Source organism: Physcomitrium patens, chromosome 3 (assembly GCF_059467195.1).
Source record: "Physcomitrium patens ecotype Gransden chromosome 3, ASM5946719v1, whole genome shotgun sequence".
NCBI lineage: Eukaryota > Viridiplantae > Streptophyta > Bryopsida > Funariales > Funariaceae > Physcomitrium > Physcomitrium patens.
This window is the reverse complement of record NC_143412.1, coordinates 7,448,870-7,593,048: the sequence shown is the minus strand read 5'-3', so window position 1 is coordinate 7,593,048 and position 144,179 is coordinate 7,448,870. Positions and strand designations below refer to the sequence as shown.

At 33.2% G+C, this 144,179-nt stretch overlaps 5 protein-coding genes across 10 annotated transcripts; 2 read left to right on the top strand and 3 right to left on the bottom strand.

The window, feature by feature from the left end:
* Positions 1–88,878: 88,878 nt before the first annotated feature.
* Positions 88,879–93,470, bottom strand: LOC112279719 (putative potassium transporter 12). Of its 3 annotated transcripts, none has more exons than XM_073532543.2 (9): positions 93,112–93,470; positions 92,681–92,947; positions 92,264–92,489; positions 91,903–92,151; positions 91,739–91,789; positions 91,559–91,629; positions 91,241–91,430; positions 90,929–91,102; positions 88,879–90,834 (listed from the first exon to the last, which is right to left on the bottom strand). In XM_073532543.2, the coding sequence occupies exons 2-9, from the start codon at positions 92,891–92,893 to the stop codon at positions 89,543–89,545; spliced, it is 2,466 nt and encodes an 821-aa protein (XP_073388644.1). In that variant the 5' UTR covers positions 92,894–92,947; positions 93,112–93,470; the 3' UTR covers positions 88,879–89,542. The 3 variants fall into 3 exon arrangements, with proteins under 3 accessions (XP_073388644.1, XP_073388645.1, XP_090104777.1); XM_073532544.2 differs by having other exon boundaries at positions 92,681–92,935; XM_090248651.1 differs by having other exon boundaries at positions 92,681–93,470.
* Positions 93,471–102,572: 9,102 nt separating this feature from the next.
* On the top strand, positions 102,573–106,337 carry LOC112279544 (uncharacterized). Of its 2 annotated transcripts, XM_024514096.3 has the most exons (4): positions 102,573–103,435; positions 103,544–104,130; positions 104,410–105,295; positions 105,424–106,337. In XM_024514096.3, exons 1-4 carry the CDS (start codon positions 103,129–103,131, stop codon positions 105,477–105,479), a joined length of 1,836 nt encoding a protein of 611 aa, XP_024369864.1. In that variant the 5' UTR covers positions 102,573–103,128; the 3' UTR covers positions 105,480–106,337. The 2 variants fall into 2 exon arrangements, with proteins under 2 accessions (XP_024369864.1, XP_024369863.1); XM_024514095.3 differs by having other exon boundaries at positions 102,587–103,435; positions 104,410–106,337.
* A 16,837-nt stretch (positions 106,338–123,174) lies between these two features.
* Positions 123,175–127,257, bottom strand: LOC112279305 (uncharacterized). Of its 2 annotated transcripts, none has more exons than XM_024513615.3 (10): positions 126,962–127,257; positions 126,320–126,484; positions 125,864–126,029; positions 125,621–125,677; positions 125,434–125,504; positions 125,047–125,113; positions 124,753–124,809; positions 124,528–124,616; positions 124,193–124,253; positions 123,175–123,906 (listed from the first exon to the last, which is right to left on the bottom strand). In XM_024513615.3, exons 1-10 carry the CDS (start codon positions 127,117–127,119, stop codon positions 123,493–123,495), a joined length of 1,305 nt encoding a protein of 434 aa, XP_024369383.1. In that variant the 5' UTR covers positions 127,120–127,257; the 3' UTR covers positions 123,175–123,492. The 2 variants fall into 2 exon arrangements, with proteins under 2 accessions (XP_024369383.1, XP_024369384.1); XM_024513616.3 differs by having other exon boundaries at positions 126,320–126,479; positions 126,962–127,251.
* Positions 127,258–130,024: 2,767 nt separating this feature from the next.
* LOC112280452 (uncharacterized) lies at positions 130,025–132,367 on the top strand. Of its 2 annotated transcripts, none has more exons than XM_024515969.3 (3): positions 130,025–131,131; positions 131,400–131,526; positions 131,780–132,367. In XM_024515969.3, exons 1-3 carry the CDS (start codon positions 130,641–130,643, stop codon positions 132,026–132,028), a joined length of 867 nt encoding a protein of 288 aa, XP_024371737.1. In that variant the 5' UTR covers positions 130,025–130,640; the 3' UTR covers positions 132,029–132,367. The 2 variants fall into 2 exon arrangements, with proteins under 2 accessions (XP_024371737.1, XP_024371736.1); XM_024515968.3 differs by having other exon boundaries at positions 131,397–131,526.
* Positions 132,368–134,887: 2,520 nt separating this feature from the next.
* LOC112280279 (E3 ubiquitin protein ligase RIN2) lies at positions 134,888–141,696 on the bottom strand. The gene is made up of 14 exons (XM_090248650.1): positions 141,347–141,696; positions 140,974–141,067; positions 139,442–140,240; positions 139,118–139,195; positions 138,851–138,937; positions 138,497–138,618; positions 138,173–138,269; positions 137,933–138,038; positions 137,526–137,683; positions 137,128–137,265; positions 136,928–136,995; positions 136,367–136,618; positions 135,748–136,132; positions 134,888–135,615 (listed from the first exon to the last, which is right to left on the bottom strand). Exons 3-14 carry the CDS (start codon positions 139,670–139,672, stop codon positions 135,565–135,567), a joined length of 1,773 nt encoding a protein of 590 aa, XP_090104776.1. The 5' UTR covers positions 139,673–140,240; positions 140,974–141,067; positions 141,347–141,696; the 3' UTR covers positions 134,888–135,564.
* Between the last annotated feature and the right edge of the window lie 2,483 nt (positions 141,697–144,179).

Genomic DNA, 144,179 nt, shown 5'->3' with positions numbered 1-144,179 from the left:
GACCTTTTTCTTCAAGTTTTGCAAATTTTATTTACAAATCTCTCATCCAACGTATCATTTCATCAATTCCTGTTTCTTCTTTCTTTGATGTAGCCATTGAAGGTTGAATTAAAGATGTCGGATGGATACTAGACATCTTTATCTTAGATGGTTGTAATGGTCTTTGATCACCCCCCATATCTTTTCTCTTTTCTCTTTTTGTCATCGTCCTTACAACATCCTCTACCCTTTCTCAATTTGTTATCAATCTTTCATCTTCTTCTTTATCTTCAAGCATGAATTCCAACTTCTCTTACAACTTTCCATCAGCTGCTTAAAGAAAGAGCTCCACCTTACTTGGATCCAATAACTGTCTTTCTTTCTTTGATAAAGAAGAATATTGCTTTTCAAACTTCCTTAATAATTCTATTCCTAGAAGATCCTTCTTTGGCTTTTCAATCCATTCAAAAAAAGACCTTTTTGTAACCCTATCACTATCTTCTAAGAAAAACTTATCCTTCAAAGCTTGAGAAAATTTCTCCCATGAACCTCCAAAGTGTTGAATAAGAAACTTAACTTGATTTCTTATCTCTCGTGCAGAGGCTAATTCAAATAATTGAACCATCTCACTTTCTGAAATACGCTTCAATTCCATTTCCTTTACATAATATCTTAAATATTTTGTAATATCCTTTCCTTCAAATTGATCGATCTTATCCACGACCGCTTGCAATGGTTTGTTAGCCATACTCTCTTTGCGATCTTTAACCTGTTGCTCTTGTTGTTGCATGAATAAGGTCAAAGCTTCAAACATGCTTGTGGAGTTAGGATCAAAATGCATACCTTGTCCTCCAAATGAAGCTCTTCTTCCAACTCCACTTGAAGCACTATCCAAATTGCCTCCTTCCATTCTCCTTTAATTCCTTCTCCAAAATTCAAATAAAAAAAATGATAATAATAAATTCCTTCTACCTCAAGCGTTTCACGTCGGATTCACCAAATATGTTGTTATGTATGAAGTCTTGCTTGAGAATGCTCCGGGCACCTCGCTGTAGAAGGAAGAATAGAAATTGCGATAACAAAATCCTAAATAGAATATTAACAATGCTCTAATTAGACTATAATAATGGTAAACAAACGTAATCAAATTCAAAACAACTCAAAGAAATTTCAAACAAATAATAAAATTCTTAAAAAAATATTAGAATGATCACAAATTTTACTCAAATATATGTCAATTCAAGCTTAATTTAATTCTAGTTAAAACCCTATTGAATTTCACTTAACTTTAGACCAAATCTAATTAAATCTTAAACCCTAATAATTCCTAAACCCTAAGTCAAATCCTAAAAAAATCTTAAATTAAACCCTATTCCATCCCCTAAACCCTAAATCCTAAACCCTAATCCAACCCTAAACCCTAAACCAAACCTTAAATCAAATCCTAACCAAACTCTAGTCCAAATCCTAAATCAAACCCTAAAAAAATCCTAAATCCTAATCCAAATCCTAAATCCTAATCCAAACCTAATCCAATCCTAAACTCTAATCCAAACCTTAAATCCTAAACCAAATCTTAAATCAAATCTAAGTCCAAACTCTAATCCAAACCCTAAATTTTAATCCAAATCCTAAACCCTAAACCAAACCTTAAATCAAATCCTAACCAAAATCTAATCCAAACCCTAATCCAAACCCTAGCCAAACCCTAATCCAAATCCTAATCCAAACCCTAAACCGAACCCTAGCCAAACCCTAATCCAAATCCTAGTAATTCCTATGACAGATTTCAACCTCAATATCTAATGAATAAACCGTTGATCTCAATTCAGAATTTGCACACTTCTTAAAAATCAAGTTCAAAACAAGCAAAAAAATTTTGAAAAGGTTCGGAGTTACCAAATTGACGAAAACCACAATAATGTATTCTGGTGTTAGCCGGCCTCCTTCTCCAATCTTGTTGCCAACCTTCTAGAGCCAATTTCTCTTCTTTGCGCCCTTCGATTGGTTTCAAATTTCTCATGGACATAGGAAAACAAGACTTATATCCTCTCACACAAGTTTTACTCCAATCCAACTAGTAGATTGCATGAAAGCTTAAAAATCCTCATTGGACCTAAAATTCTACTTTTTGAGACCTTGACTCACTTAAACCTCAATATCTCTCAGTTCAACCGTTAGATCAAGCTCAAATTCACAACATGTATTCAGCACAACTATAACCATGAACCCAAAAAAATTCACCCATAGATCTACATAAGACTCTCAAAATCACTCAAAACATAAACCCTATTTTATTTCATAAAACCCAAGTCATCTAAAAAAAACTCAACTTTGCAAAGCTCTTACAAATTCATATTAACTCCAAATCACCCAAAATCAACGTCCAAAGAAACCCTATCTAACCTTCTCTGCAATCCCACTCTCCGATCTGCTAAAGAGTCCCGAAGTCGTCGTCGAGACTCGGTTTTGTGCCTCAGGGTCTGATTTCGACCTTGGTTTACAACCGGCCCTCTCCGGGTATCAATATCTAGTTTTTCTAAGTAACTTTTTTCTAGAATTTACTCTTAACTTTCTTCTAAAGATTCCTATATCATTTATTTTTCCAATCTACTTTGATTTGCCTTACTTATGGTACTACAAAGTAAGAAGAAGTCACCTTTCTAAAAGGCAGTATTGGTACCTTTTAATTTTTCTACCCCTTTGGCTATTAACTATATTTCTAAGATAATTTGTTCTAATAATTTGAACTAAGATCTCTTAAATTATAATAATCTCCACACTCTTTCACCTATTAATCATGTTACATCACGACACTGGAATTTAAGGATGTTACTGGGAAGGGCAATTTAGTAGCAGACATGCTATCTCGAGCAAGATACGAGAGGGAGGACGAAATGGTTGAAGACATTGATGACGTCGGATTGAAATTCTATTCAATATCAAATCTCAACAGAAAAGACAAGCTATTTCTTGTAGAATCTTATGAAGGAGAATTATTGGATATTGGTCATTACTTGAATATCTTGACTAAGCAGGAGAATTGGTCTATAGAAAAATTCAAATAAATAAGAAAAAAAGCATATGGGTTTTTTCTTCCAGATGGATTCTTATAGAAGAGACCGAAGGAAGGAATTGGAATGCCACAACGAGTGATAGGCAAAAAGGAAGAAAAACTAAAATTATTAAAGGAGTTTCATGATAGTTTATGGGCAAGGCATAGAGGAATCTGGGCTACTTTTGCTAAACTCAAGGAACGATATTGGTGGAAAAATATGTATCTAGATGTGCTCTCATTTGTAGAGTCATGTGAAATCTGTCAATAGTATTCTAATATCCGACATTGAGATGGTCTTCATCCTACGTATCCTCTGGCTATTTATTTTAAATGGGTTGTTGATTTGGTTATTATGCCAGTTGGGTTATGGCAGATGAGATATTTGGTTTTAGCTTATGAAGATTTATCAAATCAAGTAGAAGGAAGAGCATTGAGGACAAAATCTACAGAGGGGATTTGTAGGTTTTTGCTTGAAGATGTCATTTGCCGCTATGGATGCGTAGGAAAAATCACTGCTGATCGTGGAGAATTAAATGCAGAAGAAGCTCGTAAGTTCTTTGAAAGATGTGGAATTAAACTATCACTGACTACTACTTATAATCCGGAAGGGAATGCAAAAAACGAACGTGGTCACCCACCGATTGTGAAAGCATTAGTTAAAGCTTGTAATGGGAAAGTTAGAGAGTGGCCACAGCTTTTGTCATTTGCATTATGAGCTCATCGAACAATACATACTTCGGTGACAAGATATATACTAGTAGAACTTATGACAGGTCGAAAACCAATTATGTCGATTGAAGAAAAGGTATTTACTTGGAGTATGCTACCAAGGAAAGATGAATTGACAAGAGAAGAACTTATGGCTGTTAGGATTCGATAATTGGAGCAAAGATCGGAAGATGTGCAAATAGCATTGGAAAGGTTAAAAAGAGCAAGGTTACAAAACAAGGCACGATTTGATAAGCAACATCGATTGAGACCTAAAGCAATCGAGGAAGGTGACGGGGTACTTGTTTATCATAATAGTCTAGATAATCAACATAGTACTTTACGAAAGTTTTTAAAACGTTGGTTTGGACCATATGTAGTAACAATTGTTCATGATAATGCGACTTACTCATTACGGGAGTTAGATGGTACAAAATTAAAAATACCAATTGCAGAGAAGCGAGTAAAAATATTAAACGAAGATACACGGAGATGAATATGGAAGACCTTAATGAAGGTATAGAGATTCCGCAGTAAGAAGATGAAAGTGATTTGGATAATGAAGGTGACGAAGACGAACTACACAAAGATGTAGAGGATATATTCTAAATCAAACAGCAATTGGGTAAATTGGTGCATACCGGAGGATGCATAGGTTCACAGGGGGTGGATGTCATGTTGTAACACGAGTATACCGTGAAAATATAAAGAAAGGGGACTTTTATTAATGTTGAGTTACCTTGAATATTGGGAGCAATGACCGATTCCAGTGCCAATATTCAGGGGCCGGTTCAGACACCCAGTGACAGTCGGTCAAGGCATACTTTCCAGTAACGAAATGCTCCGTTTGAGTCCAATAGTGGGAGTCAATAGAATCAAAAGGACTAAATCGATGACTGAGCGAGCGTGACGCGAAGGACCAATTTGATCCAATTACGGGAATATCCTGGTCTTACCACGGGCTATTTAATCAATATGAGACCTGATTTGGTTGAGCGACTCAATATGGTCTTGATTACGGGGGTTTCGATTCCATTTCAAGCTGTCTTATTCTCTGTGTCGTTTCAGGGAACATTGTTTCCAAAAAAAGAACCTTTTAAAAGGCAAAAAATGGAGGAAAAAGCTTTGATGGAATGAAAAGAGGGGGAAAATTAGGATTTTTAAGGGGGAGAGCTAGTTTCATGCTTTGAGGAAGAGACAGAGAATTGGGGTTTTTTTTCTTCATAGGATTTTAGAAAGACTGAGGCAATCGTTGCTGAAAGGTCGATGTGTTGTATTGGTGAACTAGATTTTTCCGTAAGAGAGGAAAGGCTGGTACTCTTGATTGTTGATGAAATGAGAGATACTTCTGTGGTTGAAATTCAGAGTTGTGTAGAAGGTTGAGTATGCTGAATGCATGCGTGGTTGTGTTAATCTGACTGTACGGATAGAGGATATCTGCTAACAGTTTAAAGAGGTATTGGGAGTTTACAAATGGGGGTTTGTTTAGGGTTTCTATGATAACTGGGGACCTACCAACAGGAATAAGAGGAATATCGGCAAGCGGCCAAGGGACATCGGTGCAGATTGTAATATAGCCTCACAATCTGTAACCGGGGTTGAACTGGAACTTCTTGAGCATTTGAAAGAGCTTGCAGAGACACTAGTGATAGATGTTTCACAACAAGTCAGAAGGACAGATTGAGGATCACAGCTTGCCGAAGTTCACGGTATCGTATTACGTGCTTTTCTTCTCGAAAACGCACCGGGCGTCTGGCTGTAGAAGATAGTATGAAGATTCGCCAATATTCAAGTAGTCTATCGGTTTTTGACTGTTAGAATATAAATGATTACAAGAATACACCGTAAATCTATACGGATGCCCTTCGACTGCTTGCCAAAGTCCTTTTTGTCCCAGCCGGTAGGTCTCTAGACGTTACAGAGAACCCCGAACAATCCAAACTGTTAATCTTCGATACCGCTTTATACTCACGATCTTGTATCCACTGACTGTCTTCTTAGATTAACCCAATAAATTTCATTCACTCCGCATACTCAATCCTATAGACATCCTTTTAATTCTTCATCACAAACGTAACTCGATTTCACAAAACAGTCAAGAGTAATCACACCCACTTCATTAAAATCCCGATTCACCAATACAGCACTGATTTCAGCAATGATTGCCTCAGTCTTCCCAAAACCCTATGAAGAAAAAAAAACCCAATTATCTATCTTTTTTCTCCTTCCTGAAGCATGAAGCTAGCTCTCCGATCCTTCAAAACTCCCCAAAACTTCTTCTCTCCCCTCTCATTTCTTAACCTTAATTTTGAATTTCTTCAATCTTCTGTCTTGGATCCAAAATTGGCTCCCGTCGTCAGAGCTTGGATCCAAAATTGGCTCTCACCGTTAGAGCTTTCTCCTCCATTTTTACCTTTAAGAGATCCTTTTACCGAAACATTCTCGGAACGGCACAAAGAATGGAACAGCCTGAAACGGAATCAAAGCCTCATAATCGGGACCACATTGAGTCGCCCGACCAATTCAGGTCTCATATTGGGTAAGACTCTAGTAGTAAGACCAGGATGTTTCCGTAATTGGATCAAATTGGTCCTTCGCGTCACGCTCGCTCAGTCATCGATTTAGTCCTTTTGATTCTATTGACTCCCACTATTGGACTCAAACGGAGCATTTCATTACTGGAAAGTATGCCTTGACCGACTGTCACTGGGTGTCTGAACCGGCCCCTGAATATTGGCACTGGAATTGGTCATTGCTCCCAATATTCAAGGTAACTCAACATTAATAAAAGTCCCCTTTCTTTATATTTTCACGGTATACTCGTGTTACAACATGACATCCACCCCCTGTGAACCTATGCATCCTCCGGTATGCACCAATTTACCCAATTGCTGTTTGATTTAGAATATATCCTCTACATCTTTGTGTAGTTCGTCTTCGTCACCTTCATTATCCAAATCACTTTCATCTTCTTACTGCGGAATCTCTATACCTTCATTAAGGTCTTCCATATTCATCTCCGTGTATCTTCGTTTAATATTTTTACTCGCTTCTCTGCAATTGGTATTTTTAATTTTGTACCATCTAACTCCCGTAATGAGTAAGTCGCATTATCATGAACAATTGTTACTACATATGGTCCAAACCAACGTTTTAAAAACTTTCGTAAAGTACTATGTTGATTATCTAGACTATTATGATAAACAAGTACCCCGTCACCTTCCTCGATTGCTTTAGGTCTCAATCGATGTTGCTTATCAAATCGTGCCTTGTTTTGTAACCTTGCTCTTTTTAACCTTTCCAATGCTATTTGCACATCTTCCGATCTTTGCTCCAATTATCGAATCCTAACAGCCATAAGTTCTTCTCTTGTCAATTCATCTTTCCTTGGTAGCATACTCCAAGTAAATACCTTTTCTTCAATCGACATAATTGGTTTTCGACCTGTCATAAGTTCTACTAGTATATATCTTGTCACCGAAGTATGTATTGTTCGATGAGCTCATAATGCAAATGACAAAAGCTGTGGCCACTCTCTAACTTTCCCATTACAAGCTTTAACTAATGCTTTCACAATCGGTGGGTGACCACGTTCGTTTTTTGCATTCCCTTCCGGATTATAAGTAGTAGTCAGTGATAGTTTAATTCCACATCTTTCAAAGAACTTACGAGCTTCTTCTGCATTTAATTCTCCACGATCAGCAGTGATTTTTCCTACGCATCCATAGCGGCAAATGACATCTTCAAGCAAAAACCTACAAATCCCCTCTGTAGATTTTGTCCTCAATGCTCTTCCTTCTACTTGATTTGATAAATCTTCATAAGCTAAAACCAAATATCTCATCTGCCATAACCCAACTGGCATAATAACCAAATCAACAACCCATTTAAAATAAATAGCCAGAGGATACGTAGGATGAAGACCATCTCAATGTCGGATATTAGAATACTATTGACAGATTTCACATGACTCTACAAATGAGAGCACATCTAGATACATATTTTTCCACCAATATCGTTCCTTGAGTTTAGCAAAAGTAGCCCAGATTCCTCTATGCCTTGCCCATAAACTATCATGAAACTCCTTTAATAATTTTAGTTTTTCTTCCTTTTTGCCTATCACTCGTTGTGGCATTCCAATTCCTTCCTTCGGTCTCTTCCATAAGAATCCATCTGGAAGAAAAAACCCATATGCTTTTTTTCTTATTTATTTGAATTTTTCTATAGACCAATTCTCCTGCTTAGTCAAGATATTCAAGTAATGACCAATATCCAATAATTCTCCTTCATAAGATTCTACAAGAAATAGCTTGTCTTTTCTGTTGAGATTTGATATTGAATAGAATTTCAATCCGACGTCATCAATGTCTTCAACCATTTCGTCCTCCCTCTCGTATCTTGCTCGAGATAGCATGTCTGCTACTAAATTGTCCCTCCTAGTAACATGCTTAAATTCTGGATTTAGTGATTTAATATAAGCATCCATGTCAATATAACAATATCTGGCATTGAACTGTTAATATTCATTCCAAGCAATGGCAAGCAATCTGTTTGAATTACTATTACTACCCCAATCCAATAGTCCTTTTCAGCTTTCAAAGCCGAAACAACTCCCCAAAGTTCTCTTTTGACTTGCGAATATGCACACTGACGAATACTTAATACTTTAGCTCCAAATCGAACTACAAATCTATTCCCTTCATCTCGCAAGAGTACCTCCTCTTTTGTACCTCCATAATCTCGCTTTATAGTGATACCTCCCCAAAATCCTTAAATCCTTCAACAATCTTTGGCAATGGTTTCTCCTTCAACCTATCTCGATTCCGTTCATGCTTAGGAGGTACAGTTAGAAATTGTATAGCTTTCCTCCCATCTTCGCTACGTACCCTTGCATAAGCAGAACCATCGTCAAGTACTTTTATTTCCATTCATGTTGTCGTAATATAAGGTTGTCCTAAAATCAATGGATAATACGTTGAATCTTGAACAAAGAAATGTTGATCTGTCGCAACATCCCCAATCCAAATTTTGACATCTAGACAAGCTCCATATAATTCGCCCCGTGTGTTAGTAGCTGCTCGTATTGCCCATCTATGTTCCATATCAATTGGCTATTTTTGCTTCTTATAAAGATCTTTAGACATGAGATTTATTTCAGAACCATGGTCGACTAAAGCAACTATTGGTTCTTCTATATCTCTTACTTTCACCAATACCTCAGTAGTTGTCATTGCCCAATGCTTTTGAGTATAATGGCTCAAAGTTTCCATTTTCTTATCACTATAATCTTCGAAACGTACTCGTTGATTATACTCATTCTTTTCATTTGTTGGTTGCTTGTAACCAATATCAACCTCTTCTTCATCTTTATATATTCTTGCATCAATAGCATGACTCATTCCAGTTTCGCCCATTAATTACCTCTTTTGCTTAATGCTGTCAATGATAACATCATGAAACTCCTTCTTTGCCATTTTCAAAACTTCTTTCAATGTGAATTCCACCTTAGCGTTTAATATACATTCTTCCAACATCCCTTTCAAATTTGTTGCCGCTTCAATGTCAGAAAGTAACTTATAAGCAATTAATTTACCCTTATCTTTTGTCTCCCTTGTTTTTTCTTCCAATGATGCTGAGGTATCCTTTATAGGTAATTCTTGTGAAGCTGCCTCCCGATCCTTGTCTCCTCGAGTTTGCCTCTTAGAAGAATTTCCTTCTCTCGTATCATCAAAATTTCCTCGTCTCTTTTCTTCCATCAAAGCTTCGTGTTGGCTCTTAGCAATATATACATGAACTGAAAGAGACTCAACAGGATCCTCCCAACCTGTTGCACCTTGTATTGTAGGTGCAGTCCTCGATAACGCTTATTGAGGTAATTTCCCTTCTTGCATTGTAGAAATGGCAGAAGCCCAAAACTCACTAGTTTCCGTACTTCTACCAAGGTCATCATCTATTCTAGCACCATAACTTGCACTTTCTCGTGCTGTTGTTTCATACTCTTTTAAGTAATCTTGAACTAATGCTCTCATTCCTTCCTTGCCAAAATTGGTTTGAAGAAGATCCTCCCTATCTTTTAATACTATCTTTTCATCTTTCTAGCAAATAATTCCTTGCCGTATCATATTATTAAATTCATTGCAATCTTTCCTAGTGTGTGAAGCGTCATCACACCAAATGCATCTTTGTACATATCCTTGTTTTGAAACATTCTTCAAATTATTTGTAGAAGTATTCTCTTCAAGTCTTGCTAATTTGATTTGAAGATCTCGCATTCCTCGTATAATTTCTTCCATCCCCATATCTGCTTTCTTTGATAAGGATGTCGAAAGGTTGAACTATAGGCATTGTTGGTGGTGTTGTACGTACTGGAGCTTTGGATGCTTATACTGTTTTTGGAATATTGCTCCTATCCTTCCTCATTTCTCTTTTTGTAAGCAACCCCACCGCATCTTCAACGTTCTTCCACTTTGTTGTCAATCCTTCATCTTCTTCTTTGTCTTCAAGAAGGAGTTCTAATTTTCCTTGCAATTCTCCATCAGTAGCTTGAAGAAATAGATCAACTTTGTTCGGCTCCAATGTCAATTTTTCTACCTTCGACAATTGAGAGTATTGCCTCTCAAATTCCCTTAGTAGCTCTGTTGCTTGCAAATTCTTATTGGGCCATTCAATCCATTCCAGAAACAGCTTCTTAGTAACGCGATCAGCATCTTCCAAGAAATATTTGTCTTTCAATGTATGTGAAAAAACCTCCCATGAATTCCCATAACGATCTGTAATCGATGTAATGTGGTCTCTTATCTCCGGTATCGTGGTAAGTCCAAATAATTCAACCATTTTCTTCTCAGAAACCCGATTTAATTCCATTTCATGAACATAACATCTTAAATACCTTGAAATATTCTTTCTATCAAATTGATCAATTTTATTGACCACTACTTGCAATGCTTTGGTTGCCAAAGCTTCTTTTCGATCATTGCTTTGTTGTTGCTGCATTAATAATGAGAAGGCTTGAAACATACTAGCAATAAACGGATCCATGTACATACCTTGTCCTTTAGAAGAACCCCCACCAGAAACTCCTCCCAATAATCCTTCAAAATTTTTATTTTTGTTTTCCATAAAATAAAAATAAAAACAAAATCAAACGAAATCCAATACCTTCCACCTCAAGCTTTCACGTTGGGTTCACCACTTATGTCGTATTATGTGCTTTCCTGCTCGAGAACGCACTGGACATCTGGCTGTAGAAGGTAGTATAAAGATTCGCTAATATTCAAGCAGTCTATCGGTTCTTGACTGTTGGAATATAAATGATTACAAGAATATACCATAAATCTATATGGATGCCCTACGACTGCTTGCCGAAGTTCTTTTTGCCCCAGCCGATAGGTCTCTAGACGTCACAGAGAACCCCGAACAATCCAAACTGCTAATCTTCGATACCGCTTTATACTCACGATCTTGTATCCACTGACTGTCTTCTTAGATTAACCCAATAAATTTCATTCACTCCGCATACTCAATCCTATAGACACCCTTTTAATTCTTCATCACAGACGTAACTCGATTTCACAAAACAGTCACGAGTAATCACACCCACTTCATTAAAATCTCGATTCACGAGTACAGCACTGACTTCAGCAATGATTGCCTCAGTCTTCCCAAAACCCTATGAAGAAAAAAAAACCCAATTATCTATCTTTTTTCTCCTTCCCGAAGCATGAAGCTAGCTCTCCGATCCTTCAAAACCCTCCAAAACTTCTTCTCTCCCCTCTCATTTCTTAACCTTAATTCTGAATTTCTTCAATTTTCTGTCTTGGATCCGAAATTGGCTCCCGCCGTCAGAGCTTGGATCCAAAATTGGCTCTCGCCATCAGAGCTTTCTCCTCTGTTTTTACCTTTAAGAGATCCTTTTATCCAAAGGACTTTCCCGGAATGGCACAAATGACGGAACAGCCTGAAACGGAATCGGAGTCCCATAATCGGGACCACATTGAGTCACCCGACTAATTCAGGTCTCATATTGGATAAGAGTCCAGTAGTAAGACTTGGATGTTCCCGTAATTGGATCAAATTGGTCCTTCGCATCAGATTGGCTGAGGCCCGTAGTAAGACCTGGATTTTCCCGTAATTACACTGTATTGGGTTGCCCGACCAATTCAGGTCTCATATTGGGTAAGAGGACCTAGATTGGATGTCTTGAAATTGGATCTAATTGGCTCTTCGAACCAGGCTCACCCGTCGTTGAATTGGTCCTTACCCTTTCTGCTGACTCCCATTATTGGAATCGAATGGAGCATTTCAGTATGCCCCGGCTGGCTGTAACGGGGTGACTGAACCTAGCCACTCAGTATTTGCACTGAAATTGGTCGTTGCTCCCAATCTTCGAGGTAACTGAATATTAATAAAAGTCCCCTTTTTTTATATTTTTACAGTATACTCATGTTACAACACGACAACAATCTAGGATTAAGGTAATTAATAATAAAGATAAAATAAAAAACATAAAATAAATAAAATAAAATAAAAATAACAAAAGAAATTGAAGTTATATAGGATCTCTAGGTATTTTATATTAGAATTAAGCTTTTACATTGTAATCCAATATAGATTGTATTTGGGTAGTTAAGAACCCGATAGACTACTTGAGTACTAGCAAAACACCATACTACTTCTTACAGTCAGATGCCTAGCGTGTTCTCAAGGAAGATAGTACGTAATATGATACCGCGTTGTCACAAATGGGAATAAATGAAAAATTCTATCCAATAGCTTTTTATTTTTAGAAATTTTCAGTTGTCAAGATTAATTATGAGATCCATGACAAAAAACTCCTTACAATCATGAATTCATTTCAAAAATGGCATCATTACCTACAAGGCGTCTCAAGTCTAATTATTGTATATATAGATGATAAGAATCTCAAGTACTTCATGTCAACACGTATCTTGAATTATTGTCAAACTTGTTGGAGCATGTCTTTATCTAGATTCAATTTCAAGATCACTTATCAACCTCGAAAACAACAAGATCTGTCAGATGTCCTTTCTAGATATTCTTATCTTGTACCAAAAGAAAGAGATGCATCTCTTGATCAACAATGATCAATTCTCTTGAAGCTTGAGCATTTTCATCTTCAAGCTATAAAATCAACATTGACTATTAATTCAACATTTGTGAAGTAAATTCAATCAAGCATGTCCTCTGATTCTCTTGTTTAGGATTTCAAGAATACTTCCTCTAAGTCCTATGACACTTCAAAGTTTGAGTTTAAGAACAACCTATGATACTTTGAAGATCGCCTATATATTCTTGAAGGCAAGGTACAATTACGTGTCCTTCAAACTTGTCATGATTTTCCAACAGCTAGATATTTTGGATACAACAAGAATTTGGAGCTCATATAAAGAGATTTTTAGTGGCTTCAAATGTAGAAGACAGTCAAAGACTTTGTACAATCATGCGATACTTGTTTAGGATCTAAAATTCCTTGCCATTAATCTTATGGACTTTTTCAACTATTGCCAATTCTAGAACAACCATGGTCTTTCGTTTCTATGGATATTATCACCAATCTTCTAGTCTCAAGTACATATGGTTCTATATTTATAATTACAGATCACTTCACTAAAATGGTAAATTTTGTATCATATACAAAATCTATTTTAGGTAAAGAAATAGCTAAGTTTTTTATTAGTAATATCTATTGCTATTATGGATTGCCAAAGGATATTATATTAGATAGGAGGACTCAATTTGTATCAAGATTTTAGAGAATCCTATTCAAGATTTTAAAAGTAGATATAAAGCTTTCTTCAGCTTTTCATCCTCAAATTAATGGACAAACGGTATGGATGAATTAAGTTTTGGAAAAGAATTTGAGATGTACCATCAATTATCATTAAGATGATTGGAAAATTCTTTTAGCATTGGCAGAGTTTGTACATAATAATTTGGTACATTCTTCTAGTCAACAAATATGTTTCTTTATCAATTATGGTTATCATCCACGTCTTGATACTTTTGACTTTTCAAAAGTTGATAATCCTATGATAGAAGATTTAGCAAATTACTTCTGAAAGCTACATACAACAATGAATATAAAATTAAAGGAAGCTCAAAACGATAAAAGATCAATGCAGATGCCTATTGGAAGAAGCAACCACAATACAATATGGATGACAAGGTATGATAACTTCATTGTAATATCAAGACTATTCATCCTTGTGATAAGTTGGATTATTGTAGGCTGGAACATTTTCTTATTTGTGAACAAATCAATTATATTGCTTATCAATTACATCTTTTGGAATCTATGAAGATTCATCCTATATTTCATATGTCTCTTCTTGAGCCGTATAAGATAGTGAATATCTTGAGAGGAAGAAAAATGCCACCTCATTCTATAGAAGTGAATAATAACTAAGATTTTGAGATAAAAGAAATCTGAGACTCAAGGCAGTATCAAAATAGGTTAGAATATCTTGTTCATTGGTGCAAATATGATATTAGTGAATGCACATAGGAGCTATCAAAGAATCTTACAAATGCAGTAAAGAAAGTTAAAGTCTTTCATCAACAACATCCATCAAAACCAAGATGAAGAATAGCAAATCATTATTATAAAAGAAACAAGATAAAAAAAAAATAACATTCTATCTTCTATCTTTTATTGTAGCTTCTGTATATTTGTGATGCTGAGGCAATAGAGTACCAACAACCAATAGATTCAATTCATGAGCTTTCATTTGTAAACTTAGCAGACAAGACCTTGCGATTGTCAGAACCTTCAAGATGACAAAATCAAGTTGAAGATCTTCAAGAATGACATGTCCTTCTTCAAATAAATGGCAAAATACAACATGTTTGCTATCACTACCTTAGAAGAGACTCTCCATGTTTAGTGATTTTATTAGAGGTGGAAACAATTCTTGATGGTGTTTCAAATATTTTATTTGAAAGAAGTTTCAAAGGCCTCAACAATGACAAAATAACAAGGTGGTCTTCTCGTCCTAGTATAGGACAGTATAGATAGCTTAGAAGACCTATCAACCATCTTCAAAGAGAGCAAAGATCAGAGTATGTAGTAAATATAATTCACCGCATCTTGGACTTCCTCGACATATGAAGACCGATCTTCATGGAATTCGTCTCTAGAAGAGAAGGTAATGTCATAGACATATATATTTATTCCAATAATTACTTATATGATAAGGAAGAAGTAGGTGAATATAGAATAATTCCATAAAGTCTTTCAGAGAAGCTTTTTTGAAGCTTCATAGACGTAGTTTTGACTTTAGATGTGTTTATAGGTTAGAAACTTGGCCAACAAGCCAATCATTTGTTGATAGCTTATAGAACAAGTTATCTCCATATAGTAGCTTATAGAACAAGATAATCACATGGTGCATACATAGATAACTTGCCTTAGAAGTTAAAACACATGGCTAGCAAAGTCAACACATGTTGGAGGTCCTATAAGATATTGCCACGTAGTTCTTAGTTAGATAGTATATATAGAGGTAAGAGTGAAGCCTTCTTCACTCTTATCAATGTTTTTTTAGTCTTAGTCTTGTTTTAAGACTTTCTAGTCTTCTTATTTTTGGCAATAGCCATTCTAGTTGATATTACATCACCTTTTGAGTGACTTTTTAGTTCTCTTCAGTGATAGAAGAGTATATTGAGGATTCTCTTTCTTTGAAATTCATGTCTTTGACACTTATTTTTCTCAGAATAAGTCTTTTTTCTTAACTCTTTTTAAACAATTTATTGTTGTATGCAATAGCTTAAGCAATAAATTATTTCAAAGATTTTGCTTTTGACCTTGTGAATAAAAAATCTTTGATGTTTTTTTTCAATCTATATCAAAATTGATTGATAAGAGCATTGTCATTCCAAGCTATATGTCAAGTGAGGTTTTAAAATTTAGTAGCATTGTTGTTATCGTTGTGTTCAAGCTTCAATATACCAAAGTAATTGAACTAATAGAGGTGGATTCAAATACGAGAAAAGATTGGTTATATGAATTGGATCTATTAGTGTCATAATTGACTATACTCTAGCTATCTAAAATCAATTATCAAACTACAAAACACCAAGGCTTACTACTTCCATCTTAATTCAATTCATAATCCATATTACGACTATCAATTCAACAATACTTCCATATTCTTATCCGTTCATCTCCTACTTACTCTCTTTGTGGTTTAAATATATTCAATTACTAATCTCCAGCTTACCTATTGTATTCAATTTTTCAATTCATCATACAGAATTCAATATCTCGGCTTACGACTCTCACAGTTTGGCACTCTAGACTAACTTCTCAGTATTCAAAAACTATCCATGACTCATCAACAAAAAAGAAACAAAAAGAGATAGTACCAAGCTTGTCCCAGCTTACAACTATCACAGTGTGGCCTCGATCTCCCTTTCTTCAACCTCTTCATTCTACCAAAAGATGGACCGTCAACCAACGGATTCCAAAGGTTATGACCCTTTGAATTCTTAACCATTTATTCCACTAACAACCTACTATTACCAACTAAACTACCTAACCATCAGTCTAATTCTCAAGGTTATCAATAACCAATTAGTAACTTACCACAAAGTTTATTTAACTATTCTACATAGCCCTACTTCTAATTATGTAGTGCCCTCACAAACATTATTTAGCCTCAACTTATAAAGACGTAGCAGCTTTGGCTTCTTCAGTCAATGGCATTGGCTTACTATCCTTTGAATTAATGACCTTTTCTTCTTTACATCTTTGTCATCTGTCTCAGTGTCCAATGGTTTTCCATCCAAACATGTTGTGAGATCTTCATTCAACAAACCCAATTCCCATACCTAAGAATCAAGATGGCAATTTGATTGTTGCGCTCCTCCAACATCTTCTGCCATTCTTTTGTTGATTTCAAAGGTACATCTAAAGTTGTTGTCACTGAAATTGGCATATTGGTCTATACTAAATTATTGGCCTCCTTCGTTAATGTGGCTAGTTTAGTCTGCAACATCAAAACCTATACCTGCAACTATTCTTATCGTTCCTTCCAATCGATCTCCATTCTTACTTTCTCAAATATCATGTTTGCCATCTTCTTCTTAATCACAAAAGAAAATACGATGCTTGTCAAGAGCCCCCCTCCTACTTTTTATTATGGTCCAATCAATTGAGTCGATTCTCCTTTATTTTTTTCAATTCGTCATGATGAAATATTCTATCATCATCATTATTTATCCTCGCCTCTTTTTGAAACAAAAAACTTGTCCCGAGTTTATGTATACTAAAGTTTAAGCCAATTGCCATTGACATGTGCCGTAAATTTAGTACCCATAAAATCTTCCAATTGCACTAAACCATTTGGAAATCTGTCAATAACTTGATATGATCCATGCCATCGAACTTGAAATTTTTCTGAAAATTTTTTAAATCGACTATTATAAAGAAGTATCAAATCATATGACATAAAAGCCTTTGGTCTAAGCTTACTATCATAATAAATCTTCCTTTGTTTTTGTATAGTTTCCATGATCATTAATGCATTGGCTTTAGTTACATCTAATTTTTCTAATTCTTCTAAACGGTACAGTAACGAATCCTGATCTGCCAATCTAGTATCTATAGCAATTTGTAAACTTTGGACTTTTAATTCAATAGGTAATATTACTTCCTAGCCATAAACCAATTGAAAAGGAGTAGCATTGGTAGTAACTTTATACATAGTATGGTATGCCCATAAAGCTGCAAATACCTTATAGTCCCAATTTGTTCCCACTCTTGAAAATATTTTTGTTAAGATTTTACATAAAATTCCATTAGTTTTTTCCGTTTGTCCATTAGATCTAGGATGATACGGTGTAGGCTTATGATGTTTAATCTCATATTTAGCCGTAAGTACTTCGATTGTATTATTTATAAAATGAGTTTCTCGATCACTAACCAATTCTCGTGGACAACCGAATCGTGTAATAATATTTTCATACAAAAAGGTTGCTACTGTATTTGTACTATCGATTTTTGTAGCTACAACTTCAGCCCATTTTGTTATATAATCCGTTACTATGAGTATATACCATTTTTGTCCATTTCTCGAGGCTGGTATAATTGGTTCCACAAAATCAATTCTCCATTTTTCAAAAGGCGCTTGAGCCAGAATTGGTACCAATGACATTGCTAAAGTTCCAATAGGTCGACCCGTTCTCTGACATGGATCACAATGATGGACAAATTGGTAGGCATTTGCAAACATTATTGGCTACCAATAACTAGCCTTTAAAGCTTTACAAGTCATGTTGTCTCCCGCAAAATATCCACTATAACTATCCAAGTGGCAACCTTCCAATACAATATGCACTTCAGTCTGATAAATATAGCGTCGCAAAACTCCATCCTTGCCTTGTTTATATAAAGCTTCACCAATCATCGTATGAGGTGCACATTTTAATATTAAGCGTCGTTTAAGTTTTTTATTAAAATTGGATGGAAAGGTTTAAAATATCAAGTATTGAATTATTTCACTATACTCTGGACTAATTACATCTACCGCAAACAAGTCCGCATCAGGTAGTGCATCATTAATGGATTCATTATCCAATATATGTATATTTCGATGACTTGGCCATAAAAAGAGTCTATTCAATCTCTCACAAACATTCTACTATTCATAAAACTTTCTCTAAGCCGATCTTTAAATCCAATTGGTCTAAAATGGATTAAGAAGGCATTCCTCAAGGCATCCCAATTGGAAAATCTATCCACAAGTTGTCAATTATACCATTCAAAAGTTGTATCTTTTAAAGTTGCTGGCAACCATCTCAATCAAATGTCTTCAGTTCTACCATTATTGGCCATGTAGGCTGTCAAGAATTGAGATATATGGTGATTGGAATTAGAGCCCGACCAACCACTAAAAGTAGATAATGGTGCCACACTTGTAGTTCGATCTCCTACTGCTTCTATTTATTCCGCAATTGATACTTTTGGCACTCCCGCTGCCATTCGTGTTATTATTGATCTCTTTGCTATTTGAATTTGAATTTTTCTTCCTTTGGTTTTTCTTGGACCTATAATTCTTTTTTATCGTTCCACTAGGAGATTTCTTATACGTAATTGCTCCTGTCTTTCTTTTGCTTGTCAATTAATTCTTTGATAATCCTCTCCTTTATGATTATCACTCATAATCTTTCATTCTTCTTTACAAAATCAATACTGCCTTGAATTATAACTCACATATTTGTAATCCTAAAATTTATTCTTCTCACATTCTCATTCAATATATAATTTCATCTCCCATACAATCAATTTCTAACATTTCATATTGTTAATATTTCCTTGGCAGCAGTGCCAAAATGTTGTTCTTGTTGTCTTCAAGCTTCAATATATCAAAGCAATTGAATTAATAGAAGTGGGTTTGAATACGGGGAAAGACTGATTTTATGAATTGAATCTGTTAGTGTCACAATTGACTGTACTCTAGCTATCTGAAATCAATTATTAAACTACAAAATACCAAGGCCTATTACTTTCGTCTTAATTCAATACATAATCCATTCTATGACTATCAATTTAGTAATACTTCCATATTCTTATCGATTCATCTCCTACTTACTCTCTTTGTGGTTTATATATATTCAATTATTGATCTCCAACTTACTTATTATATTCAATTTCTCAATTCATCATACAGAATTCAATATCTTCACTTAACACAACATAATTTGATAATCTCAATTCTCAAGGTCATAGATTTTCTCCAAAACGGTCAGTCCAAAGTCATATTCTGCAATATTCTAATCATAATTTCAATAATACTTCTCTCAATCACAATTCTTCATAAGTAAATAATAAAAGCAAAGAAAACAAAGAGGTGGCACCAAGCTTACTCCGACTTATGACTCTCATAGTCTAGCACTGATCTCTCTTTTTTCAATTTCTTTATGCTAGCAAAAGATGGATTGTTGGCCAACAGATTACAAAGGTTATGAACCTTTGAGTTCTTAATCCTTTGTTCTACTAACATCCTACTATTACCAACTAAAATACCTTACCATAAGTCTAATTGTAAAGGTTGTCAATAACCAATCAGTAACTTACAACAAAATTTATTTTCATATTCTACATAGCCCCACTCGTATGTATGCAACATCCTCGCAAATACACAATTGTTACTTTTCTAAAAACTACTTAATCAAACTCTACAAATTTACTATTTTCTTTGACCCAATTGTGCATTCCTAAAGTCTTTTATTCTTCTTGGCATCAAGCAGATATCTAACTTCATTTGCTCCATATTGGTAACAATTATCACAGAAGGTGGTTTTGATGCGCATTTAGTTTTCACATTTTGGCGACTATCTTCTTTGTCCATAGTTCACTTCGTACTTTCAATTGCTATGACGCTCTCTATGTCAAGTGCTTAAGTAAAAGTATTACTCTCAAAAATGCAAGGAACACAAGAAATGGCACTCTAGCCAATCCAAAACAACACCACAAAATGACTTTAACTAGTGCCCCATTCCTATTCTTTTACTATCTAGTGATAATGATAACATGTTACCTATACTATCCATGAAAGGTAATGGAAAGTAATCTTTCTTGGTGGCCGCATTAAGTTTCCAAAAATCTTGATAAATTTGGATTTTTTCGTTCTTTTTCGGCACCACCACGATTGGAGAAACCCACTTACTATTTGATATTGAGTAAATAAAACCAACTGCAAGAAGCTTGTCCAATTCTTCCTTCACCATGAGGGAATATTTAGGATTAAGGCGATGTTACCTCTGTCGTACCGATTTAGCATTTTCTTCTAAAATGATACGATACTCACAAACTTCAATGGAGATACTTTTTAGATTATCTTAACTCCAAGCAAAAGCTGATTTATGATGCAAAAAAATTATGTCCAGTAGGTCAACTCCTGTTCCTTAATACCTTTGTAGACCTTAATTGTCTGAGGCTCTATTGTGATTGCCAAGTTGTTAGTTTGATATAAAGGTACAGTGGCGATGTTCTGTTTCAACTCCTGCAATGGTTGAAAATCAGTCGATAAGTTTGACATGTGCGAAGTACTGAATCTTGTGTCCAAGGCACTAACATGGTGTACATCATACTTGGTCATCCAATCAATACTAACTTTAGCAGAGATTTCCAAATCTATTGAGTTTATCAAGTACTCCTCTCAACCTCCACATTGGTTTTTCATTCTAGTATGCTCGACAACTTGCCTTGTATCATCATAAATTATATCATGTACATCAATTTCTTCTTCTATAAACTCTTCTTTATAATCTGACATGAATTTTGAACTGATAAATTGAGTTAACCATGATATTGGACAGAGTACATTTGAAGTACAATTTTATCATTATCTTTCTCAATTGTCAATGTACCATAGCTCCAATTATTTCGAGCTTTAGCTTGATACAACGATAGTCACTCCAATAAAGTTGGGTATGACAATATAGATAAATTGGTTTTCTCTATATTAGAAATTGGTAAAGCTAAAAGAACTAAATTTGACGGAGCTTGTAAAATTAGTTCTTTCAACAAGTAAGATTGTTCTCCCAATTGGACTGATATTGGTTCCTTGAAATTCATGCCTCTGAGAAGATTTTTCAATTGAAAGGATATTTTCTAAAATTGTGTAGAGAATGAAACAGCTTGAAACGAAATCGAAGCCTCCGTAATCAGTATCTCATTTAGATGCACAATCGATTCAAGTCTTATACTCAGTAAGGTGCCCACGTCAGGACTTGGATTGGATCGCCCCGTAATTGAATCCAATTGGCCCTTCACTTTAGGATCACCCAAATATTGAATTGGTCCTTTTCCCTTTTGCTGACTTTTTATATGGATAGCTTGGACTACTACCCAATAAAGTGATGATTCCTTTGTCCCATTATTTTTTTTGTCTACAATTTACACAATCAATTGTATCTTCTAATCATGATTATTAAGATTAATTGGAATATTTCATTGATAATGAAAATGATCCAATTGCTTGTAATTTCCATGTACTGGAGCATATTCGTCTATAAACCTTGGATTAGGACATTCGCTGGCATAATGACCAATTTACCGGCATTAGTAGCAACGTAGTGGTTTTCGACCCATACCGTCAGGTATACTTGGAGTCTCATTTGGAATATATCTATTAGGCCAATTCCAAGTAGCTATAGTAAATGATCTTCACTGACTAGTTGCTACTGGTCAAGAATTGGATTGCTGAATTGGTATAGTTTGGAGATTACTCCTTTGATTATTTCCACCATTTTACATCGTTGTTCCATAAATTGGTGTCGTATTGTAACATGACTATATGTTGAAAGATGATAATATGGATCTTATTATAAAAGAGCCAAGTTAAAAAAAAAGGTAGAAAAATATGGATAAAAGATAGGAAGGTAGTAAAACTTTAAGTAATGTTGCCCTTTAAAAGAAAATAGCTTCTACTTACTTTGTAGGGCCAAAAATAAGACAAAATAAGATAGATTGGAAAAATAAATAATATATACATCTTTAGGAGGAAGTTAAGAGTAAATTCTAGTAAAAATTACTTAAAATAAACTAGATGTAGATATCTAAAAAGGACCGGTTATGAACCAGGGTCGAAATCAGATCGTGAGGCACAAAACCGAGTTTCGACGACGACTCCGAAACTCGTTGGCAGATCAAAAAGGAATTTGATAGAAGTTTGGATAAGGTTTCTATAAGCATTGATTTTGGCTGATTTGAAGTTGTTATGACTTTGTAAGAGCTTTGCAAAGTCAAGGTTTGTTTTGGCTGACTTGGATTTTATGAAATAAAACAGGGTTTATATTTTGGGTGATTTCAATAGTTTTATAATAGATCTATAGGTAAAATTTGGTAGATTCAAGGTTATAGTTGTGTTTAATATGTATTGTGAATTTGAGCTCGATCTAATAGTTGAATTGAGGAATATTGAGGTTTAAGTGGATTAAGGTCTCAGAAGTAGAATTTTAGGTCTAGTAGGGATCTCTAAGATTTCTTGCAATCTACTAGTTGGATTGGAGTGAAACTTACGTCAGAAGATATTAAACTTGATTTTCTATGTGTACGAGAATTTTGAGATCAATCGAACAGTGAAAAAAAGAGATATTGGCTCTAGAATATTGCCATCAAGATTGGAGAAGGAGGCCGGCCAATACTTGAGCACATTTTTGAGGTTATTGCAATTTCGTAACTCCGATCCTTTTCAATTTTTTTGTGCTTATTTTTAACTTATTTTTTTAGAAGAGAAAAAAATTTGAATTAAGATCAACGATTTATTCATTAGTTGTTGAGATTTAAATCTATTATAGGATTTGGATTAGGATTTGGTTTAGGGTTTGATTAGGGTTTTATTTAGGATTTAGGATTTGTTTAGGATTTGATTTAGAATTTAGGATTTAGGATTGAGTTAGGATTTATTTTAGGATTTAGAATTTGGATTAGGATTTGATTTAGGATTTAAGATTTGAATTAGGATTTAGTTAGGGTTTGATTTAGGATTTAGGATTGGGTTTAGGCTTTGGTTAAGATTTAATTTAGGATTTAGGATTTGATTAGGATTTGATTTAGGATTTAAGATTTAGTTAGGATTTGGTTTAGAATTTAGGATTTGAATTAGGATTTGGTTTAGGATTTAGGATTTGGATTAGGGTTTAGTTAGGATTTGATTTAGGGTTTAGAATTTGGTTTAGAATTTGGTTAGGATTTGGTTTAGGATTTAGTTGGGGTTTGATTTAAGGTTTATTTAGGATTTGATTTAGGATTTAGGATTTTATTAGGATTTAAGATTCAATTAGTTTTGGCCTAAAGTTTGAATGAAGTTCAATAGGATTTTAATTAGAATTAAATTAAGATTTAATTGAGATGTATTTGAATGATATTTGTGATGCTTCTAATATTTCTTTAAGAATTCTTATTGTTTGTTTGAAATTTCTTTGAAGTTTTTTTGAATTTGATTAAGCTTGCTTATCATTATTATCATCTAATTAGAGCAATATTAGTATTCTATTAGAATTAGGATTTTGATATGGTAATTTCCATTCTTCCTTCCACAACCAGGTGTCCGAAGCATTCTCAAGTAAGACTTCACGTATTATGACACCAGATTATAATTAGTATTTTAAAAATTTCCAAAGCCATGACTAAGTTGATTTGAGCGATTAGTATTTCAACCATCCATATTTCCAATCTGTACTTGATTAACATCCCATTGAGTTGGCTATATTAACGTCTGATTATTGAACTATTGTTGCCTTTGTAAATACTACTAATTTTGGATAGGGTTCTTTCCTCCACAAAATATACATTGAACACCCATTTATCTGGGTGATGGATATTCCGTATCAAAATGACCTTGTCCCTTATAATTATTATACCATACATTAGGTCTTGTATTAGAAGGCTTATGCCGTTTTTTCTTGTATTTAATCAAATTCATGGCCAATTCTTCTATATTCTTTATTAGATTTAATAACAATGCTTCATTTGGATCTTTAACAATCGCATTTGTGAACAACTCTGATTGTTGATAAGTTGGTGATGTAAAATAAGGTGTCATTGTTATTGGTGCTATTGCTTAGAGTGGAGTAGCGTTAATTGATTTTTGCAACATAACATTCTTCACATTCGAGTCAGCCATTTGTGGATAATTACCCATCGACACATTTATCAATTGTATTTATTGGCTTCCTGAACTTCGAATCATCGTGGCCCCCACTCTTAAGAATTGGTCATAATGATATTCTTTCCATACCTTTACTAGTGCCAATGATGCTTCTATCGTAGCTCGTCGAACCTCTTTTACAAATATTTTCAATTCTGATGGATGTAAACCATTGATTAATATTGATAATATAAACGCCTCTAATATTTGATTATTTGACCATTTACGAAGTATATTTTGATGACCCGGCCATAAAAGGACTCTATTGATTCTTCCACAAACATCCTACTATTCATAAAATTTTTCTTCTAAACCGATCTTTAAATCCAATTGGTCTAAAATGGATTAAGAAGGCATTCTTCAAAGCATCCCAATTGGAAAATCTATCCATAAGTTGCCAATTATACCATTCAAAAGTTGTATCTTTTAAAGTTGCTGGCAACCATCTCAACCAAATGTCTTCCGTTCTACCATTATTGGCCATGTAGGCTGTCAAGAATTGAGATATATGGTGATTGGAATCAGAGCCCGACCAACCACTAAAAGTAGATAATGGTGCCACACTTGTAGTTCGGTCTCCTACTGCTTCTATTTGTTCCGCAATTGGTACTTCTAGCACTCCCGTGGCCATTGGTGTTATCATTGGTCTCTTTGCTATTTGAATTTGAATTTTTCTTCCTTTGGTTTTTCTTGGACCTATAATTCTTTTTTGTCGTTTCCCTAGGAGATTTCTTATATGTAATCGCTCCTGTCTTTCTTTTGCTTGTCAATTAATTCTTTGATAATCCTCTCCTTTATGATTATCATTCATAATCTTTTATTCTTCTTTACAAAATCAATATTGCCTTGAATTATAACTCACATATTTGTAATCCTAAAATTTATTCTTCTCACATTCTCATTCAACATATAATTTCATCTCCCATACAATCAATTTCTAACATTTCATATTGTTAATATTTCCTTGGCAGCAGTGCCAAAATGTTCTTGTTGTCTTCAAGCTTCAATATATCAAAGCAATTGAATTAATAGAAGTGGGTTTGAATACGGGGAAAGACTGATTTTATGAATTGAATCTGTTAGTGTCACAATTGACTGTATTCTAGCTATCTGAAATCAATTATTAAACTACAAAATACCAAGGCTTATTACTTTCATCTTAATTCAATACATAATCCATTCTATGACTATCAATTTAGTAATACTTCCATATTCTTATCGATTCATCTCCTACTTACTCTCTTTGTGGTTTATATATATTCAATTATTGATCTCCAACTTACTTATTATATTCAATTTCTCAATTCATCATACAAAATTCAATATCTTCACTTAACACAACATAATTTGATAATCTCAATTCTCAAGGTCATAGATTTTCTCCAAAACGGTCAGTCCAAAGTCATATTCTGCAATATTCTAATCATAATTTCAATAATACTTCTCTCAATCACAATTCTTCATAAGTAAATAATAAAAGCAAAGAAAACAAAGAGGTGGCACCAAGCTTACTCCAGCTTATGACTCTCATAGTCTAGCACTGATCTCTCTTTTTTCAACTTCTTTATGCTAGCAAAAGATGGACTGTCGGCCAACAGATTACAAAGGTTATGAACCTTTGAGTTCTTAATCCTTTGTTCTACTAACATCCTACTATTACCAACTAAACTACCTTATCATAAGTCTAATTGTGAAGGTTGTCAATAACCAATCAGTAACTTATTACAAAATTTATTTTTATATTCTACACTCATACAAAATTTATCTAAGAAGTTAAAATATGTGGCTTGTAAAATTAGCACATGTTGGAGGTCCTATAGAATGTCACCATATAAATCCTGAGTATTATTACAAATATATATCTACTGTAATTTGTTACTTAGATGGGTAGAATTAGATAAAACTAGATTCATTTCATAATATCTTCTAAAAATGCTTCTTAGAAGCTTTTTAGATATTATTTTTACTTAACATATTTTTATAGTTGATTGATAGGTTATAAACTTGGTCAACAAGTTATCCATATGTTATATGTATTGACAACTTGCAGAACAATCTAACTATGTAATAGCCATATAGAAAACTTGCCTTAAAAGTAAAGATAAATGTTATCCAAAGTCAACATGTTTTTGGAGGTTCTAAAGAATGTCGCCTCATAGATCCTAAGTAGATAGTATATATAGAGGTAAGAATGAAGCCTTCTTTACTCTTGTTAAATCCTTTCTTTCTTCTAATATAAATTCAACAGTCTCTAATTTCTTTGTCTTTTGGCAATAGCAATTTCTGTTTCTTTTTAATACACATACTTCTTTATTTCTATTTTATTATACTTATTTACTTAATTTCATCTAATTCTTATCCTTAATAAATTGACAAGAGTATACTTATAATATTAAAGCCTTCTCTTTTCTTGATTAAGACATAAGCATATTAGAAGTTATGGATTACCATCTTTTAAATTGATATCTTCTTTGATGTCTACTCCTCTCTTCTACAGGACTTGAGAAAAATTAGATACTTTTTTTAAAGTATTATCATGATAAAGCTTATTAAAATAAAGAGTGCAATGGCACAAATGCAAGAGCAATTGAAGGAGTTAATGCTTGCAATGCATTAATATAGTTTATCACTACAAGGAGCAACAAGAATGGCAAGAAATGAAGATATAGATATGATTGGAGCTGCTTCAATATTTGTATCAAATCATATCCCTTCTCTTACATTGGAACATCTTTTCTATAGTAGAGAACCAAAAATTACCCTCCTTGAGAAGTTTGATAGCACAAGCTCTAAGTTTTGAGGATTTATAAATTAAATATAATTTGTGATTGAACTCCAATTCCAAAGCTATTCAATTCCAAGATCACAAATTAGATTTATTAGTACATTTCTTTTAAGTTCAACATTATCATGATTTTCAATTTTCTTTGAATCACAAGATTTAATATTAGATAATTTGGAGGCTTTTTTGGCAAAGTTTTGATCCATGTATAGAGGACATGATGCAACTTATGTTGCAACCAATAAGATCTATATTTTGTAATAAGACATTTGATCTCTAATATAATATTCTTCACAATTTTGACAACTTGCAACTAATATCAAGTGAGATGATGTTGTACTTATTAGCCAATTTTTCTATAGATTACAATATGAGGTAAAGAAATTGATGCTCAACTTATTTGATCTTCTAACATTGGATCAAGCAGTAGACTTTTTTGTGAAGTATAATAATCAACTTTTTGAATTTTGATTGAAAGTCGGATAAGTAGGCCTCAACATTACTATAATTCAATGGCAATACCAATTCCTCCTCAACACATACATTTGGAAGTAGAAGATATGTAAATTGATGCGGTACATTTCAAACTACTTATTGAGTAAGAAAAGACTTCTTGCAATCAGAAAGGATTGTGCTTATATTGTAGAGAACCTAAATATATTACTTAACATTATGCAAAGAAGTGACGCAATTATAAAATAAAGAATAAAAATATCAAAAAATATAATATATCAAATAATAAGTTTATTTAGCTACAATAGGGATCGTACAATTGAAATCTTATATAACACCTAGTGAAGTCCTATTCTCTCCTTAAAACCTTCTCTTTGTTTTATATTAAATATTATTTTAGGACCTAAATATTACAAAGCTTTTGCCTTATTAGATTGAAGAGCCTCAACATATTCCTTAGATGAAGAATTTGCTAAAAGACTTAGCATATCTTAAATGAGAAAAACTAAATTTATTGATGTAGAAGTCATAGATGGTTGTCCATTATCTTTTGGAGATGTTAACCACAAAATCTTTCCTATAAAAGTATTAACCAATGATCATAATAGCTTTGTGGTATTTAATATCATTAGATCTCTTTCTAATCCAATCATTTTAGATTTATCATGATTAAAAAAATACAAACGTTGAATAAATTAGATTTCTCGTATTCTTAATTTTTTTTAAAATATAACTAAGAGTGTAATTAATCAAGTAAAAAATCACAAGTCTATTATAATTAAACTTCTATTTATAGGTGTAAGAGCTTTCTTACATGCTGCAAAAGAAGGATCACCTTGTATCATTTATGCCACATTTATTTCTAATAGTACAAAGTTTTTAAGTGGTATTTTAAGCCAATATTAAGATTTTTAAGATATATTTGAGAAAAAGAATGCAAATACTCTTTCAAAACATCATCTCTATGACTACTCAATTGACCTTCAAGAAAGAGCACAACCACCATTTGGACCAATCTACAATTTATCACAAAATGAGTTGGCTGAACTCAAGGAGTAGACTGAAGTGAATCTAGTCAAGAACTTTATATGCCATTTCAAATCTCTAGTAGGAGCCTCAATTCTATTTATAAATAAAAAAGGTGAATCATTACAAATAAATACTGATTATTAAAGACTCAATAAGATCACCATCAAGAATAGGTACCTACTATCTTTAAGATGTAGATTTCTAAATCAAATGAATCAAGCTAAGATATATACAAAAATAGATCTATAAGGAGCATATAATCTGATACGCATCAAATAATGAGATAAATAAAAAACTATATTTCAAACCATGGATGGATATTTCAAATATAATATTAGAGACCATATATAAGACAATGATTTAAGATTAAGAAATGGAGTTAGTTTGACATTAGAACAACAACTGGATAGAAGGCAAGAAGATCCTGACTAGACTACAAGAAGTGAATTGTCAAGACTGAGGATCTCCTCAACCTCGACTTTTATATATACTAGGTCCTAAAAAGCTTCTTGAGATGTTTCTATGAGGTTTGAGAACAAAGCAAGCCTAAGGATCTTCTTTGAGAACTTCCTAAATCATCTAAATCATCCTAAAATCTTCTAGGATCTCCTCAAACTTTCTAGAACTTTCTTAGAATCTACTAGAATATTCTAAAATCTTTTGGAACCTCTTAGAACCTTCAAGAGCCTTTTTAGAACCTACTGGTACCTTCTAGAACCTTTTGAAACCTTTTGTAACCTTTTAGAACCTTCTATAATCTTCTTCAATTATATGTCTATGACATCATATCTTCTTCTAGCTTTGAGGTTTCTAAGAAGCAATATTGTAGCAAGCTAATATATGCGTAAGAAGTTGAAGATCTGTCGCATCATGTCTTCTATATATTCCAGTCATTTTTTTCAAAGGCAAATGATTTATAGGCCCTTGTAGCCATTGATATTATCCTAAGCCTTCTACTTATGATCAACGATGAACTTCAGTATCTTTATTATAGAATTGTCTTACAAAATTTCCTTCTAAACATCCTTCATAAGTAAGTTCTACTTCAAATATAATTATTAGTAACCTATTACTAGGTATCTTTTGAAATCTTCATAGTTCAAGCAACTCTTCATCTCGAGATTGTCTCTGCAAGCTACTTGGTTGAGATGGTATGACTACTAAAGCATCTATTTCTTGACTATCCATATCATATAAAGTAGACAGACCAAAAGAATATAAACAGACTATGGTCATGAATTCAAACTACTGACTTATATTGTTCTAAACATTTGACAATAATTATCTTTTCAAAAGTTATCTCCTCTCCTTCCTTATGAGGCCAAGAATTAAGAATCTTCATGATGAAGCCATCTTATCAAGCTACTATTTTTTATTTTGCCACTTTTAGTCTAGATAGATGTTATTGATGGAACCTTCAAATATTTATTTGTGCATTTATAAGATTATTAGCTAGTTTCTATGTACAATCATTGATATCATATCCGTGCCAATGGACTAGATATTCAAGTCTTCTATATTTTATCCTTAAATCTAATACCTCTTCTATTTCTAATTCAATATGGTTATTGATTTCAATTATAAAAGGTAGTGGTTGTCTTCAACCTAGTATGTTTGATTCTTTATACCTTTTTAAAAGTGAAACATGAAAAATTGAATGAATCTTGATGGATGAAAGTAACTCTAAGCAATAAGTTACATAATTAATTTATTTCTAAATCACAAATGGTTCTAATCTTTAGTAGTCCAACTTATTACATAGCCTCTTGGTTTTTATATTGTAGTGAAGAAGCCATACTTTGTCACCAACTTGAAATATGGGATGTTCTTTCCTCAATTTGTCTGCCAATAGCTTATAACATTGTTGAGCCCTTTCTAGGTGAATCTTCATGGTTTCTTGAAGTTCGGCCATCTTTATAGCAAACTCCTCTATTGCTAGATTTGCCAACTTTGAAGGCTCTATTATATTCAACTTTGGATGATGATCGTAGTGTGAGTAGAATAGTGTTTGCTTCATAGATACATGGATTGTATTGTTATATGGAAAATTTTTCAATAATAAGTAGGAAATTCAATCGTCTTGTTAATAGTTGATAGTGCACCTCAAATATTACTCAAGAATTTGGTTGATCCACTCTATTTGGCCATCAATTTGAGGGTGGAAGGTAGAGAAAATATTGATGCCAATCTTAAGAATCTTGAAAAGTATCTTCTAAAACCTTGATATAAATTGTGGCCCACAATCCAACACAATGTCAACTAGCAATCCATGGTAATGATAGACATTGTCAATAAAAAGTCTTGCCATGTCTTCATTAGTAATTGATTTCTTACAAAGTATAAAATATGCCATCTTGGTCAACCAATCAATAATTACAAAGATAGTGTCAAATGAGTTTGATGGTAGGAGATTTGTAATGAAATCCATAGAGATAGATGACTAGAGTTGTCTTAGAATAGGAAGAAATTGAAAAAGTCCATATAGCTAATGTTGAAGATTCTTTGATCTTGAACAAGTATCACATGATAGTAGGAATTCCTTAAAGTCCTTACACATTTTAAGCCACCAAAAGTCTCTAGATACAAGGTCCAAGGTCTTATTAAATACAAAATGTTCAGATGAAGGAAAATCATGGTATATTTGAAGAACACACAGGTGAGTTGGTCCTTTAAGAATAAACAAATATTCTTCAAAGAACAAGAAGTTGACTTCATATTTGAATTTAGAAGATTCTTCAAGAAGATTATTGGCAAGATGCTTGATATTAAGAAAAAGAGAGTCCATGTTTGAGGCTTTATAAACTTGATTAAGAAATAATAAATCCTTAGGCATTGATACATTGGTTTCTCAAAGATAAAATTATTTAGGTTTTAATAAGGTTGTCTATTGTTGATCATATGTTGTCTTGCCTTCTTTTGGTTCAAAATAGGAATATCTTGATAATGCATCTGATAACCTTTGTTGGCTCTTAGATCAATATGTAAAACAAAAGTCAAATCATGATAAAGATATATTCCAACACGCTTGGTGACGGTTCAAGACTTGAGTTGATATGAAGTATTTAAGATTCTTATGATCTATATATATATATATATATATATATATATATATATATAATCACCTGATGAGAGGTGCTTTCAAGAAAGTGGTGCCATTCTTGAAAAGAATCTATAATAGCAAATAGTTTTTTATTGTAGATTTTATAGTTAATTTCTATAGCTAAGAATTTTTTAGAATAGAATGCAATTGGATGAAGTTTGCCATCTTCTCCATATTGCGATAAGATTGCTTTCAATACAAATTTTGAGGCATTTATCTCCATAAAATAGGACTTCTTGAAATCTGGATGTATCAAAATTAAAGCCATTGTGAAAGTATCTTTTAAGCTTTAAAAAAATTTCTCTACTTTGCATAAGAAACTCCTAATTTTTCCTTGCATGTCAATTGCATAAGTAGCAACCTTAGAGTAATTCTTAAGAAAAATCCTCTAAAGGTTATAAATTCAAGAAAGCATTGAACATCACATATAGTTTTTGGCTTTATCCAATCCATGATTGCTTGTAGCTTCTTTGGATCTAGAAAAAAGCCTATGTTGGAAATAACATATTCAACAAATTTGACTTGAGGTGCATGAAATACACACTTTTTCTGTTTTTCATATAGCCTAGTACTTCATGGCTTTTCCAGCACAAGTCATACATGTTTTTTGTGATCTTCTAGATTCTTAGAAAAGATTAGAATATCATCCAAATAGATCACAACAAAGTCATCGAGATGCTTGTAAAATATGTCATTCATTAAATATTGGAAAATCATTGGAGCATTGATAAGTCCAAGAAGCATGATATTATATTCAAAATATCTATACCTAGTACAAAATATTGTCTTTTATTCATCTCCTTCTTTAAAGCATATCAAGTTATGTGCACATCATAGATCAATATTTGTAAAGATCTTTGCTTGGCTAAGTTGATCAAGATGTCTAAATATCAAGGACAATAAATATCGATTCTTTATCATGATTTTATTAAGACAATGATAATACACACATTTATAAGAATCTATCTTTTTTCTTTAAAAGTAATATCGAAATACCGATTGATGACTTAAAATGTCAAATAAAAGTCTTAGCCAAATTTTTCTCAATGTACTTGTAGAATATGGAAATAAATTTTGTAATAAGTTAGTGGTTGGTTATTGACAACCTTCAGAATTAGACTTATGGTTAGGCAGTTTAGTTAGTAATAGTAGGTTGTTTGTGGAATAAACGGTTAAGAATTCAAAGGTTCATAATATTTAGAATCTGCTGGCCGATGGTCCATTTTTTGGTAAAATAAAAAGGTTGAAAAAAGGGAGATCATGGCCAGACTATGAGAGTCGTAAGCCGGAGTAAGCTTGGTGCTACCTCCTTTTTTTTTTTGCTTTTATTATTTGCTTATGAAGAATTGTGATTGAGAGAAGTATTATTGAAACTATGATTAGAATATTGTAGAATATGACTTTGGACTGACCGTTTTGGAGAAAATCTATGACCTTGAGAATTGAGATTATCGAATTGTGTTGTGTTAAGTGAAGATATTAAATTTGTATGATGAATTGAGAAATTGAATATAATAAGTAAGTTGGAGATCAATAATTGAATATATATAAACCACAAAGAGAGTAAGTAGGAGATGAACCGATAAGAATATGGAAGTATTGCTAAATTGATAGTCGCAGAATGAATTATGTGTTGAATTAAGACAAAAGTAATAAGCCTTGGTATTTTGTAGTTTAATAATTGATTTCAGATAGCTAGAGTACAGTCAATTGTGACACTAACAGACCCAATTCATAAAATCAGTCTTTTCCTGTGTTCAAATCCACTTCTATTAATTCAATTGCTTTGATATATTGAAGCTTAAATACAACAAGAACATTTTGGCACTGCTGCCAAGGAAATATTAACAATATGAAATATTAGAAATTGATTGTATGAGAGATGAAATTATATGTTGAATGAGAATGTGAGAAGAATAAATTTTAGGATTACAAATATGTGAGTTATAATTCAAGGCAATATTGATTTTGTAAAGAAAAATGAAAGATTATGAATGATAATTATAAAAGAAAAGATTATCAAAGAATTAATTGACAAGCAAAAGAAAGACAGGAGCGATTACGTATAAGAAATCTCTTACAAGAATGACAAAAAAGAATTATAGGTCCAAGAAAAACCAAAGGAAGAAAATTCAAATTCAAATAGCAAAGAGACCAATGATAACACCAATGGCCGCGGGAGTACCAAAAGTATCAATTGCGGAATAAATAGAAGCAGTAGGAGATCAAACTACAAGTGTGGCACCATTATCTACTTTTAGTGGTTGGTCGGGCTCTAATTCCAATCACCATATATCTCAATTCTTGATAGCCTACATGGCCAATAATGGTAGAATTGAAGACATTTGGTTGAGATGGTTGCCAACAACTTTAAAAGATACAACTTTTGAATGGTATAATCGGCAACTTGTGGATAGATTTTTCAATTAGAATGCCTTGAAGAATACCTTCTTAATCCATTTTAGACCAATTGGATTTAAAGATCGGCTTAGAGAAAGTTTTATGAATAGTAGAATATTTGTGGAAGAATCAATAGAGTCCTTTTATGGCCAAGTCATTAAAATATACTTCATAAATGGTTAAATAATCAAATACTAGAGGCATTTATATTGTTGATATTAATCAATGGTTTGCATCCATCAAAATTGAAAATGTTTGTAAAAGAGGCTCCATCAGCTATGGTAGAGGCATCGTTGGCACGAGTAAAGGTGTGGAAAGAATGTTATTATGACCAATTCTTAAAAATGGGAGCCACGATGATTCAAAGTTCAGGAAGCCGACAAATACAATCAAAAAATGTATCGATAGGTAATTATCCACAAATGGCTGATTCGAATGTGAAGAATGTTATGTTGCAAAAATCAATTAATGCTACCCCATTCCAAGCAATAGCGCCAATAACAATGACACCTTATTTTACATCACGAACTTATCAATAAACGGAGTTGTTCACAAATGCAACTGTTAAAGATCCAAATGAAGCATTGTTATTAAATCTAACAAAGAAGATGGAAGAATTGGTCGTGAATTTGGCTAAATACAATGAGAAACAGCATAAGCCTTCTAATACGAGACCTAATGTATGGTGTAATAATTATAAGGGACAAGGTCATTTTGATACGGAATGTCCATCATCCAAACAAATGGGTGTTCAATGTACATTTTGTGGAAGAAAGCACCTTACCCAAAATTGTTGGCATTTACAAAGGCAACAATAATTCAATAACTAGACGTTAATACAACCAAATCAATGGGATGTTAATCAAGTATAAATTAGAAATATGGGTGGTTGGAATACTAATCACTATAATCGACCTAATCGTGGTTTTGAGAATTTTCAAAATACTAATTATAATCCGGTTTATAGAACAAATATGCAGAATGATGGAAATAATCAGGGAGGTAATCTCCAAACTATACCAATTCAACAATCCAATTCTCTACCTGTAGCAATTGGTCAGCTAAGATCATTTATTATGGCTACCTCAAATCGGCCTAGTAGATATATTCCTGTAGAGACTCCAAGTGTACATGACGATATAGGTCGAAAACCACTGTATTGCTACCAGTATCGGCAAATTGGTCATTATCCTAGTGAATGTCCTAATGTAAGGTTTATAGATGAATATGCTCAAGTATGTAGAAATTACAAGCAATTGGGTCATATTCATTATCAATGCAATGTTCTATTTAATCCTAATAATCATAATCAGAAGATACAATTGACTGTATAAATTGTAGATGAAAAAAATAATAGGACAAAAGAATCACCAGTTTATTGGATAGAAGCAGTCCAACTTGTCCTTACAAGAAGTCAGCAAAAGAACAAAGGACCAATTTAACATTTGGGTGATCCTGAAGTGAAGGACCAATTGAATCCAATTATAGGGCCATCCAATCCAGGTCCTGATGTAGGCACCTTACTGAGTAAAAGACTTGAATCGATTGTGCATCCTAATGAGGTACCGATTATGGAGGCTTCAGTTCTATTTCAAGCTGTTCAGTTCTCCACACAGTTTTGAAAAATGTCCTTTCCATTAAAAGATCTTCTCAAAGGCATGAATTCTAAGAAACCAATATCAGCCCAATTGGGAGAACAATCTTATCCGTTGAAAGAATCGATATTACAAGCTCCATCAAATTTAGTTCCAGTAGCTTTACCAATTTCTAATATAGAGAAAATCAATTTACCTGCGTCGATGTCTAGGATTGGGAAGCAGAAACAGACATTGGAAATTATCACTAATATAGAACCATATGATATTCTAAAAGATTTGGGCACCATATAGCCCACAATCTCTTTGAAGCAACTATTGGCGGTAGTACCTGAGTACCAAACTATCTTGAATTCTTCATTAATTCATCGCAGATTATAAAATAATGAAATTCGAGAAGTAATTTTGAATCCCAATCTGGGTGCACCAACGATTGATGTCTCAATTGATGGAGTATTAGTATTGAGAGTGTAAGTAGACGGAGGATCTAGTGTAAATCTTATGAATGCTGCTATAATAGAGGAGTTGGATTTGGATTACTTATTGCCTACTATAGTAGTTTTGAGAATGGATGACTCTAGTCGAGTTAAATCTATGGATATTTCACGAAGTATTGATATAGTAATTACGGGGATTACCTACAAAATTGATTATATTATTTTTTGATTGCGAAGCTCTATATTGACATATCCAATTTTATTGGGGTGATTGTGGTTGTATCAACCTAAAGCTCGAAATAACTAGGGCCGTAATACATTGACAATTAGGAAAGGTAATGATAAAATTGTGCTTCAAATGTACCTTGTCAAATATCACAGAGAAACTCAAGTTGCCAGTTCAGAATTCACGTCGAATTATGAAGATGAGTCTATAGAAGAAGAAATTAGTACACCTGACGTAATTTATGCTGATATAAGATAAGTTATTGAGCACTCTAGAATGAAATATCAATGTAGAGGACCGAGAGAGTACTTAGTTCCTCCAAATATTATTGACGATTTTGATCATATGATTGCATATTGGATGAATAGACAGGATGTTAATTATGTTAGTGCTATGGAATTGGAGTTGAAAAGTTCTAATTTGTCAGATTTTATGAAAGATTCTAGAATTGAGCAAAACATTATTTTAGAGACTTCTAAAATTCCATGATGTCAATCAATTAATTTAGATACAAAGGAGGCTCCCAAAATCATTCAAATTTACGATGGTATAAAAGGCAAGGAGAAAGAAATTTGGGTGGATTACTTTTTAATGCATAAAACTGCTTTCGTATGGTCGTATGTAGATTTGAAAGAAAATCCAGTTGAAGTTTGTGAGCATTGAATTATATTGGAGGAGAACGCTATACTAGTATGCCAAAGATAACATCGACTTAATCCAAAATACTTACTTATAGTAAAAGAAGAGCTGGATAAACTCTTGAAGGTTGGATTTATCTATCTAGTTCCTTTCAATGAATGGATTTCATCAATTGTTATGGTACCAAAAAAGAATGGAAAAGTTTGCATCTCTCAAGATTTTTATAAATTAAATGTAGCTACTAAAAAGAATTATTTTCCTTTACCATTCATGTATAGTATATTGGATGCTGTCACTGCACATGAATGTTATTCATTTTTTGATAGATTCTCTAGTTATAACCAAGTTAAGATTGCAAAAGAAGATCAGTTAAAAACTACTTTTACTACTGATTGGGGGACCTTTGCCTATAAAGTTATGTCGTTTGGGCTTTGTAATGCACCAGCTATATTTCAAAGGGTAATGATGCAAGCATTCCAAGATTATCTACGAATTTCAATGGAAATATTTCTAGATGATTTTTGTACATTTAGTGCGAGAGCCAAGCATTTAGAATGTCTCGATCAATATTTGAATCAATGTGCCAAATATGAAATTTCTTTAAATTCAAAAAAATACCAATTTGGTGTACCTTCTTGTAAACTTTTGGATCATATAGTTTTGATGGAAAGCATTGCTACTGATCTGAATAAAATAAAAATTATAGTAGATTAAAGCAACCAAATACTGTTATGGGTGTTTAAGCATTTGTCGGCCATGTCAGTTATTATCGATGATTTATCTATCTATTCATAGTTATATGCCATCCCTTGATAAATCTCTTGAAGAAACCACCAACCGATGGGACCAATCCATTTTGGACAAAAGAATGTACAATTGCATTCGATACATTGAAACAAAAATTAGTTTCAGCACCAATATTGGTGGCACTTTGTTGGACAAAACCATTTCAAGTTTATGTGGATGCATCTAATGTCGCGATTGGTCTTGTGCTAAGCCAGAAAGATGATCGAGGTTTTGATCACCCTATTTATTATGCAAGTCGTCAATTGGCAGTAGCTGAAAGAAATTATACAACAACCGAAAGAGAAGCATTGAAGATGATTTATTCCATACAAAAGTTTTGATATTATCTTCTTGGTTATAAATTTATTTTCCATATCGACCATGATGCTTTAAAATATTTGATTAATAAGCCTCAATTGAGTGGTCATATTATATGATGGATTTTACTCTTGCAAGAATTTGACTTTACTATTCACGTAAGATAAAAAAAATCACATTTGAATGCGGACCATTTATCTTAGTTATCCAATATATTGGATAATGAATCCATTAACGATACACTACCCGATGCAGACTTGTTTGCGATAGATGTAATTACTCTAGAGTATAGTGAAATAATTCAATACTTGATATTTTAAACCTTTCCACCCAATTTTAATAAAAAACTTAAACGATGCTTAATATTAAAATGAGCATCTTATACAATGATTGGTGAAGCTTTATATAAACAAGGCAAGGATGGAGTTTTGTGACGCTATATTTATCAGACTGAAGTGCATACTATAATGGAAGGTTTTCACCTAGATAGTTGTAGTGGATATTTTGGGGAGGATAGTACGACTTGTAAAGCTTTACAGGCTGGTTATTGGTGGTGAACAATGTTTGCAGATGCCTACCAATTTGTCTGTCATTGTGACCCATGTCAGAGAATGGATCGACCTATGGGAACTTCAGCAATGTCATTGGTACCAATTCTGGCTCAAGCATCTTTTAAAAAATAGAGAATTGATTTTGTGGGACCAATTGTACCAACCTCGAGAATTAGACAAAAATGGTGTCGTATTATATGCTTTCCTACTCGAGAACGCACCGGGCGTCTGGCTCTAGGAAGTAGTATGGAGATTCGTTAATATTCGAGCAGTCTATCGGTTTTTGACTATTGAAATATCAACGATTATAAGAATATATCGTAAATCTATACGGATATCCTTCGACTGCTCGTCGAAATCCTTTTTGTCCCAGTCGATAGGTCTTTAGATGTTATAGAGAATCCCAAACAATCTAATCTGTTAATCTTCGATATCGCTTTATACTCACGACCTTGTATCCACTGATTGTCTTGTTAGATTAACCCAAAAATTTTCATTCACTCTGCATACTCAATCTTATAGACACCCTTTTAATTCTTCAATCACAAACTTTGTCGTATTACGTGCTTTCCTGCTCGAAAATACATCGGACGTCTGGTTGTAGAAGGTAGTATGGAGATTTGCTAATATTTAAGCAGTCTATCGGTTTTTGAGTATTAGAATATAAACGATTGTAAGAATATATCATAAATCTATACCAATGTCCTTCGACAGCTCGCCGAAATCCTTTTTGCTCCAGTCGGTAGGTCTCTAGATATTACAGAGAACCCCGAATAATCCAATCTGTTAATCTTTGATATCGCTTTATGTTCACGACCTTGTATCCATTGACTATCTTGTTAGATTAATCCAAAAATTTTCATTCACTCCGCATATTCAATCCTATAGACACCCTTTTAATTCTTCAATCACAGACGTAACTTTGATTTCACAAAACAGTCAAGAGTAATCACATCCACTTCATTAAAACCCCAATTTACCAGTACAACACTGACTTCAGCAACGATTGCTTCAGTCTTCCCAAAACCCTATGAAGAAAAAAAATCCCCAATTCTCTGTATTTTTCTCCCCCCTCCCTCCCCCCCCGAAGCATGAAGCTAGTTCTCCCACCCTTAAAACCCTAATTCTCCCTCTTTTCAAATCCTAGCCTCTGAATTTCTTCAATCTTTCGTGTTTGATCCGGAGTTGGTTTTGCCGTCAGAGCTTTCTCCCCCATTTTTTTTCCTTTTAAAAGGTTCTTTTTCTAGAAACAACGTTCTCTGAAATGGCACAGAGAACAAGACAGTCTGAAACAGAATCGAAACCCCCGTAATCAAGACCACATTGAGTCGCCCGTCCAAATCAGGTCTCATATTGGCTAAGAGGCCCGTAGTAAGACTTAGATGTTCCTGTAATTTGTTCAAATTCGTCCTTTGTGTCAGGCTCACTCAGTCATCAATTTCGTGCTTTCGTTTGTATTGACTCCCACTATTGGACTCAAATGGAGCATTTTGTTATTAGTAAGTATGCCCTGATCGATTGTGACGGGGTGTCTGAAACTGGCCCCTGAATATTGGCACTGGAATTGGTCGTTGCTCCCAATATTCGAGGTAATTGAACATTATTAAAAGTCCCCTTTCTTTATATTTTCACGCTATACTCATGTTACAACATCCTCATCGTTGTCATATCTCTACTTCTTTTGGCAAGTTGAAATTGATCATAACGTGAATACAAGTCACCCATTGAATAGATCACCCTTCTTGCAAACGCCTCAGTAAATTCATCTACAATAGGTCCAATTCTTGCATTCCTGACAGTTACTGCATTCATCGGTTGCATATCTTCAATAAAACGTAGTGATCCATTCTTCTAAAGTACCGTAAACCATCGACTAGAATACGGCGCAAATGAGGGTTCCAACATTTTCATCTTTATCTTTTTTTTTAATAGTGCCACCAATTTAGGTAAATATGCCCTTGATACTGGAATCGGTCTTAGATTCCAAGGTACATGCAATACAGTGAAGATAACCATAGGTGTTATAATATTCGGATCCACACACCCAATTTCATAAGATTTGAAGGCAAACGATCTACCTTATTTAGCCAACATCTTTTTGAAGCAAGTAATTTCATCCGGCAATAAAGAACCATCAGAACCAATCTTCAATTCTTCAAAAGTCTCTTTAATAAACCCATGTCCAATACTCATTGGATCTCTTAAACTTGCTTCTTTTGATGCTTCTCCCATTTGTTCCTTAAAATCTTCTGGTAATGGTCCGAGAACAGGCTTTACCTTCTTATTTGCCGTTTATATATCTCGTCTCTATAGTGACTTCTGGTGCTTGAAAAGATTCAAGTATGGTATAAACCTCTCTTGAATGAATTTCAACAATCTTACCATTATTTCCTAATCTAATAGATGTAATCAACTCCAATGAATCTTCCAGTCCATTTTCTTCATAAACACCTAAAATCCTCTCATTATCTTGCAATGTACCTAACTTGCGTAATTCTCTTTCAATATTATATAATCTTTTTCTTTCTTTTCTTTAAAAATCATCAACTTTCCTATACATAATACTTCCATTTTCCAAAATACCAATAAAACTCGCATCAAAGGTACCTTCATCTCACGAGAGTACCTCCTCTTTTGTACCTCCATAATCTCGCTTTATAGTGATACCTCTCCAAAATCCTTAAATCCTTCAACATTCTTTGGCAATGGTTTTTCACTCAACCTATCTCGATTCCGTTCATGGTTAGGAGGTATTGTTAGAAATTATATAGCTTTCTTCCCAGCTTCGCTATATATCCTTGCACAAGCACAACCATCGTCAATTACTTTTGTTACCATCTGTATTGCCGTAATATAAGGTTGTCTTAAAATCAACGGATAAGATGTTGTATCTTGAACAAAGAAATGTTGCTTTGTCGCAACATCCCCAATCCGAATTTTGACATCTAGACAAGCTCCATATAATTCGCCCCATGTGTTATTAGCTGCTCATATTGCCCATCCATGTTCCATATCAATTGGCCATTTTTGCTTCTTATAAAGATCTTTAGACATGAGATTTATTTCAGAACCATGGTCGACTAAAGCAACTATAGGTTCTTCTATATCTCCTACTTTCACCAATACCTCAGTAGTTGTCCTTGCCCAATGCTTTTGAGTATAATGGCTCAAAGTTTCCATTTCCTTATCACTATAATCTTCGAAACGTACTTGTTGATTATACCCATTCTTTTCATTTGTTGGTTGCTTCTAACCAATATCAACCTCTTCTTCATCTTTATATATTCTTGCATCAATAGCATGACTCATTCCAGTTTCGCCCATTAATTGCCCCTTTCGCTTAATGCTGTCAATGATAACATCATGAAACTCCTTCTTTGCAATTTTCAAAACTTCTTTCAATGTGAATTCCACCTTAGCGTTTAATATACGTTTTTTCAACACTTCTTTCAAATTTGTTGCCACTTCAATGTCAGAAAGTAACTTATAAGCAATTGATTTGCCCTTATCTTTTGTCTCCCTTGTTTTTTCTTCCAATGATGCTGAGGTATCCTTTATAGGTAATTCTTGTGAAGCTGCCTCCCGATCCTTGTCTCCTCGAGTTTGCCTCTTAGAAGAATTTCCTTCTCTCGTATCATCAAAATTTCCTCGTCTCTTTTCTTCCATCAAAGCTTCGTGTTGGCTCTTAGCAATATATACATGAACTGAAAGAGACTCGACATGATCCTCCCAACCTGTTGCACCTTGTATTGTAGGTGCAGTCCTCAATAACGCTTATTGAGGTAATTTCCCTTCTTGCATTGTAGAAATGGCAGAAGCCCAAAACTCACTAGTTTCCGTACTTCTACCAAGGTCATCATCTACTCTAGCACCATAACTTGCACTTTCTTGTGCTGCTGTTTCATACTCTTTTAAGTAATCTTGAACTAATGCTCTCATTCCTTCCTTGCCAAAATTGATTTGAAAAAGATCCTCCCTATCTTTTAATACTATCTTTTCATCTTTCTAGCAAATAATTCCTTGCCGTATCATATTATTAAATTCATTGCAATCTTTCTTAGTGTGTGAAGCATCATCACACCAAATGCATCTTTGTACATATCCTTGTTTTGAAACATTCTTCAAATTATTTGTAGAAGTATTCTCTTCAAGTCTTGTCAATTTGATTTGAAGATCTCGCATTCCTCGTATAATTTTTTCCATCCCCATATCTACTTTCTTTGATAAAGATGTCGAAGGTTGAACTGTAGGCATTGTTGGTGGTGTTGTACGTACTGGAGCTTTGGGTGCTTGTATTGTTTTTGGAATATTGCTCCTATCCTTCTTCCTTTCTCTTTTTGTAAGCAACCCCACCGCATCTTCAACGTTCTTCCACTTTGTTGTCAATCCTTCATCTTCTTCTTTGTCTTCAAGAAGGAGTTCCAATTTCTCTTGCAATTCTCCATCAACAACTTGAAGAAATAGATCAACTTTGTTCGGCTCCAATGTCAATTTTTCTACCTTCGATAATTGAGAGTACTGCTTCTCAAATTCTCTTAGTAGCTCTGTTGCTTGCAAATTCTTATTGGGCCGTTCAATCCATTCCAGAAACAGCTTCTTAGTAACGCGATCAACATCTTCCAAGAAATATTCGTCTTTCAATGCATGTGAAAAAACCTTCCATGAATTCCCATAACGATCTGTAATCGATGTAATATGGTCTCTTATCTCCGGTATCGTGGCAAGTCCAAATAATTCAACCATTTTCTTCTCAGAAACTCGATTTAGTTCCATTTCATGAACATAACATCTTAAATACCTTGAAATATTCTTTCCATCAAATTGATCAATTTTATTGACCACTGCTTGTAATGCTTTGGTTGCCAAAGCTTCTTTTCGATCATTGCTTTGTTGTTGCTGCATTGATAATGAGAAGGCTTGAAACATACTAGCAATAGATGGATCCATGTGCATACCTTGTCCTTTAGAAGAACCCCCACAAGAAACTCCTTATAAAGATCCTTCAAAATTTTTATTTTCGTTCTCCATAAAAATCAAAATAAAAACAAACGAAATACAATACCTTCCACCTCAAGCTTTCACGTCGAGTTCACCAATTATGTCGTATTACGTGCTTTCTTGCTCGAGAATGCACCGAGCGTCTAGCCGTAGGATGTAGTATGGAGATTCGCTAATATTCGAGCAGTCTATCGGTTTTTGACTGTTGGAATATAAATGATTATAAGAATATATCGTAAATCTATACGGATGTCCTTCGACTGCTCGCCGAAATCCTTTTTGTCCTAGTTGGTAGGTCTGTAGATGTTATAGAGAATCCCAAACAACTCAATCTGCTAATCTTCGAAATCGCTTTATATTCACGACCTTGTATCCATTGACTATCTTGTTAGATTAACCCAAAAATTTTCATTCACTCCGCATATTCAATCCTATAGACACCCTTTTAATTCTTCAATCACAGACGTAACTTTGATTTCACAAAACAGTCAAGAGTAATCACACTCACTTCATTAAAATCCCGATTACCAGTACAACACATCGACTTTTTAGCATTGATTGCCCGAAGTCCCTTTTTTGTCCCCTACCCAAAAACCTTGTATCCTCCCTTTTTTTTAACCTCCCTAATTCTCGAATCTCTGAATCCTCTCCTCTCTCCTAACCATTTCCAAATATTTTTCTCCTCTCTCCTCTCAAACCCTAACCTCTGATCTTAACCCTAGTCTTTGATCCGAAATTAGCTCCGCCGTCAGAGCTTTCTCCTCCATTTTTTGCCTTTTAAAAGGTTCTTTTTCCAGAAATAACGTTCCTTGAAATGGCATAGAGAACAGTATAGCTTGAAATGGAATCAAAACCCCCATAATCAAGACCACATTGAGTTGCCCAACCAAATCAGGTCTCATATTGGTTAAGAGGCCCCTAGTAAGACCTGGATGTTCCCATAATTGTGTCAAATTGGTCCTTTGCGTCAGGCTCGCTCAATCATTGATTTAGTCCTTTCGATTCTGTTGATTTCTTTTATTGGACTCAAACGGAGCATTTTGTTACTAATAAGTATGCCCTGACCGACTGTAACGGGGTGTTTGAACTGGCCCCTGAATATTGGCACTGGAATCGGTCGTTGCTCCCAATATTTGAGGTAATTGAACATTAATAAAAGTCCTCTTTCTTTATATTTTCACGGTATACTCGTGTTACAACATGACAATGGTATATACTCATAGCAGTGGATTACGTAACAAAATGGTCTAAAGTCATAGCTACAAAAATTGATAGTATAAATATAGTAGCAACTTTTTTGTATGAAAATATAATTCTACGATTCGGTTATCCACGAGAATTGATTAGTGATCCAAGGACTCATTTTATAAATAATTGTCACGGACACAATCATGTAAGCTAGTAATTACATATACAAATAGGTAGAAGTAAGTAAAAATAGATAAAAGTAAGTTAATTCTATAGTATTTAATATGGAAGCTTCTTAGAAGCTTCATAGATGCTACTTTGACTTCATAGGTGTCTTTAATTGACTTTTTGGATTAGAAACATGGTCAATAAGTTGGCCATGTGCCACACATGTTGTTAGCTTAAAGATCAAGCTAACTATGTGGCCCACACGTAGAAAAACTTACCTTGTAAGTCAAAGCATGTGTCCTACAAAGTCAACACATATTGGAGGTCCTATAGAATATTGCCAAGTAGCCCTTAGTTAGATAGTATATATAGAGACAAGAGTGAAGGCTTCTTCACTCTTGTCAACTCCTTTCTTGCTTCTAGTCTAGTTTCAAGGGTCTCTAGTTTTCTTGTCTTTTGGCAATAGCCATTCCAGTTTCTCTTTCAATATATATACTTGTTTATATATATTTTTTTACCTCTCTTTGAGTGAAGGCTCACTTGTCTGAATTATTTTTTCATCGAGTTCTTGTCCTTGACAGATTGACAAGAATACACCTACAATATCAGAGCTTTATCTAGTCTTGGTTAAGAGTGGATTATTCTTTTTTCTTGATAAGATATAAACATATTAGAAGTTGCGGATTATCCTCTTCTAAACTAATATTGTCCTTAGTATTTTCTTTGTTCTCAAGTCCTCTCTTCTATTTCTCTTGAGCGATATTAGACATCTTCTCTCTTCTAAGTGTTATCATGGCAGAACTTGTTGAAATGAAGAGTGCAATGGTACAAATGCAAGAGCAATTAAGGGAGTTAATGCTTGGGATGCATCAATTCAATTTACCACCACAAGGAGCAACAAGATTGGCAGGAAGTGAAGATATAGAAATGGTTGGAGCTGCTTCAACATCTGCACCAAACCATGTCCTTTCTCCTATGGTGGAATGCCCTTCAAATATTAGAAAACCAAGAATTGCCCTACCCAAGAAGTTTGATGGCACCAAATCCAAGTTTCGAGGATTTATCAATCAAGTGCAACTTGTGATTGAACTTCAACCCCAAAGCTATTCAACTCCAGGATCGCAAGTTAGATTCATTGATATGCTTCTTTCAGGTTCAGTACTATCGTGGTTTTCATCTTTTTTTGAACGACGAGATCCAATATTGGATAATCTAGAGGCTTTTTTGTGGAGTTTTGATCCATGTATGGAAAACATGATGCAATTCGTGTTGCAATGAATAAGATCCGTACTTTACGACAAGGCAATCGATCAGTAACGTTATATACTTCATAATTTTGATAACTTGCAATTGATATCAAGTGGGATGATGTTGCACTTACAAGTCAATTTCTCTACGAATTATAATATGAGGTAAAAAAATTAATGCTCAACTTATCCGATCCTCAAACATTGAGTCAAGCAATTGACTTTGTTATGTGATGCGACAATCACCTTTTTGAATTTCGATCTGAGAACCGTACAAGTGGACCTCAATGTTACTATAATTTAATAAAAACATCAACACCTCTTCAATACATACATTCGGAAGTAGAGGATATGCAAATTGATGCAATACGTTTCAAACCTCTTATTGAGCAAGAAAAGACTCGTCGTGATCAAGAAGGATTATGTTTATATTGTAGAAAACCAAAACACACTACTCAACATTGTTCAAAGAAATGACGCAACCACAAAATGAGGAGTATGGCTGTCAAAGAAGACAATATGTCAGAAAACGAGTTTGTCCAGCTATAATACAGATCGTGCAGCTGCAACCTTGCACAACATCTAGTAAAGGTCCTATTCTCTCCTCAAAGCCCTCTCCTTATTTTACATTAAATGTTATTTTAGGACCTAAACATTACAAAGCCTCTGCCTTATTAGATTTAGGAGCCTCAACATGTTTTTTAGATGAAGAATTTATTAAAAGACATAGCATATCTTTAGTAAAGAAAACTAAACCTGTTCATGTAGAAGTCATAGATGGTCGTCCGTTGTCTTCTGGAGATATTACTCACAAAATCCATCCTATAAAAGTAATAATCAATGGTCATAATAGTTTTGTAGTATTTAATATCATTAGATCTCCCTCTAATCCAGTCATTTTAGGTTTATCATGGTTAGAAAAATACCACCCTCAAATAGATTGGATTTCTTGAACTCTTACTTTCTCTAAAAGCATAACTAACAATGTAGTTAAGCAAGTAGAGAGTCATAAGTCCAGTTCAATTAAACCAATATTTATAGGTGCAAAAGCTTTCTTGCATGCTGCTATGAAAGAATCACTATATATTATTTATGCCACACCCGTTTCTACTGGTGAAAAGACTTCAAGTGGCATTCCAAGCCAATATCAAGAATTTCAAGATGTATTTGAAAAAAAGAATGCAAATACATTCCAGGAACATTGTTCCTATGATTGTTCAATTGACCTTCAAGAAGGAGTACAACCACCATTCGGACCAATCTACAATTTATTACAAAATGAGTTGGCTGAACTCAAGGAGTATACTGAAAAAAATCTAGCCAAGAATTTCATACGCCATTCTAAATCTCCGGCAGGAGCTTCAATTCTATTTGTGAAGAAAAAAGATGGATCATTGTGGATGTATGTTGATTATCATGGACTCAACAAGATTACCATCAAGAACAAGTATCCACTACCTTTAATATCTGGACTTCTTCATCAGCTGAATCAAGCTAAGATCTATACAAAAATAGATCTTTAGGGAGCATACAATCTAGTATGCATCAAAGAAGGAGATGAATGGAAGACTGCGTTTCAAACTAAGTATGGACATTTTGAATACAACGTCATGCCTTTTGAACTAACAAATGCATTAGCAGCTTTTCAACATCTAATGAATGATGTTTTTTGAGACTTTTTGGACGATTTTGTGGTATGTTATCTAGATGACATCTTGATCTATTCTAAGAATCCAGAAGAACATGAACTTCATGTTCGTCATGTGTTACAAAAATTAAAGGATGCAGGATTCTATGCCAAGATAGAAAAGTGTGTATTCCACACTACTCAAGTCGATTTCTTAGGTTACATCATTTCAAATGATGGACTTATGATGGATCCTAAGAAAGTTCAAACTATTATAGATTGGAAGATTCCAAAAATGGTAAGAGATGTCTAATGTTTTTTGGGATTTGTCAACTACTATCGAATCTTCATCAAAGACTTCTCTCGAGTTGCAGCTCCACTTACACGTTTGACTTATAAAGACAAACTCCAATGGAATCAAGAAGCGGAAGTTGCTTTTGAATCTTTGAAGACAGCGTTTGTTTCTGCACCAATCTTGTATCTTGTTGATTTTTCCAAAGCATTCTTTATGGAAACATATGCATCGGACTTTGCTTTGGGTGCAGTTTTATCACAAATGGGAACAAATGACAAACTTCATCCAGTAGCCTTTCATTCAAGAAAATTTTCAATGGCAGAAATCAATTATGAGATCCACGACAAAGAACTTCTTGCAATTTTGAATCCTTTTAAGAATGGCGTCATTATTTAGAAGGCACTTCCAGTCCAGTCACAGTGTATATGGATCACAAGAATCTCGAATATTTTATGTCAGCACACGTATTAAATCATCCCTAAGCTTGTTGGAGCATGTCTTTATCAAGATTCTAGTTCATCATCACTTATCAGCCAAGAAAACAACAAGGTTTGTTTGATGCCTTGTTTAGACATTCTTATCTTGCACCAAAAGAAGGAGATGCACCTTTTGAGCAATAAAGAACAATTCTCTTGAAGCCGGAGCAATTTCATCTTCGAGCAATAAAATCAACATTGACTGTTGATTTAACTTTTCTTAAGCAAGTTTAGTTAAGTATATCTTCAGACCCTCTTGTTCATGATATCAAGAATAATTCTTCTAAATCTCATGATCCCTCTAAATTTGAATTCAAGAACAACCTACTCTATTTCGAAGGACGCCTATATGTTCCAGAAGGAGAAGTACGTTTACGTGTTCTTCAAGCTCGTCATGACTTCCCAGCAACAGGACATTTTGGATATAATAAGACTTTAGAGCTGATATTTAGAGATTTTTGGTGGCCTCAAATGTGAAAGGCAGTTAAAGATTTTGTACAATCATGTGATGTTTGCTCAAGATCGAAAACTCCTCGTCATCGACTTTTTAGACTTCTTTAGCCATTATCCATTCCAAAACAACCATGGTCTTCTGTTTCTATGGACTTCATCACGGATCTTCCAATCTCAGGTATATATGACTCTATATTCGTGATAGTAGATTATTTTACCAAGATGACACATTTTGTACCATGTACAAAATCTATCACAGGTGAAGAAACAGCAAAGTTCTTTCTTGATAATATCTATCGCTATCATGGATTATCCAAGGATATATTATCAGATAGGGGAACTCAATTTGTATCAAGATTTTAGCGGACTCTTTTTAAGATTCTAAAAGTAGATATAAAACTATCTTCGGAATTCCATCCTCAAACTGATGGACAAACGGAGCATGTTAATCAAGTTTTGGAGCAATATTTAAGATGTACCATTAATTACCAACAAGATGATTGGACAACTCTTTTTCCATTGGCAGAATTTGCTTACAATAACATGGTACATTCTTCTACAAAACAAACATCTTTCTTTGCTAATTATGGTTATCATCCACGACTTGATACTTTTGACTTTTCAAAAGTTGATAATCTTGGTGCGAAAGATTTGACAATTCATTTATAAGAGCTACATGCAACAATGATGGCGCAATTAAAAGAGGCTCAAGAACAACAAAAGGTCAATGCGGATGTCTATCAAAAGGAACAACCATCATTCGTCTCGGGTGATAAGGTATGGCTACTTCGTCACAATATCAAGACCACTCATCCTTGTGACAAGTTGGACTATCGAAGGTTGAGACCATTTTCTATTTCTATACAAATCAATCGAGTTGTATATCGTTTACATCTAATGGAGTCAATGAAAATCCATCTAGTATTCCACGTGTCTCTTCTTGAACCATACAAGACAGTGGACATACCAAGAAGTTGACAAGCTCCACCTCCTCTTCTAGAAGTGGACAAAAATGAAGAGTTTGAAGTAGAAGAAGACTTAGATTCAAGGTGGTGCCAAAATAAATAAGAATATCTTATCCATTGGCACGGATATGGTATTAGTGAACACACATGGGAGCCAATAAAGAATCTTGCAAATATAACAAAGGCGATGGAGGCTTTTCATCGATGACATCCATCAAAATCAAGATGAAAATCTTCTTTATAAAAGAAACAACATCTAGGCAAGATAACATTCTACTTTCAATTCTTGTTCGTAGCTTTTTTGTATTAGTGACGCTCAAGACATGGAGAACCAAGAACCAGTAGATTCGACTCAAGAGCCTTCATTAACTGACCTGTCAGATGAGATATTACGATTGTCACAACCTTTAAAACAATGCAATCGAGATGAAGATCTTCAAGAATGACATGTTTTTCTTCGAATAGATGGCAAGATACAACGCATTTGTTATCACAATTTGAGAAGGGACTCCCGATGTTTGGTGATTGTGCTAGAGGTAGAAACAACTCCTGATGGTGTTCCAAATATTCTATTCGAAGGAAGTTACGAAGGCCTCAACAATGATCAAATAACTGGGTGGACTTCCCACCTTAGTATGGGACACCACCGATGGTTGAGAGGCCCTATCAATCATCTTCGAAGAGAACAAAGATCAAAGTATGTGGTGAATATAATTCGTCGCATCATAGATTTTCTCAACATATGATGACTGCTCCTTGTTGAACTCATCCCTAGAAGGAGGGGTAATGTCACAGACAAAATCATGTAAGCTAGTAATTACATATACAAATAGATAGAAGTAAGTAAAAGTAGATAAAAGTAAGTTAATTCTATAGTATTCAATATGGAAGCTTCCTAGAAGCTTCATAGATGTTGCTTTGACTTCATAGGTGTCTTTAATTGACTTTTTGGATTAGAAACGTGGTCAACAAGGTTGCCATGTGCCACACATGTTGTTAGCTTGAAGATCAAGCTAATTATGTGGCCCACACGTAGAAAAACTTGCCTTGTAAGTCAAGGCATGTATCCTACAAAGTCAACACATATTGGAGGTCCTATAGAACGTCGCCACGTAGCCCCTAGTTAGATAGTATATATAGAGACAAGAGTGAAGGCTTCTTCACTCTTGTCAACTCCTTTCTTGCTTCTAGTCTAGTTTCAAGGATCTCTAGTTTTCTTGTCTTTTGACAATAGCCATTCCACTTTCTCTTTCAATATATATACTTGTTTATATATATTTTGTTACCTCTCTTTGAGTGAAGGCTCACTTGTCTGAATTATTTTTTTATGGAATTCTTGTCCTTGACAATAATACAATCGAAGCACTTACAGCTAAATATGAGACTAAACATCGTAAGACTATATTGTATCATCCTAGATCCAATGGAGAAATGGAAAAGACTAATGGAATTTTATGTAAAATCTTCACAAAAACATTTTCAAGAACGGGAACAAATTGGGACTGTTAGTTGTTTGCAACTTTATGGGCATACCATACTATGTATAAAGTTACTACCAGTGCTACTCCTTTTCAATTGATTTATGGCTAAGAAGCAATATTACCTATTGAATTGAAAGTCCAAAGTTTATGAATTGCTATAGATAATAGATCGGGAGATCATAATTCACTACGACACCGTTTAGAAGAATTGGAAAAATTGGATGAAACTAAAGCCAATGCATTAATGATCATGGAAACTACACAAAAACGAAGGAAGACTTATTATGATAGTAAGCTTAGACCAAAGGCTTTTATGCCAAATGATTTGATACTTCTTTATGATAGTCGATTTAAAAATTTTTTAGAAAAATTTCAAGTTCGATGGCATGGATCATATCGAGTTATTGACGGATTTCCAAATGGTTCAGTGTAATTAGAAGATTTTATGGATACTAAATTTATGACACAGATCAATGGCAATCGGCTTAAATTTTTCTAAACATAAACCCAGAACGGATTTTCTATTACAAAAGGGAGGTGGAGGATAAATAATTACGATTAATTTTTATACATTTCGTAAAACTTACGATCAATTGATTTTTACACATTTCGTAAAACTTACGATCAATTGACATTATGCTAGTGGAGGTTAGGGTTAAGGAGAAGTGGATGGTGGAAAAAAAAAAGATAGCAAACATGGTGTCTAAGAAAGTAAAGATGGAGACCGATTGGAATGAACGACAAGAATAATTGCAGGTAGAGGTTGCGATGTTGTAGACTAAACTAGCCACATTAACAAAAGAGGCCAATAATTTAGTGCAGACCAATATGCCAGTTTCAATAACAACAACTTTGGAGATACCTTTAAAATCGACAAAAAAATGGCAGAAAATATTGGAGGAGCGCGACAATCAAATTGCCCATCTTGAGTCTCAAATATTGAAATTGGATTTGTTGAATGAAGATTTGATGACACGTTTGGATAAAGAACCATCGAACAATAAGGCAGATGACGAAGATGTAGCAGAGGAGAAGGTCACCAATTCAAAGGATGATAAGTCAACACTATTGATTGAAGCAGCCAATGCTACAAGGTCTTAATAAGTTGAGGCTAAATAATATTCCTAAGGGCGCTGCATAATTAGGAGTGGAGCTATGTAGAATATGTAAATAAATTTTGTAATAAGTTATTGATTGATTATTGACAACCATGAGAATTAGACTAATAGTTAGGTAGTTTAGTTGATAATAGTAGGTTGTTAGTGGAACAAATAGTTAAGAATTCAAAAAGTCATAATCTGTAATGGATATACTCATGTAAGCTAGTCATTACATATAGAAATAGATAGAAGTAAATAGAAGTAGATAAAAATAAGTTAATTCTATAGTATTTATTATGAAAGCTTTTTAGAAGCTTCATAGATACTGCTTTGACTTTATAGGTGTCTTTAATTGACTTTTTGGATTAGAAATGTGGTCAATAAGTTGGCCATGTGCCACACATATTGTTAGCTTAAAGACCAAGCTAACAATATCACCCACATGTAAAAAAAACTTGCCTTGTAAGTGAAGGCATCTATTCTACAAAGTCAATACATATTGGAATTCCTATAGAATGTCGCCACGTAGCTCCTAGTTAGATAGTATATATTGAGACAAGAGTGAAGCCTTCTTCACTCTTATCAACTCCTTTCTTGCTTTTAGTCCAGTTTCAAGGGTCTTCATGTTTTCTAGTCTTTCACAATAGCTATTCAAGTTTCTCTTTGAATATACATACTTTTTTATTTATATTTTGTTACCTTTCTTTGAGTGAAGGCTCACTTGTTTGAATTGCTTTTTCATCAAATTCTTGTCCTTGAAAAATTGACAAGAGTACACCTATAATATCAGAGCTTTGTCTAATCTTGATTAAGAGTGGATTACCCCTTTTTCTTGATAAGACATAAGCATATTAAGAGTTTGCGGATTACCCTCTTTTAAACTGATATTGTTTTTAATATTTTCTTTATTCTCAAGTCCGTTCTCTTACTTGTTTTGAGTAATATTAAATATTTTTTTTTTCTAGGTGTTACCATGGTAGAGCTTGTCGAATTGAAGAGTACAATGACACAAATGTAAGAATAATTGAGGCAATTAATACTTGTGATGTATCAACTTAATTCACCAACAAAAGAAAGAACAAGAATAACTAAAAGTGGAGATGTAGAGATGGTCAAAGCTGCCTCAACATCTACATCAAATCATGCCCCTTCTGCCATGGTGGAACACCATTCAAATGCTAGAGAACCAAGAATTGCCTTACTCGAGAAATTTGATGGTACAAGAACAAAGTTTTGAGGATTCATCAATCAAGTACAATTGACAATCGAACTTCAATCCCAAAGCTATCCAACTTCAGGATCACAAGTCAAGTTTATTGAAACACTACTTTTTGGTTCTGTATTATCAAGGTTTTCATCTTTTCTTGAATGACAAGATCCAATATTGGATAATTTAGAAACTTTCTTGGTAGAATTTTGATCTATGTATGGAAAACATAATATAGTTTGTATTGCAACAAATAAGATCCGTATCTTATGACAAAGAAATTGATCAGTAATAACATATGCTTCACAATTTTGACAACTTACGATTGATATCAAGTGGGATGATGCTGCACTCATTAGCCAATTCTTTTATGGACTACAATATGAGGTAAAAAAATTGATGCTCAATTTATCCAATCCTCAAACATTGAGTTAAGCAATTGATTTTGCTATAAAATGTGATAATCGACTTTTTGAATTTCGATCTGAGAGTCACATAAGTAGTCTTCAACATTATTACAATTCAATGGCAATACCTACGTCTTTTCAACACATATCTTTTGAAGTAAAAGATATGTAAATCGATGCAATACGCTTCAAACATCTTACTCAACAAGAAAAGACTCGTCGTCATCAAGAAGGATTATGTTTATATTGTAGAGAATCAAAACACACTACTCAATATTGTCCAAAGAAATAATGTAACCACAAAATGAAGAGTATGGCTGTCAAAGAAGAGAATATGTCAGAAAATGAGTTTGTCCAGCTACAATAGGGATTGTGGGATTAGAACCTTGCACAACATCTAGTAAAGGTCTTATTCTTTTTTCAAAATCCTGTCCTTCTTTTACATTAAATTTTATTTTAAGACCTAAACATTACAAAGCCTCTGCCTTGTTAGATTCAAGAGTCTTAGCATATTTCTTAATGAAGAATTTACTAAAAGATATAGCATATCTTTAGTAAAGAAAACTAAACTTGTTCATGTAGAAGTCATAGATGTTCCTCTATTGTCTTTTGGAGATATTACTCATGAAACTCTTCCTATAGAAGTAATAATCAATGGTCATAATAACTTTGTAGTATTTAATATCATTAGATCTCCCTCTAATCTAGTTATTTTAGGTTTATCATGGTTAGAAAAATACAACCCTCAAATAGATTACATTTCTCAAACTCTTACTCTCTCTAAAAGTATAACTACCAGTGTAGTTAATCAAGTAAAGAGTCATAAGTCCAGTTCAATTAAATCCATGTTTATAGATGCAAAAGCTTTCTTGCATGCTGCTATGAAAGAATCACCATATATTATTTATGCAACACCTATTTACAACGATGCAAAGACTTCACGTAGCATTCCAAGTCAATATCAAGAATTTTAAGATGTATTTGAAAAAAATAATATAGATACATTCCCGAAACATCATCTCTATGATTTCTCAATTGACCTTCAAGAAAGAGCACAACTGCCATTTGGACCAATCTATAGTTTATCACAAAATGAGTTGACTAAACTCAAGGAGTATATTGAAGAAAATCTAACCAATAATTTCATATGCCATTCTAAATCTTTGGCAAGAGCTCCAATTCTATTTGTTAAGAAAAAAGATGGATCATTGTGAATGTGTATTGATTATCGAGGACTCAAGAAGATTACCCTCAAGAACAAGTATCCACTACCTTTAATATTTAGACTTCTTGATTAGTTGAATCAAGCTAAGATCTATACAAAAATAGATCTCCAGAGAGCATGTAATCTAGTACGCATCAAAGAAGGAGATGAATGGAAGACTACATTTTGAACTAGGTAAGGACATTTTGAATACAACGTCATGCCTTTTGGACTTACAAATGCACTAGTAGTTACATCGATTTCTTAGGTTATATCATTTCAAATGATGGACTTATGATGGATCCTAAGAAAGTTCAAACTATTATAGATTGGAAGATCCCAAAAATGGTAAGAGATGTCTAATATTTTTTGGGATTTGCCAACTACTATCGAATCTTCATCAAAGACTTCTCTCGAGTTACAGCTCCACTTACACGTTTGACTTGTAAAGACAAACTCCAATGGAATCAAGAAGCGGAAGTTGCTTTTGAATCTTTGAAAACAGCGTTTGTTTCTGCACCTATCTTATATCATGTTGATTTTTCCAAAGCATTCTTTATGGAAAAAGATGCATCAAACTTTGCTTTGGGTGTGGTTATATCACAAATGGAAATAGATGACAAACTTCATCCAATAGCCTTTCATTCAAAAAAATTCTTAGCAGCAGAAATCAATTATGAGATCCATGACAAAGAACTTCTTGCAATTGTGGATTCTTTTCAAGAATGGCATCATTATCTAGAAGACACTTTTAGTCCAATCACTGTATATATGGATCACAAGAACCACGAGTATTTTATGACAGCACATATATTAAATCCTCATCAAGCTTGTTGGAGCATGTCTTTATTAAAATTCGAGTTCATCATGACTTATCGGCCAAGAAAATAACAAGGTTTGTCCGATGTCTTCTCTAGACATTCTTATCTTACATCAAAAGAAGGAGATGCAGCTTTTGAGCAACAAAGAACGGTTCTCTTCAAGGTGGAGCAATTTCATCTTCGAGCAATAAAATCAACATTGACTGTTGATTTAACTTTTCTCAAGCAAGTCCAGTTTAGTATGTCTTCAGACCCTCTTGTTCATGATATCAAGAATAATTCTTCTAAATCTCATGATCCTTCTAAATTCGAGTTCAAGAACAACCTACTCTATTTTGAAGGACACCTATATGTTCCAGAAGGAGAAGCACGTTTATGTGTTCTTCAAGCTCATCACGACTTTCTAGTAGCAAGACATTTTGGATACAATAAGACTTTAGAGCTGATATCTAGGGATTTTTGGTGGCCTCAAATGTGGAAGGCAGTTAAAGACTTTGTACAATCATGTAATGTTTGCTCAAGATCAAAAACTCCTCGTCATTGACCTTTTGGACTTCTTCAGCCATTATCTATTCTAGAACAACCATGGTCTTCTATTTCTATGGACTTCATCATGGATCTTCCAATCTCAGGTTCTTATGACTCTATATTCATCATAGTAGATCATTTTATCAAGATGGCACATTTTCTTTCATGTACGAAATCTATCACACGTGAAGAAAAAACTAAGCTCTTTCTTGACAATATCTATCGCTATCATGGATTATCCCAAGATATTATATCAGATAGGGGAACTCAATTTGTATCAAGATTTTGGCGGACTCTTTTCAAGATTCTAAAAGTGGATATAAAACTATCTTCGCCATTCCATCCTCAAACTGATGGACAAATGGAGCATATTAATCAAGTTTTGGAGCAATATTTAAGATATATCATTAATTATCAACAAGATGATTGGACAACTCTTTTGCCATTGGCAAAGTTTGCTTACAATAATACGGTACATTGTTCTATAAAACAAATACTTTTCTTTGCTAATTATGGTTATCATCCATGACTTGATACTTTTGACTTTTCAAAAGTTGATAATCCTACTGCGAAAGATTTGGCAATTCATTTGTCAAAGCTACATGCAACGATGAAGGTGCACTTAAAAGAAACTCAAGAACAACAAAAGTTCAATGCGGATGTCTATCAAAAGGAACAACCACCATTCCACTTAGGTGATAAGGTATGGCTACTTTGTCACAATGTTAAGACCACTCGTCCTTGTGACAAGTTTGACTATCAAAGGCTTAGACCATTTTTTATTTCTGCACAAATTAATCTAGTTGCATATCGTTTATATCTGTCGAAGTCAATGAAAATCCATCTTATATTCAACGTGTCTCTTTTTATACCATAGAAGATAGTGGACATACCAAGAAGATGACAAGTTCCACCTCCTCCTATAGAAGTGGACAATAATAAAGAGTTTGAAATAGAAGAAGTCTTAGATTCAAGGCGACGCCAAAATAAATTGGAATATCTTGTCCATTGGCATGAATATAATATTAGTGAATGCACATGGGAGCCAGTAAAGAATCTTACAAATGTAGCAAAGGCAGTCGAGGCTTTTTATTGACGATATCCATCAAAATCAAGATAAAAACCTTCTTTATAAAAGAAACAACATCTAGGCAAGATAATATTTTATTTTCAATCCTTGTTTGTAGCTTCTTTGTAGTTGTGACACTAAAGAGATGGAGAACCAACAACCAATGGATTCGACTCAAAAGCCTTCATTTGCTGACTTATCGGACGAGACATAACGATTGTCACAACCTTCAAGACGACATAATCGAGATAAAGATCTTCAAGAATGACATGTTTTTTTTCGAATAGATGGCGAGATACAACGCATTTGATATCACGACTTGAGAAGGGACTCTCAATGTTTGGTGATTTTACTAGAGGTAGTAACAATTCCTTATGGTATTCTAAATATTCTATTCAAAAGAAGTTATGAAAGCCTCAACAATGATCAAATAACTGGGTGGTCTTCCCGCCCTGGTATGAGATACTACTGATGGTTGAGAGGCCTTATCAATCATCTTCGAAGAGAACAAAGATCAAAGTATGTGGCGAATATAATTCGTTGCATCATAGATTTTTTCAACATATGATGATTGTTCCTCGTGGAATTCATCCCTAGAAAGGGAGGTAATGTCACGGACCTATTCATTTAAGCTAATAATTACATATATAAATAAGTAGAAGTAAGTAAAAGTAAATAAAAGTAACTTAATTCTATAGTATTTGATATAGAAGCTTCTTAGAAGCTTTATAGATGCTGCTTTGACTATATAGGTGTCTTTAATTGACTTTTTGGATTAGAAACGTAGTCAACAAGTTGGCCATGTGCCACACATGTTGTTAGCTTGAAGACCAAGCTAACTATGTGGCCCACATGTAGAAAAACTTACCTTGTAAGCCAAGGCATGTGTCCTACAAAGTCAATACATATTGGAGGTCCTATAGAACGTCACCACATAGGCCCTAATTAGATAGTATATATTGAGACAAGAATGAGGCCTTCTTCACTCTTGTTAACTCGTTTCTTGCTTCCAGTCTAGTTTTAAGGATTTTTATATTTTCTAGTCTTTGGCAATAGCCATTCCAGTTTCTCTTTCAATATATATACTTATTTATTTATATTTTGTTATCTTTCTTTGAAAAAAGGCTCACTTATCTAAATTACTTTTTCATCGAGTTCTTTTCCTTGACATAACCTTTGGGATTTGCTGGCCAACAATCTATCTTTTGGTAGGATAAAGAAGTTGAGAAAAGAGAGATGATGGGAAGACTGTGAGAATCATAAGCTGGAGTAAGCTTGGTATCACTTCTTTATTTTCTTTGCTTTTATTATTTGTTTATGAAGAATTGTGATTGAGAGAAGTATTGTTGAAACTGTGATTAGAATATTGTGGAATATGACTTTGGACTGACCGTTTTGGAGAAAATCTATGACCTTGAAAATTGAGATTATCAAATTATGTTGTGTTAAGTGAAGATATTGAATTCTGTGTGATGAATTGAGAAATTGAATATAATAAGTAAGCTAGAGATTAATAATTGAATATATATATATATATATATATATATATATATATATAAACCACGAAGAGAATAAGTGGGAGATGAACTGATAAGAATATGGTAGTATTATTCAATTGATATTTATAGGATAGATTATGTATTGAATTAAGACAGAAGTAGTAAGCCTTGGTGTTTTGTAGTTTGATAATTGATTTCAGATAGCTAGAGTATATTCAATTGTGACACTAACAGACGTAATTCATATAACCAGTCTTTTCCGTATTCGAACCCATCTCTATTAGTTCAATTGCTTTAGTATATTGAAGCTTGAACATAACGAGAAGAAGAGTACTCTTTAGTTATTATTATCAAATCATTGCCTTGAGTAGATGCACCTCCGATATTTGAAGTAGACAAAGTCGTTTGAGAATTTAGAATCTTTGTTGCAATTTGATGTGATGGTTGAGGCACTCTGGCTCCTTGACCATTATGTATGGTCATTTATAGTTCTTCATTCTGCTTTGACAAAGTCTTTGTCCTAATCCTCAATGCTTCAAGAGTATTAATAATAGAATCTAACTTGATCTTTTTTTGATTTGTCAAGTTGACTTTTTCACCTTTGCTATAGAAAATCAGAGAAATATATGCCTTTAAAAAAAAAAAAAACTTGATCTATGATACAAAGAAAAGAAACCAAAAGAATATTAAAAAAAGAACAATATTAGTCTAAAGGAGGGTAATCTGCAACCTCTAAAATACTATAGTACTTCCAAAAAGAGGGGTAATTCACTCTCTGTCAAGAAAGACTAAGCTTTTAATATTATTTTATAGCAGTCTCGATAAACTATTAGATACAAAATAATGATTCAAGACCAAGAAATAGAATTAACTTGACATTAGAACAATAATTGGATACAAGGCAAGAAGGTTCTATCTAAACTATAAGAAGTGAGTTGTCAAGATTGAGGATCCTCTCAACCTCGATTCCTATATATATTAGATCTTAAGAAGCTTCTTGAGAAGTTTTTATGAGGCTTGAGAACAAAGCAAGCCTAAGAACCTTCTTTGGAAACTTCTTAAATCATCTAAAGCCTCCTAGAATCTTCTAGGATCTCCTATGACCTTTTAGAATTTATAGAAAATCTACTAGAATCTTTTGAAATCTCTTGGAATCTCATAGAATCTTTAAGAGTATTTTTAGAATCTATTGGTACCTTTTAGAATCTTCTACAAGCTTCTATAACCTTCTAAAATCTTGTAGAACCTTTTAGAACCTTCTTCAGTTGTATGTCCATGACATATAATCTCATGTTTTTTGGACTTACAATTGTATCAATAGATTTTTAAGATCTCATAAATGATATTTTTCAAGAGTATTTGGACAATTTTGTTGTCTATTTTTTAGATGACATTTTGATCTATTCTAAGAATATAAAAAAATATAAACTTCATATTTGTCCTATGTTACAAAAATGAAGAAATATAGGGCTCTATGCTAAGATAAAAAAAAGTGTGTATTCCATACTATTTAAGTTGAATTTTTAGGTTATATCATTTCAAATGATGGACTTATGAAGGATCCTAAGAAAGTTCAAACTATTATAAATTAGAAGATCTCAAAAATAATACAAGATGTCTAATGTTTTTTGAAATTTGTCAATTACTATCAAATCTTCATCAAAGACTTCTCTCAAGTTGTAACTCCACTTACGCATTTGACTTATAAACAAAAACTTTAGTGGAATCAAGAAGCTGAAGCAGCATTTGAAGTTTTAAAGATAGTCTTTGTTTTCACACCAATCTTATATTATATTGACTTTTCTAAGGCACTCTTTATGAAAATAAATGCATTGGACTTTATTTTGAGTGTCATATTATTAGAAATGGGAACAAATTATAAACTTCACCTAATAGCTTTTCATTCCAAGAAATTTTTAACAGCCAAGATTAACTATAAGATCCATGATAAAGAACTTCTTATAATTATGGATTATTTTTAAGAATGGTGTCATTATTAAGAAAGTACTTCTAGTATACTCACTATGTATACAAATCCCAAGAATCTCAAGTACTTCATGTCAACACATGTGTTGAATTGTTGCCAAGTCCATTGGAGCATGTTTATATGAAGATTTGATTTTAAGATCATGTATGGACTTAGAAAACAACAAGATTTATGAAACGCCTTCTCTAGATATTCTTATTTTATATCAAAAGGAGATGTATCTTTTAATTAATAAAGAATGATTCTCTTGAAATCCAAATATTGTTATCTTTGAATAATAAAATCAATATTGATTGTTGATTCAATCTTTGTCAAATAAATTCAATCAAATATGTCTTTTGATCTTTTAGATCATAATATCAAGAATCCTTCTTTTTAGTTTTATGATGCTTCCAAATTCAAATTCAAAAATAACCTACTTTATTTCAAAGGATGCCTATATGTTCCAAAAAGCAAAGCATGTTTATGTGTTCTTCAAGTATGCCATGATTTTCCAAAAATTGGATATTTTAGATACAACAAGACTTTAGAGCTAATATTTAGAGATTTTTTGTGGCTGTAAATATAAAAGACAATCAAAGATTTTTTTCAATCATGTGATGTTCACTCAAGATCAAAAATTTCCTATCATCAACCTTATGGTGTCATAATACGTAAAGTCTTGCTTGAGAATGTTCCATGCATCTACTTGTGGAAGATAGAATAGAAATTACAACAAAAAAATCCTAATTCTAATATAATACTAACAATTCTAAACAAGCTTTAATCAAATTCAAAGAAACCTAAAAGAAATTTCAAACAAACAAAAAAAAATCTTAAAAAAATATTATAATAATCACAAATATCTCACAAATACATCTCAATTCAATCTTAATTTAATTCTACTTAAAATCCTATTGGACTTCATTCAAACTTTAGGCCAAAACTAATTAAATCTTAAACCCTAAAAAAATCCTAATAAAATCCTAAATCCTAAATCAAATCCTAAATCCTAAACCAAATTCTAACCAAATCCTAAATAAATCCTAAATCAAATCCCAAAAAAATCCTAAACCAAATCCTAAATCCTAAACCAAACCCTAAATCCTAAATCAAATCCTAAACAAATCCTAAACCAAATCCTAACCAAATCCTAAACCAAATCCTAAACCCTAAATCAAATCCTAATCAAACTTTAAACCCTAAATCAAATCCTAAATCAAATCCTAAATCCTAAATCAAATCTTAAATCAAATCCTAAATCCTAAATTAAATCCTAATCAAATCTTAATCCTAAATCAAATCCTAACCAAACTCTAAACCTTAAATCAATCTCTAATCAAATCTTAGTAATTCCTATAATAGATTTAAACTTCCATAACTAATGAATAAACTATTGATCGTAACTCAAATTTTGCACACTTCTTAAAAACTAAGTTGAAAACAAGTACAAAAAGTTTTAAAAGGATTGAAATTACCAAATAGACGATAACTTCAAAAATGTACTTGGGTATTGGCCGGCCTCCTTTTCCAACCTTGATGCCAATCTCCTAGAGCCAATATCTCTCTTTTTTATCATTCAATTGATCTCAAAATTCTCATACATATAGAAAAACAAGTCTTATATCCTTTCACATAAATTTCACTCCAATCCAACTAATAGATTGCAAGAAATCTTAAAAATCCTCATTGGACCTAAAATATATTATCTATATCATTTATTTTTCTAATCTACCTTATTTTGCCTTATTTTTGGCCCTACAAAGTAAGTAGAAGTTATTTTTTTCTAAAAAAGCAGCATATAGAAGATTTATAGTGGCATTTGTATGCAAAATTTTATTCTAAGTGAATGATTAGATTAGAAGCTATAACTTACTAAAACTTACTAATTAAGATTAAGATTTGTAAAGAATATTCAAAATTACCTAATTATAAAAGTAACAAGGTAATTGGAATATATTTTTAATTAAAATTATTAAAAAAAAGTATTTTTGAGCACTTTGTATTTGATTTAAGTACTTTTGAATCAAAATTCAAATTGCATTCTTCTTATAAGAGTGAAACATATTAGGATTCTTAGATACTTATAAAACACAATTCCACCTTCTACAAGAAGATGCACAATGCATTTCTAAACAAGATGACATATAATATGACAGTATCAAGGAGATGAAGAACCAACAACCAACGAATTCAACTCAAGAGCCATCATTTGTTGACTTATTAGATTAGACATTGCTAATATCATAGCCTTCAAGACAACGTAATAGAGATGAAGACCTTCAAGAATGATATATTTTTCTTTGAATAAGAGGCAAGATACAATGCATTTTGTATCACAAATTAGAAAAAGACTCTCAATATTTGGTGATTTTATTGGAGGTAGGCATGACTCTTAATGGTATTACAAATATTTTATTTGAAAGAAATTACAAAGATTTCAATAATGATCAAATCATAAGGTAGTCTTTTTGCCCTGGAATGAGACATTATCAATAGCCAAGAAGACCTATCAACTATCTTCAAAGGAAACAAAGATCAGAATACGTGGCAAATATAATGTGTTGTATCTTAGACTTCTTCAATATATGATTACGACTCCTCATGGAACTTGTTCTTAAAAAAGGAGATAATATCACTGATATATATCTATTGTAATTATCATCTAAAAAAGTAGAATTAAATAAAAGTAGATTAATTTCATACTATCTTCTAAAAAAGCTTCTTAGAAGCTTTTTAGATATTGTATTGACTTGACTTATGTTTATAGTTGATTGATAGGTTATAAAATTGGTCAAAAAGCTATCCATGTGTCACATATATTGGTATCTTATAGAACAAGCTAACCAATGGTAGCCATATAGAAAACTTGCCTTGCAAGTAAAGATAAATATCATCTAAAGTCAACATGTTTTTGGAGGTTCTAAAGAACGTCGCCACATAGATCCTAGGTAGATAGTATATATAGAGACAAGAGTGAAGCCTTCTTCACTCTTGTCAATTCCTTTCTTGCTTCTAATCTAGATTCAAAAGTCTCTATTTTTCTTGTCTTTTGGCAATGGCCTTTTTAGTTTTTTTTTAATATATATATTTTTTATTTTTATTTTCTCATATTTCTTTGAAAAAAGTCTCATTTGATTTTTTTCTTTCATTGAATTCTTATCCTTCATAAATTGAAAAGAATATACTTATAATATTAAAGCTTTATCTTTTCTTGATTAAGAATGGATTATTTCTTTATCTTGATTAGACATAAGCATATTAGAAGTTACAATTTATCCTCTTTTAAACTAATATTATCCTTAGTATTATTTTTATTCTTAAGTTCTTTTTTCTATTTATCTTGAGTGATATTAGACACCTTTTCTTCTCTAAGTGTTATCATAACAAAGCTTCTTGAAATGAAGAGCGCAATGGCACAAACATAAGAACAATTGAAGGAGTTAATACTTTCAATGCATCAACACAATTTACTACGACTAAAAGTAAAAAGAATGGCAGGGAGCAAAGATATAGAGATGATTAGAGTTGCTTCAACATCTACATTAAATCATGATCCTTCTTCTATGGTAGAACATCCTTATAATATTAGAAAACCAAGAGATGTACTATCTAAGAAGTTTGATGGAAAAGATCTAAATTTTGATGATTTATCAATTAAGTATAATTTATTCTCAAACTTCAATTCCAAAGCTATCCAACTTTAAGGTCGCAAGTTAGATTTGTTGATATACTTCTTTTATATTCAATATTATTATGGTTTTTATCTTTTTTTGAATTACAAGATCTAATTTTAGATAATTTGGAGATTTTTTTTGGTAGAATTTTGATTTATGTATAAAAAAAAATGATATAATTTATATTGCAATCAACAAGATTTGTATTTTCGAATAAGACAATCAATCAATAATAATATATGCTTCATAGTTTTGATAAATTGCAAGTAATATCAAGTGGGATGATTTTAGACTTATTAATTAATTTTTCTATGGATTATAATATAAAATAAAAAAATTGATGTTCAACTTATTTGATCCTCAAATATTAAGTCAAATAATTAGCTTTGTTGTGAAGTATGACAATCAACTTTTTGAATTTTGATCTTGAGTTGCACAAGTACACCTCAATGTTACTTTAATTCAATGGCAACACCAATATCTCTACAACACATATATTCAAAGGTAGAGGATATGTAAATTAATGCTATACATTTCAATTTTTTACTCAACAAAAAAAGACCAATTAGCATGAAGAAGGATTGTGCTTATATTTTAGAAAATATCAATACACTACTCAAAATTTTCCAAAGAAGTGATACAACTATAAAATAAAGATTATGACTATCAAAGAAGATATAATGTCAGAATATAAGTTTATCTAGTTGCAATAGGGATTATGCAAGTGGAGCCTTATATAATACTTAGTGAAGGACTTATTTTCTCCTCAAAAACCTCTCTTTATTTTATAATAAAGATTATTTTAAAACCTAAATAATACAAAGCCTTTACCTTGTTAGATTCAAGAGTCTCAAGCTGTTTCTTAGATAAAAAATTTGCTACAAGCCATAACATATTTTTAATAAAGAAAACTAAATCTATTCATGTAGAAATCATAGATGGTCATTCTTTATCTTTAGAAGATATTATTCATAAAATCCTTCCTATAGAAGTAACTAATAGTCATAGTAGCTTTGTAATATTTAATATCATTAAATCTTCTTTAAATCTAGTCATTTTAGATTTATCATGGCTAAAAAAATATAATTCTAAAATATATTAGAATTCTTATAGTCTTGATTTTTTTGAAAGTATAACTAAGAGTATAATTAATTAAGTAAAAAGTCATAAGTCTAATATAACTAAACTTATATTTATAGGTGTAAGAGTTTTCTTATATGTTGTAAAAGAAGGATTAACTTGTATCATTTATGCTGCACTTGTTTCTAATAGTACAAAGACTTTAAAGAGCATTCCTAGACAAACTTCAATGGAATCAAGAAACAGATGCAACATTTGAAGCTTTGAAAATAACTTTTATTTTTGTACCAATCTTGTGTTGTATCAACTTTTGTAAGCCATTTTTTAGATAAATAGATGCATTAGACTTTTTTTTAATCAATTATAAGATTCACAACAAAGAATTTCTTACAATAATGTATTTATTTCAAGAATGGTGCCATTATTTAAAAGATACTTTTAATCTAGTCCTTGTTTATATGAACTACAAGAATCTTGAATATTTTAAATCAATACTTGTTTTGAATTGTTACCAAGTACGTTGGAATATGTCTTTGTAAAGATTTTATTTCATAATCACTAATTGACCTGAAAAATAATAAGATTTATTGACTATCATTTTAGAAGTTCTTATCTTGTATCAAAAGAAAGAAATACATCTTTTGATAAATAAAAAATGATTCTCTTAAAGCCGCAATATTTTCATCTTTGAACAATAAAATCAATATTGATTGTTGATTCAACTTTTGTCAAATAAATTCAATCAATTATATCCTTTGATCTTCTTGTTCATGATATAAAGAATCTTTCTTTTAAGCCTCTTAACGCTTTCAAGTTCAAGTTTAAGAATAACCTACTTTATTTCAAAAGATGCCTATATATTCCAAAAAGAGGAGCACGTTTATATATTCTTCAAGCATATTATGACTTTCCAGTAGCCAAATATTTTGGATACAATAAGACTTTGGAGCTTATATCTAAAGATTTTTAGTAGCCTTAAATATAGAAGGAAATAAAAGACTTTATTTAATCATATGATATTTGTTTAAGGTTAAAAACTCCTTATCATTGATCTTATAGACTTCTCCAATCATTGTCCATAACTGAATAATTATGGTCTTTTATTTCTATAGATTTTATTATGGATCTTTCAGTCTTAGGTTTGTATTATTCTATATTCATGATAGTAAATCATTTTATTAAGATGGCATATTTTATACCATATTCAAAATCAATTATAGATAAAAAAAAAATAGTTAAACTTTTTCTTGAAAATATTTATTGCTATCATGGATTATCTAAGGATATTATATTGAATAGAGGAATTCAATTTGTATTAAGATTTTAAAAAATTCTTTTCAAGATTCTAAAGATAGATATAAAATTATCTTCAACCTTTCATCTTTAAATTAATGGATAGGCAAAATATGTTAATCAAGTTTTGGAGTAATATTTGAGGTGTACCATCAACTATCAATAAGATGATTGAATGACTCTTTTGCCATTGGTAGAATTATGTGTAATAATATTTTTTTTTACTAATTATAATTATCATCTATAACTTGATACTTTTGACTTTTTAAGAATTGATAAACTTATGATAGAAGATTTGGCTAATTGTTTGTTAGAGCTACATACAACAATGAAGGCACAATTAAAAGAAGCTCAAGAATGAAAAAAGATAATTGTAGATGCCTATTACAAGGAAAAATTACAATTTAACATAGGTGATAAGAGATGATTATTTTGTTGTAATGTCAAGATTATTCACTGTTGTAACAAGTTGGATTATCGTAAGCTTGGAATTTTTTTTATTTGTAAATAAATCAATTTAATTGCTTATTGATTACATCTATTGGAGATAATAAAGATACATCTCATATTTTATGTATTTCTTCTTGAACCATATAAGACAATGAATATACCAAGAAAAAAATAAGTGCTATTTTTTTCTTTAAAAGTAGATAATAATAAAGAATTTGAAGTAAAATAAGTCTTAGACTTAAAGCAATACCAAAATAGGTTGGAATATCTTATTCATTGATGCAGGTATAATATTAGCAAATACACATGAAAACCAATAAAGAATCTTAAAAATATAGTAAAGAAGGTGAAAGCTTTTCATCAACAACATCCATCAAAATATAGATAAAGTATAACAAATCTTTCTTATAAAAGAAATAAAATCAAGAAAAGATAATATTCTACCTTCTATCTTTGTTTACAGCTTTTATATATATTGTGGCGCTAAAGAGATAGAAAATCAATAATCAACAGATTCAACTTAAGAGCTATTATTTGCTAACTTGCTGGATGAGATATTATGATTATTTCAACCTTTAAGACAATGTAATCAAGATGAAGATCTTCAAGAATGACATGTTCTTTAAATAGATGGTAAGATATAATATATTTGATATTACAACCTTCGAAGAGACTCTCGATATTTGATGATTTTATTAGAAGTAAGAATAATTCTTGATAATGTTTCAAATATTCTATTTGAAAGAAGTTATGAAGGCTTCAATAACTCTAATCTCTTTTTTTTTCAAAATAATTTGTTGCATCTTAGTTTTCTTCAATATATGATGACCACATCTTATGGAACTTGTTTTTAGAAGGGAGTATAGTATCACAAACATATTGTCATGGATATATATATTTATTCTAATAATTACCTATATAATTAAGTAGAAGTAAATAAAAATAGATAAAAATAGATTAATTTCATAATATTTTCTATTAATATATATATAAAAATCAATTATAAATATAATTTTAACTTTATACATATTTATAGTTGATTTTAAAGTTAGAAACTTTGTCAACAAGTTAGCCACATATTACAAGTATATATAGCTTGTAGAATAAGCTAACTTTGTGGCACACACATAGAAAATTTGCCTTGTAAGTTAAGACATGTGGCTTATAAATTCAACACATGTTGGAGGTGCTATAGAACGTTACTACATAGCTCTTAGGTAGATAGTATATATAGAAGCAAGAGTGAAGCCTTCTTCATTCTTATTAATTCTTTTCTTGTTCTAGTCTAAATTCAAGAGTCTTTAGTTTTGTTATGTTTTAGCTATAGCTATTCAAATTTTCTTTTAATATATATATATATATATATATATATATATATATTTTTTTTTTTTCTTACTTCTATTATATCATATTTCTTTAAAAAAAGTTTCATTTGATTTTTTTCTCTTTTTTTTGGACTTTTGTACTTAATAAATAATCTACTTTCTTTAAAGAAAAAATTAGTATTAAAAAATAATATTATTTATTTAAAGGTGGATAATCTATAACTTTCAAAATATAATAATAGCAATGGAATAATCTACTCACTTTTAAAATAAGTCATGAATAGTAACTTAGCACTCTTATCAAACTATTAAGGATATAAATCTCAAAAAACAAAAACCTCAATACACTTTTATGTCACTTAAAAGACTAAAAAATTATTTGAATATGATATAATATTAAATTAAAATAGCTATTACCAAAGATAAAAAGACTAAAAATATAAATTTTTAAAGAAATAAGTATTAATTCTAAAAAATATTAAAAATATAAATCTTAATATAATCTTAATTGAAACCTTAATTTAATCTTAATCAAATCTTAGATTAAATCTTAGATCAAATCCTAATTAAAATCCTAATTAAACTTTAATCAAATTTTAGGTTAAATTCTAATTGAAATCTTGATAAAATCTTAAATCCTAGATAAATTCTAGACTAGTTCTAAATCAAATAATAAGCAAATCTTAGATCAAATCTAAAACCAAATTTAATCAAATTCTAGATTTTAAATAAATTCTTAACAAATTCTAAAGTAAATAAAATCTCAAGAACTAATAATTGCCCTATTGATGTCAACTAAAATTTTGCATACTTTTTAACATCTTAGTTAGAAACAAGCATAAGAAACATGAAATCAATTACACTTATCAATTAAAAAAAAAGCAAGATAATCCAATTGAGTATTAAATAGTCTCCTCCTCCAATCTAAATGTTGAACTTTCAACATCAATATCTCCTCCTTGAATCATTGAATTGCTCTAAAATTTCAACTAAAATGTTAAAAATCAAGTTTTAAAAATCTCTCAAAAACTCAATATTTACTTTATTGATATAAAACTAATGCCTAAAAATTTCTCCTCAAGTCTACTTTCAAATTCCACTCTTCGATCTACCAAAGAATCTCAAAGTCACCGTAGGTACATAATTTAGTGCCTTGATATCTGATTTTAATCTAAGTTAACAATTAGTCCTCTTTGAGTATTAATTCTTAGCTTTTTGAGGTAAATTTTATCAAAATCTACTCTTAATTCCTTCTTACATATGCTTATATTATTTTTTTATCTTATTTACTTTGATTTGGCTAATTTATGCATCTACAAAATAAATAGAAGTTTCTTCTATAAAAAGGTAGAATTAAGACTAAATCTTTTATTATCTTTCTATTATTTATTCTTTTTTTTCTAGTACATCTTTTTACTAGATTCTTCTATAATAACATCCATATTTTTATTTTTTACTATATAATTGTGTTACCACATGACATCAACCTCCTTTGAACTTATACATCTTCTAATATGTATCAAATAATCCAAATCTTATTTGATTCATATTATATTCTCCATATCTTCATCCAAAACTTTTTCATCATTATTGTTATGCAAGTCAAAATCATCTTCTTATCTTAAAAAATTTATGTCTTCAACAAAGTCTTTTATAATTATTTTTATTTGTATTTGATTGAATATCTTCACTTACTTTGTCGCAACTGGTATTTTTAACTTTATTCCATCTAGTTTTCATAATGAATAAGTTATATTATCATGTATAGTTGTTACCACATATGGTTCAAACTATTATTTAAAAAAACTACCTTAAAGTACTATGTTGATTATCCAAGCTATTATTATAAATCAAAATCCAATCACCTTCTTCAATTACTTTAGTTCTTAATCAATGTTGCTTATCAAACTGTGTTTTATTTTGTAAACTTCTTCTTTTTAACCTTTCTAATAGTATTTTCATATCTTTTGGTCTATGCTCAAGTTGTTAAATTTTAATAGCTAAAAGCTCTTTTCTTGTCAATTCATCTTCTTATGGTAGCACTCCAAGTAAGTACTTTTTTTTCAATTGGCATAGTAGGTTTTTGAACTTATGATAGATCAAAAGGCATGTATCTTATTATCAAACTATGAATTGTTTGATCAGCCTACAATGCAAATGGCAAAAATTGAGGCCATTTTCTAACCTTTTAGTTACAAGCTTTAATTAATACTTTTAAAATTAGCAAATGATTACGTTGTTTTGATGTACTTAATTTAAATGCATCAAAGATATTTAGAAGATAATTAATTTTACTTTTAGGGAGAGAAGAAAAAGAATATAATATTAATACATTTACAATTGAATAGAATTTAGAATATGAAATTAATGTCTTTAATGGATTATTTGAGCTTGAAAATATTATCTTTTAGGATAAATATCGAGCTCTATAATGGTTTAAGAAAGATATTGGAAGAGAGTTAGAGATAGGAATTTTTGGCATCAAGGTTTTTTTAATTATGGAAAAAAATGAGGGGAATTAGAGTCAAAAAGAGGAGAAAGGGGGATCAGTGGAGTTTTGAAGAGGGAACAAGATTTAAGTCAAGTTCGGAGTTTTGAAGGCTACTTGTAAAATTTTCATTTTTTTATTTTGAAATTTTAAGAAAAATTAGATTGTATTTTTAACTTTCCAACAAGCTATAGCATGCAAAAAATAGAGCTATGAAGAGAGAAAACCATGCAAATTCGTGAAAGGGGGGTCGCTAGAATTTTTGGGAGTGTCATGTTATAACACGACTATATGGTAAAAGATGATAATATGGATCTTATTATAGAAGAGCCAAATTAAAAGATAAAGTAAAAAAATTTAGATAAAAAATAAGAAGGTAATAAAACTTTTAGTAATAGTACTATATTTTTACAAAAGTGACTTCTATTTACTTTATAGGGCCATAAATAAGGTAAAATAAGGTAGATTGGAAAAATAAATAATATAAAAATCTTTAGGAGGAAGTTCAAAGTAAATTCTAGCAAAAATTACCTAGAAAAACTAGATATTGATACTCAAGGAGGGCCGGTTATCAACCTAGATCAAAATCAGACCTTGAGGCACAAAACCGAGCACCTATGGCAACTCGAGGATTCTTTTGCAGATCAAAGAGTAGAGTTTGATAGAAAACTAAATAAGGTTTCTATAAGCATTGGTTTTGGATGATTTGGATTTATAATGACTTTGTAAGAGCTTAACAAAGTCAAGTTTGTTTTTAGATGACTTGGATTTTATAAAATAAAATAGGATTGACATTTCTAGTGATTTCAAGAATTTTGTAATAGATCTACAAGTGAAATTTTGTACATTAATGGTTATAGTTGTGCTTAATACGTATTGTGAATCTTAGCTTGATCTAATGGTTGGATTAAGGATTATTGAGGTTTAAGTGGGTCAAGGTCTCAAAAAATAGAATTTTAGGTCTAATGAGGATTTTGAAGATTTCTTGCAATTTACTAATTGGATTGGAGTGAAATTTATGTGTGAGAATATTAGACTTGTTTTTTTATGTATATAAGAATTTTGAGATCAATCAAACATTGAAAAGGAGAAATATTGCCTCTAGGAGATTGGCATCAAGGTTAGAGAAGGAAGCCGACCAATATCCAAGCACGTTTTTGAGGCTATTGTCTATTTGGTATTTTCGATCCTTTTCAAAAAATTTTGTACTTATTTTTAATTAAATTTTCAAAAATTATGCAAATTTTGAGTTAAGATCAACGGTTCATTCATTAATAAATGAGGTTTAAATCTGTTGTAGAAATTACTAGGATTTGATTTAGAATTTAGGATTTAATTAGGATTTGATTAGGGTTTGATTTAGGGTTTTTTTAGGATTTGATTTAAGATTTAGGATTTTATTAGGATTTATTTAGGATTTAAGATTTAGTTAGTTTTTGGCCTAAAGTTTGAATGTAGTCCAATAGGATTTTAACTAAGATTAAATTAAGATTGAATTGAGATGTATTTGATATATATTTGTGATCATTCTATTATTTCTTTAAGATTTCTTATTTTTTCTTTGTAATTCCTTTGAAGTTTCTTTGAATTTGATTAAAGCTTGCTTAGTGTTGTTATGATCTAATTAGAGTTTAGTTAGTATTCTATTAGAGTTAGGATTTTGTTGTTGTAATTTCTATTCTACCTTCCACAGCCAAGTGCCCAAAGCATTCTCAAGCAAGACTTCACGTATTATGATAGCGACAAGATTCAAGATTAATATGAGATTTCTATACAATTTTTTGTATTTATTTTTCTTATTTTGAGATATTTAGGAAAATTAGGTCGTATTGTATTCTTTCCAATAAGCTATAGGATGTAAGAAATAGAATTATGAAGAAGAAAAAACATTCAAATTTATAAAAAGAGGGTCGTTAGAGTTTTTGGATGGCAATATTCAAGACTTTTTAGGAATTTCTATGTCATTTCTTTTATTTACTTATTTTTATTTTGAAATTTTGAAGGAAGTTGGATCTTGTTATTAGCTTTTTAAAAAATTATTTAATGCAAAAAGAAGAGTTATGATGAGGGAGATTCAAAAAAAATTTGTTGAAAGGTATGTGCTGGAGTTCTCAGGCAGCAGAATTCAAGATTGATTTGAAACTTTCTATGCCATTTATTGGATTTTCTTCTTTTTATTTTGAAAATTTGAAAGAAGATAGAACTCATTGTTAGCTTTTCAACAAGTCTTAGCATGAAAAAAAATAACTATGTTGAGGGAGATCTAAGCTAATTTGTTGACAGGGATTTTGAAGCAGTGATTGTAGCAAGCAGCCAATTTTTTTCTCCTTCATTTGTTTCTCATTTTTCACTAGTTTTTATTTATAGAATTTAATAATTTGAAGTTTATAGCTTGATTTAAGCTCATCAAGCTAAACTTTACCTAGATTAAATTAGTAATAAATAAATTATGTATATTTTAATAAGATGAGATTTGGATTTAAGATTTGAGTTAGGAATTGGATACATCTTGGAAAAAAAAAGAAAATAGTCTTAAATTTATACTTAGCTTTTGGCTATTTTTTTTATATTTGAATTTATTTAGGTAAAATTATATTTTTTACAACCTACTTACAATCAAGAATCTTGTATTCTCCTTCTTGACAACCTTCATTTTTTGCATTTCCTTCAAGATTACAAGCGGTAGTCAATGATAACTTAATTCTACATCTTTCAGAGAAATCACGAGCTTCTTTTGCATTTAATTTTCTATGATCTGTAGTGATTTTTTCTACACATCTATAGTCACAAATAACATCTTCAAATAAAAACCTATAAACTTCTTCTATAGACTTTATTCTCAATGTTCTATCTTTTATTTGGTTTGATAAATCTTCACAAGCCAAGATCAAATATTTTATTTGTTATAACTCAATTGGCATAATGAATAAATCAACAATCTATTTAAAGTGAATAGCTAAAGGATATATTGGATATAAACCATCTCAGTATTATATATTAGAATATATTTGATAAGTTTTACATGATTCTAAAAATAAAAGAATATTCTAATACATATTTTTTTTATCAATATTGATCTTTGAGTTCAACAAAAGTAGTCCAAATTTCTCCATGGCCTACCTATAAATTATCATAAAATCCTTTTAATAGTTTTTTTTCTCTTCCTTATTTCTTATTACTTGTTGTGACATTCCAATCTCTATTTTTGGTCTCTTCTATAAAAATCCTTCTTGAAGCAAAAATCCATATATATGTTTTTTTATTTGTTTAAATTTTTTTATAGACTAATTTTTTTATTTAATCAAGGTCAAATAACAACCAATATTCAATAATTTATTTTCATAAAGCTCTTTAAAAATTATCTTGTCTTCCTTACTAAGATTTAATATTAAATAGAATTTTGATCCTACATCATGAATGTCTTCAATCATTTTATCTTTTCTTTCATATTTGGCTCAAGGTAATATGTATGCCATCAAATTATTTTTTTCTAATAACATGCCTAAACTTTGGATTTAATGATTTTATATAAGTAATCCATCTTAAAATTGTAATATTTGATGTCAAAAAATTAGTAATCATCCCAAGAAATGACAAAAAAAATATTTTATTTACTACCACTATACCAATCAAATAATCTTTTTCAGCTTTCATAATCTTTTACAACTCCCTATAATTTCTTTTTGACTTACAAATATTTATATTGACGAGTACTTAAAACTTTAGTTCCAAATCAAACTGTAAATTTTTTTCTACTTGAATTGTCTTGACTTACAACCTATCCAATAGCAATGGGATTAGTATCTATAGTATGTATTATTTGTCTATTACATTCATAATCAATTCTTCTTAAAATTAGAGGTGTCAACAATAAAATCTTTAGTTTTTAAATTAATTTGATATATTTTTTTTCTATTTAAATTAATAAATTTTATGTAATAATTTATATAATAGATCTATTATATGAGCATAATGAAGAATCCATATATATTAAAATATACATGCTTCTAGAAACCTATGTACTTCTATTAAAAAATCACATGTATCCTTCATTCTTCCAATTGCATCAATTTTGCTTGGATCTAATTTTCTTCCATAAAATCTATACAAATATCTAATAATAATAAATTTTTATATTCCAAATGTAGATTTTGCTTCCAAAAGTGTAAAATAAACTTCTTCAAGTCGAGTTAAAATCTTTTTACAATATTATATATGATCATGATATATTCAAGTGTGGCGGAATACAATAGATATCTATGATATTTCCTTTCATCTAAAGTTTCATATTTTTTTCCTTCTTTACATCCTTTGATACAAATATCATTTAGAAAAAATATAATTTTTTCAAGAATGAAATCTTTCAATATCTTGTTCATCCCATTCATCATATGTGCAATTGAATTAATAGCATCTTGTAGGAGAGTACATATTTTAAGTAATCCAAGTAGTGTTTTAATTTATGTTAAATCTCTACTTCTATATGCAAGTTAAAATTGATTATAGCTTGAATATAAATCATCCATTAAATAAATTGCTCTTCCTATAAATGCTTTTGTAAATTCATCTACTAAAAGTCCTATGCTTACATATCTAATAGTTAGTGCATTTACTCACTGCATATCTTGTATAAAACTTAATGATCTATTTTTTTACGTACTATAAGCCAAAAATTAGAATATAGAGCAAAAAAAGGCTCCAAAATCTTTATTTACATCTTTTCTTTCAATAACTCCATCAATTTAGGAAAGTATATCTTTGGCATAGAAATTGACCTCAAGCTCCAAGGCTCATGTGGTATTATGAAAATGACCATAAGAGCAATAATATTAGGATCTACACAACCTATTTCATGAGGTCCAAAGACAAAAGATTTACCTTTCTTTGCAAGTATTTCTTTAAAATATTTAATTTTTGTTGATAACAAGGAATTATCATATCCAACCTTTAATCCTTCAAAAGTCTCCTTTATAAATTTATGTCCATCATCAAGTACTTTTTTTTCCATCCATATTGCTTATAAGGTTGATCCACCATCAAGCACTTTTGTTTCTATCCATATTGCTTATAAGGTTGATCCACCATGAAGCACTTTTTTTTCCATTCATATTGTTGTAATGTATACTTATCTTAAAATCATTAGATAAGATGTTATATCTTCAACAAAAAAATATTGTTCTATTTTGACATATCTAATTTGGATTTTAATATGTAGGCAAGGTCCATATAATTTACTTCGTGTATTAATAGTTGTTCATATTATCCATCCATATTCCATACCAATTTACCACCTCTACTTCTTATAAAGATCCTTAGACATAAGATTTATCTTGGAACCATTGTCAATCAAAGAAATAATTGGTTCTTCTAAATCTTGCACCTTCATTAATACTTTTGTAGCTGCCTTTACTCAATACTTTTGAAAATAATGGCTTAAAGCTTTTATTTCCTTGTCACTATAATCTTCAAAATGCACTTTTTGATTATAACCATTCTTTTTACTTGATGGTTGCTTGTAATAATTATCAACCTCTTCTTCATTCTTCTATATCCTTGCATCAATAGCATGATTTATTCTAGCTTCATCTATTAATTATCTCTTCTTTTTAATGCTTTCAATAATATTATGAAACTCTTTCTTTACAATTCTTAGAATCTCTTTCAATGTGAACTCCACCTTAGCAATTAATACATGTTCTTCCAAAATCTCCTTCAAATATGTTGATACTTCAATATCAAAGAGTAATTTATAAGCTATTGATTTACCTTTATCTTTTGTCTCCTTTATTTTTTCTTCTAATATTGTTGAAATAAATTTTGTAGGTAATTCTTATAAAGTTACTTTATGAGCTTTGTTTCCTCAAGTTTGTCTCTTGGAAGAATTTCTTTTTCTTATATTATCAATTTTTTTTTTCTTTCATCAAGGCTTCATGTTGGATCTTAGCAATATATGTATGAATTGAAAGAGACTCTAAAGGATCTTTTCAATGTGTTGCACTTTGTATTATAGCTACAATTTTTAATAATGCTTCCTAAGGAGTCTTTACATTGTAAAAATAGGCAAAGTCCAAAATCTACTTGTCTCTATATTTCTATCAAAGTCATCATCTACCTAATACCATAACTTATACTTTCTTGTATTTCTACTCTATATGCTACTAAATAGTCTTAAAGCAATGCTATCATATCTCCCTTGCCAAAATTGATTTGAAAGGGGTCTCTTATATTCTATAATTCCACCTTTCCATCTTTCTAAAAAATAATTCTTTATTATATGATATTATTAAATTCATTGCAATCTTTCTTAATATAAAAAATATCATCACATCAAATGTAACTTTGTATATATCTTTGTTTTAAAATATCCTTCAAATTGATTATAAAAGTCTTTTTTTTTAAGTCTTACCAATTTGATTTGAAGATCCCGCATACCACATATAATTTCTTCAACTCCTATATCTTCTTTCTTTGATGTAGATATTAAAGATTGAATAATCGACATTGTTGCTTAAGTTGTATGTACTTGAATTTTAGGTACTTATACTACTCTTAGAATATTAACTATGTCCTTCTTCTTCTCTTGTTTTATAAGTAAATCCATAGCACTTTCAATATTTTTTTATTTCATTATCATTCTTTTATTTTCTTCTTTGTCTTCAAGAATTAATTCCAATTTTTTTTGTAATTCTCCATTGACTACTTAAAAAAATAATTCAACCTTCTTTAGCTCTAATGTCAATTTTTCTACCTTCAATAATTGAGAATATTACCTTTTAAACTCTTCTAATAGCTCTGTTACTTATTAATTCTTGTTAGGTTATTCAATCCATTCTAGAAATAATTTTTTAATAATACAATTAATATCTTTTAAGAAAAGACTTATAGTATAGCCTTTAAATTAGTTATAAAAGCCTTTTTGAAAATCCTTCAAAACTCAATATTGACTTGATTGATATAAAACTAATGTCCAAAAATCTTTCTTTAATTTTGCTTTGAAATCCTACTCTTGAATCTACCAAAGAACCTTGGAATCATTGTAAGTGCATGATTTTGTGCCTTGGAATTTAATTTCGATCTAAGTTGACAATTGGTCTTCTTTGGGTATCAATTCTTAGCTTCTTGAGGTAAATTTTGCCAAAATCTACTCTTAACTCCTTCTTACACATACTTATATCATTTTTTATCTTATTTAATTTTATTTGGCTAATTTATGCTTCTATAAAGTAAATAAAAGTCCTTTCTATAAAAAAAAATATTAAGACTAAATATTTTATTATCTTTCTATTTTTTATCTTTATTTTTTTATTACATCTTTCTACTAAGTTCTTCTATAATAACATCTATATTTTTCTTTTTACTATATAGTCATGCTACTATACAATAGTATTATCAAATTTAGATATATTAGAATAACTTAGATTAAATATTACTTCATTTAGAACTATTGGAATACTTGCGTTTGTCTTTAAAAGATTACACATGGATCTTATCAACAATGCATGATTTACATGCAGATATCTTATGCTTTTCATTCTTGATTTTCAATCTTTTAATACCATTTAGCTACTTTTCTTTTTATATTATATACATTAAAGTATGTATTAATGTTCAAAAAAATTTAATAAGTGTAAAATCAAAAATAGATGAACTAATAATTATAGTAATTTCTTTAATCTCATAAGGTATACGATAAGCTTTACAATTGAGCATGTTTTGCATGAGCAAGTTACTTCAAAGAAAAATTCAATAAATTTTATTGTCATCTAAGCTAAACTTACAACCTTTCTTATATAAGATTGTGGCTGATAAGAGTGTATTACATGATCCAAGAATCCTATGTAGATTCTTTATAACTACATGAATGAGTTTTTTTTTTAGGATTTAGAGTTATTTTGTATATCTAACTTAAATCATGTAATTTATTAATGCTACTATTGTAGCATTAGAATTAGTTGGTTACATTTTCATTAAAGTTGAGAAGCTTATTTATGTCTCATTGGATATGTACATCTATTGTATTATCAATGCAAATGTAACCACATTATTGAAATAATAATTCGATTTTTGCTTGTGATTTGTGTAATACTTTTTGGATTGAAAGAATAAAAATACCAATGCTTATTTTACTACTACCATTCATTCTAGAAAACGTTGTATTATCTTATCTATATTCTTTTTATCTGTAAGTTCTACAACTACTTTTAGACTTATTAATCTTTGATTTTTATTTTTATTATGGATGTTGTTTCTTCAAGGGCTAATTTTTTCCTATATACATTGCTATCATATTATGTAAAAATCAACATAAAAAAGTATTAGGCATCCAACTATAGAAACTAAATTATATTTATAAAAAATGAAAAAATTAATAATACTAATAAAACTTTAAAAAATCATTAATTTTATCTTATAAATTATATTTTAAAATTAATTAAATCTTTAAAAATCTTTAAAAAATCCTAAAAGAGTCATTAAATAGATCATATAAAACATTATAGAAATTATAAAGAATATATTAAAAATCTAAAAATATCCTAAAGAATACATAAAAAATTATATAAAAAACATAAAAACTACCTTTAAAGAATTTTATAAAGAAATCTTAAAGAATTTCAAAGTAAATTCTAAAAATATCCTATACAACTTTAAAATAAATCCTAATTAAATCTTAAATAAATCCTAATAAATTATTAATAAATTATAATAAAATTATATTAAATTTCTAAATAAATCTTAATAAATCTTAATAAGTCTTAATAAAATATTAAAATTATCTTTTAAACTTTAATAAAATACTACTCAAAATCTAACTAATTCTAACCAATCCATGACAATCTTAATACTGCAATAATTATTAATTAAATTATTAATCTTATTTTAAAAAATTTACACATTCCAATCTAATGGTTAATAATAAATATAATAATTTAAATGAGAATCCAATTTATCAATTGAAAAGAAAAACCCATTAATTGCTTAGATAATGGTTGTCTTCTTTCTTTAACTTTGATGTTTTTCTTTCAACAATAATAATTTTTTATTGAATTATTCACTTACATTCAAAAATAAAACAAATATTAAAAACTAAGTTCAAAATCTACTTACGAAAATTTTCTTTAATTTACTTAAAGACTTATCAAAGATCAAAGTATTTTCTTACTAATCTTTGAAATCCAAATTCTAAGATTTTAATCTAGTTGAATTTCAATAATCTTTGTTTTAGATATTATATTGAGTTAAAATATACAAAAAAAAATTAAAAGAAGTAAATACGTAAGTTTACAAATTTTCAATTTTCAATGTATTTGAATTCTTAAAAAATTATTAAACATAAAAGCTCTCTTTTATTTTTTAAAACTCCAAACTTCATAAAAAAATCTCACTTTAAAAAAATTCTTAGAAATTTAATATTAATCCAATCCATTTTATATTAATTTTTAATTAAATTCTAGCAAATCTATTTTCTAACATTTATCTTATTATGGCCTACAAAGTAAGTAGAATTCTATTATATAAAAATGCAATATCAATATTCATTAATTTTACTATCTCTTTGAATATTTTTATATTTATAAGATAATTTGTTACTTTTTTAAATGAGTTCTTTTGTAATATAATATTTTTTTCCTTCCATCTATTAGCTAAGTCACAATATAATATTATTAAATTAAAAATAGAAAGCTACTCTTTTCTTTTTTCTACATCTCTTCTTCAAGAAATACAAACCATATAACTTTCTTTTTGGTCATCTTTTGTTTCTTTGATGCAATCAATTAAATAAGTGGATCCCATGATTCTATTAATAAAGTAAGTACAAGAAAATTTATATTTTTTTTGTGAACTTCAGTGCTAGACTCAAAATACTATTTCCTATGATCAAAGATTTTATCAAGAAAACTTTCTATAAATTCTCCATTAACTTATCAAAAATTAAATCACTTTTTTAGCACCATTAACACCAATAGGCAACAACAACAATGGCACCAATCGATAGTAGCAACATGTTTGCAATCAACAGTGGACAAACTAGATGACAAAGCTGCATGGCTGGTGCTCCAAAACAGCCCAGCTCTAATACCATCTTACAAAATAACAGCTAATGCATTCTTCAAACTAACAGATTTAATCTGTTACTATCACGAATGCGCAGAAAGAACGGAGGGTATGTTTGACAAGTCCCAACTTATGATACATTTCTCAAGGTATTATTCAACAAGATGATTGATGACTGGATTAAGATTTGCTAGGCATGGAATGGACCTGGATACAAGAGTGCTTTGCTGGATTTTTAGAACTACAGGTGTACTTATCTGTTTGATCAAGGACTGATTTGAACAACGGTGCATCTCAATGTGCATCCAGCCCATGGCATGATCTATCATCATGTGACTGTCCAAATTGTGGACTGACTTACAACTTTGGAAGCCCATGTGGTGTGTGATTGGTATGTTGACCTGAGTGAAGAAGCACTGATTGAGTACGTACAATGATATACCTTGGGAAAATTTACACTCAAAGTGTTTCCGTCGTCTATTGATACTACTGATATCATAGCTATCTGTAGTTGAAGCTGTTAAGGAAGTAGGTAAGAAAGTGGTACCGGAAGTGGTGCACACTTCTTGACTTGCCCTACTGTACTGATAAGTCCTATGATTCTACCGAGCTCAAACACAAAAATTACCTGTGTGTTAACCACACGACACTGTACACCATAATTCAAACAGAGACTCCAGAGATCACCCCACTACAGGTGATAAGCCGACTGATGATAGATTAGTTAAGCCAAGGTTAAGTACATTAGATTTACCCTGGATGGATAGATATCCTAGTCGAGGACTATGCTCCTTCCGAACTATTGATGTTTAGGTTTTGGTGGTATCAACAAAGGGAGGCGTAATGTTCTGTATGTCCAGCATGTCTAACACCCTCCCTCGCCTCCGAGATTCTATTCTCTATTACTCTAGTTCTATTACTCTGTTTCTAAGCTTCTCAAGGGTTTCCTACATTAGGAGAAAAAATCTGCAATTCGTTGGCAAAGAATTGGCGATATAGTGCAATGGCGCAAAGACTGGAGAACTGTCGAGATGCGCCGGTGAATTCAGTTGTCATTTTTCGTCATTTCCCTTTTTTTTGTTTTGTATTTCTTCTGATGATAGGTTACTTTGATCTTGCAAATTAGAACCTTCTGGGTTGTCATTTGGGCTTTGCTCTCGTTCGTAGCAAGTGTCTGCGAGTGGTTGTTGTGAAAGTTGGAGAGCCGGCTTTTTACTGCTCCGACTTATGATCTTGGTCGTGACGGAGTTGAGAAAGTTTCTTCTGTGGACTCATTTGAGCTTTCTGCTAATTCTTTGATCCCTGCTCATCTTACGGGTGCACCATTTCCTTCACTGTACCTCCAGTGCCAGTGGAGTATCTGAGAAGTGTTTGGTACCTCACAGCAGTATGTACTATGCGGTGAAGTGTGGATTTCACCCTAGAGTTTATGATTCTTGGATAGCTTGTGAAATTGAAGTTAAGGGTTTGAGAGGGACGAAATTTAAGGCATTTCGAAATAGGTTAGATGTTGAGAATTATATTTTAAGCTGATATGTATGGACTAGTAGCATTTTTTTTCTTTTTCTTTTTCTTTTTTCATCTAGTACGACTAAAGGTATTGATTACAATTAGTCTCTCACTAAATTTTTCAAATAAAGTCTGCCCAAGTGGCTTTGTAAATATATCAGCTACTTGCTCCATAGTTGGCACCTATTGAAGATTGATTTATCCAGGTTTGATTTTTCTTTTATGAAATAATAATGAATTGCAATATATCTTGTTGTAGGATTAACTCCAAGATTGGTGGCTATGCTTATACTTCCTACATTGTTGCAATGTATGCTTATTGGTAGTTTGATTTTTATTTGCAAAGCCTTGAGTAACATTGATAGCCATGTTGCTTCTCTTGATACTTCTGCCAATGCTCTATATTTTGCTTGAGATGAAGATAAAGCTAGTATAGATTATTTTTTGGATGCCCATAATATGGATGTAGTATCAATACTAAAAACAAAACCTATAGTAGATTATACTTGTTCCGCATTGCCAATCCAATTAGAATTCACATATCTAGATAGATGAGTTTCATTGTTATTTTTATATAAAATTCTATAGGCTTGAGTATGTTTTGATGTAGCTCAATATTCTTTTTGTTGCCAATAGATGTGATTTTTTAATTCTTGCCATAAATCTATTGATCCTTCCTATGGCAAATTGAATATCTAGGCATAAATAAGGTGGAGGCATTTACCTACAATCCTACAATGTTGAATTGAGTCTAATTGAGTCTTCTTTCTTTCTTATGTCTATCTTGAGTTTTAATTTTTTTGTCCATATGGGTTGTTGCAAGTGTATAATTTTCCATCCCAAATGTAACTAAAATATTATATGTATAAGCTTTTTGAGTCATAAAAATTCTTTCTTTTAACTTTATACATTTGGCCTTTAAATAGAATGTGACTTCTCCTATCAATAGTTTAGATATTTTCAAATGGTCATATAATTCTTTTCTGAATTTAGACATATTTTTTGTGCAATTGCCAATCATAAGGAGATCATCAATATATTATGCAATGAATATAATGTTATCCTTTGATAATCTTAAATATAAGTTGTGATTTCCTATTTTTTGTTAAAATCCTACTTCTTTTAAATATGAATCTATTTTTTCATACCAAGCTTAGAGTGCTTGTTTTAAGCCATATAGCACCTTTTTTGATTTGCAAACCATATATTTTTTGCCAAGAATTTCAAAGCCTTATAGTTGAGTAATATACATTTCTTCTTTTAGGTCTTCATGAAGAAATGTAGTTTTAATGTCCGTATGATATAACTTCCAATTTTTTTGAGCAACTAAAGAGATTATGGCTTTGATAGTTGTCCATTTTATCATTGGTACAAATACTTATTCATAGTCAATTCTTTCCTTTTGTTCAAAAACTCTTGCTACTAGCCTAACTTTTGTTTTTGCAATGATCCATTTGTATTTAGTTTAGCCTTATAAATCCATTTAGTTGAGATAGCAAATTTATTTGGAGGTAAATTTGTAATTATCCATGTTGTATTTTTGTAAATAGAATTTATTTCCTCTATCATAGCTTGTTTCTAGCTTTGGTGATATGTTGCTTCATGATAAATTATTGGTTCTAGATTTGATATTGTCATTAGCCATGCAAAATAATCCTTCATCCATCTTGGTATTCTTGTTTGTTGACATGTCCATATTATGATTAGTAATGGCCATGTAGGACTAGATTTTTAAATTGGGAAGTATATTTGCTCAACAAAAGATATGTCATTATGAGTTTTAGTATTAGGCCATTCATCAATTTCCATATCCTAAGTATAATTAAAAATAATTGTATGAGTTTTAGTATTTATTTTTGATGATGGAGTGTATAGATTATTACTTGAGTTGTTGCATATGTCATCTCTTATTGTTTCCTATTCAATATTATCTATAGTCATCTGAGATGCTATAATTTTGTACCTTGGAGAAATTTCAATATAAATTTGACTTGTATTTGAAAAATCCTGCAACTTTGACCCATACCAATATGATTATAGATGATCTTATAATAGTTCTATAAAGTCAATTTTGATTATGGTGTCCTGGCTACATTTTTTAAGAATATCTTATGATAGTTTGTCATAATCAATAAATTTGGTTTCTTCAAAGAATATATCCCTACAAATTGTAATTTTCTTGAGGTTATGTAAGTAGATTTGATAACCTGTTGTTTGTTTGTCATAGACTACAAAGCTTTCCATAATTGATCTTGATTGCAATTTTTTTCTTGATTGATGTCTTATGTGTACATATGATAGACATCCAAACGTTTTTAAATGACATAATTTTAGTTTATTCTCTGAAAATATTTTTTCTAGTGACATATTGAAAGAATTTATTCTTATTAGCAACCTATTTAACAGATATACTGTTGTTTTAGCTTCTTGCTTTGTCCAAATCTCATCTATTTCTTTTTTCCACTACATTTTGTTAGGATATATGAGGTAGTGTGAATTATCAAATGATACCATTCTGCATACAAAAATTAGAGAAAATTTGTGCTATAAATCCGCTTCCATTATCGAAGTACATGCTTTTTGTCATTATGGCGAGCCCTGCTGTCATAGGTTAATTTATACAGTTGCAAATTTTCGTCCCAATAGCCCAATATGGTGAATTTACGAGGATTCAAATTTGCGTCGGCAGTACAACATTTCTTCCCAAAGATCAGAACCTGGTCATTACTTCTTACATACTGTCCAGCAGAAATCAAATTTTGTCTTAGGCCGAGCATGTAAAGCACGTTTTTCAAATTTATTTCATCGTTGGTTAACAGGAAGTGTACATTTCCTCTTCCTTTCACAACGTGCATTCTATCATCAGCAGTAGCTACCGATTGCTGCTGCGAAGCCTTTTCCATATTAGAAAATAATTCTTGATCCACTCTTTTTCTTGCGACGACACAACTGATAAGATCTTCAATGCGTTTTGAATTTTGTTCGAGGTGGGATATTGATCTCTCAAGACTTCCTTCACGTGATTCCCACTCTGCTGATACTGATTCGCTGGCATGGGCTCCATTGAGCGGCAGTGCCTCGCAATGTGTCCCGGCTTGCTACACCGGTGACACAGCGGACCCTCATGCTGTTCCTTTCGCTCACCTGATCCCATGATGTTTCGTCGTTGTTGTGAGTATGTTCTTCTTTGGTTGAAGTTGATCATTAAGCTCGAAGCTCAATATCGAGTGAAGGGGTTCTGTTTCTCTCTCAATATATTTTTAATCTTGAAAATCAACGCTTCTTCTGTTGGTTCCGTCCTCAAGCTCATCTCCATCTCTTCCATGTGTAATCTGCTCGCGAGGCTTGTGAGCGTGGGTGTCACCTTCTCGGCTCTCAGAATCTTACTAAATATTTCATATGTCGCCGGAAGATTCTTGAGTATTTTGTGTACAACGACTATGTCGGGTGGCAGGTCATAAACATACTGCATGAAGGTGGACACGGACATGTATTCTGACATCTTAATATTCTCCCACCTGTTTAGAATTTTCATTACATCTGCAATGGTTTGTGTTGAATAAACTTTGGCAAGAGTTTCCCAAGCTAAAGCCGGATCTGAAACATTCAAAATATAAGGTTTGACCATATCAGTTATTGAAAAGCGGAGAAAACCCATAGCTCGTGTTTTTTGCCTGCGGAGGAGCTTAGGCTCTTTTGGTGTCGACGATGCTGTCTCCAATCTTGGGCTCCCAACATTTTCTGTTCCACCTTCACCCATTTCTTCTTCTGGTTCCGTCACTGCAGCAGTTTCGCTGCTTTCCGATGTTGTCCTTGCACGCCGACACCTTGGAATTCATGAATAATTAGAATCTAGTAGAAAATGTGAGTAGTCACTAAATTAGTAGATTATATTTAAAAAAAAAAAAAAAAAAAAAAAGCCATTATCACAAACTATAAAAATCCAATATTTTTATTGTTCTTATTGTTTGGTTTGAGAGTATAAAATTAAAGAATAACTTATACTAAGTGGTAACATACTAAATTATAACTATATCACATTTTCTACTAGATTAACTTAGAGACATGAATAATCTATAGATACAAATTAGAGAGCATATCACTTTAAAAAGATCCGTCAATTGTTAGGAGACAAAACAAAAAATACACCTCTAAATTTAGAATATTTATTGGAATATATCAAAAATAGATTTTACATAGACTATTTTAAATATTAAAGAAATAAGGCTATTTATTTTGATTTTATTATAGTTAAGGTAGATAGCCAAATATTAATAAATCAAACCAAGTAGATACAACAAGGCTAGTTGATTACAACCTTTAAATGTTATTAAAAAATTATTAAATATTTATGGATGATTAACCATTTAATCCACTAGAAAGAAATAAATTTATGTACAACATATGAAAAAAATAAAAACTATATAAGAGAAATATTGCCATGGGCAAAGTTTTTGGTTAATATAGAACAAGGTCATGAAAAAGATATTGTTTTGAACCAATTTAATGTAGAATCTATATTAATTTCAACAATCAAATGTTATATATATATGCATATTTGTAAATAAACATGATACTGCCAATGTTATAAAAATGTTATTTAACACAATTACTTATAATATTAAAATATGATTGTCATTAAAAATCATTGGTGTTATTGTTTTTCATGACCTTGATTTTAAAAATTCTATAAAATATTTTTTATTAATTTTATTTATTTAATAATATTTTAAATGCAATAATTTAATATTAAAAGATAATAGTAAACTATATCAAGATCATAAAACTAAGAATCTCTGACAAACCTACCAAATAAAATGGTTGAAAGTATAAAAACAATAAATTCAGATCAACAAGATAGGACTTGATTTGAATTTATTTCATAAAAAACTACATAAAAACATATAAGCTCTAAATAAATCTTAAAATAAAAATAAGTTTATCTATATTTAAACAAAGTTTTTTTTCTTTAAAACTAATTAATTATAAATAAAAATTTATTCAAAAGATGTTTTTGGATGTTTTATATATATATATATATATATATATATATATATATTTTTAGTTCATCAAAGTTTAAATAAAAACAAGACTTTGCAACAAAATATTATGGATCATCTTAATATTATCTTTGTACTACCATCTTTAATATATATATATATATATACATTTGAGTGTTTCCAAAATTATTCAAATGTGTATTTCAATTTTTTCTTTATTTATATTTTTAGAAACTTTATGAAACAAATTTATGAAAGATTTGGCAAAAAACTGGGCAACAAAACTTTCATCATAATTTGTGTTACAAGTTGTTGTAAGATTGGACAGATTGTTTAATTTGAAGTATCGGAAATCAACACAAGACTCAAGGCGATCCTTGGTTATTTTAACTTTCATTTATAATTTTTGTTGTCTTGTGGGTTGTTAACTGTCTTCCATATTTTCATAGGCTAATTAAAATATTTAAAAAATTAAAACGATGCTTTTAGAACTACTCACATTGTAAAATATCCTGTAATACTTTAAAATTCTCAGTTTTTTTTCTATATGAAGAATACAATCTACTCATTAATTGGCAACCACCTTAAAAAGATCTCATTGCTAGAAGATCAACCAAAGAAGTACACATGATACTTATATCTGGAAGCAAACGCTTTTATGAATGAACCTGACTGTTGCATTTTTCATGTATGATATATTCATGGGTCAATTTTAATATAGAAGTTAACACAGGATAGTAATTTTTTAATTCAGTATCAAGATCTTACATACGAGTGGGATCGATTCTGTGACACCTCAAACATGCAATCGCCCACGCTGACAGAGAGTTCACAGGTCGAATGTGCAGGGACCTGCAATGGACCTGAAGATTGTAGTCATGGTGGAAGATGATTGCATGTGGTCGCCATGACAACGCCATGATGGTGAGTACACAGAATGATTTTGTGTTGAGTCGACTGCACAATATTACCTGTACCTATTCGGGCAGATGACCCAACTGTCACACAGATGGGTCCAGCGATGGCGAAAACCTCTGATACTTCTCACCACCAGCATCAAATAGATTCTGGCGTGGAATGCTCGCTATGGTTATTCCTCAATGAATGGAGGACCGAGTTCCTGAGAAAATCCTTACACCCCTCACCTCGCACATCTCGCTGATATCATATTGTCTATGTTACCAGTCCGTGCGAGGTGTTGCTCAGAAATTACGATTTGGCAGATTGGTCAGTCAGATATAATATTCCATGCACACTTTAAGCAACCTTGCCTTGGGGATACTCAGGTACAACTCATTTCTTCGGCAATTCCTTCGCAAGAAGCTGTAAATGTGGTTGACGATGACTCGCTTGTACCACCCAGAGTCACTCTTCGCATGCAAATCAATGTCGCCAAGCAAATACGCCACTCCTGCTTCTCTCCCCTTCTGCAGCAACGCAAGCTCTTCGGCGGTGGAATTGTCGTGTCCCGTCACCAGATCTTCCGCACTATAAGGCCTTTTCCATTCCTGCGACATCTGAAAATTGATGTCGGATTGGTCTGTGCGGTCGAACAACACTGACGTCGACTCGCAATCGCAACCGACGGAATACTGGCCCGGCGATGTTACGCCAGGGGAATCACCAACAATGAAATCAGGAGCTTGCTCCACAGCCTCCGTTCTTATGAACCTTTCTAAGCTCGCCAGCAGCATAGCTTCAAAGCTTTCACCATCTGATTCTGAATGGAGATCGGTGTAGCCATAGCGGACAGCACATCGGAACATGCGATAGTTTCTCGGGCCGAGTCTTCGAAAGAGGATACGCTCGTCATCTGGGACGGCACTCACAGCAATGTGCCTAATGCATACAAACACTAGAGTGGAGTGTATGGCGGGTAAAATCCTAATAATGTGGTCGAAAATTGCAGGAACGCGCTGCGGAAGCTCAGTGTACACAAGCCCCACTCCAGGAACCCGCGAGATCTCCAGGCTATGGTCGACTGAGAGCACCCAATCCCCTGAAAGCTTCTGGGAGATTTCATAGAGCCGTTTCATCCGAGTTCCGAAATGCCACGAGTACATCACCGTGAGAAAACAAGCAGCAATGACGAGGGGAACCCATCCCCCTTGCGTCACCTTAGATAGTACCGCCGAGAAGTAAGTTCCCTCGATAATCACAAACACGACGAAAAATAAGAGACACAGAAAAATGTTGGTCTGCCAGATCATGATCATGATGAGCGTGAGCAGGCAAGTTGAGATGAAAAATACTCCCACCACGGCGATCCCATAGGCGTGACCGATCTCAGAGGTACTGCGAAACCCACCGACAATTACTATGCTCAAGACCATGAGCATCCAGTTTATTTCGGGGATATAGATCTGGCCGTGCACCTTCATCGACGTGTGGATGATTGTGACCCGAGGGAAACAACCAAGTGCCATAGCGTTGCGGATCATAGAGTATGTCGCAGAAATCATTGCTTGACTGGCGATGATCGCTGCACATGTGGCAACCGCGAACATTGGCCAGTAAACAGGCTCTGCAACGCAATCGTCGGTCAAAGATATTCAGTCCATTGCAAGCGTATTTTCTCCGGTACATGTGTGTACAATCAAAAGCGAGCTGCTGCTTACTTGGAATGGATCGGTAGAATGTGTAGGTCACATCATCCATAGATTGGTTCTTCATGAGAAAAGCTGCCTGGCCAATATAGGCGCACAGCAGCGCGGGGAACACAAAGAACGAGAAGGCAATCTGCATCGATTTTACAGTGAAATGGCCCAAATCTGCGAACATCGCCTCACTCCCTGTATCACCATTGCAAGTCACATAATTAATAGCGTTAACAAGTTAACAAGTTAATTGATTATATCGAACCAATTTCCAGGTCTCTGACAGCTGGATTAATGTTTCAGCAGAAGCATCAATTGAAGCATATGGCTTGCCTGTGATGCACAGTACAACACCTCCCAGTGAAGCCCACGCCTGTTGTTTGTTCCTGATGAAGTAGGAGACAGCGTAGTAAGGATTGAAAGCCCTGAATACGGAGGGATCCCATCGAACAATATTGATCAATCCAATAGCGCCGATGGAGAAAAACCAACACAGCATCACCGGACCAAATAAGAAGGCCACCTGCAGCGCTCATCCAAAGTTTTTTCGAAAGGTATGCAAAATCCAATAAAAAGTGCAGTTCAAACAGGGTTAAGTACAAAAGGTTGACAATTTGCATGCTGTGCAAAGCGATTGTGTAGACTCCTTACCTTGTGAGTGCCGAATCGCTGAAGGCTAAAGAGACCTATCAAGACTACTATCGTAATGATCACCGATAAGTCTGAAGCAGCCCACAGCATCGAGCATGTATCACAACTGTGAGTTATAGGGAATTTTGTTTCTTCGCATCACCATTGAGCAGAAATGACAATTAGGGTTTAGTAAGTTACTGGGAGAGAGGCCCTGCACTTGTACGCCAATTCCCTGAATTGCTGAAAGTACTGCCGTGCACAGTGACACAATCCATGAGAACCTTAACCCAACTCAATTTTCTTTTCTGATTGACGCAGCATTTGGATTTGCGAATATATGGTTTTGCAGATAATTGAGCTACCTGAAATAGCAGGGGTGAGTGAACCATCGCCAATCACCAAACATGGTCCCAACAAAACAACCACAAGCAGAATATTCTGCCAAACTCTGCTGTTTTCCAGCTCCTCCTTAACGCGCATAGCCCTGGTCATCCTCGAAGATGGTTTCAACAGTACGTAGCTTGAAATGTTTCGATCAGTTGGGTGTCGGTTGTGATCCAATGTGATCTTGGCATGCCGACAAATTAATGAATACATCGCAAATGTACCACCTGCAAAGATACTCATGCCGAATCATTCCTGGAGTTTTCTTCAACCAACAAATGCTTCAATCTTAGAACCAGAGCAGTAGCATGGTAATGGCAGATTTGAGGCAGCACGTACCTTCACCATTGTCGTTAGCCCGAAGGACGATGAAAACATATTTGATGAGGGGGATGGTGATGAGCGTGTAGATGATCAGAGAGAGCACGCCCAGAATGTCATGGTTCTTTTTGATGCCGTGGGTAAAGGTACTGCTGTATACATACAGTGGGGAGGTACCAAGATCTCCGTATACCACCCCAATGCTCTGAAACGCCAATTTCATAACAAAAGCCAGCGATGCTTTCTGCGCAATACGCGGAAGATCCACATGACTGCAAGTCTTTGTCCATCTCACTTCATTGCCGGAATTTCTATATCTCGGAAAATAATTTTGATGAAACAGAACTGAGGAGCAACCACGTACGAACGCCTTACTTAACTTTGCATATTCAGGTGTAAGAGCAGTGCACTGCATCACTGAACGAAATTGCTTACTGGTGGGGCATGGTCCATGCTTCTCACTTGCAACGACTCCAGATCGAGAGAGTCAGGGCGAGTGAGCTTCGGAGTCATCCGTCGCAAAGATACTTCTGGCGTGATCGCCAGTTCGGCGTGCAATGTCTCGAGGTTCATGACCTTCTCTTCATTTCGTATGACAGCTTCAAAAGGCTTGGCACCCTCTGCCTCTCCTTGCGAAAAAGTCGCCATATTCGAGGGAAACCAGATTCACGGTTGATTTCTACTTGATATCTACTTTACCACCTTGGAATCAGCACCAAAATATGATACATGAGCAAAACCAATGAGCAATTATGTCGGCGTAAACCCAATTCGTTAAGAAAAATGAAATCTACAGACATTGTAAGGTTATTTTCAGTCTCAAGCTCCGTTTCATAAGCAGAATGAGGATTATAACCTATGCGTACCAGATACTTATTCTCCCCTGCTCTCGACATAAAAGTAATTGTCGTCAACACCAAACTCAAGTGCTCACAGCCACAATCATGGATGCGCATCGTAACAGGCTTTACAATTGAATGACAAAAAAATGATAAAGGTACCGCAATGCGCTGCTTATGTGGACATGATAATCGTGAAAGGAATTTCCTCCGCGTAAGTTAGAGCGGTCGTGGTTTGAAACAAAGAGAAGAAGCTGGGTCTAAGTTTCCAGAGACAGACGTACAAAAGTGACGCAGGAAAAAATACGAAACACTACCAATGCACCAAATTATTTGTTGTGTGGCGTTGCTGATTTCTTTTGAATTCCAAAAAATTAAAATTAAAAAAAAAAAAAAAAAAAAAAAGAGAAGAAAACAACAACAACAACAACAACAACAACAATTTATCATCACTTTACATGCTAGCTTTACAACCTGAATTGCTGCGGTGGTAGACGCAACGCAATTGCAAGCGGATTTCATGACTGGCGGCTGTCAACGTGGACAGAGAGAGATCTTACTAATAAGTTACCAAGAGACTTCGGTGTACTTCAAAACCATATCCCAAGAGGTCATACCCCAAAAGAAAACTCCTCAAGCCTATACCTCTCAAACAATTCTAGTAACTGGAATGTGTGAGACAATCAGCCTGCCAGAAGTTGTTCGCATGCAGCATCCACTGACATTCTTAAGTGAAACACGCATTTAGTCCAGAATCATCTGAGTTTTCTCAAGGGAATCCGATAGGTGCCTACCCGTAGGAGCAGTCCCCTGTTGAGGGGTAAAGCACCGCCGAGGAGGTGCTGTAAGATCCACGACCCAGAATCCTTGCTCCAAGAATCCTCTTCAAATCGAAGCAGACTCGAGCTACCACCAACACAACACCAAGCATGGTGAGCATGCATGGTTTCCTCATAGCAATGTTGTTGATGGTGTAAGCGTGCAATTCGTGCTGCTGCTGCAGCGGCAAGAGCCCAGTTCCATGAGGGCGTTGTATCCCCGCAGCACCCACAACGCTGCCAGCTTCCTCATCAGCAATTGTCTACCCTCTCTAAGCGGCGGCGGCGGCGGCGTCAGCGGCAGTGGTGCCTGAGAGCGTTTGCGGCCATCCACGGCACTTACTTGGCTAGTGGGGTTTTTCTTTTTCTTTTTCTTTTGAAGACTACAACGTTTTTATGTGGTTCATTCCACTATCCTTGAGCGGTATTTTTCTTTTCTTTTTACTAAATAAATAAATGTAATTCAAGTTTATTTCGTTTTGCAACTTAACTAAAAGATAAAGCCTCAATTTTTTTGATACATAAACACAGATACTTTTGTGTAAGTGAGTGTGCATGTGGTTTTGTTGTTTGTAATATTTCTGTGTTTTTGCTTATGCAAAGTTGTGAAAATAATTACTATACGTTATTTTTGTGCATGATTTTTGCAAAAATATAAATGATCATGATCCAAGATAAAAAGTTGTATATAGTTTTTAATAATTTACACCATAATGTTTTTCAAAATAAACAAGTTTCATAATATGCTTAAGTTACTACTTATTATAATAAGGTATCATAACTAATATATTAAAACATAAGATATTTCAAAAATTGATGTATAAAATAAACAGAAAGTACACCCTTGTATCATACAATATTAAGACTCAATAGATGTTAGAAAAAGCTTCAATTATTTTAAAATAATTAATTTGAAAATCTTTGAATGGTTTTTAAATTTTACTTTTAAATATGTATTTAATAAATTTAAAAATCAAGATATTATAGCTTAAAATTTTGGTATTCGTAAGTATATCTACAAATATGACAAATAATTGTGTGTGCATACATTTTATTATCATAGAATAAAAATAATATAAATAACCTAAGAAATTTAATGGGTTGTTAAAAAAGAGATTATATGGTTTGTATCTGTGTAAAGATTATTACTAAAAATTATATGAAGATGTTGCAATATATATATATATATATATATATATATATATATAGTTTTTTTTTTCATACAATATATATTTTAAAATAAAATGTTTGGACCATGCTCATATAAAGTTTGCTAGCAATCTAGTATAGTTAAAATTGATGTAATTAAAAGAACATTTCATTTTATCTTATTTTATTCTTTTGAAAATTTTAAATTTTGAAAAATTAGGAGGTTGTATGTTGAGTGTATGAAGAAATTTGTCTTTTTTTGAGGAAATAATCTAATGACATAAGAATTTGAGCAATAGTAGGAATATAAAGAAACTTCAATAAAATACAAAAAGAACATATAATTTAGAAGAAAAGAGAAGCCACGACTAAAAACATTATATTTGATGAGTTTTTTTTCTAATGGTTATATATAAAGGTGTACTATTTATTTTTGAAGTAGAGATAGATACAGACAATGTTTATGTAGAAACAGAACATTTATCCAATTATATTGTGATAGCAAGTTTTACAAGTAAAAGATCCTCAAAAGATAAAATTTAAAAATAATTATTTTAATTTTAAAAAGATCTATAAAAATTAATTACAAAAGAATAAAATATAGAATAACATCATGTTTGCTTAAAATCTAGGTCAAATGACCTAATTAGAAAAAAAAAAAAAAAAAAAAAAAAAAAAAAAAAATCTTTATTTCATGTGCACTTTTCAATCATAGAACCAAGGAAAATTTTAGAATCTTTAAATTTTTAGAAGATTAGAATATATCAAAATATCTTCTTAATTTATATTAAAAAAATTATCAAAGAAATTGTTTAAAGTTTTTAATAAGTAGAAATTAATCTGAAGATATATATAAAAGAATATCCAAATAAAAAAAAATCATAGAATCTAATTAATTGGCATTAAAATTATGCAATAGATAAAATATAGAAATTTGTACCAAGTTTAAAAAAAAATTATGTTATTCTAGTGAATGGAAATAATATAAAGTAGGTATAAATATATTAAATAGATGTTCATTTAGATGTAATATATAAAATATAGAAATTTATACCAAATATAACAAATTTTTATGTTATTCTAGTGAATGGAAATAATATGAAGTAGGTATGAACATATTAAATAGATGTTCATTTAGATGTGATACATTGCTATTAAAACTTGTTCTAAACGTTTATACTTTTAAAAAGCTATTTTAGAAGAAATATAAAAATTACATGCTTAGATTACAAGCCTAGTGGTTTTTAATAATCTTCAATAATGTAGCTAATATTTATAGAAGCAATACATGGCCATCTTTATTCTTGTCAATACCTTTTTGTATTCTTGTTTTTCTTCAAGCTTCTCTATTTGCTTTGTATTTGATAATACCTATTTTGATTATTTTTTATCTTATATCTCTCTTCTTTACATATTTTCTCTCTTTTTAATAATATATGAGTGTATTGACTTTTTATACTTTTTCCTAGATTTATATCTTTGGAAAAAAAATACATTGAATAATAAAATCAATAAATAATAACAAATAGATAATAGTAAATGAAGAATATTTTATATTATTGGTAACTTAAAAAAACAAAATGGTGGCAATAAAACCTTAGGTATTAGGAATAAATATCTTAAATAAAATAATAATATATAAGATAAGAATTATTAAGAGTTTTAACTATCTTTTCTTTTTTAAAACAACCAAGTACAATGTATATCTTTATCATAAGGTTTTTCAAAGACAACTAAGGCAATTCAAAGTCTTTTTTATAGTAAAAAATACTATTAAAGATATACCTATAAAAAAAATCCTTTATAATAGAAAATTAAAAAATTACTCAATAAAAAAAATACATAGAAATATATTATAAATCTATATTTAAATGATATATCTATTAAAATCATACCTTATAGAAAGAAATCTTAGATTAAAAGCTTGACAATAGAAAAAGCTTGGCTACTATAAAATAAAACAAATAACACTATTAAATAAAATATATAATATAAAAATCTAAAAATATAAAACTTAAGAAATAAAAAAATATATAAAAAATCTACTTATATATATATAATCTATTAGATAAAAATAATAATGATGATTATAATAATTAATAAAATTCATAATTTTTTTAAAATACTATATATTTAAAATACTAAAATTTTTTAAAAAAAATACTAGAATTAAAGTAAAACAATTTTAAAATACAATTCCATACAATCACTTATTTATATTATTTTTACATCCTTCAAAATTCAAAAAAAATATCTTAAGGTTGGACAAAGGTCGTTAATATAATTATATATACAAAATAAAATTAAGAGATAATTCATATTGTAAAGATCTAATTTTTTGATTTTTACAAGCATAGTAGCAAAGTGAGAATAAAAAATCATTAGAAAATAAGTTATTACTTTTTCATAGAATATCTCTTAAATAATTACCATTGTGTGAATTATGAGCTTCTTGAGATCTGGTTGACTAACCATTTACTAGCTTATATAGCAAGATATGAGAAATTTGGACTCTAAGCCTTGAGTCTTATAAGTAATTTAAGTAGATACAAAACCAAGGCCCTCCCTAGTCTTATCAATTCATTTCTTAAGTTAGTTCTTTTGGTGGCTTTTAGTCCTTCTTATTCTTGATATTAACCATTAATTATTATCTTCTTAGATTTATGCATCTTAGTCATTAATATTTGAAATTTTTTCTTCTTCATAGAAATTCTAAGTGAATTCCTAACAAATGCTAGAAGATTGAATTCGAGATTGAAAAAAGATGATAACCAATATTCAAGAAAATTAAGAAAATTTTAGTAAATTTGTAAGCTTGATTTTCTTTAAATTTTTTATACTTATTTTTAACTAGTAGATCAAAAAGGATAAAAAATTTGAATTAAGATCAAGAGTTAAACTAATAATTATTAAGGTTTTAAATTTTTATAGAATTTAGTTAAATTTTGATTAAGATTTATTAAGATTTGGTAAAGATTTGAATAGGATTTTTTAGAATTTACTTAAATTTTTTTTAAAGTTAAATTAAATTTAATATATAATTTTTTAGAATTAATTAGAATTTAATTATGATTTCTTTATAATTTCATTATGATTTCTTTAGGATTTATTTAGAATATCTTTAGGATTTAATTGAGATTTTTGAATATTTTTTAAGGTTTATTTAGAATTAATTAGAGTGTGATAAGATATTTCTAAGATTTTATAAAGATTATATTCTTCTATTCAAAAAACATCTTTCTTTGCCAATTATAATTATCATCTATAATTTGATCTTTTTAATTTTTAAAAGTTGATAATCCTATAGCAAAATATTTGGTAAATTATTTGTCAGAGCTACATGCAACAATGAAGGTATAATTAAAGAAAACTTAAGAATGACAAAAGATCAATTCAAATGTCTATTACAAAGAAAAAATATAATTTTATATTAATTATCAAAGGCCACAACCTAATAACTAAACTAGATTATATTATTCAAATAAATTTCTATTTTTTGATTATTTCTTTTAATTAAATTCTTCCAATGTCAATATAAGCTCTAATAATTGATTTATAATGTCTAAATCATTTAAAATAAAATTATATTTTTTTTGAAAACAAACAAGATTCTTCACTTTTAACAACAAACTATTATCCTTCTAAATTATAAATTCTTATATATTTAATACTTCTAACTTAGAAGAAAAAAAAAAAAAAAAAAAAAAAAAAAAAAAAAACTTTTAAATCTATAAAAGTGACTATCAAAATAAAAATTATGAATGAATTTAAGAAAATTATAGACTCTTTAGCACAATTGCAAGTAGAATCCTTATCCCATAATCACTCCATTGAAAAATAAAAAATTAATATTATATCTAATACTTCTAAACTAGGTTGGTAATTCCTTCAAAAACGTCATAAGTCATGAGACTCTATTTCATCAAAATGAAGGAACAAACTAAAATAATATTATAAATTTAAGTAAAAAATATGTCTAATTTGACTAAAGAGCTAGAAAAGGACCAATATAATATGGCTCATATACCACAAAAGCCTTATTGTTAATTTATGGAGAGGACAAACAAACAAAGAAGTATTTTTATTTTATTAATTATATAATCTAAACCTTTCAAAAATAATCATGTTTAGATTCTATAATTACCTTCAAGCTTAAAAAGCTTCAAACTTGGTTATATTAATTATACACAAGCTTACTATTAGTTCCAAAAAAGTTGGCCTTTGACTAGTTTTTATTTAAAAGTAAAAAATTATTTTTTAAGAAATTTTACTTAAATTTAAAAGATTCAAAGCCATATGGTCTCTATTATATGATACATGTCTTTAGACAATATGGAGGCAATGTAACAACTTATCTTTTAATAAAAAAGTATGGAATAATAAAAAAAAAATCAAAAATATGATAAAGTTTAATAGATTATGCTACAATAATATATAAATTTACAAAAGATAAACTAGAAATTGAATAGACTATGGTAAAGCCTTGATTTATAGGTGGAATAGAATTTGGATGGTAAAAAAATAAAAAATAAAAAACAAAAACAAAAAACAATTGGCACTAGATAGATGAAATCATTTGTATAGAGTTTAAAGTTCCATTACTATAATATTATTGTATATGCTAGAACTAGTACTAACTCATAGAAACATATAACTAATTATTATAGGTAATTGTTCATTTATCACTTTGTTTTCTAGATTCTATGTCTTTAAATGCCTTGTACTTAATCCATACTAATCAATGCATCAAGTATACCTGAACTATATTAAAAAAATTAAAAAAATACCATAATTGGTTATTGATATTGTTACACAATAAGTATGGATTTTGATAGTCATTTATCAATAAATTGACACATGATAATCTACTTTATATCGTGATAATAATTATACATAATATTAATTATATCTTATTTTATGAATGAATTGCATGTAAATAAGAATGAAGCTATATATATATATATATATATATATATATATCACGTTTTAAGCCACTATTAACAAATAAAGTGGAATTTTAATGCATCAAATGTTTTGTATGAAACAATATGTTTAAAAAATACTCAAATTTAGGGACGACTATTTTAAAATAAAAAATAAAAAAGTAATAATATCTGATTAGTTTAATTAAGAAAGATCAGTAAAACATGATTTAATTTTTTAATTAAAATTAACTCTTAATAGCCCTTGGATGTCAAAAGGATAAACAAACAAGATAATGCACAAGGTCTAAACATGTTTGGGAAAAAAATCACTAACCTTTTAGAGCCTATGTATTATTTTGTTTGTTTTCTTAAAGAGCCTAAACTTGAAGAGACAAAATAATGCCTATGCTCCAAACCAAATCCACGTCTTCCCTTTTTACAGAACATGATACAACACACAGCAACATGTGTTACATTCCATGTCCTCATGTTTCAAAATATATGTAGGAAAATTAAGAACACGACTAAATTAAAATCAAATAAAAAAAATAAAATAAAAAAAACAAAAAAAAAACAAACAAACAAAACAAAAACAAATATACATGCAGCTGTAGACACAGAGCTTTAATATTTTTCCCTCGTGCATTCTCAAACTACAATAGAAACTTGATCACCACTATCGCATGATTTGCTCACCAATGAAACTTAGGTAGGTTCATGATCATTTATGTATAAATATACAGTAACTTGGGCCTTTCACAAACTATGAGAGATGTTTAAAAAGGAAGCAAGATTAGTTTGGAATGACTATTAGAGGATGAAAAATTGATTCAAAAAACATCTTTCAAAGGTTGGCGATGTGAATCCAGCTGTGAAATCCCAATCCTGCCTGATGGTGTGACCCCCCCAATACAGGGTGTGACCTCCTATTGTTTCAAAAAAAATTAAATTTAAATAGATAAATGAATGTCAATGAGGCCTGCAAAGGAGATTTAACCAGAAGCTTGGCCCTGAGAAGAGAGGAGGAAAGCACTACAGCTACAAAAAAGAAACTGAAGCCCATCAGCGTCCCAAGTTCTGAATCCTCGGAAAGCTCTGCAAAAATTCTGCCCAATTATAGCCTGCATGCATCCTACACTTTACAAACTGACCCAATCAGAAACCGGCACATGGAGCCTGAGCAAAGGGTCAAGAGACCCGAAGAAAGTGCATCCGAAAACAACAAGAACAACAACAGACTGATCATGCAACTGGCGCCGCACAACAAGCAAGGGATCCACAAACGAATGGAATGTACAGCAAGGAGCCATTGCTGCCCTGAGCCGCCAGCCTGCCGGAAGAGATTCGTTAGCCATAGATCTGCTGGATGGTGTGGTTCCCAATCGGCGCAGACCATCTGCAGCGATGCACTTGACTTGATCGAGGTTGACTCTTCTCCCATTTCATTTTGTCCGTTCGCTCAGATTTATGTTCATTGTCCAATGAGGTGGCATCGATGACGCGTCGCAGTTTGGCAGTGAATGATTCAGTTCTTTTTTCTTCTTAACATTCATCGATCAGCTTGAGAATACACAAGTGGCTTGGTTTTTAGAATCTAAACTGGGTCTGATATGCAATAACATGTGGCCAGCCTACTTTGATGTGCAATGCACTATTCAGTTGATGAAGCACCCAAACAGTGCTATTGCTGGAATGCACTACCTTGAGGTGGAATATAGCGCTCGTGAGGTTCGAAAACTAAGCTCTAGTAGGTTGCAACCGCAATGAAGACAAAACAAACGCGATAGAGAGTGTCCGTGATGCTGGAGTCAGACTGAGATGCACAGAATAAGCAAGCTACATTCCCAGCCACCTTACGCAAGCCTGGCTTCTCAGAGAATGCTGCTCCATGAACGCGGCCTTTACGGAATCTTGTCTCCCTAATAGTTTAAGAAAGTACTTGCAAATAGATTAGCAAACTACGCAGCCATATTTATCAACACTCTTCATTCAAATTAGAGTCATGAGTCAAGGAGGTTGCGAACATTTCCTTTTCAGCTGAATCACTAAAAGCCAAAATGATACCTCCAATTTTGGCTCTTTCTCACCCACTATTCCACTGTAAATAACCTTATTATTTTTCCAGTTGTCAGTCTACAATCACACTGCATTACTTGCTCCGCACACGTACGCCACGAACCGTTATATCAATAACCATAACCTTCTCCTAATTATAAGCATCCGACATGATCGCTTTCGAATGGGCATGGTAACTTATCTCAACTGGATTAAACTTGAAAGCGATGAAAGAGATTGAGGAGAACATATCTTTGACATTTTGAAAGTACATGAAAAAGGCTGCAAGCACTCGCCAGGAAGGGAGCTATGGGAAGTATTTCGAGTAAGATTCATGAATAAGTGATCATGAATTAGGTGCCTATATGGATGACTAGCTCCTAGATGCCATTGATTTGCGTGCGCATGTTCGTCGTCTCCCTCCTGACTCTTGAGTAACTATGGTTGCGAAAGTTGAGGAAATTCTTCTTACGCGGAGAGGCATTCAGGATTCAGACCTGACTAGCCGTACCTGGTCCGGTGATAGCCCTATTTAAATATGTAGTCTACAGAGATGTCCTTTTACTCAAAATATCTGGATCGTCGCACTTCCCGAGATCCACCATTCTTTCTCTCAACATTCTCCCAATTTCTAGATGTGCTCAATTGTCGTCGTCACGGTCCTGAACTTCAAGTTTCTCTTCAAACCCGCAGCCAAAGCTGTCTTGTAGCGGAAGCATATGCACTTGCGGAGTGGACTCATGGGTTGAGCAGAGCTAACTGACATGCTTTGCGGGGGAATTACTCACTGATTCAGCAGCACTGGCAGATCTGTGTGAGGCGTTGAAGGTTTTCTACGAGTCGCTGCTTCCCCAGCTAATCCAAAGAGATGCGGATAGAGATTCCGCAACATCATGCTGAAGTGGAAGAAAGTGTTGCGAGTGTGGGTTTATAGATTCGCGCTTTATTGACGATTGAGGTGAAGCAGAGGGTGGGGTTTTCGGAAAGCTGCAGCGTCACTCGAGTGCAGAGGGTGTGCCAGGTTGTAGTGGTTTTCGAATTTCAGCGGACGAGGTAAGGAAGCCTAGCAGACGAGAACGTGAGTAAGTCAGCGCAAGATGGTAGGCAAAGTGCAGGCGTCCCTAGCTGGTGCCCATGGCAAGCAGTCTACTCATCATGCCATGGTTCGAAGCAGTCATCACACCCTAGTTCCGGAGATCATGGGTCGCTCGCGACCTGTTTCACAAAAGCTGAAAGCCGCCAGCATCAAGAGGGCCAAAAAGGTTCAAGAGGGGAGGTACAGAGGGGTGCGGCAGCGGCCGTGGGGGCGATTTGCGGCGGAGATTAGAGACCCCAATACTAAGGAACGGAAGTGGCTAGGCACTTTTGACACTGCTGAGGATGCAGCTCTCGCTTACGACACTGGTAAGAATATCAACTTCTCCATTGCGCATTTGGTTACAAGGTGGCGATGACGATCACGTATCTCTATCCCTGATAGAGCTAACTCTATCCGCCTTCCGTTTCTTGTAGCGGCAAGATCTATGAGAGGACCTAAGGCACGTACCAACTTTGTGTACCCTACGCATGAGACCTGTCTTCTTTCCGCTGCAGCGGCACTGGCGGCGCCAAATGGTAATTCGCAGCATCACCAGGTGGGTCTAATCGCTCAGAAGACCCTTGGGGAAGTGCTGCTGCTCTCAGCAGCAAACAATGCTCGCAACTGCAACTGGAAAAATACTCAGCTGAATTATGATGAACATTCCAACAATATGTTCAATGCACCAGCAGTACAGGAGCAACTGGTAGAAGGATACAGGTTGCCTGGGTATGGGTGTAGGTACGTAGACAGAAAGATCCAACCAGCTTCTCAACAGATGCCTCCTCCCAACGCTCTCCACAGCCCTTCGCAGGATGAAAGATTGGTGATGCCGAAAAGTCCCTCGATCAACAAGGTTGAGGTAGAAGGTTTTAAAGTAAGTCCGGGGAAGCAAGAGCAATGGCATTGCGTCTCTGACGAAGACCAACAATTTCGTCTGACCCAATTCAAACGGAGTCCAACTGTCAGTTCCGAGCTGTTTGTGTCACGCTATTGCGGAGCAGGATCCCAACCATTTCAGGTAATTCTCTTTCACTACTCGATCCAGAAACTTATTACTTTTTCCGGAGTCTTGTGAACCAGCAACGTGAATACTCACACCTGTTTCAAGGTGTGTTTGAAGCAGGCTTTATGTTTCGCATTATGAAGATGCTCGTAGCATTTTGTTTATAACTAGTTTATTTGGTCATTACGTAGTGATGGTGCAGTTGTTATTGGAATAAGCTCTGCTAAATGCATTTCATCCTTGGAGATATCCCACCTTACTGGAGTTCACCACTTTTTCAAATCCTTGTGGCAGGTCTTTGACAGCGATGATATCTCAGTTTCCTCCGAAAACGATTCACCACCAAGCGATTCGATTATGCTTTACAAAAAAGCTTCTACAGTAACTTCTCCTTCGCAAGCACTAATGCAGTGGCAGTTTGAGTCTAAAATTATAAGTGGCACACTGGACCAAGTAGTGTCGAAGTACGTGGACTCCAGCGTGATCGTAAATTTCGAAGACACAGGTTCAGAGCTTGGAGTCATCGAGCCCAGAAAATGTCTGCTATCCACGCAAGTTCCATTCTCAGACGAATCTTCATCCTCAATATCTACGATGTCACGCTCTGCTGATACAGCGTCTTCGCCCACCAGAGCTGCTGCTGACAGCCCAGGACTGTTCTCTCTCTCTTCAGAAGTCGAACCGAGTTTAAGTAACCTTACTGCTAACGAGGGCTGTAACCAATCGAGCCCCGTTATAGCTGTGAATAGATTTCCAAGCCGAAATCCGGACAACTTGGAAAGCATCCTACCTTCCAGCCTCATATGCAACCGGGGGTATCACAGTGCGGCTCCCAATGCAGAATGGGTGTGGGACAAGCCTGATCTTCATCCCCTGACAGCTTTGGATAGCACCGCTATAACTTCCAGAGTCGACAAGGTCACGAAATGTGATCCTAATCACAACACCTGGCAAAATCTTTGCGAGCTACCAGTTTCCATCACCCAGTTCCTGAGTTCTGATTCAACTAATGTTATGAACAGTGCGAAACAGGAGCAGTTACTTCAACGATGCGAGGCGGTATCCACAATGAACCAATGGCAAATGAATCTTCAAGGGGTCGGGGAGAACTTGGAGAGTTTTAACCCAATGGTTGACTGGGACATTTTCAAGCGCTGCGAAGACTCTTCGTGCATGGCGTGTACGCATTCAGACACCAATGTATCTGGATTCTGCAACGATTTGTACATGCTTGACAATGTGCACCATGCTGCCCATTCCATTGCTCTGCAATATCCTTCGTGTGACAATGCATGTTTGTTTCCACAGTTCACGGAAGACTCTATGCTGTACGTTTGATCTTACGGGGTACTGGAGCTCTTTGATTAGTCTCGATCTCCTCAGGGTAACTATGTTCAATGATTGAGGGTGATTCGGTTGCTAGCTGCAGCGCAAGTACAATGAAACATCCTTCTGAGCGGCAGTTCGCGAGTTTAGACTCGCTGGACTGCACTGCTTATTTGCAGAATCTTACTGCTGTAATTCTTATTGCAAAGTATTTGAAATGTCAGTTCCAATCATGTACTTGGAAAGTAGGATGTTTCCTTTGGACGTTAAGGCAGCTGTGAATTTTGGACAACACCCACTTTCTTTTGCTACCCTCAGGATTTGCCGGTTATTTTCCTCTACATTAGTCGTGGTTCACTTCTGCAAGTTGAGGTGAACTTCTGTGAAGTCATGACTTCACAATCCTCCTAAGATGGAGGAATTTGGTATCGAATGTCGTGAAATACGAGTTGGTGCAGAGCGACTGTCAATTGCATGCATGTCATGTGTTCGAAGTATGCTTTGCCTAGTATTTTTCATTTCAGGAAGCTCTGGTTACCTGTCGCATCTTGTTTGTGATTATACTCGCATTCATGAAGCGATCGAACCTTGATATGTATGATCTGCATCGGAAGCAGTAGCAATTAGAAGTGTGAGTGTGGGAGCCAATGTTTTAATTGAAGTAGGACATCGCAGCAGCAACGAATCCTGAAGCGGACAAGTAGGTAACCGGCAGTCGGTGAGCTGAAAGGTTGGAGAACTTGTAGTGCCATAAACTAAGTGACCTAATATGAATCAAATGTTTCTAAGAATTGTTGCAACCAAGCATACTAGATTTGCTCTGGAATAACGTATAGATATGAGAGATTCTGTGTTTTTCATTACGTCGTCAAGAGTAAACTGAGTTCCTCCTTTGCCATTTCTCCAGAGGCTAGAGAAGAACCTGAGGTCAAACGGCTTTTTCCTTCGTCTCTATACTCATGGATGAAGCTACCAACACGTTAAAGATCAAACTTTTTAGCAACCGCAGACAATGGAAGTTACCTCAGATAACCTTCCCAATAAGGCAGTAGGCTGGGTGAGAGGAGTCGGGTTAGATTAGGCTAAAAACCTGCAGCAGATGACAACTACAGATCCAGATGAATCAAACCAATCTCTTCGATTCCTACCTCGACCACTGTGCATTCCTTGCCACGCATTCCCTGATTTCGCATCACATGATGTGAAGGCAATATACGTGAGGATCACCGGCTGTGGGGTTGCGTGCTCATCGTTGTGGTATCCCCAACGAAACCAGAAATCACAACGAGCGACATTATCTGACAGCACCAGTACTGCTGCCACCACCATCACCACCACCCCACACACACAAACAGACAGACACATAGACTTAGCATCCTCACACTCCGAGAAGGGACGTTGGTGTGCGCGTTGAACTCGATGTCAAAGGAAGCAAAGATGCCGGCATCACCTTTTTATTTCCCAAGCTCTCCCTACCGTCATTCTGAGTAGTCGCCACCACTGATGCCGTCTTTTTTTAATGCGATTGACTCCCACATTGTGCAGGATCCATTACTCCTTTGCTTTTATGGTGTGATCTGATCCACGGGTAAAAGGACGTCAAGTTGAGGTTAAGAACTGATTCATACATTTACGCCCGCTCCAGATCCTTCGTTTGAATACGTGCGCTGTTGTATTATGCTACTCATCTTTTTCTTATTTTTTTATTAGTATTTTGAAGACAAGTACACAGGGCGTCCGCCACCGTAGATTAATGAACAGAAGAGAAACACAATTTCTTAACACCCTAATATTTGGGCAAATTTTGGAACTCTTTAGAGTAAAAATTTAGACCTGGGCATTTAGCCACCTAAAAAAAAATTAGAAGCCTAGTCGATCTTAACAGCTAGCCGCGGCTCAACCGTTTAATCCATAGGGTTTGTGCATGTTTGTTATTTGGCAAACAATCATTGATCAATTAGATTTATGACATTTTAATATTTCATTTTTTGTATATATTATATTTTTCTATAGAATAGCCCGCTACGGATTTTCATTAGATGGCTAGCCGTTAGCTGAGCTGTACCTAAGTCTACAAAAATTCCTATTTATTTTTATATATATATATAAATTTGATAATAACTTGTGGAAAAGCTTCTTAAAAGCTTCATAAATATAGATTTGATTTTTAACATATCTCTAGATAATTGATAGGTTGAAAACTTCGCCATCAAGATAGCCATGGATTACACATATTGAATCCTTGTGATACAAGTTGGCCATGTAATACACATATAAAAAAATTACCGTACAAGTTAAAGAGATATTATATATCTAATAAAACATTGCTATGTAGCTTTTACTTAGATAATATAGATATATATATATATATATAAGCAAAAGTGATACCTTCTTCACTCTTATTAATTTCTTTCTTACTTATAATGTAGTTTCAAGAGTCTCTAGTTTTTTAGTCTTTGGCAATAGCCATTCTAGTTATTTCTTAAATAAAACTAACTTATAATCTTAATTGATATATTATTTTTAGATTTTATTTTACTATAATTTTTATCTTTTTTTGACCAATGTGATCTAATATTGGATAATTTAGAAGTTTTTTTTAGCAAAATTTTGATCTATATATAAATAATATGATATAATTTGTATTGCAAATAATAAGATTTATATTTTGCATCAAGACAATCAATTAGTAATGTTATATGCTTAACAATTTTGACATCTTATAATTGATATAAAGTAGATGATACTATACTCATAAATTAATTTTTTTTTACAAATCATTATTTGGAATAAAAGAATTGATATTCAACTTACTTAATCATCAAACATTGAGTCAAGCATTTGACTTTCTTGTGAAATGTGACAATCAGTTTTTTAAATTTTAATTTGAAAGACACACAAATTAATCTTAATGTTTCTATAATTTAATGGCAACATTGATATCTTTTCAATATATATATTTAAAAATAAAAAAACACATAAAATAGCACAATATGTTTTAAACCTCTGTCAAGGACAAGAACTCGATGAAAAAGTAATTCAGACAAGTAAGCCTTCATTCAAAGAAAGATAACAAAATATAAATAAACAAGTATATATATTGAAAGAGAAACTGGAATGGCTATTGCCAAAAGACAAAGAAACTAGAGACCCTTGAAACTAGACTGGAAGCAAGAAAGGAATTGACAAGAGTGAAGAAGGCTTCACTCTTGTCTCTATATATACTATCTAATTAGGGGCTACGTACAACGTTCTATAGGACCTCCAATATGTGTTGACTTTGTAGGACACATTCTTTGACTTACAAGGCAAGTTTTTTTTTGTGTGGGCTACATAGTTAGCTTGGTCTTCAAGCTAACAACATGTGTGGCACATGGCCAACTTGTTGACTACGTTTCTAATCCAAAAAGTCAATTAAAGACACCTATGAAGTCAAAGCAGTATCTATAAAGCTTCTAGGAAGCTTCCATATCAAATACTATAGAATTAACTTACTTTTACCTACTTTTACTTACTTCTATCTATTTGTATATGTAATTACTGGCTTACATGAGTATGGCCGTGACAACCTCTTATTAAGCAATAAAAGAATTAATATTATTTAAAAATATTTTATCTATATTATAAAAAATATAAGTACATTATTTAATATTATTCAAAAAAACAACTCAACTATAAAATAAAAAGCATAGTTCTCAACAAAAGAATATATTAAAAAACAACTTTGTCCAACTATGACAAAAATTGTGCAATTAAAATCTTATATAATACTTAATAAAGATTATATTTTCACTTTGAAATTCTCTTCCTATTTTATAATATATGTTTATTTATAATGTAAAAATCAAAAAGCCTCTATCTTATTAGATTCATAAGCATTAATTTTTTTTCTAGATGAAGAATTTTTAAAAAGACATAAAATATCCTTAATGAAGAAAATTAAGCTTGTTGTCAAGGACAAAGACTCGATGAGGGAAAATATACACCAAAAGGCTATCTCGATATAATAAGTCAAAATATAAACAAGTAGGTATATTAAAAGGAAACTGGAATGGCTATTGCCACAAGACAAGAAACTAAAGACTCTTGAACCTGGACTAGAAGCAAGAAAGGAGTTGACAAGAGTGAAGAAGCCTTCACTCTTGTCTCTATATATACTATCTAACTAGGGGCTACGTGGCGACGTTCTATAGGACCTCCAATATGTGTTGACTTTGTAGGACACATGCCTTGACTTACAAGGCAAGTTTTTCTACGTGTGGGCCACATAGTTAGCTTGATCTTCAAGCTAACAACATGTGTGGCACATGGCCAACTTGTTGACCACGTTTCTAATCCAAAAAGTCAATTAAAGACACCTATGAAGTCAAAGCAGCGTCTAGGAAGTTTCTAGGAAACTTCTATATTAAATATTATAGAATTAACTTACTTTTATCTACTTTTACTTACTTCTATCTATTTCTATATGTAATTATTAGCTTACATGATTATGGCCGTGACATTACCCCCCCTTCTAGAGATGAGTTCCACGAAGAGCGGTCATCATATGTTGAGGAAATCTATGATGCGACGAATTGTATTCGCCACATACTCTGATCTTTGTTCTCTTCGAAGATGATTGATAGGGCCTCTCAACCATCGGTAGTGTCCCATACCAGGGCGGGAAGACCACCCAGTTATTTGATCATTGTTGAGGCCTTCGTAACTTCCTTCGAATAGAATATTCGGAACACCATCAGGAGTTGTTCCTACCTCTAGCAAAATCACCAAACATCGAGAGTCCCTTCCCAAATCCTGATACCAAACGCGTTGTATCTCACCATCTGTTCAAAGAAGAACATGTCGTTCTTGAAGATCTTCATCTCGATTGCGTCGTCTTGAAGGTTGTGACAATCGTAATGTCTCGTCCGGCAGGTCAGCAAACGAAGGTTCTTGAGTTGAATCCGCTGGTTGTTGGCTCTCCATCTAATTAGCGTCACAAATGCAAAGAAGTTACAAACAAGGATAGGAAATTGAATGTTATCTTGCCTCAATCTTGTCTCTTTTATAAGAGAGATTTTCATCTTGGTTTTGATAGATGTCGTTGATGAAAAACTTTGACTTTAGCTGATGCATTTCCTAAATTCCTGGATGGCTCCCATGTGCGTTCACTAATATCATATCCACGCCAATGAACAAGATATTCCAGCTTATTTCGGCGCCGCCTTGAGTCTAATATCTCTTCCACCTCAAATTCTTCATTATTATCTACTTCTATAGGAGGCGGTGGCATTTGTCTTCTTCCTTGTATATCCACTGTCTTATATGGTTCAAGAAGAGACACGTGGAATACAGGATGGATCTTCATCGACTCCGGTAGATGTAACCGATATGCAACTGGGTTGATCTGTTCAGAAACAGAAAAGGGGCCAAGCCTACGATAGTCCAACTTGTCACAAGGTCGAGTAGTCTTGATATTGCGATGAAGTAGCCATACCTTATCACCCACGTTGATTTGTGGTTGCTACTTACGATATAGATTTGCGTTTACCTTTTGTCGTTCTTGAGCTTCCTTCAATTGCGTCTTCATTATTGCATGTAACTTTGACAACCGATTTGCCATATCTTCTGCTGCAGGATTGTCAACTTTTGAAAAATCAAAAGTATCAAGTCGTGGATGATAGCCATAATTGGCAAAGAAAGGTGTTTGTTGTGTGGAAAAATGTACCGTATTATTATAAGCAAACTCTGCCAATGGCAGAAGGGTTGTCCAATCATCTTGTTGGTAGTTGATAGTACACCTTAAATATTGCTCCAAGACTTGGTTTATGCGCTCTGTTTGTCCATCAGTTTGAGGATGGAAAGCCAAAGATAGCTTTATGTCCACTTTTAAAATCTTGAAAAGAGTCCTCCAAAATCTTGACACAAATTGAGTTCCCCTATCTGATATGATATCTTTAGGTAATCCATGATAGCGATAGATATTATCAATGAAAAGCTTAGCTGTTTCTTCACCTGTGATAGATTTTGTACATGGCACAAAATGTGCCATCTTGGTGAAACGATCTACTATCACAAATATAGAATCATAAGATCTTGAGCTTGAAAGATCTGTGATGAAATCCATAGAAACAGAAGACCATGGTTGTTCTGGTATAGGTAATGGCTGAAGAAGTCCGTAAGGTCGATGACGAGGAATTTTTGATCTTGAACAAATATCACATGATTGTACAAAGTCTTTGACTGACTTCCACATTTGTGGCCACCAAAAATCTCTTGATATGAGTTCCAAAGTCTTATTATATCCAAAGTGCCCTGCTGCTGGAAAGTCATGACGTGCTTGAAGAACACGTAAACGTGCTTCTCCTTCTGGAACATATAGGCGTCCTTCAAAATATAATAGATTATTCTTGAACTCGAACTTAGAAGGATCATGAGATTTGGAAGAATTATTCTCGATATCATAAACAAGAGGGTCTGAGGACATACTGGACTGGATTTGCTTGAGAAAAGTTGAATCAACAGTCAATGTTGATTTCATTGCTCGGAGATGAAATTGCTCCGGTTTCAAGAGGACCGTTCTTTGTTGCTCAAAAGCTGCATCTCCTTCTTTTGGTGCAAAATAAGAACGTCTAGATAGGGCATCAGACAAACCTTGTTGTTTTCTTGGCCGATAAGTGATAATGAACTCGAATCTTGACAAAGACATACTCCAACGAGCTTGACGACGATTCAACACGCGTGCTGACATGAAATACTCGAGGTTCTTGTGATCTGTATACACAGTGACTGGACTAGAAGCGCCTATTAGATAATGACGCCATTCTTGAAAAGAATCCACGATCGCAAGAAGTTCTTTATCGTGGATCTCATAATTGATCTCGACTGCTGAGAATTTTCTTGAATGAAAAGCTATCGGATGAAGTTTGTCATCTGTTCCCATTTGTGATAAAACTCCACCCAAGGCAAAATCTGATGCATTTGTTTCCATAAAAAATGCCTTGGAAAAATCAACACGATATAAGACTGGTGCAGAGACAAACGATGTCTTCAAGGCTTCAAATGCTGCTTCCACTTCTTGATTCCATTGGAATTTATCTTTACTAGTCAAGCGTGTAATTGGAGCTGCAACTCGTGAGAAATCTTTGATGAAGATCCGATAGTAATTGGCAAATCCCAAGAAACATTGGACATCTCTTACTGTCCTTGGAATCTTCCAATCCATGATTGTTTGGACTTTCTTAGAATCCATCATGAGACCATCATTTGAAATGATGTATCCTAAAAAGTCAACTTGAGTAGTGTGAAATACACACTTTTCCATCTTGGCGTACAATCCTGCATCTCTAAGTTTTTGTAATACTTGACGAACATGTATTTCATGTTCTTCGACGTTCTTAGAATAGATCAGGATATCGTCTAGATAGCAGACGACAAAATTGTCTAAGAATTCACGAAATACATCATTCATGAGATGTTGAAAAGCAGCTGGTGCATTCGTGAGTCCAAAGGGCATGACATTATATTCGAAATGTCCATACCTGGTTCGAAACGCAGTCTTCCATTCATCTCCTTCTTTGATCCGTACTAGATTATATGCTCCTCTTAGATCTATTTTTGTATAGATCTTAGCTTGATTCAACTGGTCAAGGAGTCCTGATATCAAAGGTAATGGATACCTGTTCTTGATTGTGATCTTGTTGAGTCCTCGATAATCAACACACATTCGTAAAGATCCATCTTTTTTCTTTACGAATAGAATTGGAGCTCCTGCTGGAGATTTTGAATGGCGTATGAAATTCTTCGCTAAATTCTCGTCAATATATGTCTTGAGTTTAGCCATCTCATCTTGCGATAAACTGTAAATTGGTCCAAATGGTGACTGAGTTCCTTTTTTGAGGTCGATTGAACAATCATATGGGCGATGCTCAGGAAGAATATCTGCATTCTTTTTCTCAAAAACGTCTTGATACTCCTGATATAGACTTGGAATGCCAATTGAAGTCTTTACGTTTTCAGAAATAGGTGCAGCATAAATAGCAAAAGTTGATCCTTCTTTTGCTGCGTGTATAAATGCTTTTGCACCTATTAGTACGGGTTTTACTATACTAGACTTATAATTTTTTACTTGGTTGGTAGAACTATTAATAACGCTTTGGAAAAAGTCAAGTTTACGCGAATTCCAATCTATTCGAGGGTTATATTTTTCTAGCCAGGATAAACCTAAAATAACTGGATTGGACGGGGATTTAATTATGTTAAAAGCTATGTAGCTATCATGACCGTCTATTGTTACTTTTATAGGATGAGTTTCATGAGTGACATCTCCAGAAGACAAGAGACGACCATCTATGACTTCTACATGTACTGGTTTAGGTTTCTGTACAAAGGGTATTTTACGACTTTTAACAAATTGTTCATCTAAAAAACATGTTGAGGCTCCCGAATCTAATAAAGCAAAGGCTTTGTAATTCTTAGGTCCTAAATATAAGTCTATTATAAAATAAGGAGAGGGTTCTGAGGAGAGGATAGGACCTTCATTAGGAATTGTACAAGGTTCCAGCTGCACGGTCCCTATTGTAGCTGGACGAATCCGTTTTCCGACATGTTGTCTTCTTTGACCGTCGTACCCCTCATTTTATAGTTGCGTCGTTTCTTTGGACAATGTTGAGCAGTGTGCTTAGGTTCTCCGCAATATAAACATAATCCTTCTTGACGACGACGAATCTTTTCTTGCTCAGTTAGGGGTTTAAAACGTATCGCGTCAATTTGCATGTCTTCTACTTCTGAATGTACGTTTGGCAAAGATGTTGATGTTGCCATTGAGTAATAACGTTGAGGTTCCCGTGAATGATTCTCGGATCGAAATTTGAAAAGTCGATTATCACATTTTATCGCAAAATCAATTGCTTGACTCAAAGTTTGAGGATCAAGTAAGTTGAGCATCAATTTCTTTACTTCCTATTGCAATCCATAAAGAAATTGAGTGATGAGTGCAGCATCATCCCACTTGATGTCAATTGTAAGTTGTCAAAATTGTGAAGCATATACTGTTACTGAGCGATTTCCTTGTCGCAGAATTCGGATCTTATTTGTTGCAACACGAGTTGCATCGTGTTCACCATACATAGATCGAAACTCCACCAAAAAAGCTTCCAAATTGTCCAATATTGGATTTTGTTGTTCAAGAAAAGACGAAAACCATGATAATGCAGAACCAGAAAGTAGAGTGCCAATAAACCTGACTTGTGATCCTGGAGTTGGATAGCTTTGCGGTTGAAGTTCAATTGCCAATTGTACTTGATTGATGAACCCTCGAAACTTTGATCTCGTACCATCAAATTTCTCAGGTAAGGCAATTCTTGGTTCTCTAGTGCTTATAGGGTGTTGTACAATTGGAGAAGGAACGTGATTTGTTGTAGATGTTGAAGCAGCTCCGATCATCTCTATATCTCCACTTTCTGCTATTCTTGTTCTTTCCTGTGTTGGTGAATTGAGTTGATGCATCGCAAGCATTAACTCCCTCATTTGCTCTTGCATTTGTGCCATTGCACTCTTCATTTCAACAAGCTCTGCCATAATGACACTAAGAAGAAAAATTTGTTTGATATTGCTCAAGACAAAAGAAAAGAAAGACTTGATAACAAAGAAGATACTAAAAACAATATCAGTTTAGAAGTGGGTAATCCGCAAACTTCTAATACGCTTATGTCTTGTCAAGAGAAAGGGGTAATCCACTCTTACTCAAGAAAAAACAAAGCTCTGATATTGTAAGTGTACTCTTGTGAATCTGTCAAGGACAAAGACTCGATGAGGGAAAATATACACCAAAAGGCTATCTCGATATAATAAGTCAAAATATAAACAAGTAGGTATATTAAAAGGAAACTGGAATGGCTATTGCCACAAGACAAGAAACTAAAGACTCTTGAACCTGGACTAGAAGCAAGAAAGGAGTTGACAAGAGTGAAGAAGCCTTCACTCTTGTCTCTATATATACTATCTAACTAGGGGCTACGTGGCGACGTTCTATAGGACCTCCAATATGTGTTGACTTTGTAGGACACATGCCTTGACTTACAAGGCAAGTTTTTCTACGTGTGGGCCACATAGTTAGCTTGATCTTCAAGCTAACAACATGTGTGGCACATGGCCAACTTGTTGACCACGTTTCTAATCCAAAAAGTCAATTAAAGACACCTATGAAGTCAAAGCAGCGTCTAGGAAGTTTCTAGGAAACTTCTATATTAAATATTATAGAATTAACTTACTTTTATCTACTTTTACTTACTTCTACCTATTTCTATATGTAATTATTAGCTTACATGATTATGGCCGTGACACTTGTGCATGTAGAAATTAAAGATGATTTTTTTTTTATCATTTAGAGATGTTATCTGTAAAATCCTTCCTACAAATGTAGCAACAAATGGTCATAATAGCTTATTGATGTTTAATGTTATAAAATCTCTTTTTAATCCAATCATTTTAAGTTTATTGTGACTAAAACTATAATCTTTAAATAGATTGGATTTCTTGTAGTCTTGACTTTTTCTAAAATATAACTAAGACTTTTTTTAATCAAATAAAAAGTCGTAAGTCTAATACAATTAAATTCTATAAGATGCAACAATTTTTATGCATGCTATAAAAAAATGTCACTTTTTTTTATTTAGGCCAAATCTATTAGTAGTAATAAAAAGATTTTAAGTGGCATTTAAAATTAAAATAAAGATTATCAAGGCAATTAAAAAAATACAAATATTTTTTTAGAGCATTATCTATATAATTGCTCAATTAATCTTCAAAAAAAAACTCAATTGCTATTTGGATCAATCTGTAGCTTATCACAAAATGAGTTGACTAAACTCAAAGAATATATTTTCATTAATGAGAAATTGGCCAAGAAATTTATATGTCATTCAAAATCTCTAATAAGAGCTTCTATCTTCCTTATGAAGAAAAAAAATGGATCATTATGTATGTATGTAGATTAATAAGATTACCATAAAAAAATAATTAATTTCTATCTTTGATATCAAATTAATTGATTAATTGAATTAAATTAATATCTATAATAAAAAAATAAAAAATAAAAATCTTTAATATATATAGTCTAGTATGCATTTTAAAAATAAATAAATAAAAGATTGTATTTTAAACTAGGTATAGGCATTTTAAATGAAATTTCATATTGTTTAGACTTACAAATGTGCTATTTAATTTTCAACATCTTTTGAATGATGTTTTTAAGAGTTTTTAGATGATTTTATTGTTTATTATCTTAATAACATTTAAATTTGCTCTAACTATATAGAAGAGTATAAATTTTATGTTTGTTGTGTATTATAAAAGCTTAAAGATCTAAAATTATAGGCTAAGATGGAAAAGTGTATATTTTACACAACTCAAGTTGACTTCTTAAAATATATCATTTTAAGTGATGGCCTTGTGATGGAGCTTAAGAAATTTTAGACTATCATGGATTAAAAGATTTTAAGAACAATAAGGAATGTCGAATGTATTTTGAGAGTTGTCACTTATTATTGGATTTTTATCAAAAAAATCTATCAAAATGTAAGTGTATTTATATGTTTGACTTAGAAAGACAAACTTGAATGGAATAAAGAAATTGAAGCAAAATATGAAGCTTTAAAGATAAATTTTACTTCTACACCAATTTAATGTTGCATTAACTTTTTCAAGACACTTTTTATGGAAACAAATCTATTGAATTTTATCTTGGATGTGGCATTGTCACACATAGAAATACATAAAAAAAATAAAATAAAATAAAATAAAAAAACTTAACTTAATAGATCTTTATTTAAGAAACTTTTTAGTAACAAAGATCAACTACAAGATCTATAATTAAGAGTTTTTTATAATTATAGATTTATTTCAAGGATAACATCATTAACTAAAAAATGCTTCTAGTATAGTGATTATTTATACAAGTAATAAGAACTTCAAATGTTAAAGATAGTTAAAAAATTTATACAATTATGTGATTATTAAAGATAAAAAATTCCTCATCATCAACCTTATAGACTTTTCCAAGCACTATATATATATATATGTATATATATATATATATATATATATATATATATATATATATCAAAATAATAATATTTTTCTATTTCTTTAGATTTTATCATAGATCTTTTAATCTTAAGTTCTTATGACTATATTTGAGATGGCAAATTGTTTCATCAAAATCGTACATTTTATACCATATAAAAATTCTATCAAAGATAAAGAAACAATTAAACTTTCCATTGATAATATTTATAACTATTATGGATTGCTAAAGAATATCATATTAAACAAAGAGACTTAATTTGTATCAAGATTTTGGAGACTTCTTTTTAAGATATTGAAGGTGGATATAAAATTGTCTTTGGTTTTTCATCCTCAAATTAATGGGAGAAAAAAAAAAAAAAAATAGTAAATCAAGCATTGAAGTAGTATTTAAGATGTGCCATCAATTACCATTAATATAATTGAAAAATTCTTTTATTATTAGTAAATTTTTTCTATAATAATATAATATATTTTTCTATGTATCAATCATTTTTTTATTCTAATTATGGTTAATATCAATTTTTTTTTAATTTTTAAAAATTTCTAATTATCCAACAAAAGTTTAGGTAAATTTTTTGTCAAAATTACATACAATAATAAAGTCTCAATTAAATAAAATTTAAGAATAATAAAAGATCAATACAAATTTTTATTTTAAGTAACAACATCAATTAAAAATTGGAAATAATATGTGGATATTTTTTTGTAATATTAAGTTTATTTATCCTTATGAAAAGTTATATTACCACAAACTTTGACCATTTTCTATTTGTTAATAAATTAATTTTGTTGCATATCAACTATACCTACTTAAGTCCATAAAGATTCATTATGAGCTTTACAGCAATCAAGATTTAATAAAAATTACATTCTATATTTTATCCTTATTTGTAATTTTTTTGTATTTATGGCTCCAAAAAAATGAAGAATCAGCAACCAACAAATTCAACTCAAGATCTATTTTTTGTTGAGTTATGGACAAGGCATTGAGATTGTCTTAACTTTCAAGACAATATTATAGAAATAAAAACCTTCAAGAATGATTTTTTTTTAAAAAATAGATTACAAAATATAATGCATTTAATATCACAATTTTGAAAAAAAATCTTCATGTTTGGAGATATTATTGGTGGTAAGAACCACTTTTTATGATCTTTCAAATTTTTTATTTAAATGAAGTTATAAAGACCTCAAAAATGATTAATTAACAATGTGGTCTTGTTGCCCTAATATGGAATAATATCAATGGCTAAGAAGACCTATCAACTACAATCAAATATTATATTCAAAGATTAGAGTATGTAGCAAATACAATTTGTTTATTCTTTGACATTGTCAACATGTGATCATTGCTTCTTATTGGACTTAATTTTAGAAAGGGAGTAATGTCAAAAATATTATTTATACTAGTTATTACCTAAATCAAAGAAATTAAATAGAAATAAATAAATATAATATATATTTAATAATATCTTGTAGAAAAGCTTCTTAAAAGCTTCATAAATATAGATTTGAATTTAAATGTATCTTGGATGATTGATAAGTTGAAAATTGGGCCAACAAGTTGGCCATATCTTCCACAAATTGACCACTTGTGGTACTTATATATAAAAAAACTTATCTTGTAAATTAAACATGTGGTTTATAAGTTAGACATGTGTCTTACAAATTGGATTTATATTGGAGGTCATATAAAACCCTCCCATATAGCTCTTAGTTAGATATTATATATAGAGGCAAGAGTAAGTCATTCCTCACTCATTTTCATTTCTTTCTTGCTTCTAGTCTAATTTCAAGAATTCTTAGTTTTTCAATCTCTGACTACAACCATTCCATGTTTTTTTTAAATATAAACACTTTTTTTTTCTTCTTTTTGTTTAGTCATCTCTTTTCAATATGCATCTCACTTGTTAATTTCCATTCTTTAAATTCTTGTCTTTAACAACAAAGAAGTATTTGGTCCAATAAGTAAAGTTATTAAAATATAGCTCAAGTCTCTTTCTTATAGATGGTTTTTATTAAAAACAAGTTTGTGGATGAAGAATTCTTTATATATGCATGTAATGCTTATCAAGACAATTTTTTTATTCTTTGCTTATTATTCATTGTAAATACTATTACAACCACTATTGACATATTTTTAAAAAAAAACTTTGTATGATGTTTCTACTCTCTTATGTTAATATATATATACATATATTTATTTATCTAATAGCTAAGCTATACTCACTTAGATTTCTTAATTATTACTATATAATTTATTATTTAAGATATAAAAAAAATATAATTATATATTTTTTTAAATAAAGACTTTTAATATTAAAGGTATCAATTGAACTTGCTATTAGTTATACAATAATTGGTTATATTTGCAAAATATATATTTCAAGGTTTTATTAGAGTTAAAACAGAATAATATTAAATTCTATTTGATGCTTATAAAAAAAAATCTTACACAATATTACAACATGCAAGGTACATAATGTAATTGAAGCTTTTATAAACTTTGATTGTATTGCCAACGTGGTTGTATGTACCAATATGGTGTATAATTTATTCAAAGCAATTGAATTGTATGTAATGCTAAAGACCAATAAGTTTTTATTATTACATAATTACTATTAAATGTAAATAAACTTTGCCATTCAATACAAATATTAGATTGTTGAAGATTAGTAGAAATTTGTGTAGTCCAAAAAACCATGATTAATTGATTGAGATTAGATAGGCAGACTTAGTATTAGAAGCAAAAGAAAGAAGTATCATCAAGTTGTACTTATCAAGAAATTGTAAAATATGATGGTGGTTTGTTCATAGTCTAGGATTGTTTGATTGCCTAGGGCATAGATTATTTCACCAAGATTAAAAAAAAATATAGATGTAAACTTATATTTTTAGAATCTATGCAAAGAACTAATAGAGATTTTTAGATGTAATAACATAAGTATCAATGATATAATTCTTTGATAAGACAAAAACCAAAAATCCACTTTTAAAAGACAAAGTATTTTGAGGAAGTTAACATGCAATTTTTGCAATTTGCAATACTATCTCTATACATCAATTCAATAGAAAATTTGAATGAGCATCTCAAATATTATTTGAATATTCAATCATTGCTACTATTTAAGATATTGGAATTATAGATAAAAAATAAAAATAAAAAGGTGAGAAAAAATCAATAAAGATAATATTTTCAACCTTATATATAAGATGCCACATTATATAGATGCAACTTAGAAGGCTAAAGAAAGGCCAACAAAGTATTGACTTACTAATCAAAAAAGTGTTTCAATGTCCTTCGTATATATATTGTCTTATTATTCTATGGTAATGCAATCAATTGCTTTGATTTTTGCATTGGATATAAATGTAATAGTATTTAGTTTACCATTTAAGTAGCAAGTTGTTTGGAATTATAAATAGGTTGCAACAAGATAAGAAATAAGGCAAGAACAAACACTAGATATTTTTTTTAAGTCACTGTAGATTATGGTGGTGATGATGCATTGTTCTTCATTATTTTGGTTTTTTTAGAATAAGAATATAAAATTATTACGTTAAGGTGATTATGATCGAATTTCTATTTAGTAAATTTAAAATTTAGTTACAAATAATTTTTATTTAATTTTAAAATAACTTGATGCTCATCTTCTTATATTTTTTAAATTGGTGGTAGTTGTCTTATTTTTAGTACTATAATACAATTTTCATCTCTCTTTTAACTATTAATATAAAAAAATCCTACCTAGATTGTTCTTAGAATTACAATAAGTTTTGTTGTGACTTTCTTATATAAAAATATTATATATATATATATATATATATATATATATATATATATATATATATATATATATATATATATATATATATATATTTTAAAATATATATATTAAAATTATTATATATATTTTGATTCTAATTCTTATACCAAAAATAAAATTTTCATTTTTCATTATAAAAATAAAATTTAAATATATATTTATTTTTTTAATTAAAAAAATAATTTCTATTATTAATATTTCATAACTTAACAAAAAATATTTGACTTATATTTGAAAAAAAAATACTAAGAATTTCTAAAATAATCTAAATTTCTATAATATAATAATATACTTGTGGTAGTATTTGAGTCTGGTTTAATAAGAATTTTTTTATCATAAACAAATTGGTAATGTTTAAAGGTTTAATCAAATATGTTATTTAAAATAAATGAAAAATATATAATTATAATTATAATTATAATAATAAATCATTTATATTTTATAATTTATGCATATACATATATATATTTATAATATATTTTATATTATTTTTAATTTTTAAGATTTACTCAAATTTATTTCTTATACAGCACTAATTATATTGTATAAAATTATAAAATCCTCGTGTTATTGTTTTATTGATATTATGCTAAATTAATCCATGTAAACTTTGTAAAAGATATTTATTTAATTACTAAAATATTATTTTCAATTGGTCTTAACTACTAATCATAAACTTTGTAAACATAGTATCTATGTAGTTTTAAAGTGGTTTATTTGAAATTAATTTTAAGATTAGTTTTAGAATACCTGTAATATTTTTATTATACTGATAAATTATAAATATAAATTACTTATAGGTCTTATTTTCAATCAAATTAATATATAATAATATAAGTTACTTATAGATCTTATTTTCAATCAAAGACATCTTGTAGTATTATTTTTATATAAAAAAATATTTATATTATATCATAAGATTTCTATAAGATATTTATAGAGTAAAATGCTTGTACCAAAGATATTTGACTTAGTATACTTTAGCTTTGTAAAGATAAATAAGAATTGCTCAAGATATTATTGTAATAATTACATTTAGTTGGTTTTTATTTTAAAGTAGAAAGTTTGATAATAAGTTGAAGCTATTTAGGGATTGGACTTAACATCTATTAATAAAAACACTTATGCCTTGTGTACTCTTTTTTATACCTTTATTCATGTCTTATATTTTGAAGACTTAGTCATAAATAATATTTATTGATCCAGGAGGGAATAGCACGAGATAGCAACTGATTTAACCGATAGATGCATAACTTGGCAGAAAGATTGAAGGTGTAAATGAGTCCAAAAGCTATATCAATGTTTGGTTCTGCAAGAATGCATGCTTGAATAATCAATGGAACTCAATGATGTCTGGCTTGGTGAATAGACGACAATAGTACAAATATCTCCAAAATAACCTTAAATCCCAACTTCAATAATGTCCACTGTTCCAGAATTATCCCAAAGTCTATTGTTCTGACATTGACCAAGTGGCAGAATACAGATAAGGTGAATGATTAGTCCGGAATACGGGTTGAGGAACTGGACATGACATGTGGGCCGTTAGCCACTGCAGAGTTTGCATAAGCTCCCAGCCTGTCCTATTCTGTACTTTTCTGATTATAAAATGCAGCATTAACAGTTCTTGTAGGCCTCTTGGTATAGTAAAAGACCTGACTAGTCAATTTAGTGATTGAATTTCATGTCTCGCTTTGAACCAAACTACTTCATAGATACATCCACCGATTACGTTCCAGCTGTAGGGATTGGCCATTTGCATTATGGGATTCCTTGGCTTCTGCCTTATTGCAGAGATACGCTATAGAATGTTAGAACGTCGTCAGCAGATAAAACAAGGTAACAAAAATATCAAAAATATCAAAATTCCTGAAGTGATTATTACAAAAAGAAATGACGTGCTACCGATGGCACCACCATCTTGCATACGGAAACGATGAAAAAATGAGGTCATGCTAAATGCCACATTCAATAGAATAGACCGCATCTAGGGACTCATTTCTCTTACCACGATTGCAGATTCATCTTTGATATTGCTAACGTTTATGGTACAAAAGGTCCATACAACTCAGAATTGGGCTCTATCTGATCCAGCTGTTCCGCACACCTCTCAAGGGCTTGAGGACCGTCAATAAATATGTCTGACCAAAACACTAGATCAATCAGCGGTAATTGTAGCCACCTTCTTGTCATTCCGCATGCGCTTTCTATTTTCTCTTTGTTCAGCAGTATATTGCCTCTTTGACAGCAGGTCTTTCATGGCAAGCTCTGCAGCCTCGGTAGCGGACTGTACTTTGGTAACATCAGCTTCACTTCCTTGTAGCGTTCGTAGTAGAGAATCACCTCCAGGGATCTCTGCTGCGTCTAACAACGTACCCTCCCTTGCAACTTGGACGTGGGTGACCGCAGCTAGAGCAATACCCTGTGCCTGAGTCTGTGCAGCAGCTTCAGCCTCAGGTGTCACAAACTCATCACCCTTCACTACGCATTCAGCAGCCCCCGCAACCATCCAGAGGTTATTATTGCAGTCAAATGATAGACTGCTTGGACAATAACCCGGAGTTACCACCTTCTGTATTAGCCAAACACCAAAACATGAATGATGATAACAAATAGCTAACACTGATTACAACCAAACCATTCGTTGTAAAACAACCGTCTGTTGTGGTCCAAAAGCGATAGGAACGCACAACAAAAGACAGAGAGACACACATAGATGACCCTCTTTGAAAGAATGATCAGAGCACTGCACCAATACAAATGTTATGAAGGTAAAGTAAGAGCTAGACAAGCGTAAGAATGGAAGTTGACCGCATGTAGTTTTGTAGAATCTGAATTAAGATCATGGAGAAGCTCACCTTCAGTAGTTTTAATTTCTTCTCAAGCGGATCGCAACTAAAGATGAGAACTCCCTCAAACCTGCGCCCAAGTGTTGTTCAGAAGCCCATTTAATACCTCGAGGAGCTCAATAAAACAAAGAGCAGAAACGATCCAACGTTTCCCAGTACAGCATATCAACATTATGGTTCCGCAAACATTAAGTGCCGGCTCAAGCCATTTTTTAATGGCAGTTGCACAATACGACACTCGAAACTTTAGCAAGGAACTAAGTACACTAACTAGAATGACAATAAGACGAAAATAACGCAGTAATTAAATTTAGAGCAGCAGAACTAACAAAAAGTAGATTCACCTTTCAAGAATTGCAGCAACCGTAGATGGAGGTGAGGAAGCAAGGGCAACTACTGCTCGGCTGTCTTCTTTTAAATCGCTTTCATCTCCCTTTATTCATACGATACCAAGAATTTTCAGTGCATCAACCAACACAACAATCAGATTCAAACATGGGATTCGTAAAATTAGAAATAAATGCTAAAGTTTGGCATCAAACTAGTTACAGAAGACAAATTCCACAAACCTTAGTTGTGTCAAATGTGTCCAGCAACGTTCCACTTTCATAGTGCCACAACCGAACCTGAAACCATCACAATGAACAGCGACATATGAGGTAGTACTAATATGCTTCGCCAAAGTATTTGATTTCAGCAATTTGGCATAGAAGAAAACCAAAGGATTGCACAAACAATGAGAAAAGAGACAGTTGCGAGGATATTGCAACAAGGTCTTAAGCATTGTTAATGTTTAGATACCATAAAGAAACACACACGGACAAACCTACAAGCGAAGTGCTCAAAATGACATGGAACCTCACCGTGCAGTCACCGCCTCCAGATACAAGTAAACCATAGGAACCTACAAATGCGAGACAAGCCACAAAGCTGCTTGGATTGGGTTAAACTTGCAACATACTGTAGACGCATTTCCGCAAAAGCATAAATTTTAAAATCTGCATTCATCTTAGTTATAGTGCAATATTTCTCGAAAGAATATTAGCTGGGCAAAAAACATGTCAACCATTGGACAAAAGCTATTTCATGTTCAGCTCATGTTTCAGTCCTCAACGTGTTAATGAAACCTTCTATAACTGGAGTAGCCAATCTTCCCCATCAAATTAAGTTTCCCATACACTTCCTTGAACCTTGAACAGTGTTTGATAATGAAACGTTTAACAAGGTAAGAAGGTTAAAAGGCCACATACTTAGTATGACCTAGGCAATAGGAGTGTATCTCATGTGCCCCTGCTAGGGGCTCCTCAGGGAATCCGGTCACCTGCAATGGCAAAAGGTAAGACTAATGGCGTCGAACAACTTAATCAAAACAATATTATAAAGGTTCTACACTGTTCCAAGAATAACGAACTACACATAAGCAGAAGTAAATATTACCCGAATTTTGAAATCTCGATCTGATGTCACAATATATTTGCAGTCCGGTGAGCAAATCTGCAGTTTCACCAGTGCTTTTGTGAGAAAACTTAATCAGTTCAAAAGTGTATTAGGAATATACGATTCATTCAAAATCACACCTTAACAAAAAAAACAAATGCCTTCAGATACAGACTGCTCACATTAAGTGGTTTAGAAGTTTATGTGTTAGAGATGTAGCGCTAGAGTGAGAAGAGAGAATACCATGCAAGTTATGATGCTGCAACAATGAGCCAAAAGCTGAACAGGTTCACCAGCTGGGTCCGAAGGAGAAGTGGAGAAAACATAAACAATTCCAAATTTGTCGGCCACCATGAACCACAAACTATCATTGCTAAAAGTGACTGCACTCACTTTCTTGGTCAGACATCTGCCATTGTGAAATACCAACTTCAGTTATGTGTGCTACATCAATGAACATGATCACAGTACTTTTAACGCGTTTCTGCCTGAATTCAAAATCAAAACAAGAACACCGGGTCCCTGAGATCGAGCAACCAGACATTTAATTTAAGACTCGGGACAGGAACCCTAAATCTTAAACGTTCTGAAAGAGTAAGATTTAGGTTCCCTACCCGGAGACTAGATTCCTTGAGAGAGCCAGTCAGTCAACATCCATATTTCAGAAACACAAAGGTTGCAATTGAATTCGCAATATACATTGTCTTGATGCACGTCCAAGTCTTGGCATCCCATAGCTTAACTCGTTTATCATCACCCACGGTAGCAAACAAAGAACCTTCCACATTAAAGGCGATCGATCGAATGGCATCCCCATGCAGTGTTGGATTCGTATTGTCCTTGATATCCACAGCACATCCTGTACTGCACCAGCACCAACTCACATACCGTTTCAAACACCAAGTTGTGATTTAAGTAATGCATTGTTCTATTCTCAGCATACTCCATCTAGGACAGCTCAAAGCAACCCCAACTACTAAGACGGTGTCATACGAAATCGAAAGCACGAACCAAGCGTCCCTACAAGCGAGACCCGCAGTACCTACTCGAGTCAAGTTAATCAGGAATCTAGAATCAAACTCTCTCATTCCACAAACATGTTAATGTACTGCAACACGAGACAGACTGAGAATTCAACTAAATTTGGAAATTTTGGCGGTCAACAATCACAGACCGATGGCATGGCGACTCAAACGCTCGTATTAGAAGCTCTCAAGTCTAGCCAAAACTGAGCCCAATTTCAAAGGTAGAGTTGCACCATTTTCAGTGACAACCACAAGTTGTGAACATGACCCCAGCAGCAATTCAGCGGAGCACAGAGACCAATGCAAGTAATCAAACCTGAAGTCGAAAATGCGGAGGTGGGCTCCCACGGCGACGACAACACAGGCGCCATCGGGACGCACGGCGATCAATGCCGGGGCCATGCTCTTGCTCTTCACGTGTTGTGGGTGCTGGGGAGCATGCTCGCACAACGCCAACGCATGGTCCTCTGCCATGACTGCAGCTGCGATCGATCGGTGGAGCAGCGGCAACAATAACAATTGAAACACAGCGATAGTCGCAACAGTAGCCGCACGAGAAAACACAAATCGTTTTCCTGGAAATGCAAACAAAACCAGCTTCCGTGTTCACGGCGAATCCAGGCCTCACAACCCTAATTGCACATTTAGTATCTCGTATAAAAATACGTGTATGTGAGTGATGAATGTACTATATGTGTGTGTATGTATGTATGTATGTATGGATTGTGATGCTGTGTGAACGCGGATGTATCATTTCGTGTTCAGAGATTTTACATGTTTACTAAAGTTCTGCTTCTTCGTAAAACGACTCTTAATTCTGTTCTATGCCTATTGTACACTTGGTTAAAATCCAATATTACGACGCCAAACTATAATTGGCTGATAATCGAACAGTCAGAACTAAATTGTATGATAGTTTTTGGATTTGAGTGAAACAGTTATAGTTTTGATGATATTGTACGATGATTCTTGCAAAGTGTCACATGCATAATTTATAACTTTTTTGTGAATTTTTTTATAACTTTTTTATGTTTTGTTGATAATTGGTTACTATTCTTGATAATTTAATAGATTATAAAATATTTTTGTTTCACAGATCTACTTTAATTTCCTGTTCTCTAATGTGATGCAGAAAATGGCATCTGCTCAATATGAACACATTTGAGTAAATTAGATTAAAATAAATTGAGCTCCGATGGAAACTATTTTCTAACAATTGTAATAATGCGTTTTTTTTTTTTTTTTTCTTTCCCATGTACGTGTAAATATAAGAATTTAATCAAATTAAATTTAAAACAATATGGTTTACCTTTTAAAATTCTTAATCCAATAGATGCTTTAATTCTGAAACTTCATTGTGAATCTATCCTGGTTGTCAATAAAATACCATATATTAGTTTTGTTGTCTTTGCTGCAAATGTACCAGAATGTGACACACACACACACTCATTTGGTAATTATAAGATTTTTTATTTTTATTTTTATTTTTGAACTTACTTGTTTCTTCTTCTACTCGTTACTGGAATAAATTCTACACCAATACAGCAACAAGGTCATTATAGGGTAAAACTTGGTCTAAAATTATGAGTTTATAATCCGACATTGAAGTTCATGGGACTTCCTCCAGTGCTTATCCACTCGCACCCTCTCCCAACCCATTAAGCAAAGTAAATTAAAAAATTAAACTTTTTTAAAAAAAGGGTGTAAGAGAACAATATGAAAGTATAAGGAAAAGGAAATAGAGGGAAAGAGACTGTTGAGCTGGTTGCTGGCGGGAAAAGTCTGAAGGCGATAACATAGCTCTATTCAATATCTCCGGGCAGAAGGGGGGGGGGTGAAAAGGAAAAAAAAAAGAAAAAAAAAAGAAAAAAAAAAAGAGGGACCGCGGGAACTGTACGATACTTATCCAGCAACGGGGAAAGGCCAGAAAGCCAAAATATCTGGGCACGAAGAAGGAGACACTGCTGTGGAGGGGCACCCACAAAAAGGAATGATTCCTCCAGTTCCAAGTTGGATGAATATTGAGATTAACTGAACATACAGGCGAAAATTATTCATCCATCGCGATTTGTGCAAACGGAACGGGGTGACAGTGAGAAAAGGTTACAATTCAGACCTTGTCCAGGAGGGGGGGGGGATGAGATGCGTTTGCAGACAAATAAATCCCTATCAGCCAGTCAGCCAGTCAGCCAGCTTGGCCCTACCTGATAGGCTGCGGCCACGCAAGGCGCTGAACAGACAATCCCCACAGATCATATCTGGCAGCTGATTTGTCCAACGCCGATAGGCTCAACTCTGATCCCCATTGCCACGTCGGAAACCATTGCCAATTAGGGAATGGGGGAGGGGTGGGGGTGCCATGTTGACCACAAGCATTATGTGGGGTTAGACTCATTGGGTGGTTGAGGCACCTATACCCACTTGAGAGGGATGGGAAACGAAGGCCCTTCATTGCTGATTAGGCTTCTCGTGTGGTCCAAGGTAGCATTCAAGAGAGTGTATTAATACAAAAAAAAAAACAAAAACAAAAAACAAAACAAAAGGGGGCAGAAGAGCTGAAACCCTAGAAGGGAGCCAGCTAGCTAACCACACACAGAGCGAGAGGCATAAGAGAGTGCAGCAATGTGGGTAGCAGCTCTTGCTGACGTGGAATCCACTGACAGGTCAGAACCCATAGAAGCTGCGGTGGCAGGATGCGAAGTGGAGGGATTGGGTGTGGGCTGTTGATGTGGCATGCTCTCATTATCCCATTCCATTTTGCCCCATCTTACGTAATCGTTTGAATACAATCTTTGCTTTCCACGCAGAGTGGACTACACTTATATACATATATATATAAATATATGTATTACCCGCTTTAACACTGACAGTGGAGAACAAAGGAAATAGCCCATGTGGTACTTGGAAGCTATTTCGGAGGGCAATGCAGAAAACCATCAAAGATGATTCGGGCCTCACAAGGGTGATGATCACCATCATCATCATCCATGTTGGATTTTAATAACCTGTCCATGGGCATTACAAGTTTTAAAAAATAATAATAAAAAAATCCTCTGGCAATTTTAGTTTTGTTGCTAAAATTTCTTACAACCACATTCTTCCCATTCATTGATGTGGTCGTATGAGTAAGCAAATTCATGCAATCATTATCAGCGAAGTTAATGGGAGAAAATAGAAAGAAAAGAAGAAGAAATACATGAAGACTGAAAAGTGTGTGTTTAATTGAGAAGGGGGAGGGGGGGGGGTTGAGATGAGAGGTGGCGATCTATTCAATTAGGGTGGTGGGGAAATAGTATGGTCCACTCAAAGGAAATGATAATGTGTGTGTGTTTGCAGACTATTAGTGGCTTACTCAACACACATTCCTCAAGCTGCAGGCGCGGCGGAGACCTCAGCGTGGGGAGGAGGCTGATGCGCCGCGGTGCCCACTGCATGGCGAGGCCCGGCAGCTGTCCTTCGGGATACTGATGAGTAGCGAAGCAACGGCTATCGATTACATGCGGGGCCGTTCACTCGCATGGGGAGTGGGGGTGGGGGATGAGATCTGCTAGCAAAGGAGGCGGCAGCAGCAACAACAGTTAGTCGAGGACGATCGTGGAGGGGCGAACTCCAAGATCATGCTACTAGCATTTGTCATCAGGTAGAATTGGATCATCGTCGGGCCCCGCCCGATGGGCCGTCTAACCTCGTATGTCGGTGTGATCTATACGCTCTGCAGCTAACCAGAAGCAGCAGTGGATGTGTTTTTTTTAAGTAGCTAGATTTTCTGGTGTCTGAGGGGCCGGCTATCACTGACGCCGGTATGTGGGCGGAGTGGGCTGAGTGGTGGTGAACTAGTCATACATCTGGGATCTTAGTAGACTGGGCTGGGAGATGCGGAGGATGCGATCTAGAGGGGTCGCAGTGCATGCTTAGATCGGTGCGCTGTGGCAAGTGTGGTTTCCGTTTTTTTTCTCTCTGTGTTGGTTCTTCAAGGGTCGAGGAATTGGGGGGAGATGGCGGAGAGTGGGAAGGATGGGCGGGGCTCGAGGCGGCCACTGCTGGTAGCCATGAAGGGGCACCCAGGGTGTGGCAAGACGACGGTGTCTCGCGCCATAGCCAAAGCGTTGCATTGCCCCGTGGTGGACAAGGACGACATCCGCGACTGCAGCATGGATCTCGAGTGCCCGTGCGTCATGTCGTGCACATGCGAGAGCAAGACGTTTAACTTCACCTCGCACAAGCTCAACACGCTGTCGTACGTAGTGATGTGGAGGGTGACGGAGACGCAGCTGGAGCTCGGGCTGGATGTTGTGGTGGACTGTCCGCTGGAGCGCCCAGGTCTCTTCGATAAAGCTGTCGCGCTCAGCGAAAAGTTCGGCGCGACGCTCGTGATTGTGGAATGCTACTCGGGGGACAATCAAATATGGAAGGAGCGACTGGAGAGCAGGGCGGAGCTGGGCATGTCTGATACTCAGATCGTGTTCACAACTCGGCCTAGCTTAGGGTAACACGACTTCTCTGATCAATTTTCTTCTCAAAATAGTTAATTGCATAGAGTCTGGAATGTCTGCTCTTCTCCAGTTTGCACGGAGTTTACTTGTCATGGATGATGCAGTGAAAGGTCATCTGATTGTGTGGTTGGGTTCAGATCACAGGTGATTTGTCCTCTATCAGAAATCGGTCGGGCAATTGCGTTGTGAATGTGCACTAAAAAAAAGTTGAACTCTTCTGTGGGGCGAAGCTTTGAACTTGATTGCGTAATTGTTTAGCAGGGACGAGCATGACTTTTATCATCTGGAATCGAACGATACTCCTCGTAGTCGTGTTCTCACCATGGATTCTTCCGATCTTCCTCAGTTAGCTGCGCGAAAGCTTGGCGCCGAAACCGAGACTCGGAAGGTGAGTGCCGGTTCCCGTATCCTTAAAAGTTCGTGCTCACAGTTATCCTCATCTGAATCACCGCAACGATTCACCCTTCAGTCCATTGAGGAGCAGTTATCAAAATATTCAGTGGGGCAGACATCACTGGTTTAGCATATCTCGAGAAATGTCCCTCCATCATCCCCCCTAAACTCAGCACCAATTTCGGCTCAAACTCAAAACTGGGATTGAATTGGTAATCTTACGTCGGAGAGCTTTGTCTTCTGTTCAGACGGTACTGGACGTAGGATTCGGGGGCCCAACGGCGCCTCCCTCGAAACGGTGGCACAAGCCGGCACGGTGGTCGGATATTGAGAAAATCCTTGAAAAGTATGCAGGCTGCTTCAAGTATGACACAGGCTCAACTAAGAAGATCATGGTGGACACTACAGCGGTTCCCAGCCAAGAGGCTGTGGATGCAGTGCTCCGGTGGCTTGAAGCGCTAGACTCCACCACTGAGCTGGTAACCTATTACCCTTGAAAAAACAATTGCTCCATCAACTAGTAAGAGCGACCCCATCTAGTTTGTACAGTGCTACCAGCAGTTGTTTAAAACTACTATATCGCAGATTCTTTTTTTCCTTTTTCTTCCTTTTTGGGTGTTTTTCGATGATTCCGGCAACCTCGACGCGTTCAATTCCAACGGAAGGGACAGCTCTGCTGCAACCAAAGCTTGCGTGGGCGAAATGGTCTCCAAGGTTTCCCTAATACAGATGAACTCTGCTTTAGATACTTATTCTGCGCTTTTGCAATCCTCTGAAGCGTTTGGATTGTGTGACTAGCAAGCAAATAAGATGAGCGTCGTATCTTCCTTGCCTTATTGATGCCCACGGTGTCATTGAATCATCTGTTTGGTCTCATAGGAATGATCCATAGCAATGATGATGATGATGATGATAAAAGTAAAAATAATAATCATAACAATAATGGGTGCAATAGAAAGTTGAAAAATTGAGAGAAGGTGAGAATTTTTTGGAGATGGTAGTGGATGACTGATGAAGAGATTGTTGGACACAAGATTTGTCTGTTACCTCTTGGAACCGATGATTGTCGCCCATAACTTAAAAAAAAATCGACATCGATGATATCAATGTGTAGGCTGCAATATAATTTATTTAGTTATTTTGGATTAAAATTATAGTACAAGATACAAGTTTAATAAAATTTATATATTTTAAATGTTTTTTTATACTCATCAAAAATATTTTGGTATGATGTATTTTATTTCCTTAATTTATAATTCTAATACATGTTCTACAACATAATGCTTGAAATTGATCAATATGATAATGTAAGTGGTTTGTATTTTCTATATTTTATTCAAAATTTAAACATTTAATGTATATTATTAATTTTAAATATTCTAATCATAGCGAAAGTTAATACTTAATCATACCTCCAATTATATTATTTAATACAAAGATGTTTGGTAGCTCCTTAACATTTTTTGGACAACTCACTAGCAAGCAACCAACTGTTGTGAGCCTTAAAAATATTGGATAAAAAGATAAATAGTAAACATTTTGGGGTATATATATATATATATATATCTATATATGTGTGGTAGAACAATCAAATAAAATAAAGTTTTAGAGATTTATAAAGATGTCATAGTCAAAGAAGTCATTTATATTTTTTGTTCATCCAAATACTAGATACCGGTTAAACACCTAGTTTACTATGACCTTAGAAGAGAATGTGAGAGGCCACAACTTTTAAATCCTTTGATTGGTTGAAATCAAGAAATATCGCTTAGTTGGCTCTATATTTTGAAAAATCTATCCAAAAGTCCTAAGAAAAAAGATGATAATAAATGCATGTCTAGTCTATATTACAAATAGTGCTATCCCTTGGAATTTGTGCTTAATCCACTTCAAGAGGTGATTTTTACAAAAATTCAAAAAGAGATGTTCAATATTGCTTAAAATGACCATAAAAATAAATAAAAAATAAAAAATGCTTGTCATACTTGTTAAAACAAGACACGATGTATTTAGATTTATAATAAAGGAATGATTTGGTTCAATTCATGGCCTCCTCTCATTTTACACTATCTCCAAAAACCAAAGTTTTCAAAGAAAAAAAATTCATTACCAAGTGGGAACCTTTGTAAAACTTCTACACCATGACTTTGAAAATGGACTTCTAGATATAAAGACCTCCTCACTGAAAACAAACAATTCCATGAGCTCCAGACAATCCTGCAAGTGAGGCAGCCACTGCAAAAGTTCCCAGAACTTGGATGTAACCTCACTGCTATACTTTCTAGCAGGGAAATTAGACACAATGGCACTGACATTATTTTCTCCTTTAAAAAGCAAACCCACAAATGTTAGTTCCAAGTTTCAAATTCCTCCTGATTAATCGTCGCAATGTCGACAATGGCACTCACCTTGCGCACCCTAGTGTCACACCTTCTACACAAGTATTTTCATGCGCACATCCCGTTTTCTGAGCTCGCAAGGTCCAGCAAATTTGTCAACAAAAAAGTGAGAGTGAGGTAGCAAAAAGGAACATACCTAACGTGCAAAGAAGAGCAACGCTGGTTCTTGAGTGGGAGCAAGGAAACAAGGATCCGGCGATGCTATGAGCAGAGGGGCCAAAAAATGAGACTGACTAGGACCGTGAGTAAAAATGGATATTGAGAAGCCTGTGGGTGGAGCGCAACTTTGGAGCTGAAAAATTAAGGTGGAAAGAGGTCGCACGGGAATCACGAAATCATGGGATTGCAGCACTTGATGACTGGCTGCAAGCGGACCCACGCTTTACTGGGCCTGAGTATTAGGCTGCGAACCGATAGCCTGGAATGCAAGGAATCGATACCATTGCAGTGACAATTGAAAGAGGGCGAGACTTGGAATTGCATGCGGCTGGTTTATTGGTGGTCGTTAATTCAAGGCATTCAAAAGGCTCACTTCACTCTCCAATCAAATTACGGCAATCAGTGGAACCTAATAAACATGAAAAGTAGTGTTGTGTGTGTGTGTGAGAGAGATGTGAATCGGTGTCAGCGACCAAATGCCCGGTTCATCTCAACCACCCAATCGAATTTGGGAATGGAAAGTCAACGTTCAAGGACGACATGATTAGCAGCATTCCCGTTCAAAACGAGTTAGTACAAAAATGACCAAATTAGAAAATAATTAATGTGGGCAATACAAAGAGAATAAAACAACTAATTAAATAGCACTTCGAACATCCTCAAAACTAAGAACTCAGCAGGAGCTTGAACAAAGCTAGGAAGATTCATTCAACTACTCAAGAAAAAAGAAAAAAATCAAATCAAATCAAATCAAATCAAGTTACGCAATACTCAATCGAACTGTTAGCTTGACAGTGGTTGGGGAAGGCAAGGTGCAAAACTTGCTAATTGTCACTTAGGTGGTCAACAATATGTACAAGGACGATAGTACGGGACTCACGACCCAAGCACTTTCTCTAGAATGTCAGCCTAGGAGAACCTCACCAACTATATGCATCCATGTGCTCTACACCACTATCTGGATCATGCTGCAACTACTACTACGGAAGTCGTTGATATATTTCAAGCCAGGTGATCCTCTGCCATTTCTTAAGATTAACATAAGCGCAAATTCTATGCACTACGAGAAGAGGTAACACTACAAGTGGCAGGGCAGATGTTCCGCTGGGGATGCCATGAAACCATATTCTAGCTGGCACAGTACACCCTCACCTGCATCCATCGCTACTTATCTATTGACAAAAGTGTTTGGGGCCACGACGTCTTCTTAAGGAACCATCTTACAGCCAAGAAAAGAGTAAATGCTCTTTACATCACCTTCATTGTGTGACGACTTGACGGAATGGCACCTCAGACAGAGAGAACTCAAAGGCTTATCATCTGTCACTGAAAGAGGCTCCATCTTTGCCAAAAAGCAGAGCTTCGAAACTTAAACGGTTTTGCAGTTCACTCACCAAAACATGACGGCAGCATCGCTAAGGAAAACTACTTCTGGAATTGTAGGTGCACTACAATAGAAACGCCCTCAATTTCAGCTATAGGAAGTTATTGACAGTGGCTGTTACAGAATTCGTTCGCAGCAAGTCCTGCAGTTCACAACCGGAAACAAGAGCCGCTCAGATGCAACACTTCTCTTAAAATAAATAAATAAAAATAGAGCTCAAGACTAAACAGCTTAACATAGATTTGGGAAAAATTGAAACATACATAGGACATACCTGTGCAATAAGCTCATCGGGGACGTGCGGAAGAACCTCACGCACCATGCCAACCATTGCAGAAATTCTAGGATCCGCTACAGTGCCCAATCCAGTTGAGACATTGTTGCGCAAAAGCAACGCATCAACAGCTTCATCTCTACTGCGCCTGCTAGACTGTACGCTACTTTCCCCCCCGAATGGCCACCAATTCCAGTTGCTTTCCTCAACAAGGCCATGGCCATGACTATGTCCTAATCCTGGCCCTGATCCCGACCCGGATAACTGTCTCATCATCAAGTGCAAGCGACCAAGACCACCCCCTGTATTCTGGGCATCTGTTGACCTATTCGCTTCGTCGATACCTCCTACTACTCCAACTGGGCCAACCTCTTCCGCTGTACCCCTGGAACCATATTGATATCACCAATCAAAATCATGCACATAAAATACAAGCACCATCAATCGCAGTAACCAGCTAAGACGGACATCAGCAAACTCAGAGGAATAAAATTAGAGGCAAAATAAACAAACTAGAACCAGCAATCCTTCACAAATCAAATTTCACTAACATTCTTAAATAGACGTCATGTGACAGCGTCAAAGGCTATTAGGAACGAACAAAAAGGCAGCCACTTACGTCCACGTGCTGGTCACTGGGGCATTCCAGTGAGGTGTAAGTGGAGGAACCAAATTAGCAAGAGGTGGCGATGCCAATGGGGCCAAGTCTTGTCGTTGTGGTACCTGCGCCTGAGTTTCATTTGTGCCAGGGGATGTAGTGGCCGCATCTACTAGACGCTGCAAATTTTGTGTTGCAGTTCGTGACCCACCCATAAAGAGTGGTCTACGACAGGTTGGACAAGAATACGTTTCTGCTAGTCCTTGATCTAGCCTGCATTATCCGATGTGTTCTCAAGATGAAATGACTTATTCAAGCACAACAGGCAGATCTTCGATGAGAAAGAGCATAGTACCTATTTTATGGTTTCCAAAACACGAAAAATATATGACCAGAACCATACCGAGGAGGTGGTATGCCCAAAATCGTAATACATGATCTTCACACTAGGCAATATCCATGCTTCTGAGCGAGAGATTCATGAAATGACATCTAATATATCAAGTGCAGTACTAACCAGACATACTGAATCTACCACATGCTTCTCAAACTCAATTAGCTTATCTGTAAACAGCAACATACCAAGATCTCAAGCACGGAAGATGAAAGAGATGAGCACAGGGGAGACGTTTTGCCCTAGCCATAGGTTCCTGCCAATCCCAATAAAGCCAAATCTTGTTATTGAAACCAATTCAATCATATAGTGCGACATGAATCACATTAGCTTTCAAGCGCATAAGGGCTTTTACAATTTGTAGATCAATGAAACGTGCGTATCGAACCTTGCAAATTGCACAATCATCTTCATACGCCAAAAGCTGCTCCTGTGTAGCATCAGGAAGCGCTCCCTGCAGGGTGGTCATGGCTGTACGGAGACGCATGAAACCTTTTATCCTCTTTGAGATAGCGCTCAGTAATGCCTGCCAGTTGCAAGTTTCTATGAATAAGATACTCACATTTTCAAGGTACAACAATGGTGTTTTAAAGTAGCTCAACCAAAATATTATGCTCTATTCAGCAAACACCAGGCTGTTAAAAATGTCTAATGACCCAATATTACAACATACAATAAATCCCACAATGTTAAAGAAGCTGAATGACATCTAAAAAACATCTGACATGCATGGCCCAAAGTGCTGCTTCGATTGCCGCATTTCGATATAATGGTATGACGGTTTACCCGCAAGTTAAGGAATAGGATGGCATCAACCACTTGAAAAGCAAGACCGCGTAGCCACCAGATGTGAACACAATGGCCCAGTGCCAGCAACAGGCTCACAATATCCATAACAAAACTGCAATTTCGTACAACAGTTCCACGCCATTCCCAAGCTGCACCTGGGCAAGCCATACACATATCCAAGTAAGCTCATTGAAAACGTTTCCCCACAGCAGCTACGTCATAAAATCATCAGTGTCTTGTTGGAAAATAAAGCAGACAAATCAACTCAAATATGTGCCTACAAAAATTCCCTTTTTCACAAAATAAAATTACAGAAACTGGTGAAGAAGTAGCATTAGCCCAGAGATCGTTGATGTTGCAAGATAGAACACCCAGATTTTAAACATGAGAAAAATAAAACTCACCTGCAGCAGACCTCTCAGAAGGCTGCAAATTCACATCGTGCGCAGATACATCAAGACTTTGCCGTTGCCAAGTGTCCATTAGCTGCATACCGTGTACTATTACTGCCTGCCAGAGAAAAATCGAGAGTATAAGACTTCACAATCGCATAACCCCAAAACCTAAACAAAGTCTCAATTTCACAAATGCAAAAGGATGCATAAAAAAGCACGCACTTGGACCAAAAATGGTGACAATTTTACCTGGAGAGTATCAGATGCTATACTGAGAGGCTCGAACAACAGTAACAAGAAGGTGCTAGTCCCTATATCTTTGAACAATAATAAACACAGATGCATCCTGCAACCCAAATGAAACATGCGCTGATTACGAAACTGTTGATATCTGAGAAGATCCTAAGGATTCATGCAACCACTGAAAACGCAAACAGCTTTTCACGACTAAAGTATTACCCCGTCTGCGATACGTGTCGCAGTTGCCTACAGTCCAGAACTACTCCACATGAATATATCTCACAAACTAATCTTTCAGCAATATTCGCGAGCATTAAAGAAAAATTAACGTACCAGAGTAAGTCGAAGAGAAGAACAAACAAAAGTACTGCATAAATTCTTAGATGAGAGAAAACTGTTGCAGATGGAGATGCATTCAAACGCTCCAGACGATCCCTCGCCAAACCTAAGAACATCTGTGTAAAACGTCATTTCTTATTTTAGATCCAAAAAAAAATATAGAACTTGCACATGTAGCTCAAAATGTGACAGAACACTACAGACCTTAAAAATACAAGCAACATAAAGTAAAAGAAGGACCAGTGCAATGTAAAGAGAAAACATCGTTAGCTGTTGTTGTGCCCAAAACGAAGCAAATACTCCGTACTAGGAAGCCAAAATTTGCAAAATCACCTCTCCACAACCTACCTTCAGGAACCCCAAGACTGAAAACCATGCGAGCCAAACCGCAATTTGCATCATTTCTGGTCTTACTACCCAAGTTAAGAATAGCCCCTGTCGTCAATACAACGCTATCAGATGAGAATGAAATACCGCACCCACTGCTAAAACAATCAACCATCGCAAACTGCTAGCATTACATCAATCGTTTAACCGAGTATCTATCTCGAGTTAATGCTGTAACCAGATATACCGAGCATTGATCGCACGATTTTACAAAGTAAGGATTATCACCTTGAACAATACATAATTGATGAGTCGCTCTACCACCTTTTGTGTCTCCACTAGTGATAACTGTCCAAAGAAGATAGTCTGCAAGTGTACGCCACCTCAGATCCATTGACGATTCTTACGCTTTAAATAATCAATGGAATAGACACTAGCATCGCTTCCACACTCCATTTCCTAAGAGCTTAAGGCAATAAGCTGCACTCATTTTATTGATTACAATCCATGCAACAACTTAACATATCAATTTCTCATTTTGATTAAAACAACTTCATGAGAGCTGTTAATAGCAGAAAAGAAACTTTAAAGGCAAATGAACTGGATGAGGACCTTCATCGAAAGTGTAATCAGAAGGAAACAGTTGACCATGAGATTCGCAAGTAAGGCCACCACGACGGATGATTGAAGTAAAGCTTGAAGAGTGCGATCTGCTTCAATAGGATCCAGGCCTTGCAAGTCCTTGTCGAAAGTGCTCCGCAGAGCTGAATTAAGTTTCCAAGCGATCCCGCTTAGACTTAAAGCGGTATATAGTGCAACTACTGGCCCATAACCTACCCCCATCGTGCTCAACTATGATACCAAGCACCCGTGGATGGAAAACCCAAGTTCCTTCAATTTCCCAGAGTCTTGAACAGAAACGAAGAATGGCCCGCGTAACGACAACAAGAAAAGAAACAGAGTATGACGTATAAACACAGCTTTCAACAAAACAAAAATTGAAAATGATCCCTGGATTGGATATAACAGGGTGCAACATCCAAAACTATTAAACCTACAATGCCCAGTGAAACAACTGACAATGACTATGATATTGTAGAGACGATGGCCCAACAACTTAGAAATCACTGCGTGGCACAAGTTTACCGAACATTAAACTAAGGTAAGCTCGGGGAATTTACAGGGAAAAAGGTAACCGAGACTGGGACTAAAAATTTGAAAAGATCCTATCGCGCATCGTGGGAAGGGTGTGGGTGATATCCAGCGTATCGATAATACACCCGACCCGGTAAAGGTGGAGTCAGCCTGAGAGGCCGATGCTGGGGAATTGTACGCACGCCGGCACTGCGACCTTTCAACTCGCTTCCAAAGGCCCGGCATAAAATCACAGAAACATGAGGTACGTCGCGAACTGCACAGGCTCCACATCACAAATGCAGAACAAAATGAATTCACGGGACCAGCACAAAATGAAAAACCAATCACATGTCAAACTAGTACTGTCCATCCTTCAAAAAGTAGTTATCTGATTGATAGCTCTCATTGCAAAGGAAGCCTCGGTATGTTGAAAGAATGATAAAACTTTCGACGGAAGGTCTTTCGATCCCCATGAAACATTGATTAACAATGATCAGCACAAAAGAGACTCATTCTGAGACGTAAATAGACGATCACTTGCACACAGCTTCCGTGGTGTAAATTAGTAGCTGCCCTGCGGCGAATGAGTGCGGAGAATTCCTCTCATGATCTCTTTCTAATCGGTGCAAGAAAGCAACAAACCAAACTAATTTTACTTCGTGTCCACACTGTAATTCAAATTCAAATTATAATCTGCAGAGTTACTCGCACACGAACAGAACTACCAGGCTTCAAAATTCGATTTCATTCAAAAAATCCGCCGCAAGAACCTTGGTTTCCAAGTCACTCTATCAGTCTGAGGCGCACGATCGCACAAGATCTCTAGTAAAACCCACCACAAAAGAGCGTTTTGAAAATCTCTCACTCCGAATCATATCCGCCAAAACCAGACGGAATCCAACAAAATTGTCTAGTGAGAATGAAGGCGGTATACGAGTAAGCCCAGACGACAGGAAGACAAATCAGCCACCAGGCGAAAAAAAGTCGGTGAATTGTAATAGCCATACCCGCGAGAGGATCGACGTGAAGCAGATGCAAATTAAGATGTGAACGACAGACGCCGTGGCAAGCCATCCAGTATCTCCAGTGAGGGCAGCCTACCTGTGAACAGAAAACCCTAACACGAGTAAGCGAAAAAGAAAAAGTAAACAACAACAACAACAACAACAACAACAACAACAGGCATCCAAAACGCAACCAGGGAACAACAATGCGCGACCAAAATCCTGAGAATCAAAATGATCCAGATTTCGAATTGGATCAGCTACAATGAGAGTGCAGAAAAAAGACAGACAGACGCAACACAAACTCGCAAGAGCAACGGAAGAATTTCTCCAAAGACAGCGATCTGCGGGCAGCGAGGAGAGCAGGAATCACCACCTGGGCCATGAAGGGAGCAGACGCCTGAGGGGCAAGGAATGAGAACCAATGTCCGGCGTTGACATGGTTACAGTACAACAACAAGCGGAATCTAAGATCGGGGGGGGGGGGGGGGGGGGATAATAACTAACGCGAGAAGGAGAACAGAGAGGTAGGGAAGCAGCAACAGCAACAGCAGGGAGAGGCTGGGCGAAACCCTAAGTGAGTGTTGACGAGAGTGAGGATACAGTTGGACCACGCCACTTTCCTCTCTAGTTTCACTGTCGATCCCTTCGGCCTTTGACCACGGCCATCACCGCCCAGATTACAAGAATCATAAGTTCAGCAAAAATACGCAACCCAAGCCAATCATATATAAATATAAATATATATGATATCTCGGCCCCGAAGCACATCACTCTCGGCGTTGTCATGACTGAGCTCCATAGCCCCCGAGGATATCATCCGCATACTCATCTCATGTTCATCCGGTGGTCATTCATCTCTTTGGATGGATGTGTGGGTGGTGGATGGATGGTGACCAATGCTTTCTTTGTGAGGGGACCCCATCTGCGCAGAGCATGGCTCCACCTACTACGATACTACTCTCTATCTCTACCTGTTCCTATTAATACTATCTATTGGTTCTCTAGGGAGGAAGGCTCATTGGACATTTTCTTTTGTAGAATCCCATGTGCATTCATGCATTATGGGAAAATGAATGGAAAGTCATGCCTTTCCAACAATGTCATGTGAATTCATTTTTTTTTAAAAAAAATTAAGAAAGATGTTATTTTTAAATTTATATTTTATGGAAGATATGAAAATATCTATGGAATGGTAAGATTTTTTAAAATTTTATAATACATAGTGTGTGTGTAGTTGTAATGTTCTAATTTTTGTTTGTGATACATTTTTATTTCAACATCGGATGTAGAAAGGAATAAAATTTCTTTAAATAATTGTTTTTTAGAACACCAAACTTGAATGATTTTATTAATTTTTCTTTATAAATGATTTTTGTTCTAATGTACAACTCCTCTCCCCTTTTTAAAAAAATTATCTGAAAAATTTGTGGCATGTGAAAGTGAAAAGATTTTTTTAGAAAATATTACAAAGTTCATTTGTGCAAAAATAAAAAATAAAAAATTCAATATTAGTTAGCTTTTGAATAATATTGAAATGCGATTTTTTGTAAAAATAATGCATCTGAAGTAAAAATTGATATATTACAAACTCTTCTTACTTATAAATATATTTTTTTTAAAATTATAAACATATGTTCAAAGCTTAATTACGTTGATTGTAAAATAACTTAGTATAAAAAATACATTAAAAGTAATATCAATTAACATTTTCTTACAAGGATTAATCTTAACCTTTGTTTCTTATACATATATATGACTTACACACACACACACACACACACACATATATATATATATATATATATATATATAGATATGTGCATAAACATAATAAGTTACTAAATATTTAAAATTTAAAATTTTATTAAAATATACAGGATTTTTTTTTAGTATTTAATATAATTTATGTTAAAATAATTTCTATCCCAAAATCAGAATTTATTATCTTTTTGACATCTATGTATTTAATTTGAGTTTCAAAATGTTATTATTTAACTTAAATTAAATTTTATAAGCTTTTACCCCTTAGAATAATATGCATAGATGTACAATTATAGTCAACAATAAGTTTATTTATTTTTATTAAATCTTCTTAATGATAGAGCTTCCAAGCTTATTTGTGCCTTAAGATAGACACATGTCAAGTTTGTGACAGTTTTATTTATTATCCTTTTTCAAATATTTTTGTATGAACATCTATAATTTATTTAATGTATATGATTTTGAGTATTTGAATATTTTTAAAATTTTATTCAAACAAAATAGAATTTAATATTTAATATATTATCATATATATATATATATATATATATATATATATATATAATTGATATAAAATAAAATAATAATTACTAATTTTGAGATAGATTTTAAGATTTATTATATAATTTTCTTAAATAAATATAATAAATTATTTATAATATAAATTATAAAGAGTATTTTTATAATCTTTTACTTTTATAAAAAAAAATTATTTATTGATATCTTATAACTATTAAATTGAAAAAAAATTAAAATTAAAAAATTAAAAATTGCAGCACATATATATAAAAAATAAAAAATGATAGATAGAATAAAACAAGCTCAATCATTTTTTCCATTATAAAAATTCAAGATCTTTATTAAAAAAAATATAAATTAAAGCTCATAGCCTATTTGATGTTTAATAGTGAAGAAAACTAGTGGATAATAAGAAAGTGTTCCATCAAGACCACAAGGTCAATATAGAAATGTGATGGCACTATTGAGAGGATTAGGCAACAAAGGCAATGGTGGGATGAGGCAATAGCAACAAGGAACATGCTCCAAAAATGTAAAAAGTCTTTAGAAACTTTGTGTAGTAGCTTCAACTTTAATCTTACAAAGGTCTAGTAACTCTAGAAATTAGTGTGTGAAATTTTTGTTTTCATTTGAACAATAATCAGTCTAAGATGTTCTAATTTTTTCAATATTGGAAGTTTGGACTAAAAATTAATTATGAGTGTTAGTGGTAAAATACTACATACATCTAAATTATTATTATTATTATTATTATTTAGGATTTATTTAGAATTTCTAGAGTTACTTATAGATCCTTTCTATAAGTATTTTTTAAGCCTCATTTAAACCTTATTTTTTATCCATCTTCAATTATCTTTTTTTATTTCTCATACCTTTTCTATTTTGGATACATTCATTGTAATGTGGCAATAGAATATTAATATTGG

Coding starts and splice junctions, on each gene's coding strand:
- LOC112279719 (XM_090248651.1), bottom strand. CDS start 92,893: ATGGCGACTTTTTCGCAAGGAGAGGCAGAGGGTGCCAAGCCTTTTGAA. Junction 92,490..92,680: donor GCATGGACCATGCCCCACCA/GTAAGCAATTTC, acceptor CGTATTGCGCAG/AAAGCATCGCTGGCTTTTGT. Junction 90,835..90,928: donor ATTCTACCGATCCATTCCAA/GTAAGCAGCAGC, acceptor ATTGCGTTGCAG/AGCCTGTTTACTGGCCAATG.
- LOC112279544 (XM_024514095.3), top strand. CDS start 103,129: ATGGTAGGCAAAGTGCAGGCGTCCCTAGCTGGTGCCCATGGCAAGCAG. Junction 103,436..103,543: donor AGCTCTCGCTTACGACACTG/GTAAGAATATCA, acceptor CGTTTCTTGTAG/CGGCAAGATCTATGAGAGGA. Junction 104,131..104,409: donor CAGGATCCCAACCATTTCAG/GTAATTCTCTTT, acceptor TCCTTGTGGCAG/GTCTTTGACAGCGATGATAT.
- LOC112279305 (XM_024513615.3), bottom strand. CDS start 127,119: ATGGCAGAGGACCATGCGTTGGCGTTGTGCGAGCATGCTCCCCAGCAC. Junction 126,485..126,961: donor CTCCGCATTTTCGACTTCAG/GTTTGATTACTT, acceptor GTGCTGGTGCAG/TACAGGATGTGCTGTGGATA. Junction 123,907..124,192: donor AGAAATTAAAACTACTGAAG/GTGAGCTTCTCC, acceptor TGGCTAATACAG/AAGGTGGTAACTCCGGGTTA.
- LOC112280452 (XM_024515968.3), top strand. CDS start 130,641: ATGGCGGAGAGTGGGAAGGATGGGCGGGGCTCGAGGCGGCCACTGCTG. Junction 131,132..131,396: donor ACAACTCGGCCTAGCTTAGG/GTAACACGACTT, acceptor GTAATTGTTTAG/CAGGGACGAGCATGACTTTT. Junction 131,527..131,779: donor CCGAAACCGAGACTCGGAAG/GTGAGTGCCGGT, acceptor TCTTCTGTTCAG/ACGGTACTGGACGTAGGATT.
- LOC112280279 (XM_090248650.1), bottom strand. CDS start 139,672: ATGGGGGTAGGTTATGGGCCAGTAGTTGCACTATATACCGCTTTAAGT. Junction 138,039..138,172: donor TAGCATCTGATACTCTCCAG/GTAAAATTGTCA, acceptor TTTCTCTGGCAG/GCAGTAATAGTACACGGTAT. Junction 135,616..135,747: donor CCGATGAGCTTATTGCACAG/GTATGTCCTATG, acceptor TGTGAACTGCAG/GACTTGCTGCGAACGAATTC.